Source organism: Aquarana catesbeiana, linkage group LG09, assembly GCF_042186555.1.
Source record: "Aquarana catesbeiana isolate 2022-GZ linkage group LG09, ASM4218655v1, whole genome shotgun sequence".
NCBI lineage: Eukaryota > Metazoa > Chordata > Amphibia > Anura > Ranidae > Aquarana > Aquarana catesbeiana.
The window spans coordinates 55,959,507-56,103,685 of record NC_133332.1 but is presented as its reverse complement, the minus strand read 5'-3'; the positions used below and the strand labels follow the sequence as shown (position 1 = coordinate 56,103,685).

The 144,179-nt window shown below is 43.2% G+C and overlaps 2 protein-coding genes and 2 pseudogenes across 2 annotated transcripts in view; all 4 read left to right on the top strand.

Moving 5' to 3' along the window:
• The first annotated feature begins 31,571 nt into the window (after window positions 1–31,571).
• LOC141107661 (cytochrome P450 2F2-like) lies at window positions 31,572–102,163 on the top strand. The gene is made up of 10 exons (XM_073598552.1): window positions 31,572–31,717; window positions 40,895–41,070; window positions 46,085–46,247; window positions 80,339–80,488; window positions 82,222–82,382; window positions 83,861–84,037; window positions 84,116–84,257; window positions 93,854–94,041; window positions 99,000–99,141; window positions 101,529–102,163. The coding sequence occupies exons 1-10, from the start codon at window positions 31,696–31,698 to the stop codon at window positions 101,708–101,710; spliced, it is 1,503 nt and encodes a 500-aa protein (XP_073454653.1). The 5' UTR covers window positions 31,572–31,695; the 3' UTR covers window positions 101,711–102,163.
• Window positions 94,953–95,057, top strand: LOC141109067 (U2 spliceosomal RNA; annotated as a pseudogene).
• Window positions 102,164–102,382: 219 nt separating the features above from the next.
• Window positions 102,383–102,830, top strand: LOC141107165 (large ribosomal subunit protein eL27-like; annotated as a pseudogene).
• A 38,469-nt stretch (window positions 102,831–141,299) lies between these two features.
• Window positions 141,300–144,179, top strand: part of LOC141107660 (cytochrome P450 2F3-like) — a 77,892-nt gene continuing 75,012 nt past the window's right edge. The window contains exon 1 of the mRNA XM_073598551.1: window positions 141,300–141,400. The gene's annotated coding sequence lies outside the window, so the exon portion shown is untranslated. The remainder of the gene's footprint in view (window positions 141,401–144,179) is intronic.

Genomic DNA, 144,179 nt, shown 5'->3' with positions numbered 1-144,179 from the left:
GTACCAGTTAATCCTCTTGTGTCAAGAGTGGTGAGATATCCCACCATCTGGGGACTGAATTCCACCTCTATTTGAATTAGTGGTATTAACCACTTACGTACCGCCCGCCATCGTTTTACGTCGCTACTTTGAAGAGGGATTACGTTGTTATGGCAGCATCTAGCTGCCATAAACCCGGTATCCTCTTCTTCAGCGGGCAGTCCACTTTCAGATAAAAGTGGTCTCTTGGGCGGATTCACTGCAAGATCACTTCTAATCCCACCCCCCCCCCCACCCCCCCTACCTCGCTCCAGTGCCCTCCGCCGCTTACTGAAGCCGTCGGTAGTGGCGGAGGCAATCGCATCCTCCTCTTGCTGGCTTGATATGGAGTAGAGTGAGGGGAAGATGGCCCCCACCCGTCTCCATATCATTGCAGGGCGGAAGCAACGTCAAAACAAATAGTTCTTAAAGGGACTTTTTGTTTTTGTTTTTCAAATGACGAAATTTTTTATTTTTATTTTTTATTGCATTTTAGTGTAAATATGAGATCTGAGGTATTTTTGGCCCCAGATCTCATATTTAAGAGGTCCTGTCATGCTTTTTTTTTCTATTAGAAGGGATCTTTACATTCCTTGTATTATGAATAAAAGTGACCCAATTTTTTTTTTAAAAGAACAGTGTAAAAATAAAAAATACAAGGTAAAATAAATAAGAAAAAGAAAAATTTTTTTAAACGTCCCCCGTCCCGCCGAGCTCACGCGCAGAAGCGAACGCACACGTGAGTAGCGCCCACATATGAAAACGGTGTTCCAACCACACATGTGAGGTATCGCCGCGATCGGTAGAGCTAGAGCAATAATTCTAGCCCAGACCTCCTCTGTAACTCAAAGCATGCAACCTGTAGAATTTTTTAAACTTCGCCTATGGAGATTTTTAAGAGTAAAAGTTTGCCTCCATTCCACGAGCGGGCACAATTTTGAAGTGTGACATGTTGGGTATCAATTAACTCGGCGTAACATTATATTTCACAATATAAAAAAAAATTGGGCTAAGTTTACTCTTGTCTTATTTTTTAATTCAAAAAAGTGTATTTTTTCCAAAAAAAGTGCACTTGTATGACCGCTGTGCAAATACGGTGTGACAGAAAGTATTGCAACGACCGCCATTTTATTCTCTAGGGTGTTAGAAAAATATATATATAAGGTTTGGGGGTTCTAAGTAATTTTCTAACAAAAAAAATGTTTTTAACTTGTGAACACCAAATCTCAGAAAGAGGCTCGGTCCTTAACTGGTTAAAAAGATACATTACTACATAATTGGAAAACGCAAAAAAAATGGTTATAGGCTGGGTTCACACTTATGTGAATTGAATGTGGGTTTTTCTGCATCCCATTCGCATGACAGGATAGTGTGACCGGCTCTCAATGGAGCCAGTTCACACACCTCTGGGGCGGCCGCGCTCCGCATTTGGAAAGGGTCCTGTGCGTCTTTGGTCTTGAAATGCGAATTCAGGCAAAATTTTGGACCTGATTCGCACCTAAATCGGTAAACAGGGACACACCGCACCCCTGCTGTGAGCCGCAGCACGTGTGAACCCAGCCTCACTGGGTGGACATCTGACGGCCTAACCCCAAAATATGGTTGATTCTTACACCCCATCCTGCCTGGGCTTCTGAACCTATCACCGCAGGAACCCCCTCGCCTATGCTATTCCCCTCCTTCATATCACTCCTCCCTCACCCCCTTTCCTTGGTCTCCTCCTCCTTTACAAATTTCTTCCCGCTCTATGACTATAGCAGAGCACCCCTTCAATCATCATGCTGTTCCCAATGAAGCAGATGTAGGTAGACAATGCGATTTGCTGCCAAATGTAAAACAATTCACTGTTAATAATGGCGTGCTGGCAGCCAGGCTTGAGTGCAATAGCGTGCAGCTTATAAGGCAGACCCAGCCACTGCAGAGAGCTCTGCACCAATTGTTTCCAGAGTAGGGTGGCCCTGTGCCTACAGCCATTCGTCTGTGTTCCTAGCCCAGAACCACCTCTAGGTAGTGGCCTGGGGAGACGGTTCTTGGATCCCTCCAGCCACTCACCTGGACTACAAGACCCAGCCTACCTCGCTTTGCTGTTCTGAAGTAGTGATTCTTCTCTATATTCTGTTTTTAAAGAGCTTCCCAGAGACTGTGCTGTACTGTGCTGTACTGCCACTTAGTGTCTTTACCAATGTTGCCAACCTACCAGATTAAAATCTACTGACGCAACACCAAAAATTTACTGGCACAGCCACGTTTTTACTGCCATTTCCAAAAATTACAAAATTACAATTTTAAGTGCAAATTTTACTATTTAGGCTACAAACATGTACAATATGCAATTGGCAATGTGATTTAAGGTAGATATTAAAGTGTTACTAAACCCAGGACCCTGCATTCACTATATCTGGTCTCTCACAGTACACAGAGCATGAAAATGCAATTATTTTAGTCAATATAAACTGCTAAATACCTTTTCTCATCAGCAGTATATAGCATAGTTACATAGTTACATAGTAGGTGAGGTTGAAAAAAGACACAAGTCCATCAAGTCCAACCTATGCGTGTGATTATGTGTCAGTATTACATTACATATCCCTGTATGTTGCGGTCATTCAGGTGATTATCTAATAGTTTCTTGAAGCTATCAATGCTTCCCGCTGAGACCACCGCCTGCGGAAGGGAATTCCACATCCTTGCTGCTCTTACAGTAAAGAACCCTCTACGTAGTTTAAGGTTAAACCTCTTTTCTTCTAATTGTAATGAGTGGCCACGAGTCTTATTAAACGCTCTTCTGCGAAAAAGTTTTATCCCTATTGTGGGGTCACCAGTACAGTATTTGTACATTGAAATCATATCCCCTCTCAAGCGTCTCTTCTCCAGAGAGAATAAGTTCAGCGCTCGCAACCTTTCCTCATAACTAAGATCCTCCAGACCCTTTAGCTTTGTTGCCCTTCTTTGTACTCGCTCCATTTCCAGTATATCCCTCCTGAGGACTGGTGCCCAGAACTGGACAGCATACTCCAGGTGCGGCCAGACCAGAGTCTTGTAGAGCGGGAGAATTATCGTTTTATCTCTGGAGTTGATCCCCCTTTTAATGCATGCCAATATTCTGTTTGCTTTATTAGCAGCAGCTTGGCATTGCATGCCATTGCTGAGCCTATCATCTACTAGGACCCCCAGGTCCTTTTCCATCCTAGATTCCCCCAGAGGTTCTCCCCCCAGTGTATAGATTGCATTCATATTTTTGCCACCCAAATGCATTATTTTACATTTTTCTACATTGAACCTCATTTGCCATGTAGTCGCCCACCCCATTAATTTGTTCAGGTCTTTTTGCAAGGTTTCCACATCTTGCGGAGAAGTTATTGCCCTGCTTAGCTTAGTATCGTCTGCAAATACAGAGATTGAACTGTTTATCCCATTCTCCAGGTCGTTTATAAACAAATTAAATAGGATTGGTCCCAGCACAGAACCCTGGGGACCCCACTACCCACCCCTGACCATTCCGAGTACTCCCCATTTATCACCACCCTCTGAACACGCCCTTGTAGCCAGTTTTCAATCCATGTACTCACCCTATGGTCCATGCCAACGGACCTTATTTTGTACAGTAAACGTTTATGGGGAACTGTGTCAAATGCTTTTGCAAAATCCAGATACACCACGTCTACAGGCCTTCCTTTATCTAGATGGCAACTCACCTCCTCATAGAAGGTTAATAGATTGGTTTGGCAAGAACGATTCTTCATGAATCCGTGCTGATTACTGCTAATGATATCGTTCTTATTACTAAAATCTTGTATATAGTCCCTTATCATCCCCTCCAAGAGTTTACATACTATTGATGTTAGGCTAACTGGTCTGTAATTCCCAGGGATGTTTTTTGGGCCCTTTTTAAATATTGGTGCTACATTGGCTTTTCTCCAATCAGCTGGTACCATTCCAGTCAATAGACTGTCTGTAAAAATTAGGAACAACGGTCTGGCAATCACCTGACTGAGTTCCCTAAGTACCCTCGGATGCAAGCCATCTGGTCCCGGTGATTTATTAATGTTAAGTTTCTCAAGTCTAATTTTAATTCCGTCCTCTGTTAACCATGGAGGTGCTTCCTGTGTTGTGTCATGAGGATAAACACTGCAGTTTTGGTTACTGAAGCCCCCCGATTCACTTGTGAAGACTGAGGAGAAGAATAAATTCAATACCTTTGCCATCTCCCCATCCTTTGTAACCAGATGTCCTTCCTCATTCTTTATGGGGCCAATATGGTCTGTCCTCCCTTTTTTACTGTTTACATACTTAAAGAATTTCTTGGGATTTTTTTTGCTCTCCTCCGCTATGTGTCTTTCATGTTCTATCTTAGCTGTCCTAATTGCACCCTTACATTTCTTATTGCATTCTTTATAAAGTCTGAATGCTGAGGATGATCCCTCAACCTTGTATTTTTTGAAGGCCTTCTCCATTGCTTTTATATGCATTTTTACATTGGAGTTAAGCCATCCAGGATTTTTGTTCGCTCTTTTAAATTTATTACCCAATGGGATACATTGGCTAATGCCCTTATTTAATATGCTCTTAAAGCAAACCCATCTCTCCTCCGTATTCTTTGTTCCTAATATTTTATCCCAATTTATGCTTTTTAGCAAGGTTTGTAGTTTAGGGAAGTTGGCTCTTTTGAAATTCAGTGTCTTTGTGTTCCCTTCATGTTTCCTATTTGTGTGATTTATACTGAAACTAATTGACCTGTGATGGCTGTTACCTAAATTGCCCCGTATTTCCACATCTGTGATCAGGTCTGTATTGTTGGTAATCAGTAGATCCAGTAATGTTTTATTTCTAGTTGGTGCGTCTACCATCTGACCCATAAAATTGTCCTGCAAGACATTAAGGAACTGGCGAGCCTTAAATGAATGTGCGGTTCCCTCCGCCCAGTCTATGTCTGGATAATTAAAATCCCCCATTATGATAACACTTCCCATCTTTGCTGCTAATCTAATTTGTGATAGGAGATCCGTCTCCACTTCCTCCGCCTATAGCATACTCCCAGTATTATTTTCCCCTTAGCTTCATCCCTTTGGAGCTCTACCCATAAGGATTCCACCTCCTCTCTAGCTCCCTCAGTGATGTCATCTCTCACATTCGCTTGTACATTATTCTTGATTTATAGGCATACCCCTCCCTCTTTTTTACCCTCTCTATCCTTGTGGTATAGGGTTGAATGTTTGCCAGCCAATCATGAGAGCTGTTGAACCAGGTCTCTGAGATTCCCACAAAATCCAAATCCTCCTTGTACAACAGTATCTCTAGTTCACCCATCTTGTCCGCCATGCTCCTGGCATTGGTGAACATGCCACATAGTTTAGACCGGTCGCATATTGTCCTCGTATTGGGTGTTTCAAGATTGCAACTAGGACTTGCTACTATACTCACCTTGTGTTTTTGTGCTTTGGTTAACCTACCACTAATGCCCCCAATACTACCCTCTGGAATATCTTCCGTGCTGCTATCACTGTCTCTGGACCCTCCCCCCCATCGCCTAGTTTAAAAACCCCTCTAACTTTTTGGCCATCTTCATTCCCAGCAGATCTGCACCCTCCTCATTTAGGTGCAGTCCGTCCCTTCTATAGTACCGGTTACTGACTGAGAAGTCAGCCCAGTCCTCCAGGAACCCAAACCCCTCCTTACTACACCAGCTCTTCAGCCACTTGTTTACTTCCCTAATCTTCCTCTGCCTTTCTGGTGTGGCTCGATGTACCGGTAGTATTCCTGAGAACACTACCTTGGAGGTCCTTTTCCTCAATTTAGCACCTAAGTCCCTAAAATCGTTCTTTAGGACACTCCATCTGCCTCTGACTTTGTCATTGGTGCCAACGTGCACCATGACAGCCGGGTCTTCCCCAGCCCCTCTCAGTAATCTGTCCACAAGATCCGTGATGTGCCGAACCCGAGCGCCCGGTAGACAACATACTGTTCGGCGCTTCAGGTCTTGGTTACAGATTGCCCTCTCTGTCCTTCTAAGAATTGAGTCCCCTACCACCAGAATCTGTCTTTCCTTTCCCTTTGCTGCCCCCCCCCCCCCACTCTCACTGGAGGAGTTCTTCCCCTGGCAGCTAGGAGAGAAGTCTTGTGACTTCTAGCAGTGTCCGGCTGAGCACTGAATAAAGCTTGTAGGAGGAGTTTTCATTCTCCTCCGACTGTTCTGTAAGGCTGCATGACCCCTGAGTCTCTGTCTGGACAGTGCTGATTGGCTCTGTGCTGATCACATGCACCCTCCCAAGAAAAAAAACCTCTCTAGCAATACACACCAAACTGAGCATGTGCAGAGTGACTCCAAAGGCTCTGTCTTATCAGGAGATGGAGTGTGGGGACAGTGGAAGAAGGGAAGGAGCAGAGAAGACAGGATGAGATTGCATTTTTTCACAATGCAGAGGATTAACCCCTTAGGTTCCACAGTGAGTAGAACAAGCATGCTTTACTGCATGTACAGACTGGTTTTACTGTTGTAGGATTAGTAACACTATAAGGCAAAATAAATATTTCTTATTTTATTTTCGCTATAGTAGATAAGTAGCTCAGAGACAGAGGGCGAGAAATTAGAATGGGCAGGCACACACACATGAAATTGACTCTCACAGTGACACTGACAGCAGCACAGATAATGATGACACCTGACCAACATGACACGTCCCCTCCTGAGCCACAGTCTCTCTTCACGCCAGGCATTCCCTTCAGTCCAAACAGCACTAACAGTCCCTCTCCCGGCTTGCCTTGCTTCCAGACCCGCACACAAGGCTCTAGCCACTCCACTCGGCTCCCTTGCACCATGACATTACATGACGCATTTGGGCACACTGTAGCAGGCACTCCGATTGTCTTGGCCGGCTCCGGACTGCCACTCCGAACCGAGCATCACAGACATATTTTAAACTGGCAATCTTTTCCTGTTACTGGCATCTACTGCCAGGAGAAAAATGGCCATTTTTTTACTGGCTGCATGTAAAAATACTGATGGTTGGTAACACTGGTCCTTACTGAGTAGCAGAGTCAATGGTCTGAGGAGCTCCTGTTTACATATAATCATTGTCATCTGTTTAACATGCTTCTATACTGAATGCATACTTTTTGCCTTTCTGTAAAACAACCCATTCAGTTTAACCGTTTCAGCCCCGGAAGATTTTACCCTCTTCCTGATCAGAGCACTTTTTGTGATTCGACACTGCGTTGCTTTAACTGACAATTGCGCGGTCGGGCGACATTGCACCCAAACAAAATTGATGTCCTTTTTTTCCCACAGATAGAGCTTTCTTTTGGTGGTATTTGATCACCTCTGTGGTTTTTATTTTTTGCGCTATAAACAAAAAAAGAGTGACAATTTTGAAAATAAGGCAATTATTTTTTACTTTTTGCTATAATAAATATCCCCCAAAAATATATAAAAAAAAAATGTACTGATTACTGTGTAAATGACACTGGCAAGGAAGGGGTTAAACACTAGGGGGCGATGAAGGGGTTAAGTGTGTCCTAGGGAGTGATTCTAACTGTGAGGGGGATGGGCTTCCACTCACATGACAGCGATCACTGCTCCTGATGACAGGGAGCAGTGATCTCTGTCATGTCGCAAGGCAGAACGGGGAAATGCCTTGCTTACATAGGCATCTCCCCGTTCTGCGGCTCCGTGACACGATCAGCGGGAGACCGGGGGACATCGAGTCCGCTGGTCCCGCGGGTACGGTCACACTGTACACGGCGGGCAGGCACCCTCTAGCCCCGCCAATGAAAGGGGATGTACAGGTACGCCCATTTGCCCACCGCTGCAATTGTGCCGACATATATCGGCGTGCAGCGGTCAGCAAGTAGTTAAAATAGAAATGAAAGGCAAACCATTTGTGTATCGATATAAAGAATATTATATACACCTTTTTTCCTTTTTTTTATAAGTGATCACATACCCTCTGTTCTCAGCTGCCTAAGGAACTCAGAGAGCTGGGGGAAGAGAAGCAGCAGCAGTCTGGTCTTCCCAGTTAATGGCTGTGCAGGAAGGGGGGCACGTGTCAGGACAAGTCTGATCATTGGAGGAGAGCAGACTGAGTTCCCAGCATAGTTAGAGAATTGACCAATGTATGCCCTCATGCTTAGTGTGGTCAGTTTGTAATAGGAAAGCAGAGGGACTGACAGGAACACCAGGGCTTTCACATAAAGGAAGCAATACAAAGAGAACATGATACTTTTTCATACAAGTATATTGTATAGCGGCACATATCAGGAATTTGAAATGTTGGGTTTACATATTCTTTAAAGCTACTCACTGCATGTATTGGTGTATTAGGTGGCATAGAGCTGCATTCATTTTTTGTATTTTTGCCTGTTTATATGCTTAAAGTTTATCTTTAATGCCATTATACATCATAGTTACATAGCTACATAGTAGGCAAGGTTGAATAAAGACAATAGTCCATCCAGTTCAACCTGTGTGCCTGTGTAGGTGTACATGTGTCAGTGTCGGTAGTTATTTCCCATATCCCTGTATGTTTTGTTATTTAAGATGCACATCCGATAGCCTTTTAAAAATATCAATACTCCCCGCTGAAACCACCAATTGTGGAAAGGAGTTCCACAGCCTTATCACCCTGACAGTGAAAAACACCCTGTGCAGCTTTAGATTAAACTGCTCCTCCTCTAATCTCATAGTGTGGCCTCTAATGCCCCGTACACACGGTCGGACTTTGTTCGGACATTCCGACAACAAAATCCTAGGATTTTTTCCGACGGATGTTGGCTCAAATTTGTCTTGCATACACACGGTCACACAAAGTTGTCGGAAAATCCGATCATTCTGAACGCGGTGACATAAAACACGTACGTCGGGACTATAAATGGGGCAGTGGCCAATAGCTTTCATCTCTTTATTTATTCTGAGCATGCGTGGCACTTTGTCCGTCGGATTTGTGTACACACGATCGGAATTTCCGACAACGGATTTTGTTGTCGGAAAATTTTATAGCCTGCTCTCAAACTTTGTGTGTCGGAAAATCCGATGGAAAATGTGTGATGGAGCCCACACACGGTCGGAATTTCCGACAACAAGGTCCTATCACACATTTTCCATCGAAAAATCCGACCGTGTGTACGGGGCATTACACTCCTTGAGATTTTTTCTTCATACGCTGGAATCATCATTGAGGTATTTGTAAATTGCTATCATATCTCCTCTCAAGCGTCACTTCTCCAGCGAGAATACATTCAGTGCCTGTAGTTGTTCCTCGTAATTAAGATCCTGCAATCCCCTTATTAGTTTTGTTGCCCTTCTTTGGACTCTCTCCAGCTCCACCAGCTCTCTTCTGAGGACTGGTGACCAGAACTAGACGGAAGACTCCAGATGTGGCCTAACCAGAGTTTTATAAAGTGGCAGGATTATAGTTTTATCTCTGGAGTATATCCCCTTTTTTATGCATGCTAATATTCTGCTGGCTTTGGTAGCTGCAGCTTGGCATTGCATTCTATTGCTCAGCCTGTTATCTACCAGGACCCCCAGATCTTTCTCCATTCTTGATTCCCCCAGATGTTCTCCCCCTAGTGAGTAGTTTGCGTTTCTGTTGTTAGCCCCCAAGTACATTACTTTACATTTCTCCACATTAAACCTCATTTGCCATGTAGTTGCTCACTCCATTATTTTGTTCAGGTCTTTCTGTAAAATTTCTATATCCTGACGTGAAGTTATTGCCCTGCTAAATTTTGTGTCATCCGCAAAAACGGAGATTGAGCTATTTATCCCATCCCCTATATCATTTATGGATAAATTAAACAGAATTGGTCCCAAGACAGAACCTTGTGGTACCCCACTTACTATTCCTGACCAGTCTAAGTACACGTTATTTGTCACCACCCTTTGGTCATGTCCCTGTAAACCATTTTCTATCCAAGAACAGACCTTATGATTCATGTCTGCAGACCTCAGTTTGTAGATTAAGCGTTTGTGGTGAACTGTATCGCATACTTTTGCAAAATCCAGATATACCACATCCACAGGTCTCCCCCTATCTAGACGGCAGCTCACTTCCTTGTAGAATGTTAACAGATTGGTCTGGCAGGAAGAACCCTTCATAAACCCATGCTGATTATTACTAATGATACTGTTATCTTCAGCAAATATTTGGATATAGTCCCTTATCATCCCCTCCAATAATTTACCTACTATTTATGTTAGGCTGACTGGACTGTAGTTTCCAGGAATATGTCCCTGCCCTTTTTTGAATATTGGTACCACATTGGCTTTTTTCCAATTAGCTGGTACAATTCCTGTCAGTATGCTGTCCGCAAAGATTAGGAACAATGGTCTACCCTGACTGAGTTTTTTGAGGACTCTCGGGTGTAAGCCATCTGGTCTTGGTGATTGATTTGTGTTAAGCTTATCCAGTCTTTTCTTGACTCAGTCCTCTGTTAGCCACAAGGGTACGTCCTGTGATGTGTTAGTAACAATACTTTTGTGGTCGGTATACCCGTCCTTTTCCTGTGTAAAAACTGAAGAGAAAAAAAGCATTTAGTACAGTTGTCTTCTATGTGTTATCTGTAACCATCCTCCCATCATTGTCTTTTATGTGGGCAATGTGCTCTGATCTCGCTTTTTTACTGTAAATATATCTAAAGCATTTCTTTAGATTCTTTTACTTTCCTCTTCTATGTGTCTCTCATAGTCTTTCGTAGCCACCCTGATTTCATTCTTGCACTTCTTATTGCATTCTTTGTAGTGTAGCTATCCCCTCTGCCCAGTCGGTATCAAGATAATTGACATCAAATGATATTCAAGCAGTTTTCTATTGGAGTTAAAGCTGAACTCCGGAATTCAGCCACTTTGTAAAATGCGCTGGCATACTATGAGTTAAGTCCAATAAGGTGCATGCCGCCTTGTGGACATACCTCTTTTATTTACATCTGACAGTTTTACAGAGCTCCAGGAGTGCAGCTATCACTACACTCCCAGAGCTCTGATAGGACAAACAATGTCTTCTCATGCAGCATCTCTGTCTGCCGCTGCTCGCCGTTATTCACAGAAGCTTTTGTATTTTGTGAATGGGTGGACAAAACACAAAGTGCTCTGTGATTGGGCAGGAGGAGGGGAGTGGTGGGCACAGCTGCTGCATGCAATCCAGCAGCTACAGTAGATGAGAGCAAAAGGTCCAGCGCCAGAGAGCCAGTACTATAGCAATAACTATGTTCCCAGCATTCACTAAAATTACAAATTGTAAATTAAAGAGATAAGCCCATGAGGTGGCATGCACCTTATTGGACTTAACCCCTAGTGATCCAGCACAGTGTATAAAGTGGCTGAATTCCTGGAGTTCAGCTTTAACCAGTCCCCACCTGACCAATAGCAGATTGACAGCCTGGAGGTGGCTTGGTTATCCTGACTGGACGTTACATGACATCCTGTCAGGATGTGCCGATCACGCAGCCGTGCAGCAGCGTGATATGTCACTGGCCCTGCCCAGATGACCGATCAGCTTACCAGCTCACTGCCCATACCATGTGACCGCCAGGACGAATCACAGCAGGTCACATGACAGTTGTACACAATGGATGGCTTCCTTTCAAGCCACCCAGTGTGTATAAATATATTGCTAGCTGTGATTGGTCAGTTTGATCACATGGTAAAGACAGGGCCAATCACAGCCCATCTGTACCATGTGATTAGTTTTGACAAATCACAGCTAATCACAACAAAACAGATTGAATGAATCAGTTTCATTCAGTAAAATACTTGCTTAAAGCAATGTAATACATTGCTATAAGCAAACATAATGTGTAACAAAAATAAATAAATCCTGATCACTTCCCCAGAGTAGTACAATGTTACTATAGTAATATTATACAGGGATTGGTCGTGAACGAGGCAAGTTTTCTCATAGGGTTTAATGTAAATCAGGTTAATCTGTTCTGAACATTTTTTGGGGTTTTTGAACCACAAAAATATGAAACAAAGTACAGTACAGTATGAAGAGAGAGAACACTAACCTGCTTGAGATGACTTCTGGCATGGAGAAAGGCCGTGGGAGGCAGTTATTGTTCGGAGGGAAAGTCCCCCTCCATAACACCATGCGTGCTCTGAATTTTCTTTGGAGCCATACCGGATGTCCGGAACAGTACAGTATGTCCTCAAAATCACACCAAAAAGCTTCTCAATACTGTAAGTGTCTTCACAGTACACTTTCAGTGTCTCTCTTTGACCGTGATCTCACCTACAGGAAGTTTCGACCACGTGTCAAAGCAGGGAAGATGGCCGCGGCTCGTGTTCGTGAACTGAAGCAAAGTTCGCGTACCGAAGCAAATTTTTGTGAACCGAGGTATCACTGTATTGCTCTGGTCAAAGTGTGTAAAAAAAAAAAAATCATAAAAAAGGAAAAAAATTTAATTAAAAAAAAAATTATAATTTTTTTTTTTCGTACTGTCACCAGTCGGTGTCCCTGATCACCACCACACCATTTGTATGATAACGCTGTACTGCACTGGTGGCAGTATTTTAAAAAAAAAGTGACTTTTTTTATTTCATCATTTTCCAAAAAATTATGACAAAAAAATTACAACTTTAAAAAACCTGCCATGCCTTATACTAAATACCTTGGACTGTCTACTTTCCAAAAAGGGGTCATTTGGGGATATTTCTATTGGCATTTTTGGGCCTCAAGAAATGAGTCAGTACATTAGGACTGATCAATTTTTAAATATATATACCATAGTTTGTGGACTCTATATCTTTCACAGACTAAATAATATACACTGATTTGGATTATTTTCCACCAAAGAAATGTAGCAGAATACATTTTGGGTTAAATTTATGAACAATTATTTGTTAGCAAAATTTTATAACAGAAATGAAAAATTTTTTTTTCAAAATGTTTCGTCTTTTTTCATTTATTTAGCAAGCAATAAAAAACCAAGTGGTGATTAAATACCACCAAAAGAAAGCTTTATTTGTTTGAACAAAATGATAAAAAATTTGTTTGGGTACAGTTTGCATGACCACGCAATTGTCATTCAAAGCACGACAGCACTGAAAGCTGAAAATTGGTCTGGACAGGAGGGGGTAAAAGTGTCAGGTATTTCAGTAAAGTTGAACTATAGACAGAACTTTTTATTTTTTCATTTTGGATAGAACAAGGAAGATCTATAACCCCTGTCAGATTTTTTTTTTTCTCCCACTGTGGAGATTTTCCTTCACTTCCTGTCCCATAGCCAAACAGGAAGTGAGAGGAAAATGCTTCAAATTAAGGGAATTCCTTGGGGGCCCCCAGGTCACCAGAACTAGTGTCCCCATTGGAAGATTTCCCGTCTATTACTTTTCTGGGGACAACCCAAAATTTGGGATTTTCTTTTACTTTCAATGATAATGGTAAACAGGACAAATAGAGAGGGTGAATCTCTCTAATAGGGGCACAGACAGCAATAATTACTGATAGGGGTTCTAATCCATCTCCACTCTATCCAAAACTAAAAAAAAAGTTTTACTTAGTTATACTTTAAAACACGGCCTAAAATAAAGACTGCGCTGGAATTTGATAGACATGTGCACACTGAAATATTTTATTTCGGAATTTCGTTTTCGTCTGAAAAATAAATTTATTTAGTTACTCCCGAAATTCGTTTTTATTTATTTCGTTTTTCGTTAAAAATTGCATTCGTCCGAAAATCCAAATTAAGGTCGAATCTGTCGTTGAAGGCTTATGGTGTCTGTCGAATGTTCAAAGAAGATTTGACAGAGCAGCTAAACTGTATGACGCCGTATAATTTACCTGCTCCGTCGAATCTTCTTAGAACTTTCAACAGACACCATAAGCCAAAGTACGTGTGTACTTAGTTCTAGCTATTTTACTGCTCCTCCTCTTTGGTTACAATCAGCCAATAACATTCATCATCATCATTATTTTTATTTATCTTTTCTCCCCTACGTCGAATCTTTTCTCTCTATGTCGAATCTTTTCTCCCCTACGTTGAATTTTTTCTCTCTATGTCGAATCTTTTCTCTCTATGTAGAATAATCTTGGACTAATAGAGTTAAGGTTAGGCACATTTGACCACAGGTTTGATGGACACAGATTGTTATTGTCATCATCATGTCGAATCTCCTATCTATATCGAACTGTTGTAGCAACGAAAACGAAAATAAAGCATTTGTTTATGTCGGATCTTTCGTTTTTTGGATTCTGCACTTTCGTTATCGTTTGTTAAAGCGATAACGAAAATACCTGAAATTCGGACGAAAATGCATTTGGACGAAAACGAATGCACATGTCTAGAATTTGATATTCTCTGTCCGTGGTGCTGAATAGACATGTGCACACTGAAATATTTCATTTCAGAATTTCGTTTTCGTCTGAAAAATAAATTTATTTAGTTACTCCCGAAATTCGTTTTTATTTATTCCGTTTTTCGTTAAAAATTGCATTCGTCCAAAAATCCAAATTAAGGTCGAATCTGTCATTGAAGGCTCATGGTGTCTGTCGAATGTTCAAAGAAGATTTGACAGAGCAGCTAAACTGTACGACGCCGTATAGTTTACCTGCTCCGTGGAATCTTCTTAGAACTTTCAACAGACACCATAAGCCAAAGTACGTGTGTACTTAGTTCTAGCTATTTTACTGCTCCTCCTTTTTGGTTACAATCAGCCAATAACATTCATCATCATCATTATTTTTATTTATATTTTCTCCCCTACGTCGAATCTTTTCTCCCCTACGTCGAATCTTTTCTCCCCTACGTCGAATCTTTTCTCTCCTACGTCGAATCTTTTCTCTCCTACGTCGAATCTTTTCTCTCCTACGTCGAATCTTTTCTCCTACGTCGAATCTTTTCTCTCTATGTAGAATAATCTTGGACTAATAGAGTTAAGGTTAGGCACATTCGACCACAGGTTTGATGGACACAGATTGTTATTGTCATGATCATGTCGAATCTCCTATCTATATCGAACTGTTGTAGCAACGAAAACGAAAATAAAGCATTTGTTTATGTCAGATCTTTCGTTTTTCGGATTCTGCACTTTCGTTATCGTTTGTTACAGCGATAACGAAAATACCTGAAATTCGGGCGAAAATGCATTTGGACGAAAACGAATGCACATGTCTAGTGCTGAATCAGCAAGTGGACTTGTAATGGTTTCAGCTGCAGCGCTTTTTAAAGGACAAACTATAATATATTTTTAGTGACTATACATTTTAAATTGTTACTGTCAAGTTTATCTTAAAGTAATTTTTAATAAGACTCACATTTGTTCTTTATTTTCAGAAATTTCCAACAGAAAGATTTGAATATTTGTTCTTGCCAATCAACTCAATTACACCATTTATTGGCCTCCCACTGCTGCCCTAGTGATGGCCAGTGGGGGGATGCAGCTGAGCTGGGTGAATGAAGGGAGAAGATAATTCACACCTGGTCATCACACCCCACCCTGATCCTTGCAGTCATTGCCCACACTCTTCTTCTCCATGGCAGGCTGTGCTGTAGATGGGACTGTGCTGTCCCAGCTCTCTCCACCTTCTGATCTTTCCCTGGATGATGTCACCCCCCGGCAGCACCCCTCTCAATGCAACGCCTGAGGCATTTGCCCCCTACCCCACCTCTCTCCCCTGTTTTGGCCCTGAAGGCCCAACATACGCAGATAAAGACCACCAAGTGTGGTGGTGCCAAACCTTCCCTCCAGCTCTCAGTGTACAGTGTATTACACCCTATTGCACAATAAATGTCATAGAGTTCTGAAACGGAATGTACAGAACTATGTTTTATAGCATTTCTAATCTCTGGAACTAAATTCATAAGATTTTTGACATGCTATACCTTTCTCAATAGAGAGAGAAAGAGCAACCTTAAAACAAGAGGGACACTGTGCTGTTTTGTTAAAAAAATGACTTACCTAGAAGTGATATTTAATTTTTGTAAGGTTGGTCATTCACATCACAGTCCAATAATACAACAATACATCTCTGTGCAACCTTCGTTAGATTTACCAAAACGATGTATTGTAATTGCCTACCTAAACTATCCATTCAATGTATCCAATCATGGAGGCACTTGCACTACAAAATTGTTGGAAGGTGTAAAGTAGATTGTACAATCAGATCGTAACATGTAACATAGACAGCTTTAGCCACAGAATTAAAGTACATCTAAACCCTAACTGAATGACATAAAGCAGAACTAAAGACAGCACTTCCTCCAATGATCCAACGCCGAGAGGTCCTTCGTCAGCCCCGGCATCTTCTACCTAGCTTTTTCTAGGTGCTGGTCTTCAGACATCTTGATTAGGCCAGTTGGGATGACGTCCCTCCTGTGCCTGCTTGAGAGTCATTCATCCAAAACATTGGCACTGTGCTGGAAATTTAAATGGAGATGCGTGTGCACAGCTCCATCTATATGCTGCAAAGGATTGCGAACAGACAAGTTTCTATTATTGCAGAAGAGACATTGGGGGTTATTTACGAAAGGCAAATCCACTTTGCACTACAAGTTCAAACTACAAGTGCAAAGTGCATTTGAAATTGCACTGAAAGTGCACTTGGATGTGCAGTCGCTGTAAATCTGAGGGGTAGATCTGAAATGAGGGGAAGCTCTGCTGATTTTATTATCCAATCATATGCAAACTAAAATGCTGTTTTTTTAATGCTCCTTGCATGTCCCCCTCGGATCTACAGCGACTGCACTTCCAAGTGCACTGCAAGTGCAATTTGAAGTGCACTTTGCACTTGTAGTTTGCACTTGTAGTGCAAAGGGGATTTGCCTTTAGTAAATAACCCCTATTGCCTGTTAGCAAAAATGTTAAATTGCATTTAACTCCACAACATTCCTTCAACTGTATGCAATGCACAGAGGTGCAGCATTTAAAGGGTTAAAACAGGCAGCGAGGAGGTGACATACACTATATTATTAAAAGTATTGGGACTCCTGCCTTTACACTCACATGACATTTAATGGCACCCCAGTCTTAGTTCCGTAGGGTTCAATATTAGGTTGGCCCACCCTTTGCAGCTATAACAGATTCAACTCTTCTGGGAAGGCTGTCCACAATGTTTAGGAGCGTGTCTAGGGGGATGTTTGACCATTCTTCCAGAAGCACATTTGCAAGGTCAGGCACTGATATGGACGAGAAGGCCTGGCTAGAAGTCTCCACTCTAATTCATCCCAAAAGTGTTTTATCGGGTTGAGGTCAGGACTCTGCAGGCCAGTCAAGTTCTTCCACCCCAAACTCGCTCATCCATGTCTTTATGGACCTTGCTTTGTGCACTGGTGCGCAGTCAAGTTGGAACAGGAAGGGGCCATCCCCAAACTGTTCCCACAAAGGTGGGAGCATGAAATTGTTCAAAATGTCTTGGTATGCTGACACCTTAAGGGTTCCCTTTACAGGAACTAAGGGGCCAAGCCCAACCCCTGAAAAACAACCCCACACCATAATCCCCCTCCACTAAATGATTTGGACCAGTGCTCAAAGCAAGGTCCATGAAGACATGGATGAGCGAGTTTGGGGTGGAGGAACTTGACTTTCACAAAAACCATCTTCAAATCTTGAAGGTTCCGTGGGCCTCTTCTATGAACTTTGATCTTTAGTTTCTTTCTTCCATAGATTTTCTATTGGATTCAAGTCAGTTAGTCGGATGATTGGCTGGGCCATTCTAGCAGAATTATTTTCTTTCTTTTAAACCAATTGAGAGTTTCCTTAGCTTTGTGTTTGGGATCACTGTCTTGCTGAAATATCCAATCTTGTTTCACCTTTATCATCCTGGTAGATGGCATTTTTATCAAGAATGTCTTTGTACATTTTTCCATTCATGCTTCCTTCAACATTATGAAGTTTGCCAGTACCGTATGCTGAAAAACCGCCCCACACCATGATGTTCCCACCTCCAAACTTCACTGTTGGTATGGGGGTGTTTTTGGGGTGATGTGCCATTTGACCTCCAAACATGGTGTGTATAATAGCATCCAAAGAGTTAAATTGTGGTCTCGTCTGACCTGACTATAATATGCCAGTATTTCACAGGCTTGTCTAAATGTTGTGCAGCAAAATTAAATTGAGCTTTAATATGCTTTTTCTTCAGCAATGGAGTCTTGCGTGGTGAGCATGCATACAGGCCATGGCGGTTGAGTGCATTATTTATTGTTTTCTTTGAAACCATTGTACCTGCTAATTCCAGGTCTTTCTGAAGCTCTGTGCAAGTGGTCCTTGGACAACTCTTCTGATAAGAAATCTTGCGAGGAGCACCTTGTCATGGCCAGATTAAGGTGAAATGATGTTCTTTCCACTTCCGGATTATGGCCCCAACACTGCTCATTGGAACATTCAGAAGTTTAGAAATGCTTCTGTAACCAATGCCATCAGTATGTTTTGCAAGAATAAGGTTGTGAACGTCTTGAGAGAGCTCTTTGCTTTTACCCATCATGGGCTGTTTCTTATGTGATACCTTGGTAATGAGACACCGTTTTATAGGCCATCAGTTGAGACTGAACCAGCTGATGTTAATTTGCATGGACAAGAGGCAGGATTGCTTTCTAATTACTGATCGACTTTAGCTGGTGTCTTGGCTTTCTGTGCCTTTTTGCACCTCTCTTTCTTCATGTGTTCAATACTTTTCCCTGTGTTATTCCATTTTATTACACAAAACTTATTTCTGAACGTATTTGTTTCAGTTTCTTTGTACAGTGGGGACGGAAAGTATTCAGACCCCCTTACATTTTTCACTCTTTGTTATATTGCAGCCATTTGCTAAAATCAATTAGGTTCATTTTTTTTCCTCATTAATGTACACACAGCACCCCATATGACAGAAAAACACAGAATTGTTGACATTTTTGCAGATTTATTAAAAAAGAAAAACTGAAATATCACATGGTCCTAAGTATTCAGACCCTTTGCTCAGTATTTAGTAGAAGCACCCTTTTGATCTAATACAGCCATGAGTCTTTTTGGGAAAGATGCAACAAGTTTTTCACACCTGGGTTTGGGGATCCTCTGCCATTCCTCCTTGCAGATCCTCTCCAGTTCTGTCAGGTTGGATGGTAAACGTTGGTGGACAGCCATTTTTAGGTCTCTCCAGAGATGCTCAATTGGGTTTAAGTCAGGGCTCTGGCTGGGCCATTCAAGAACAGTCACGAAGTTGTTGTGAAGCCACTCCTTCATTATTTTAGCTGTGTGCTTAGGGTCATTGTCTTGTTGGAAGGTAAACCTTCAGCCCAGTCTGAGGTCCTGAGCACTCTGGAGAAGGTTTTCATCCAGGATATCCCTGTACTTGGCCGCATTCATCTTTCCCTCGATTGCAACCAGTCGTCCTGTCCCTGCAGCTGAAAAACACCCCCACAGTCCTTCGGGTGTTTTCTTAGCAAACTCCATGCGGGCTTTCATGTGTCTTGCAGGAGAGGCTTCCGTCAGGCCACTCTGCCATAAAGCCCCGACTGGTGGAGGTCTGCATTGATGGTTGACTTTCTACAACTTTATCCCATCTCCCGACTACATCTCTGGAGCTCAGCCACAGTGATCTTTGGGTTCTTCTTTACCTCTCTCACCAAGGCTCTTCTCCCCCGATAGCTCAGTTTGGCCAGATGGCCAGCTCTACTAAGGGTTCTGGTCGTCCCAAACGTCTTCCATTTAAGGATTATGGAGGCCACTGTGCTCTTAGGAACCTTAAGTGCAGCAGGAATTTTTTTGTAACCATGGCCAGATCTGTGCCTTGCCACAATTCTGTCTCTGAGCTCTTCAGGCAGTTCCTTTAACCTCATGATTCTCATTTGCTCTGACATGCACTGTGAGCTGTAAGGTCTTATATAGACAGGTGTGTGGCTTTCCTAATCAAGTCCAATCAGTATAATCAAACACAGCTGGACTCAAATGAAGGTGTAGAACCATCTCAAGGATGATCAGAAGAAATGGACAGCACCTGAGTTAAATATATGAGTATCACAGCAAAGGGTCTGAATACTTAGGACCATGTGATATTTCAGTTTTTCTTTATTAACCACTTCCCGCCCGGCCCATAGCAGATGACGGCCGGGCGGTGGTTCAGTTATCCTGACTGGGCGTCATATGACGTCCAGCAGGATAACATGCCGCTGCGCGCCCCCTGGGGCGTGCATCGCAGCGATCGGTGGAGCAGTGTGTCAGCCTGACACACCGCTTCGCCAATCTTGGTAAAGACCCTCCAGCGGAGGCTCTTTACCACGTAATCAGCCGTGTCCAATCACGGCTGATCACGCTGTCAATGGGAAGAGCCGTTGATCGGCTTTTCCTCACTTGTGTCTGACAGATGCGAGTAGAGGAGAGCCGATCGGCGGTTCTCCTGAAAGGGGGGGTCTGTGCTGATTGTTTATCAGCACAGCCCCCCCTCAGATCACCACACTGGACCACCAGGGATCACCACTAGGACCACCAGGGAAGGGGCAACATGTGGATGGCCAGGTATGTACCCCATGGCCATCCACATGTGCCCAATCTGTGCCAATCAGTGCCCACAAATGGGCACTGATTGGCACCATTATGTTCCAGATCTGCCCAGCAATGCCCCCAATATGTTTTATCAGTGCCACTTCTTATTGCCCATCGGTGCCACCTGTCATTGCCCATCAGTGCCACCTGTCAGTGCCCATCAGTGCCCATCAGTGCCCACCTATCAGTGCCCATCAGTGCCACACATCAGTGGCACCCATAAGTACCCATCAGTGCCACCCATATGTACCAATCAATGCCACCTACGAGTGCCCATCAGTACCGCCTATGAGTGCCCATCGGTGCCACCTATGAGTGCCCATAAGTGCCGCATACCAGTGCCACCTATCAGTGCCCATCAGTGCCGCCTATCAGTGCCCATCATCAGTGCCCGTCAGTGCTACCTCATCAGTGCCACCTCATTGGTGCCACCTCATCGGTGCCCATCAGTGCCGCCGTATCAGTGCCCGTCAGTGCAGCCATACCAGTGTCCGTCATTGAAGGAGAAAACGTACTTATTTACAAAAAATTTTAACAGAAACAAAGAAAAACTTGTTTTTTTTTTTAATTTTCTAGTTTGTTGCGCAAAAAATAATAACCGCAGAGGTGATCAAATACCACCAAAAGAAAGCTCTATTTGTGGGAACAAAATGATAAAAAAATCTGTTTGGGTACAGTGTAGCATGACGCGCAATTGTCATTCAAATTGCGACAGCGTTGAAAGCTGAAAATTGGCCTGGGTGTCTAAGTGCCTGGTATTGAAGTGGTTAATAAATCTGCAAAAATGTCAACAATTCTGTGTTTTTCTGTCAATATGGGGTGCTGTGTGTACATTAATGAGGGAAAAAATGAACTTAAATGATTTTAGCAAATGGCTGCAATATAACAAAGAGTGAAAAATTTAAGGGGGTCTGAATACTTTCCGTCCCCACTGTATGTATGGATTGCATGGGCTGTTACCGACATGTGGTGAAAATTTCATGTCAATAGTACCTTTAGAAAAACATTTACCTAGAAAAATGGTGACGTGTTCAATACTTATTTTACCCGCTGTATTTACATGCAATATTTCATACTAAGCTACTAATGTATATCACACACACAAATAGATAGAGTGTTGAAATAGAGTAAAATAAATATAAAAATGTTATGTAGCATTTAATTGTTGGTGTGTTGTATGGGAAAATATTTCCAGTTGCTCCCCTTTCACTATATAAAAATATTGACATAGGATCAAATAATACATGGGTGGTTCTTCAACTGTAAATACATTTTAATTAAAAAAAATTAATCTCTAAATCGTCAATATTACCAATTCGTCATGCTTGAAAATAGATTAATAGTATTATATCCGCATGTCTCTCAGAACATTATATGGAGCAATCAGATCTATAGAACAGAGGTGTACTCTTATGTAGATGGTAAGCTGCTATACGTTCCCCAGGTGTGCCCTCGCACACCCATTGAGCTTGCTATGGTGACAATAGGTTACCCACAGTGTTAGAGATATAGAAGAAATCTTTTGTGGATAAAGGCCAACAATAAAATCTATACACAGACTAGAGATCCAACATTTTCCATGTCTTTTTTTGTAACTCAAGGTAATCAAGCACACAATACAAATATACAAATCCCTGACATTGTGTTGATATTACATGGTACTTACAGTGTATCTTTTGAATGATCAGTTTTTCTGTTGAAAAACAAAATACATTTTTTTGGAATGATCTTCCTTGGAAAAAAAAGACACTTTGATCAAGTATTCACTTAAAAGCTCTGCATATTACCAAAAGTGTTGTGACGCCGGCCTTTACACACACATGAACTTTAATGACATCCCAGTCTTAGTCCGTAGGGTTCAATATTGAGTTTGCCCACCCTTTGCAGATATAACAGCTTCAACTCTTCTGGGAAGGCTGTCCACAAGGTTTAGGAGTGTGTCTATGGGAATGTTTGACCATTCTTCCAGAAGCGCATTTGTGAAGTCAGGCACTGATGTTGGATGAGAAGGCCTGGCTCTCAGTCTCCACTCTAATTCACCCCAAAGGTGTTCTATGGGGTTGAGGTCAGGACTCTGTGTAGGCCAGTCAAGTTCCTCCACCCCAAACTCACTCATCCTTGTCTTTATGGACCTTGCTTTGTGCACTGGTGTGCAGTCATGTTGGAACAGGAACTGGCCACCCCCAAAGTGTCCCCACAAAGTTGGAAGCATGAAATTGTCCAAAGTGTCTTGGTATGCTGACGCCTTAAGAGTTCTACTGGAACTAAGGGGCCAAGCCCAACCCCTGATAAACAACCCCACACTATAATCCCCCCTCCACCAAATGATTTGGACCAGTGCACAAAGCACAGCTAATAAAGACATGGATGAGCGAGTTTGGGGTGAAGGAGCTTGCCTGGCTTGCACAGAGTCTTCACCTCAATCAGATAGAACACCTTTGGGATGATTTAGAGCGGAGACTGTGACCCAGGCCTTCTTGTCCAACATCAGTGCCTTTCCTCACAAATTCACTTCTGGCAGAATTCCCATAGACAAACTCCTAAACCTTGTCGACGGCCTTCCCAGAAGAGTTGAAGCTGTTATAGCTGCAAAGGGTGGGCCAACTCAATATTGAACCCTACGGGCGAAAACTGGGGTGCCATTAAAGTTCATGTGCGTGTAAAGGCAGGTGTCCCAATATTTTTGGTAATATAGTGTATGTGTACTGGTAGCCCAACAGATTAACAGCTTTCAGTCTACACAAAGGGTTAACAGTATGTGACAGGGTGGCAGGAACACGATCGGGAGAGAGTTGTCACCGTACAATTGGTAGAGCCCAACGCCTTTGAAGATAATTAGGTATTTTAATCAAAGCTACAGATTTAAAAACAACATTTAAATTTACATTAACACGTTAAAGTGTATATGAATTTTTAGTGATTAAGTTCAGATCTACTTCTGTACATCCATTTTTTTTAAATATATTTATTTATATACTGTATTTATTTTTTTATTTTGGATAGATGTAAAATATTTGTCACTTGTATTTCTTGTAATTGTATTATGTAAATTATATAGGAGTGATTATACTAATTACCCCTCAGGATCCCTGACTTTTATCAGTCCAGTACTCACTTTGTTCAACAGTACCAAGCCCTGATAAAGAGGGACCCCCTGCACCCCCACAATGTGTTGTTTATTTATGATATAGGTCTGAATAAAATTAAATGTATTTATATGGTACACTTTTGGCACTCTTCTCTTGCACACTCAGTCCCTGCTCAAGAAAAGAGCTGACCTTTGGCCATTGCTCCTGTTAGAGCTGCCTAGGGAGAACCGTTGCTTTAGACCTGCAGTGCTTAAGACCTTACTGGGAATACCTACTGCTTTTAAAAAAAATCTGGCATCACACAATTTTCTTCTTTTCCATGCTTTTATTTCCATCTGTGAACCCACTAGGGAAATTCCCCTCACTTTTTGTCCCTGTGATGTCCATGAAAGAAATGGGGGACTAGTTGCCTTCCAGGACATGAAGGCCCAGACAGTAATACAATGCCTTGCAAAAGTATTCACTCCCTTGGCATTTTACCTATTTTGTTACATAACAGCCTTTAGTTCAATGTTTTTTTAATCTGAATTATATGTGATAATTGGCGTGTGCGTATGTATTCACCCCGTTCGTTATGAAGCCCATAAAAAGCTCTGATGCAACCAATTACCTCCAGAAGTGTCAGAAACCATGAATCAGACCGAGACAGAAGTACAGTTAATCACACTTGTTTAATAATAATAAAAAGGTAAACAGAGTAAGTCAATACATAGCCAGAGTTCAGTAACCAGATCGGGTAGTCAGCCACTGCCAATGTCAGAAAGCCAGAGATTAGCATAGTAGTACAGCAAGCAGGATCAGGAGCCAGAAGGGACGTCAGCCGAGCAAGCCACCAACAAGAATGCAGGAAAAAGTCTCTGAGATGTGACCAAAGGCGAAGGCAGAGATGAAGTGAGCTGGACGGCTTTAAGTAGGCAGGATTGACGAGCAGATCATCAACAGCTGAGTCACTGTGGAGAGAAAGGAGCTGGCAATTAGCCGACAGCTGAATAGCCAGCTCAGAGAAGGAAGGGCTGAGCCCAGCCCTGACAGGAAGTCACATAATTAGTGCAATGATGTCCACCTGTGTGCAATCTAAGTGTCACATGATCTGTCATTACATATACACACCTTTTTGAAAGGCCCCAGAGGCTACAACAGCTAAGCAAGAGGCACCACTAACCAAACACTGCCATGAAGACCAAGGAACTCTCCAAACAAGTAAGGGACAATGTTGTTGAGAAGTACAAGTCAGGGTTAGCTAAAAAAAAAATATTCAAATCTTTGATGATCCCTAGGAGCCCCATCAAATCTATCATAACCAAAAGGAAAGAACATGACACAACAGCAAACCTGCCAAGAAACGGCCGCACACCAAAACTCACGGACCGGGTAAGGAGGGCTTTAATCAGAGAGGCAGCACAGAGACCTAAGGTAACCCTGGAGGAGCTGCAGAGTTCCACAACAGAGACTGGAGTATCTGTACATAGGATGATAATAAGCCGTACGCTTCATAGAGTTGGGCTTTATGGCAGAGTGGCCAGAAGAAAGCCATTACTTTCAGCAAAAAACAAAATGGCATGTTTTGAGTTTGCGAAGATCATGTGGGAGACTCCCAAAATGTATGGAGGAAGGTGCTCTGGTCTGATGAGACTAAAATTTAACTTTTTGGCCATCAAAGAAAACGCTATGTCTGGCGCAAACCCAACACATCACGTCACCCAAAGAACACCATCCCCACAGTGAAACATGGTGGTGGCAGCATCATGCTGTGGGGGTGTTTTTCAGCAGTCGGGACTGGGAAACTGGTCAGAGTTGAGGGAAAGATGGATGGTGCTAAATACAGGGATATTATTATGCAAAACCTGTACCACTCTGTGTGTGATTTGAGGCTAGGACGGAGGTTCACCTTCCAGCAGGACAATGACCCCAAACACACTGCTAAAGCAACACTTGAGTGGTTTAGGGGAAACATATAAATGTGTTGGAATGGCCTAGTAAAAGCCCAGACCTCAATCCAATAGAAAATCTGTGGTCAGACTTAAAGATTGCTGTTCACGGGCACAAGCCATCCAACTTGAAAGAGCTGGAGTAGTTTTGCAAGGAGGAATGGGCAAAAATCCCAGTGATAAAATGTGGCAAGCTTATAGAGACTTATCCAAAGCGACTTGGAGCTGTGATAGCCGCAAAAGGTGGCTCTACAAAGTATTGTCTTTAGGGGGGTGAATAGTTATGCACATTGAATTTCTGTTATTTTGTCCTATTTGCTGTTTGCTTCACAATAAAAAAATAAAAAAACATCTTCAAAGTTGTGGGCATGTTCTGTAAATTAAATGATGCAAATCTTCAAACGATCCATGTTAATTCCAGGTTGTGAGGCAACAAAACACGAAAAATGCCAAGGGGGGGGGGGGTGAATACTTTTGCAAGGCACTGTATGTTTTTATTAGAAGGCTAACCATTGGTAGAAAATCTCAGATGTAGGGACACAGTAATTAATATCTCTTGTAGGCCTTCCCCTTTCTATCCAAAAGTATCTGGAAAGTATTCACAGCACTTCACTTTTTTCACCTTTTGTTATGTTACGGCCTTATTCAAAAATGGATTAAATTAATTATTTACATTAAATTCCTTTTAAATAGATACTATAATTGTTTTGGGCCAGTATTATTTTATTATTATACTTTAAGGGCCAATGTTTTAAACTAACATTTTAAATCCTTTATGTATACAGTCTTTGTTATATAAACATACAGTTATTGCATGACAAAGGATTCCTTGAAAACTATGGGTTAGCTAAATAAACTGCAAAGCAGTTGAAGCCTGCCTTCAGGCTCACTTTGTCTGATTGAAATCTCAAATAATGAAGTCACTTCTCTGACTCATTCATTTGTATATGTAATTGTCAACATTAGCTACTAAAAAAAGACAGAAAAAAACATGTGCAAAGGACCCTAAACTGCTGGCTGGATACAAGACTGGATAAATATTTACAGAATCTCACAAAAGTGAGTACACCTCTCACATTTTTGTTAATATTTTATTATATCTTTTCATGTGACAACACTGAAGAAATTACACTTTGCTACAAAGTAAAGTAGTGTACAGCTTGTATAACAGTGTAAATTTGCTGTCCCCTCAAAATAACTCAACACACAGCCATTAATGTCTAAACCGCTGGCAACAAAAGTGAGTACAACCCTAAGTGAAAATGTCCAAATTGGGCCCAAAGTATCAATATTTTGTGTGGCCACCATTATTTTCTAGCACTGCCTTAACCCTCTTGGGCATGGAGTTCACCAGAGCTTCACAGGTTGCCACTGGAGTCTTCTTTCACTCCTCCATGATGACATCACTGAGCTGGTGGATGTTAGAGACCTTGCACTCCTCCACCTTCCATTTGAGGATGGCCCACAGATGCTCAATAGGGTTTAGGTCTTGAGACATGTTTGGCCAGTCCATCACCTTTACCCTTAGCTTGTTTAGCAAGGCAATGGTCATCTTGGAGGTGTGTTTGGGGTCGTTATCATGTTGGAATACTGCCCTGTGGCCCAGTCTCCAAAAGGAGGGGATAATGCTCTGCTTCAGTATATCACAGTACATGTTGGCATTCATGGTTCCCTCAATGAACTGTAGCTCCCCAGTGCCGGCAGCACTCATGCAGCCCCAGACCATGACACTCCCACCACCATGCTTGACTGTAGGTAAGACACATTTGTCTTTGTACTCTTTACCTGGTTGCCACCACTCACGCTTGACATCTCATCAGACCACAGGACATGGTTCCAGTAATCCATGCCCTTAGTCTGCTTGTCTTCAGCAAACTGTTTGCGGGCTTTCTTGTGCATCATCTTTAGAAGAGGTTTTCTTCTGGGACGACAGCCATGCAGACCAATTTGATGCAGTGTGCGGCGTATGGTCTGAGTACTGGCAGGCTGACCCCCCACCCCTTCAATCTCTGCAGCAATGCTGGCAGCACTCATACATCTATTTCCCAAAGACAACCTCTGAATATCACACTGAGTACGCGCACTCAACTTCTATGGGCAACCATGGTGAGGCCTGTTCTCGGTGAAACCTGTCCTGTTAAAGCGCTGTATGGTCTTGGCCCCCGTGCTGCAACTCAGTTTCAGGATTTTGGCAATCTTCTTATAGCCTAGGTCATCTTTATGTAGAGCAACAATTCTTTTTTTCAGATCCTCAGAGAGTTCTTTGCCATGAGGTGCCATGTTGAACTTCCAGTGAAAAGCATGAGAGAGTGAGAGCGATAACACCAAATGTAACACACCTGCTCCCTATTCACACCTGAGACTTTGTGACATGAACAAGTCACATGACACAGGGGGGTGGGGGGGGGATGGCTAATTGGGCCCAATTTGGACATTTTTTTTACTTAGGGGTGTACTCACTTTTGTTGCCAGCGGTTTAGACATTAATGGCTGTGTGTTGAGTTATTTTGAGGGGACAGCAAATTTACACTGTTATACAAGCTGTACACTCGCTACTTTACATTGTAGCAAAGTGTCATTTCTTCAGTGTTGTCACATGAAAAGATATAATAAAATATTTACAAAAATGCGAGGGGTGTACTCACTTTTGTGAGATACTGTGTATACAATATTTCATACTAAGCCACTAATGTATATCACACACACAAATAGATAGATAGATAGATAGATAGATAGATAGATAGATAGATAGATAGATAGATAGATAGATAGATAGATAGATAGATAGAGTGTCGAAATAGAGTAAAATAAATATATAAATATTATGTAGTATTTAATTGATGGTGCGTTGTATGGGAACATTTTTTCTGCTGCTCCCCTTTCACTATATAAAAATATTGACATAGCCTTGAACAATACATGGGTGTTTCTTCAACTGTAAATAGATTTTAATTAAAAAAAAGAAATAATAATCTCTAAATCGTCAATATTACCAATTCGTCATGCTTGAAAATAGATTAACAGTATTATATCTGCATGTCTCTCAGAACATTATATGGAGCAATCAGATCCATAGAACAGAGGTGTACTCTTATGTAAATAGTAAGCCACCATACCTTCCCCAGGTGTGCCCTTGCACACCCATTGAGCCCGCTATGGTGACAATAGGTTACCCACACTGTTTTGCCGCGTAGACACGAGTGGACTGTCCGGCAGAAAAGGTCCGACGGAACGATTCCGTCGGACATTCCGATCGTGTGTAGGCTTTATCGGACCTTCATTGGACCTTTTCTGTCGAAAATTCCGACGGACCTAGAAACAGAACATGTTTCAAATCTTTCCGACTGACTCGAGTCCAATCGAAAAATACATTCGTCTGTATGCTAGTCCGACAGACAAAAAGGACACAAGGGCAGCTATTGGCTACTGGCTATGAACTTCCATATTCTAGTCCGGTTGTACATCATCACGTTCGAAACGATCGGACTTTGGTGCGATCGTGTTTAGGCAAGTCCGTTTCGTTGGAACTCCGTCGCAACTCCGTTGCATAAGAGATCGAGAAAAAATTTTGTAGATAAAGGCCACCAATAAAATCTAAACACAGACTAGAGATCCAACCTTTTCCATGTCTTTTTTTGTAACTCAAGGTAATCATGCACACAATACAAATATACAGTGCATCCGGAAAGTATGTACAGCGCTTCACTTTTTCCACATTTTGTTTCAAATTCCAAAATGGATTAAACTCATTATTTTGCTCAAAATTCTACAAACAATACCCCATAATGACAACGTGAAAGAAGTTTGTTTGAAATCTTTGCAAATTTATTAAAAATAAAAAACAAAAAAAATCACATAAGTATTTACAGCCTTTGCCATGACACTCGAAATTGAGCTTAGGTGCATCCTGTTTCCAGTGATCATCCTTGAGATGTTTCTACAACTTGATTGGAGTCCATCTGTGGTAAATTCAGTTGATTGGACATGATTTGGAAAGGCACACACCTGTCTATATAAGGTCCCTCAGTTAACAGTGCACGTCAGAGCACTAACCAAGCCATAAAGTCCAAAGAATTGTCTGTAGACCTCAGAGACAGGATTGTATGGAGGCACAGATCTGGGGAAGGGTACAGAAAAATGTCTGCAGCTTCAAAGGTCTCAATGAGCACAGTGGCCTCCATCATCCATATATGGAAGAAGTTTTGAACCACCAGGACTCTTCCTAGAGCGGGCTGTCCGGCTAAAATGTGTGATCGGGGAGAAGGGCCTTAGTCAGGGAGGTGACCAAGAACCTTATGGTCACTCTGAGCTCCAGAGTGTTTCTCTGTGGAAAGAGGAGAACCTTCCAGAAGAACCATCTCTGCCACACTCCACCAATCAGGCCTGTATGGTAGATCGGCCAGACGGAAGACACTCCTCAGCAAAGACACATGACAGCTCACCTGGAGTTTGCCAAAAGGCACCTGAAGGACTCTCAGACCATTAGAAACAAAATTCTCTGGTCTGATGAGACAAAGATTGAACTTTTTGGCCTGAATGGCAAGCATCATGTCTGGAGGAAAACAGGCACTGCTCATCACCTGGCCAATACCATCCCTACAGTGAAGCATGATGGTGGCAGCATCATGCTGTGGGGATGTTTTTAGGTGGCAGGAACTGGAAGACTAGTCAGGATCGAGGGAAAGATGAATGCAGCAATGTACAGAGATATCCTTGATTAAAACCTGCTCCAGAGCGCTCTGGACCTCAGACTGGGACAAAGGTTTATCTCCCAGCAGGATAACGACCCTAAGCACACAGCCAAGATCACAAAGGAGTGGCTACGGGACAACTCTGTGAATGTCCTTGAGTGGTCTAGCCAGAGCCCAGACTTGAACCCGATTGAACATCTCTGATCTGATAATGGCTGTGCACCGACACTACCCATCCTGCAAAGAAGAATCAGAGAAACTGCCCAAAAATAGGTGTGCCAAGCTTGTAGCATCATACTCAAAAAGACTTGAGGCTGTATTTGGCGCCAAAGGTGCTTCAACAAAATATTGAGCAAAGGCTGTGAATACTTATGTACATAGTTTTTTTTTTTCATTTTTTTATTTTTAATAAGTTTGCAAAGATTTCAAACAAACTGCTTTCACATTGTCATTATGGGGTATTGTTTGTAGAATTTTGAGGAAAATAATGAATTTAATCCATTTTGGAATAAGGCTGTAACATAACAAAATGTGGAAAAAATTAAGTGCTGTGAATACTTTCCGGATGCACTGTACATACACTCATAGACTGGACAATATGTACAACTTCTGATGCAGTTACCGAAGCAGATCAGTAGCTCTGACGGCCAAAGTACACACAATAACTGTAGTCCTCTTTTTTAGTACTGTGAGCAAGACAGGTGGCAGTACTGCAATGAAGATTTCCTGGGATTGTAAAGTATTTTCTACAACACACTTCCTGTACTGGCGAATGGAAAGTGCTCAATACAAATGCAAACAACCCCACCAAGAAAGGAATCCTGGGAGTGGTAACTCTGCAAAGTGTCCAACCCAAAATGAAGGAGAGGTGCTTCCAAAAATACTGTACCACAAAAACAAAACACATAATGATAGAGCACCTCAAAGGCTAGCAAATGCAGTTTATTTATAGGGGACATAAATATAATTTAAAATTGCCAAAAATATACGATGTGTGTCCACAACCCCCATGCAGGGGTAGTCCGCTAACCCTGCCAACCCTCCCACCTGTATCCCACCCCTCCACTCACACACCCTCCCAACAAGCCCAAACCTCACTCCAGCACCCCATAGCTAACCCATCCCCTGTATCCCTCTAACTCCCCAGTCCTCCCCTCAACAGATATGGTTTTGGTTTTTGTGGTAAAGTGTTCCATACAGCAAATTCATCCATGCTTCAGGTGACAAGTGCTGAAGATGTAAATGTTAGTGGTAAAAAAAATTCCATCTGTGTCTCTTCTATGTAAGTATGACTATATGATATTTCAGGTTTTAACTGAGTGTTGGAAAAAATCCAGAACAGGTGTAGATCTGATATTCGATCTTCAATAGAACATTATCTCAAAGGGGAGGTATCCACTGGGTTTCACAGTATGAAGCTTCAGTAATACTTTCATTAGGCACACAGTCCAATAAGTGATTGTCCTCAAGGCAAATACAGCTTAATCCCATCAAGACCCCAGGACAGGTGGAGATCAAAGATGCTGCCTATAATAGTAACAGGTCAGGAGAAATTAATCATTTTATAATCTTAAAATTAGAGGTAAATGCTTACAAATGCCATATTACAGAGCAATGTTACAGTGCTGTGTTAAGGCATAGCTTTCAGTCAAATTTTAACCTTTACTGTATTGAGATATGTTAAAGAAAGCTTAAGTCTGATTGCTTGTAATAAGTTAAATCATATATTGTACGTCATGCTTTTCATGTTTAATTCTATTAGACCTATTTGTTAATATACCTAGGGACAGTGTTCTACTCGTCTAAGATTAAGAACAAATATTTGGGGCTTTAGTATGAAAAGTATGCTAAGATCCTGCCCATAACAGTCAATCAGTTTCCAGTTATCATTTTTTGATATCCAGAGTTGAGAAAGAATCAATTCACTTGATTGGTATGGGATTTATGAAACCTTTGCATTGGAACCTTTGTCCAATTTATTTCTCTTTTTTGGGGGAAGAGATGAGGGCTGGAGTTAATAATATTTAGGTACCTTCTACAGTATATTAGGAAGGCGATGTTTTAAAGCAAATTTAAAAATTCTCTTCCCATTTGTGACTAATATAAAGCAATATATTGTAAATAATTGGTTTGACCTTTTCTACACTTTGCACATTACCATTGCATTGTTGCAAGTGTCCCTCTTTAGTAATGATGGGCGAACAAACTTTGGTTGTTCGGATGTTCAGCGACAGGGGACATGTATCAATGCAAACATTTTTTTTTAAAACGGACGTTTTTTCGGGAGCAGTGACTTTTTTAATGCTTAAAGTGAAACAATAAAACTTAAATATTCCTTTAAATATCATGCCTGGGGGGTGTCCTTAGTATGCCTGTAAAGTGGTGCATTTTTCCCGTGTTTAGAACAGTACCACAGCAAAATGACATTTCTAAAGGAAAAATTGTCATTTAAAACTGATCACGGCTGTAATAAATTGTCGGGTCTCGGCAATCTAGATAAAACTCATTGAAAAAAATAGCATGGGTCCCCCGTTCCCCCCCCCCCCCCAGTCAATTACCAGGCCCTTTGGGTCTGGTATAAATATTAAGGGGAACCCCAAACCAACATTTTTTTCAAAAATTGCGTGAGGGGCCCCCAAAATCCATACCAGGCCCTTCAGGTCTGGTATGGAAATTAAGGGGAACCCTGCGCCAAGAGAGAGCGCCCCCCCCCCCTTCTGAACGATACCAGGCCACATGCCCTCAACATGGAGAGGGTGCTTTGGGGTCTGAAACTTGCCCGGTGGTTGTGGTTGTATGCGGGCGGGGGGCTTATCGGAATCTGGAAGCCCCCTTTAACAAGGGGATCCCCAGATTCCGCCCCCCCTATGTGAATTGGTAACAGGGTACAAGTACCCCTACCATTTCACAAAAAAAGTGTCAAAAATGGTAAAAAAGACAAGAGACAGCTTGGGACAAGTCCTTTATTAAAAGATAAAAAAATAAAAATGTCCCGCGATGTAAATCCACGCCGCCCGATGGACCGAAAATGAAAAAAAAACCCGCACCAGTTCCGCCTCCATGGGAGGCTCCTGGGAGGCTCCTGGAGAGTGACGCTTCCTCTTGGTGACAGCTGTTATATAGCTGAGGGCGGGGCCAATTTGGCACAGGGTTCCCCTTAATTTCCATATCAGACCTGAAGGGGACCCCCACGCAATTTTTTTTTTTCATTTTGGTTCAGAGTTTCCCTTAATATTCATACCAAACCCAAAGGGCCTGGTAATGAACTGGGGGTTGGGGGAGCCATGCCATTTTTTTCAATGAGTTTTATCCATATTGCCGAGACCTGACAATTTATTACAGCCACAATCAGTTTTAAATTACTTTTTTCCTTTAGAAATGTCATTTTGCTGTGGTATTGTTCTAAACACGGGAAAACTGCACCACTTTACAGGCATACTATAGACACCCCCCAGGCACAATATTTAAAGGAATATTTCATTTTTATTGTTTTACTTTAAGCATTATTAAAATCACTGTTCCCGAAAAAACATCCGTTTTTAAAACTTTTTTTTGCATTGAACTTTCTTTTGGTGTTATTTGATCACCTTTGTGGTTTTATTTTTTGCTAAACAAATAAAAAAAGACCAAAATTTTTGAAAAAAAAAAAAGTTTTGCTTTTGTTTCTGTTAAAAAAAGTTGTAAATAATAAGTTTTCTCTTTCACTGATGGGCACTGATAAGGCGGCACCGAGGAGGTGGCACCAATGAGCGGGCATTGACGATGGGCACTGATATGCGGCAATGATGGGCACTGGTAGGCGGCATTGATGGGTGGCGCTGATATGCAGCACTGATGGGCATTGATAGGCGGCACTGATGGGCACTCATGGGTGGCACTGGGTGGCACTGGTGGGCACTGATGTGCACTGATAGGCAACACTGATGGGCACTAAAAAGCTGCAAAGATTTGTTCTTATGGGTGGCACTGATAGGCGGCACTTCTGGGCACTGATGGGCACTGATAGGCGGCACTGCTGGGCACTGATGGGCACTGATACACAGCACTGATGGGGGGCACTGATAGGAATCCCTGGTGGCACTGGCAGTGGTAGGCATTGTGAGTGGGCACTGATTGGCAGCTACCTGGGCATTGATTGGCAGCTGCCTGGGCACAGATTAGTATTTCCCTAGGGGGTCTAGGGGGCATACCTGGTGGTCCTGGGTGGATTCCCTGGTGGTCCTGGGTGGGATCCGAAGGGGGGCTATGCTGATAAACAATCAGCACAGACCCCCCCTGTCAGGAGAGTAGCCGATCGGCTCTCCTCTACTCGCATCTGTCAGATGCGAGTGAGGAAAAGCCGATCACCGGCTCTTCCTATTTACATCGTGATCAGCCGTGATTGGACGCGGCTGACCACGTAATAAAGAGTCTCCGTCAGAGACTCTTTACCTAGATTGTGTGGTGCGAGGTGTCAGACTGACACCCCGCAACAATGATCGCCGCGATGCGCGCCCCTGGGGGCGCGCCCCCGGGGGCGCGCAGCTGCTCAACCGGGGGGTGTTCGGACGGACCGGGGGGGTGTTTGGCTCATCCTTACTCTTTAGGAGGACTGTTCGCCAATTTTTTAAAATGTTCCATGGCTCCACAAACTGCACCCCCATTTTCTCCTAATGAGAAAAATTGTCCTCCCAGTTTATGAGGGAAGGTTGACAACTACAGTGCCTTGAAACAGTATTCATACCTCTTGAAACTTTGCACATTTTTCAGTTTATAACAAAAAAGGTAAATGTTTTTAATTGGGATTTTATGTGATAGACCAACACGACGTGGCACATAATTGTGAAGTGGAAGAAAAATGATAAATGGTTTTCAAAACTTTTTACAAATAAATATTTGAAAAATGTGGAGTGCATTTGTTTTTAGCCCCCCTAAGTCAATACTTTGTAGAGACACTTTTCGCTGCAATTACAGCTGCAAGTCTTTTTGGGGATGTCTCTACCAGCTTTGCACATCTAGAGAGTGACATTTTTGCCCATTCTTTATTGCAAAATAGCTCAAGCTCTGTCAGATTGGATGGAGAACATCTGTGAACAGCAATTTTCAAGTCTTGCCACAGATTCCCAATTGGATTTAGGTCTGGACTTTGACTGGGCCATTCTAACACATGAATATGCTTTGATCTAAACCATTCCATTGTAGCTCTGGCTGTTTTTTTTAGGGTCATTGTCCTGCTGGAAGGTAAACCTCCACCCCAGTCTCAAGTCTTTTGCAGACTATAACAGGTTTTCTTCTAAGATTTCCCTGTATTTGGCTCCATCCATCTTCCCATCAACTCTGGCCAGCTATGTGCATGGTGGCAAGGAGTGGGTGTGGCAAAATGATGCTACATATTGGGCGTGGCTTTCGAGTCTGATTAGCAACAAAAAATACACACAACCAGGGAATTATCCCAAATTAAATTCAACCCCTATACACACTGTCCGCCTTCTCTACACACTGCCCCCCCCCCCCCCCCCCCATATACACTGACCCTCTGTATACACTGACATTTTCCCTGTACACACTGCTCCCACTCCTTTTTGAAACTATCCCCCTCCCTGTACACACTGCCCCCTGCCATAAATGCCTCTCCCAGCCTATCAGCGGCCTGTATTAATGTATGACTTTACACAGTACGGGGGGGGGGACAGGAGGGCATAGTAAAGGGGGGGTGGAGGACACAGTAAAGGGGAGGTCATGAGGGTACAGTATAAGTGGTATAGTGGCAGGTTTGGGTAGTATAGGTGGTATAGTGGGAGGTTTGGGTAGTATAGGGTGGTAAAGTGGGAGGTTTGGGTAGTATAGGGTGGTATAATAGCAGGTTAGGGTAGTGTAGTGGAGGGTCTGGGTAGCAATGGGTGATATAGTGGCAGATTTGGGTAATGTAGGTGGTATAGTAGCAGATGTGTGTAGTATAGAGAGGTATAGTGGCATATGTGGGTAGTATAGAGAGGTATAGTGGCAGATGTGGGTAGACAGAGAGGTATGGTGGCAGATGTGGGTAGATAGGGAGGTATAGTGGCAGTTTTGGGTAGATAGGGAGGTATAGTGGCAGATGTGGGTAGATAGGGGGGTATAGTGGTAGGTTTGGATAGTATAGGGTGAAATATTGGAAGGTTAGTGCAGTATGCAGTGACATGTGCTCAGTCACTTACAGGATTCCTGGATGCAAAGACTCCCGGGGCTGCTGTGGTCTCTCCTGCTCCTGAGTAAAGTTGAGTCTTTGGGAGGAGTGGAAGAGGCAGCCACACCCTTGGCTCCACCCATAAACTCCTACTGCCTCGGGAGATAGTGAAGATCCCCGAGGTCCGGGACAGTCTAACTTGAATAAATGTCAGGGGAGTGTTAAAGGCAGCCCCGCACCGCTGACACTCCTGCTGACCCAATTGACATGGCAAAGCAGAGCACTGCAGTACATGTTTACAAGGGGACAGGTAAAGTGCAGGGGCCCCCCATGCAGCTGGGGCCCCTGGGCAGTGCCCAGGGGTGCCCACTCATTAAAACGGCCCTGAACGGGACTTCTTATGGCTTTCTTTCAACAATGGCTTTCTTCTTGCCACTCTTCCATAAAGGCCAGATTTGTGGCGTGCACGACTAATAGTTGTCCTGTGGACAGATTCTCCCACCTGAGCTGTGGATCTCTGCAGCTCCTCCAGAGTTACCATGGTCCTCTTGGCCGCTTTTCTGATTAATGCTCTTCTTGCCCAGCCTGTCAGTTTAGGTGGACGGCTATGTCTTGGTAGGTTTGCAGTTGTGCCATACTCTTTCCATTTTCAGATGATGGATTGAACAGTGCTCCATGAGATGTTCAAAGCTTGGGATATTTATTTATAACCTAACCCTGCTTTAAACATCTCCATAACTTTATCCCTGACCTGTATGGTGTGTTCCTTGGCCTTTATGATGCTGTTTGTTCACTAAGGTTCTCTAACAAACCTCTGAGAGCTTCACAGAACAGCTGTATTTATACTGAAATTAAATTACACACAGGTGGACTCTATTTACAAATTAGGTGACTTCTGAAGGCAATTGGTTTCATTAGATTTTAGTTAGGGGTATCAGAGTAAAGGGTGCTGAATACAAATGCACGACACACTTTTCACATATTTAATTGTAAACAATTTTGAAAACTATTTATTATTTTCTTTCCACTTCACAATTATGTGCCACTTTGTGTTGGTCTATTACATAAAATCCCAATAAAATACATTTACGTTTTTAGTAACATGACAAAATGTGGAACATTTCAGGGGGTATTAATAATTTTTCAAGGCACTGTAGGTACTCTGGTACTCTGATGTGCTGCAGATAGGTACTCAGGTACTCTGATGGGCTGCAGATAGGTACCCAGATGGGCTGGAGACAGGTACTCGGGTACTCTGATAGGCTTGAGACAGGTACTCAGGTACTCTGATGGGCTGCAGATAAGTACTTGGGTACTCTGATGGACTGCAGATAGCTTGAGACAGGTACTCAGGTACTCTGATGGGCTGCAGATAGGTACTCTGATGGGTTGGAGACAGGTATACTCTTGTACTCTGATTGGCTCGAGACAGGTACTTGGTTACTCTGATGGGCTTGAGACAGGTACTCAGGTACTCTGATGGGCTTGAGACAGGTACTCAGGTATTCTGATGGGCTGCAGATAGGTACTTAGGTACTCTGATGGACTACAGATAGGTACTCCGATGGGTTGGAGACAGGTACTCTGGTACTCTGATGGGCTGGAGATAGGTACTTGTGTACTCAGATGGGCTTGAGACAGGTACTCTGGTACTGTGATGGGCTGGAGACAGGTACTCGGGTACTCTGGACTGCAGATGGGTACTCTGGGCTGCAGATAGGTACTCTGGGCTGCAGATAGGTACTTGGGTACTCTGGGCTGGAGACAGGTCCTCTTTATTTTGGGGGCAATCTGGGGACTTTGTTTTGCACTGTAATTGGTAACTCATTGTTATCAGATCTTCTCCTCACATTGGAACAGTGTGTGAGGAAGAGGACCTAGTTTGTCACGAGTTACCGCCGTATATTGACTTTTGTGACCAGCTGTGATTGGACATAGCCGGTCATGTAGTAAAGAGCCATTTTTATTGGCTCTATACCCTGATCAGGGATTTGCTGTGTCCAAGGGGCACGACTCATCCCTGATCGCCGTGCTGCGTGCACGAGTGGTGAGAACTAAGACAACACATGTGACCGGCTGTGATTGGACACAGCCAGTCATGTGGTAAAGAGCCATTTTCATTGGCTCTTTACCCTGATCGGGGATGGGTTGTGTCCCGAGGGACACTCCTCATTTCCGATGGCCACGCTGCGTATGACGCCCACTCAGAGGAAGGAAGGGCAGTGGTTAAATACAATTTTATAAAATGGGGAAATAGAAAGGCGTGATAGCTGTGATGTTAAATACAAGAACCTCAGAGTTAATCAAGAGGCTGCTAGGGGTTCCTTGACCAATGAGCAATTTCTGCTTCTGAGATATGCTACCACTGGCCACAATTATTTTTTAGGTAATTGTAAAGGGGACATTCTCCCCACTAACCACCAGTGTAAGAGGGGACTTCTCCACCAGCCATCAATGTAAGGTTTCACTTTTCCAATGAACCCACTGAATGTGAAGGAGCACTACAATTTTTACTGTCTGCATTTCATTTCTGGCCATTATTATTTTTTTTTTATTTCATCAATGTTAAAAATAATATTGTTGTATATAGAAGCCCAGGATGTCAAATTTGCCAAGTGCATCGCATTTCTTATATTTACAACTTAATGTCTTGTAGATATAATAATTATTAGCATAGATTCCCTGACATTTAAAAGTTAAAAGCTTTTTTGAGTTAAAAAGCTTTAGAAAGGCTGCACTACAGCTTCCTGGTAGTATATGCTTTTCACGCTTTGTGGCGATGGTGATGGAAACACCTGTTTCAAACTAAAAGAGTCAATATTTAAACAGTATAAACAATATATGCAATTCTCACAAATAAACTGTCTTGCTCTACAGATAAAAAATGACGCAGCGAGTGTAACAAAAATTGAGCATGAATAAATGTTTAATTAGCAGCTCTGAACTCATTACTATAAAATGATGTCTAGTCTTCTCTTTTTTTTTATTTAAGCATGGGAACTTTTGGAAGTTAAGGAGCCTAATACTGGGGATGGGGAAAGCATCTAGTGAGTCGTGTTGAAAAATGGGCCTAACAGCGTTGAAGTAATGGTTTCTGGTATATATTGCTATGTACCGGGACTGAACTGTGGATGTTGATGCCAAGAGTAAACCAGAACAGAATATTGCATATGTGTTGGTATAAAATGTGTGTCTAATATCCAAGGCTATCAGGTCAATATAGGCAATCATTCACAACAAATATGGCACTATACCATGTAAGAGCCTCTGTACATTACGATAATCAACTTCCTGATTATGGTACAGAAAAACAGGTGGACTGCAGCACCGGCACCAGGCTGGCCCCACCTGCCATGACATCATTACACTATGTCTATCAGTCTAAGCTCAGAAAAAAAGGAGGCTTTCATCATTACAGATATGACGGGGGGGTGCCCTCCTGGTGCACGAGCGGAGGGCACCCCCCTGGACCCAGACACACTAAGGGTCTATCCCAGGAGCCGGCCACTGTGGGCCTCCTCTGGATATTTATCCATCCAGCATACAGCCAGTATAAGACAGCCCCTAATGAAGGCCTACCGTACTCTAGCTCATTTAATGAACCCAGACTATGGCAATCCAATGAGTACATAATTCTTTTAGGCTCTGGGTCTGACATCCATGAAAAATACATGATTGAACTTTGGGGGGACCTTGAACACAAGGTCATTTCACCGGAATCCATACATTTGTAAATGCTTGCAGCTCCCAAGACCCTGATGAAGGTATCAGAATACCGGAAACGCGTCGGGTATTGAGGTACATCAACCCCAGGAGAGTACATCTAATATCACATTTGTATAATTCCTGTTTTGATCTCATACTTATTCTGTATGGAATGCACGTTCTTTTGTGTATGTCATAGACGTTTTTACGTCTGTTTTTAGGTATATCAATAAAATTTACAAAATTTATTTCAAGAGTTGGTGGTCTATTAAAGTCCCAGTTCAAGAGGGATATCTTTTTCTGTGGTTCAATCACCCTAAGCTCAGTCGATCTTTGATCTTCTGGTCTCAAAACTGCACTTGCACAGTGTATATCCAGAGGTCAAGGGGACATATTTACTGGTGATTGTTTCAGTCCACTGACAGTTACTTACCAGAAGAAAATATCTCTTTTTAAAAAAAATGTGATACAACGTAAATTAACGAATGGTTGGCAACCCTGACTATGACACTACACAGTGTAAGAGCCTCTGTGCTTGATGTTATGAACCAGCTTCCCAACCGCAGACAATTAGGCTGCAATACCAGCATCAGGCTGGCACCATTTGCCATGACATCATCACGTCATGCTACGCCCACCTGCCTGCCACATCAGATCTTTGATTCGCTGGTCTTGGAACTGCACAGGTCCAGTGGAGAAGTGGACATTTTGTTTACTGGTGAGTGCTCCTGTCTACAGACAATTATGGGCAAGAGAAAAATGTTTTTTTTTTTTTTTTTCTTACAAACTGTTTCCCATTCAGCTCAGTATAGAAATCAACAGCCAATAGATGCATATACTATATTTTCTCTGTTTAATTATTTTCTCAGGATGGGAAAGGATAGAGTTTCGTTCTATGACCATTGCATTGGTTGTTCTCTGTTTGTCCTTCCTGGTGATTCTTAATAAGAAGAAGGGTAAGCTTCCACCAGGTCCCAGAGCCATTCCTGTACTGGGCAACCTTCATCAACTGGACACCACAGACTTGGTCAAGTCACTGAAGGAGGTATATGTTTTAATATGTTAACAAAGACCAATTGTATAAAATAGAAGCACAATAACAGTTTTAACTGATATTAATGTACATTATATAATTAGAGATATACCTCCTTTTGGGTTTTTAACTTGATGGCATCTTCAGTGCCCAATATCAAATTGTGAGAGGGTAGGGACTTTCCTTGACTCAAAAGAGTTGAAGCCAGAAAGTCAACAATAGCTAAAGCCCCATACACACGATAGGACTTTGTACAAACTTTCCTGTGGATTTTTGTACAAAGGGCGTTGGCCATAAGTTTGTATTGCATACAGACGACAGGACTTTTCCAGCCAACTTTCACCAAATCACGTGGTTTTTCAGCTCTTTACCACCACCCTTTGGTCAACTTCTGTATTGTTGTCTGATATTGTGTCAATCTCACCGCTTTTATCGGCGAAATTGACACGTTGCGAGCTGGGTTCACACTGGTGCGGGGATCCGACTTGGATCCCGCCAATGCCAGGCACTGTGTTTGGTATGAATCTTGAGGGGGAACTCCACTCCAAATTTTAAATAAAAAACCGGCATGGGTTCCCCTCCAGGGGCATACCAGGCCCTTAGGTCCGGGATGGATTTTAAGGGGAACCCCCTACGCCGAAAAAACTATGTGGGGGTCCCCCCAAGATCTATACAAGATCCTTATCCGAGCATGCAGCCCGGCCGGTCAGGAAAGGGGGTGGGGACGAGCGAGGGCCCCCCTCCTGAGCCGTATCGGGCCGCATGCCCTCAACATGGGGGGGTGGGTGCTTTGGGGGAGGGGGGCACCCTGTGGCCCCCCCACAACAAAGCACGTTGTCCCCATGTTAATGAGGACAAGGGCCTCTTCTTGACAACCCTGGCCATTGGTTGTCGGGGTCTGCGGGCGGAGGGCTTATCGGAATCCGGGAGCCCCCTTTAATAAGGGGGGCCCCAGATCCCAGCCCCCCACCCTATGTGAATGAGTATGGGGTACACCGTACCCCTACCCATTCACCTAGAGAAAAAAGTGTCAATAAAAAAATACACTACACAGGTTTTTAAAGTAATTTATTAGGCAGCTCCGGGGTCTTCTTCCGACTTCGGGGGTCTCTCAGGTGTCTTCTCCCGGTGTCCGGTTCTTCTCCGCTCTCTCTGGCCTCTTCTCCTATGTAATGTGTTTTTTTTATTGACACTTTTTTCCCTAGGTGAATGGGTAGGGGTACAATGTACGCCATACTCATTCACATAGGGTGGGGGGCCGGGATCTGGGGGCCCCCTTATTAAAGGGGCTCCTGGATTCCGATAAGCCCTTCATCTGCAGACCCCGACAACCAACAGCCAGGGTTGTCGGGAAGAGGCCCTTGTCCTCACCAACATGGGGACAAGATGCTTTGGGGTGGGGGGGCTGCAGGGCGCCCCCCTCCCCCAAAGCACCCATCCCCCCATGTTGAGGGCATGTTGCCTGGTACGGTTCACCGCTCGCTCGTCCCCACCCCCTTTCCTGACCGGCCAGGCTGCGTGCTCAGATAAGGGGCCGGTATGGATTTTGGAGGGGGCCAATGCCGTTTTTTCGGCATAGGGGATTCTCCTTAAAATCCTTACGAGACCGAAGGGCCTGGTATTCCCCCAGAGGGGAATTCCCTCTCGTGCCCGCCACAGTAGGAAAATGTGTTTTTCCTATTGCAGCCAGCACGAGATGTACAGTACCCTGTCGCCGAGAACCAGCGCAATGGAATCACGCTGGAAACATTCTCGCGGCTGCGTACTGTAGTTTGTACAAAAGTCCGATGCTTTTGTGTACACATGATCGGACTTTGCTCCATCGGACTTTAGTTGCCGGAAAGTTTGTGCGTTCGCACAGCCAACAAAAGTCCGATGGAAACAGAAAAAGTTTGTCCGATGGAGCGTACACACGGTCGGATGTTGCTACAAAACAGCTAATTTGCATGTTTGTTGTAAAAAAGTCTGATTGTGTGTACGGGCCTTAAGTATCTTGCATTTTAAAATGGACCTCTGACTTGGCAGCACCCATGCTTCTTTTAAAAAGGATTACTTAAAGTGGTTGTAAACCCCAGCCATGGAATCTGAGCAAAGCACATATATCTGAAGTGTTTAATTACCTCTCTCCAAAGCGCTAGGTGCCATTTTTCTCTGGTGCTTTGTTCCTCTGCTATCAGCATGTGTCAATTCTGAGAAGTTTTCTCGACATATAAGATACATTTGTGTGGGGGGGAGGGGAGCTCAGCAGACAGCTTGTCTATTCAGAACACAGTTCTTCTGCTGTGTGGAGGGGGGGTGCCTTTCCGCCAATCAGCTCTCATCTTCAGTGCCCACTATCAAATTTTGAGTGGGTAGGGGCTATCCTTGACTCAAAGAGTTGAAGCCAGAAAGTCAATAATAATTAAGTAACTAGCATTTTAAGATGGAGCTCTGCCTTGGCAGCCCCCATGTTTCTTTTGAAGAGGATTACTTAAAATAGTTGTAAACCCTAGTCATGGAATCTAAGCAAAGTACATATACAGTATCTCACAAAAATGAGTACACCCCTCACATTTTTTCAAATATTTTATTATATCTTTTCATGTGTCAACACTGAAGAAATGACACTTTGCTACAATGTAAAGTAGTAAGTGTACAGCTTGAACAGTGTAAATTTGCTGTCCCCTCAAAATAACTCACCACACAGCCATTAATGTCTAAACCGCTGGCAACAAAAGTGAGTACACCCCTAAGTGAAAATGTTCAATTTGGGCCCAATTAGCCATTTTCCCTCCCTGGTGTCATGTGACTCGTTAGTGCTACAAAGTCTCAGGTGTGATTGGGCAGCAGGTATGTTAAATTTGGTGTTATCACTCTCGCTCTCTCATACTGGTCACTGGAAGTTCAACCTCATGGCAAAGAACTCTCTGAGGATCTAAAAAAAAAATTATTGCTCTACATAAAGATGGCCTAGGCTATAAGAAGATTGCCAAGACCCTGAAACCGAGCTGCAGCACGGTGACCAAGACCATACAGGGGTTTAACAGGACAGGTTCCACTCAGAACAGGCCTCGCCATGGTCGACCAAAGAAGTTGATTGCACGTGCTCAGGGTCATATCCAGAGGTTGTCTTTGGGAAATAGACGTATGAGTGCTGCCAGCATTGCTCCAGAGGTTGAAGGGGTGGGATCAGCCTGTCAGTGCTCAGACCATACGCCGCACACTGCATCAAATTGGTCTGCATGGCTGTCATCCCAGAAGGAAGCCTCTTCTAAAGATGATTCACAAGAAAGCCCACAAACAGTTTGCTGAAGACAAGAAGACTAAGGACATGGATTACTGGAACCATGTCCTGTGGTCTGATGAGACCAAGATAAACTTATTTGGCTCAGATGGTGTCAAGCGTCTGTGGCGGCAACCAGGTGAGGAGTACAAAGACAAGTGTGTCTTGCCTACAGTCAAGCATGGTGGTGGGGGTGTCATGGTCTGGGGCTGCATGAGTGCTGGAGAGCTACAGTTCATTGAGTGAACCATGAATGCCAACATGTACTGTGACATACTGAAGCAGAGCATGATCCCCTTCCTTCAGAGACTGGGTCGCAGGGCAGTATTCCAACATGATAACAACCCCAAACATACCTCCAAGACAACCACTGCCTTGCTAAAGAAGCTAAGGGTAAAGATGATGGACTGGCCAGGCATGTCTCCAGACCTAAACCCTATTAAGCATCTGTGGGGTTTCCACAAATGGAAAGTGGAGGAGCACAAGGTCTCTAACATCCACCAGCTCCGTGATGTCGTCATGGAGAAGTGGAAGAGGACCCCAGTGGCAACCTGTGAACTCCATGCCCAAGAGGGTTAAGGCAGTGCTGGAAAATAGTGGTGGCCACACAAAAGTTTGAAACTTTGGGCCCAATTTGGACATTTTCACTCAGGGGTGTACTCACTTTTGTTGCCAGCGGTTTAGACATTAAGGGCTGTGTGTTGGGTTATTTTGAGAGGACAGCAAATTTACACTGTTATATAAGCTATACACTCACTACTTTACATTGTAGCAAAGTGTCATTTCTTCAGTAGCGTCACATGAATAGATATAATAAAATATTTACAAACATGTGAGGGGTGTACTCACTTTTGTGAGATACTGTATATATAGTGTTTAATAATCTCTCTCCAAGGCTCTATGTGCCATTTCTCTCTGGTGCTTTGATTCTCGGTTATCAGCATTGTAACTTCTGAGAAGTTTTCCGCAACACATAAAATGCATTTGTGTTTGTGTGGGAGGGAGCTCAGCAGACAGTGTGTCTATTCAGAACACAGTTCTTCTGCTGTGTGTGTGTGGGTGGGGGGGGTGCCTTTCCTCCAATCAGCTCTCACACACTGTTACTGCAGCCTCTCCGCCCCCTCCTCTTGGCTCCTGACAGATGAAGAAAGATTTTTATACTTTTCTGCCCTTTTGAAGGGGTGTAGAGAAGAGAAGACTGCAGATAAACAAGTAAAACCTATGTGGGAGGATTTGTTTCATCTCTTTGTATCATCTGAGGCTGTTCACTTCACTGGATGAAGGTTTACAACCACTTTAAATCTATTGTTGGCCGAAGCCAAACCAGGGGACTTTTGTAATTTACAGTTTTGTTGTAAATAGCCTGAATAGTAGTAGATCAAATTACGTTAAGGTAGCTGAATGGCTCTGGACTTGTAGAATTAACCAAAAAGTAAGCCAGCAGTGCTTGGCTTACTTATTAGAAAGCCTACAATAAACCACAAGCAAAGCATCACAGAGGTAACTTATGATAAATCTTTATTTATTTTTATTTTAGCTTTTATGCAAAGATTTTAAATCAAGTATTGAAACAGTTGCAAAAACAATGAAAGTTTTGAGAAAAATGAAAATCAAAGTGTACAGCAGACCTCTAACTTAAAATTATATCATGTATTATTTGTATCTCACTTTGTTACTTTTTGCTATGATTCTTTACTTCTCTTATGTGCATTGTTTTTATTCCATATGTTTTAAATCTTGACTAATGTTACAACATTACTACAGCTGAGCAACAAATATGGCCCAGTCTTCACTATCTACCTTGGTCAGAAGCCCCACGTTGTCCTTTATGGCTACCAGGCAGTTAAGGATGCTTTGGTGGAACAAGCTGATAATTTCAGTGGCAGAGGGGATTTCCATGTAGTTCAAAAATTCACCAAAGGCAATGGTAAGAGTTTTCTTCATTTATTGTGATCACAATTTACAGCAGAATTACTAATGAAGGAAGAGTGCCAAACACAGACACTAATTTATCAATTCCTATTGAACACAAGCTTAAGAATTTAAAAAAACTTGCAAAACATTTTTAACTTAGTAAAATTACAATTTCTCTTTTATTAAAGTGTATGTATAGCTAAAACTAGTAGATGAAGGGTTAAACCCCCCCAGTCAGTTTATTTTTTGGTGTATCTGTCCAGTTAAGGAGAATGTAAGAGTAAGCAAGAAGGTTTTGTTTTTAACTGAATGTTTCCAAAACCACAACAAAAATGTGTCTTTATTGTTCATTGAAGGACATGGGAATTATGTTATAATGCCACCTTCAGGAGGATTTGGACAAATGCAAATCAGTAAGCTGCTGTCACATACTTGTATGCAGAGGCTGAGATGATGAGGGTGGCTTCTTGTTCAGTTCCAGTCCAAGCACCCCTCAACATCGAGACAGGTTCTCCAGGGGCGAAGGAAAAGCACAACTGCCAAGGTGTAGACATTGCGAGCAGTAACTTAGGAGTGCTGGTATCTGACGAGCAGAAGTGCAGATGATGATGGACTGTGGGGATGCCATGTCCAGTTAAGGTTAGAGTCAGGTCCTGAACCTGGCTGAGTGATAGCCGAGTGGAAGGACTCCTGGATACATTTAGAAGCAGGAAGAGACAGACATTGCCAATAATCAGGCAGTGAGTATTTACTAGGCAAAAGTGTGGTCAGTAGTCTAAGCTGAGGTCAGTAGCAGAGGCAGACAGTGTATATGAGCAGACAAGGATAATCCGGGAGTAAGGTCAGAGAACAGTCCGGGTCAGTAACAGAATGAAGATGTGTATCAGGAACTGGATACCATGAACAAGACTGAAGACCATTCAGCAAAGGGCTAGTGCAGAGTTTAGGTTTAAATAGGCCACTTGGCAGCATTGGACATGCATGCAAGTCCACCCATAAGCGTGCTTGTATGTGTATGCCTTAACCTGATGGCTGACACCAAGTTCTTGACAGCTGTTGCCTTAAACTGGAATGTTACATTCAGGCACTGGACTCTGCTTATGGTGCTTCTTAGTCTCTTGTGTACAAAAAGCCTTCTCAAGATCCTGGACCATGGTTAGTCTCTGAGAAATCCATTGTCCTATGTGTGAGCATTGGGAATTATTTATTTTTCCAAAAGTTAAGTGCCACCATTCCCCTGTTCCATCGGTTTTAATAGAAAGGGTTAACCCACTGGGGAATTTAGTGCTGCACCACTAGCGGCAGTGTCGCATGCATGCTCTATATCAGGGTTGCCCAACCTTTTGAAGAGCGAGAGCCACTTAAGCGACTTGGTAACCGGTTTGCGGGCCACAATAAGAGGAGTGGGCGGATGACAGGTCCGTGTCCTGAAGGATTGACAAATTTGCAAGAATCTGCACCTGTAGACTGATTATGCACCAGGATCCAATGAGCAGCCGTGAACTGTAACCTGTTCTTTTCTGCCTTATCTGTGCTAACCTACTTAATGGGACCCAGCAGTGAACCATGGTCGGTTCTTTTCTGCCTTTCTCTGTGCTAACCTAATTCATGGTCACCAACCGTTAAAATCGTGGACTGTTCCTGTTAGCTTTGACCTGTGCTTAAACTACTTCATGGTCCTCAGCTGTAACTGTAGACTGTTCCAGTCTACCTACCATGTTACTGCTACTGAATAAGAAGTGTCCTCTCCTCTGCTAGCAATACATTCTGTTGTGGAGTATCCTGCATTATCCCAAATCCCCTTACAAGTTTCTACAAGCAAATAAACTCTCAAAAAGATAAGCCCTAGACTTACAAAAGAACACAGTTACTTCCAGCGCTAAGGGGTCTTCTGAAGTAGAGGGTAACAAGGAAAATTGTAAAGGGTATCCCAAGACTGGGTGGATGCTGCCTTCCTCAGAAGCCGTAATCCGATGGAAACTACAAGAAAAACAAAATGGAAGGCGCACACACCTAGTGCATTACCAATGATAATTTAATAGTTAAAAAATTCATAAAGGTGGGTACTCACAAAGTGCAACTTTCAATGAGCCATAAAAACATAGTGTATGGACATGCACAGGACCACAACACGGGATAAAACTGAAGCGTTTCATGGGAGCACCCCCTTCCTCAGTGCCTAGCTCTAAAGAAAGGGGGTGCTCCTCCGAAATGCCTCAGTTTTATCCCATGTTGTGGTCCTCCTGTGCATGTCCATACACTCTGTTTTCATGGCTCATTGAAAGTTGTACTTGGTGAGTACCCATCTTTATGAATTTTTTAACTAATAAAATTATCATTAGTAATGCACTAGGTGTGCGCGCCTCCCATTTTGTTTTTCTTGTAATAACCCCTAGACTTTAATGAACCAGAGTGAATGGTCTGTTGTGTATCCTGCACTTTTCTATGGCCACACAGGCCTGGGACAAGAAATTAACGGCATGCTTTCTCAATGGATCTGCACTGCCAATTCTGCCACACTCCACCTTCAATCTATTGTGCAGTGTATAGACATCATACACATGGGTGCATGATGACCAGGGCTGTGTCTTGGCCTAGGCCGACAAGGCCTAAGCCTAGGGCGGCACTTTGCGGGGGGGCGGCGGCCTTTTTGCCAACCCCCCCACACGAAACCCCCCCCCCGACCCGTCCTCCCCATGTCCCGCTCACATACAGCCTCCCAAGGCCGGCTCCCTCTCAGCTACAGCCTCCTGCGGCTTGCCTTGCTATGTATCATCATGGGCACTCACTCATACTTGGCCGGGGGGGGGGGAGCGACTGCCACCCCCATAAAACGGACCATGACTCACTGTCGGCGTCAGTATTATTGGCCAATGGCCATACTGTGGTGCACACACATAGCACTGGTGGAGGCGGAGGCGGAGCCTGAAGCTCCGCCTACCCACCTCCACGCGACATCATTGCATGCTCTCCAGCTCGGGGCGGGGAGTCTGGACAGGTCTCTCTGACCAGAGGAGGAGGAACGAGAGAGAGGACGACGACAGCTGCGGGAACAGGTACACAGATTGATGAGAGCGAGTGAATAGATATTTATTGAAACAGCAAGCCAGGGGTCAGGACCAATTTAAAAACTTGTTTACCCAGGCAGCTTTAGTAATGCAGCCACTGTGCCAACAAACGCAGCCACTGTTCCCATTAAACACCGTGCCAACAAACACTGCCACTGTGCCCATCAATTACCGCCACTGTGCCAACAAACACTGCCACTGTGCCCATCAATTGCCGCCACTGTGCCATCAAACGCAGCCACTGTGCCCATCAAATGTCACCACTGTGCCCATCAATTGCCGCCACTGTGCCCATCAAATGCTGCCACTGTGCCCATAAATTGCCGCCACTGTGCCATCAAATGCAGCCACTGTGCCAACAAACGCTGCCACTGTGCCCATCAATTGCCACCCCTGTGCCAACAAATGATGCCACTGTGCCCATCAATTGCCGCCACTGTGCAAACAAACGCTGCCACGGTGCCCATCAATTGCCGCCACTGTGCCCATCAAACGCTGCCACGGTGCCCATCAGTTGCCGCCACTGTGCCCCATCAAACGCAGCCACTGTGCCCATCAATTGCCACCACTGTGCCATGAAATGCAGCTACTGTGCCCATCAATTGCAGCCACTGTGCCATCAAATGCAGCCACTGTGCCCATCAAATGCAGCCACTGTGCCCATCAATTGCTGCCACTGTACCATCAAACTCAGCCACTGTGCCCATCAATTGCCACCACTGTTCCCATCAAATGCAGCCACTGTGCCTACAAACGCTGCCACTGTGCCCATCAATTGCTGCCACTGTGCCATCAAACGCAGCCACTGTGCCCATCAATTGCAGCCACTGTGCCATTAAACGCAGCTACTGTGCCCATCAATTGCAGCCACTGTGCCCATCAATTGCTACCACTGTGGCATGAAATGCAGCTACTGTGCCCATCAATTGCAGCCACTGTGCCATCAAATGCAGCCACTGTGCCCATCAAATGCAGCCACTGTGCCCATCAATTGCCGCCACTGTACCATCAAACTCAGCCACTGTGCCCATCAATTGCCACCACTGTTCCCATCAAACGCAGCCACTGTGCCCATCAAACGCTGCCACTGTGCCCATCAATTGCTGCCACTGTGCCATCAAACACAGCCACTGTGCCCATCAATTGCCACCACTGTTCCCATCAAACGCAGCCACTGTGCCCATCAAACGCTGCCACTGTGCCCATCAATTGCTGCCACTGTGCCATCAAACACAGCCACTGTGCCCATCAATTGCAGCCACTGTGCCCATTAAACGCAGCCACTGTGCCCATCAACCGCAGCCACTGTGCCCATCAATTGCCGCCACTGTGCCCATCAGCTAAAAGAGAAAGGGGTGTGGTTTACAGATGACAGGGCATGTCTTAAATAGGAAGGGGTGTGGCCTTGACAGGAATGGGTGGGTCGTATTTAAATTAGGGGGTGCATGAGTTTAGTCAGGCCTAGGGCAGCACAAAACCTAAATACACCACTGATGATGACAAAATGGCTTTGTTATACACAGTACTGCCCAAGGGGTGGACAGAGGATGTTAAACATCTGCCTCCATATACAAGACACAGAAGCTGAGAAATTGTTGAGGGATGCGTGAATTGAGCCAGGCACCCACCTTTGGGGATAAATGGGATTTCATAAGGGGGATTGGTGATGCACCACAATCCCCTAAAGCAAAATGTTCTAAGAAAGAGGGAATGAAAGAATACATGGCGATAGATATGTTGTCATATGTTCTATAACAACAGCTTAATGTTTTACAAAAGTACAGTTCTAGTCATACATAATAAATGTAAATGTGGATTCATTCAACCAAGAACATTTGGTTGCTCCATGAGAGTGGATCCACCTCATTTCTAACTGCAGTTTTTTCTATCCCACTCTCCCTCCCTTGGGTCAGAATGTACCCGATCAAAGGTGAGAAATGTAGTGCAAAAGGTTTGTATTGAAGGTGCATAACTGCTTTTCTCCATATATGGGAGTCAATGGGAGCTTCCAGTTTTTACTCTAGAAAATATCACTTTGGATTCAGTGACTTTGCTAATGCAAAATTGGAGAAGGTAAACGCATGCAAAGAACATGTCAAAGAACTCATTAGAGAAAAAGATTTTGGTAACTGATGTTATAAGCAAGTTTCCTCTAAAATCAAGCTTGTCCTTTTTGCAGGGGCGTTGCTAGGTGGCAAAAAGACCAGGGGCTTCAGCCCGAAGTCCAAGGCCGGCACGGGGGGGGGGGGGGGGGGGGCGTTCTCTAGTGGCGCTGAGTTTTTTGGTTGGGCGGAGGGGTTGTGTGGTTGTGTGACAGGTAAGCTCACTTGCTGGTTGCTGGTTGCTGCCTGACTTACCAGTGCCCATCAATGCTGACCACTAAACTAACCTACCTACCTGACACACACTAAGCTACACTGACCTACACACACTGACCTACCTGACACACACTGACCTACACTGACCTACCTGACACACACTGACCTACATACACTGACCTACCTGACACACACTGACCTACCTGACACACACACTGACCTACATACACTGACCTACCTGACACACACTGACCTACATACACTGACTTACCTGACACACACTGACCTACCTGACCTACACGACACACACTGACCTACATACATTGACCTACCTGACACACACTGACCTACCTGACACACACTGACCTACCTGACATACATACACTGACTTACCTAACACACACTGACCTACATACACTGACCTACCTGACCCACACTGACCTACCTGACACACACAGACCTACCTGACACACACTGACCTACCTGACATACACTGACCTACCTGATATACCTGACCTACACTGACCTACCTGACACACACTGACCTACATACACTGACCTACCTGACACACACTGACCTGGTACCTGACATACACACACACACTGACTGACCTACCTGAGTGACAAGGAGGAGACAGACTTCGTGTGTTCAGGCAGGTCCTGCAGCAGCAGCAGCAACTCAGCCGTGGTGCTGGTGTGCGAGGCAGCCAGAGGAGAGGAGGAGAGCCACCCGCCCAAGCGGGGATCGATGCGGCACGGTGGCCGCATTGTAATTCCCGCCTTCTTCCTGTTCCAGTCACAGCGAGCTGAGAGAGGACTGATAGGTAGAGTGCAGGCTGTGGGAGACGCTGGGGATGCTGCTCAGGGTGGCGGTGTCTGCCCAGGTATCTCCCTCCCTGCTGCTCCGCACTCCATGCCACCACCGGGCAAGCGGCGGGACGCTCCAGTCCAGAACTTGTAAGCCAGGCCCCACCAGCACTAGCGCGAAGGAGGAGGAAGTGCAATCTTCCCCCGTTTTGAATGCTGGGCAGTGACCAAGAGTAGAGTCAGGTGGAGGCGGGGGCAGAGCTGGAGCCAGGGTCAGTGCTACCACAGCTCAGTCCACCCCTGTCCCCTGCATTCTGGACTGGGATAAGAGATTCGGGGCTGTTGGCCCCAGACTCAGGGGTGTAGCCCCAATAGCCATCCCCTGACGACGCCTCTGTCTTTCTGCATCCTACTGGTCAGTGAGGCCACTAAGGAGGCCGAGGATGTGGCATGTAGTCCTGCCCACTGTCTTCTATTGCTGAAACCCTACGACTGTGAACTGCGGAGTCTGTGAGTGGGAGTGTGTAAGGAACAAATAAATAAATATTTGACTCACTCAAGGGAGGTAAAAAAAAGTTTTATTTTAGTTTATGAGGCTTGTGCATCAAATTATAACTGGTGAGGGTCCTGTTTTGAATATCACACAAGAACCTTTCAATGTACTTTAATATAATATGATTTTACATATGTAAGGGTGTTACACATGACTGACTGATTTAATATTTTACATGAAATCTATACATAATGATAATACAGCACCTGACCTTTCTTGCTCTGTAATGAAAATGCTAACCAACTTGGAAAGTTGAACTTGCCTTGGGCACACAAACAGGAATAGGAGCTTCAGCCTTTAAATGTCTACCACAAAAGCTTAAAAGGAGCCATGTGGTTGGCCCAATAAAGGTTCTGTTGCTTCAGAAAGCCCACCATCACCATCCTCTGAACTTATTTGCTGTGATGTTTGAGACCAACCAATGATGCTGTAATGCTGTTCCCCTAAAACCAAAAGATAAGAGGCATTGGCCCATAGAATACTTACCTGGATAACTTCTGGTGTAGCGTTCTACAAACTAATATCTATTGCTATGATTGTTCTGTCAGAAATTAGAGAATTATGATACACCTCAATTTTGTGGCCTTTTAGTGAACCATTACCTCTCAATAAAAGCATTAGTGTGTGCATGTTAATACAAGAAAGACCATAGAACGCAGAACCTTTCATTAAACAGTCTTAGGAGCTTATAATATTAATGATGTCCCCGAACATAACCTGGACTTTCCTCTGTTAGTAAACATAGTCTACATAGCAAATAATAGAAGAAATGGAGATGTAGAAATGGATATCACACAATTTATAATCCGCTTATCTAACATTGTACACAGGATTACGTTGTCACAAACAACTTTCACCATAGTAGTTTGAGAGTCTTATATATTTCAATGACTGTGCGGGCTTAATTTCCCCACAGCAGTTTGGCTTTTAACCTTTGCCAAATAAATGGGCCAATTTCCCGTAGCTACGGGGCCATGAAAAAGTATTTATACCCCTTGAAATTTTCCACAATTTGTCATGTTACAAGCAAAAATGTAAATCTATTTTACTGTGATTTTATGTGATAGACCAACACAAAGTGAAACATGATTGTGAAGTACAGGGAAAATGATAAAGGGTTTTCCATTTTTTTTTACAAATACATATCTGAAAAGTGTGCTGTGCATTTGTATTCAGCCCCCCTGAGTCAATACTTTGTAGAACCACCTTTCACTGCAATTACAGCTGCAAGTCTTTGTGGGTATGTCTCTACCAGCTTTGCACATCTAGAGAGTGACATTTTTTACATTCTTCTTTGCAAAATGGCTCAAGCTCTGTCAGATTGGATGGAGAGCGTCTGTGAACAGCAATTTTCAAGTCTTGCCACAGATTCTCAGTTGGATTTGGGTCTGGACTTTGACTGGGCCATTCTAAAACATGAATATGCTTTGATCTAAACCATTCCATTGTAGCTCTGGTTGTATGTTTAGGGTCGTTGTCCTGCTGGAAGGTGAACCTCCGCCCCAGTCTCAAGTCTTTTGCAGACTCTAACAGGTTTTCTTCTAAGATTGCCCTGTATTTGGCTCCATCCATCTTCTCATCAACTCTGACTAGCTTCCCTGTCTCTGCTGAAGAAAAGCATCCCCACAACATGATGTTACCACCACCATGTTTCACGGTGAGGATGGTATGTTCAGGGCGATGTGCAGTGTTTGTTTCCACAACACATAGCGTTTTGCTTTTAAGCCAAAATAAAAAAAAAAAAAATAATTTTGGACTCATCTGACCAGGGCACCTTCTTCCACATGTTTGCTGTGTCCCCCACATGGCTTCTTGCAAACTGCAAACGGGACTTCTTATGGATTTCTTTCAACAATGGCTTTCTTCCTGCCACTCTTCCATTAAGACCAGATTTGTGGAGTGCACGACTAATAGTTGTCATGTGGACAGATTCTCCCACCTGAGCTGTGGATTTCTGCAGCTCCTCCAGAGTCACCATGGATACTTGGCTGCTTCTCTGATTAATGCTCTCCTTGCCCAGCCTTTCAGTTTAGGTGGACGGCCATGTCTTGGTAGGTTTGCAGTTGTGCCATACTCTTTCCATTTTCGAATGATGGATTGAACAGTGCAACCCTGCTTTAAACTTATCCACAACTTCTTCATGGTGCTGTTTGTTCACTAAGGTTCTCTAACAAATCTCTAAGGGCTTCACAGAACAGCTGTATTTATTCTGAGATGAAATTACACACAGATGGACTCTATTTACCAATTAGGGGACTTCTGAAGGCAATTGGTCCCACTAGATTTTAGTTAGGGGTATCAGAGTAAAAGGACCTGAATACAAATGCATGCCACACTTTTCAGATATTTATTTGTAAAAAAATTTGAAAACTATTTATCATTTTCCTTCCACTTCACAATTATGTGCCACTTTGTGTTGGTCTATCACATAAAATCCCGATAAAATACATTTAAGTTTTTGGTTGTAACATTTCAAAATGTGGAAAATTTCAAAGGGTGTGAATACTTTTTCAAGGCACTGTAGATCTCATAAACATTGCTTATTCTGTAGTATTAATAATCCAACAAGACATAATCATTTGGCTTTGTAATGGTTACTGTATTTGTTTAGAGCTTGGAATACTGAAAGAGAAGAGTAGAAATAAAATGTAGATAAGTTGATTTCATGTAAATTTCTACATGGGAAAAGCACACTTCCACTTTAATCCAATTGAAGTGGTATACCAAGAGATTGCTGTCATAGTATGCAAATTCGTACTGGAGACAGTGGCCAATGTATACCACCATTTTAGATATCTATGTGGTTTTTCCTGAGAGAAAACAGCAAAATTATATTGTAAACGATAAAGCTTCTAAATGTTTATATTTTCCCATCTACATTCTTTCCCTGTGATACTGTATCATGTTCCAAAATCTCTAAGGATAAATGCGCTTTCAGTATCTTTATCATTTTTAGCTCCCTTTACCCATTAGCATTTTTGTAATATATCTAAAATGAAGATCCATGATGATCTTTACTTTACAGCCTGCAAGACATAACCCTGCAACTCTTTAGAACTTTCCCATGCATGCAACCTTTTCCTATCCTGAACTCCATTCACCTCAATGAGAAAGCCCACCAACACCTTTAAACATATATATTGCATATATTTTTTCTAACCTGCTTGACAACCAGATGGAGACGGGGGTCACCATAAACATGAGAAAATTACCTTAAAAAAGCTTGATCTAGTGGTTGTTGTCTTGTGTCTAAGGCTGGCCATACACACTTTTTCTCTCACTCAACCATGCTTAACAGTCTGGATGCACCGACCTCCCGCTCCATTTATTGTATTCTGAACAGTGTCTGCAGCTACCTGGCTACAATGTTTGGTTGACCGTTTGCAGCCTTGCTCCTTCGATTTTTAATCAAAGTTTGTAGAGCTAGGCAGCACCTGCAGGGCCACCCACAGTTAGAATTTCAGACGATTGTCATAATTTAACGCTACCTTAAATCATAAGTATATTTTCCATCAAAGTATATTTACCCCTCTTCCGTACACCTAAATTAATCCACCTACCCTGAATACATACTTGCCAATTCTTGCAGCCACAGCTGACTGCAGCGGTCACAGCCTATCATTCTGGGTCTTCCTCCTACTGTTTACATGTGCACAGTAGAAGTCCATAGAACTCTATAGGACTAGCAACAGTGAAAAAAAAGACCCAGGCTGGTGATAGGGGAACACTGTGGCCAGCCATGGCTTCAAGAACTTGGTAAGAATTCAGCTGAGGTGTGGGATGTTTGGTTAGTTAAAGTTGGAGGAAGCAAGCTTGTTTGTCTGATTGTTTCAAAGTATGCTTAACCTTTAAAGGGCAACTGTAGTCTTTTAATGTTTTAGCTAAAACTGTAAGAACCAAAACAATGTGGGTTTAAGGAGCTAATTAAATTTTTCTTGAACATGCTCTACTCATTTAGTAGAGTAATTTAGTAATTCAAGAAAACTGCATATTTGATCCAGGTCAGAGTCTAAAAGTAATGAAAACAGATAATGGCTTGTGCCCTTTTGATTTCATATGAAATGTGAATTTTAGGAAAAGCTCCACCTTACATAGGGCTGTTATTAGAAATTATGGGGCCCTATACAGCCTTCCCGATGCCCCACCCCACCCACCTCCCTAGGGTGCAGTAAAACAGCAGCACTGAGTTTATCCGCCTAAACCCCAAAAATGGCAAAAAAAGTCCCTCCTCTGCTCCCACCTCCAGGGCCCCTCTGCTGGCCTGATGGGGCCCATTAAAATGTAATTTAAGCCATGGTAAGCACGTAGGAGATGGGGTATGGTCTAGTAAAATCCATTTATTCATTTAGGCAGAAATGAACAATAAAGCTGCCCTGGGCCCCTTTCTTTAGCTGATGAGGTCTGGGCCCAGTACAACAGGACCAGTTGTACTGCCTTATCAGTGGCACTGACCTTACCCAGAAGGATAGAAAAGGAAAAGAAAACACAATGACAAAATGGGAAAAAAAGTGAATGTGATTTCAATGTGACTGCTTTACTAAAGGAATGGAGCATGTTCACTTTGTAAAGGATTTTTTTTACTTACCTTGGTGAATGTAGTTCACTAAAAAATACTCGATTCCATGCAAGAAATATGAAAAAATAGGATTTTTCCTCATATATGATTGGATGAATGAAGTCAGAACAGCTTTCCCTTATTCACTAAGATAAATTAAAATTCCCTGTGCAAATGCTTTACTCCTTTAGTACATCTACTATAATGTGTGAGGCATAGCTTTATGCATTGTGATACTTTTTCTGTTTAACACACATTGTATTTATGTAGCACCCTCCTAGTTAGGCTGTTAGGTAAATTTAGTTTTTGGCTTACTCTGTAAACAGAGGAACAGTGATTGTTTGCTCTGGTCTATTCATGGTTTCAGAGGCTGGGAGTTGGATTGCTTCCCCCTGCCTCTAGTAGAAATTTCTAGAGCTTAAGGGGGGAGAATTCAGATAACCTGCCTAAATATTTATCAGGGCCTGGACAATCTCTGGGGAGGTATCCAGATGGTGGCTGGGCTGCTGTTAAATTGTCTGGAGACCTGAGGAGACCTGATTCCCCCCCCCCCCCTCCCGCCAGCCCCCTAATGGACAGAGCCCAAGGACTTGTTCTCAACCCCTGGGATCAGTAAGTAGAGCCTAATTTCTGTGCTGCAGTTTAACTATGGTCTTCAGCTGTGGATGCTTGAACTGTTTCAGCCTGCCTATTTGTGTTGAAAACTGTGGTCTGCAATAAAAATTCAGCCTGTTCTAGTCTAACAATACCTGTGCTAAAATCTACTTAATGGTCCTCAGCCATGAACCGTGGACTGTTCCAGTCTGTTACTATTTCTGCTTATACTGTGTGCATGGTCTTTAGCTGTGCACCCATAGACTGTCCTGGTCTACAATTACTCCTGCTATATGTTTCTGCATGGTCTTCTTCACCTATAGACTGTACTGGTCAAACTGTCCTTGTGCTACTGAAACTGATAGAAAGTTTCCTCTGCAAGTTGTGTTTGGCATTATGGTGTATTCCACACCCCTCTACCCTCTCATGTTACAAATTTCTTAAAAAAATAAATATTTAAAAAGACATCCTCTAGACCTGTGATGGTGAACCTTTTTGAGCCCAAGTGCCCAAACTGCAACAGGTCTACAGAGCGGCATGTCAGAGGTCATGTGACTGCGTCCAGAGGAGAGGGGGAGGACAGAACTCCACTCACCCCACCATATGTCCGATCCTCGGGAGGAGATCACACATGGTCGGCTACAGTAATGGCCCCTCTAGTAGTCCCTGTCCTCCCAGGCAAGTGCAGCTCCCCCCCCCCCACCTGTGCACCTCGCTCCAAACCCCTATCCTCCAGGGGCAGACTACACCGACCGGTCCAGCATCAGATTATAGAACCAAAGACACTTACATGGTAAATCTCGGTACACCCTGGAGCTGTTACCAGCGCACACTCTCCACTGAGCACAGCACTGGCCCTTCCTCCCTGCCCACTCATTATATAGAGCTGGTGATGGCCGTCAGCTGAGTGCAGTGATTGGGATCAGCTGTACTGAATCTCCAAGCCAGAGGACATATCGGATCTCCCTCTACCTGCGATCACTAGACTTCATTCTTCGGGGTTTTCAATCCGCCCGCATCTGTCTCAGCGCACCAATCACAGGCGGCCCGACTATAGGTCATGTGACCTTGGTAGCAATCCAGCAACTTAGCTAGGGTGCCCACAGAGAGGGCTCTGCATGCCAGATTTGGCACACGCGCTACAGGTTCGCCATCACTACCCTAGACTGTTCAACGAGCCAGGGTGAACTGAATAATGCAGTGTGCTTGTCTGCCCCAGCACTGTTCAGGAAAGAACCTGTGTAAATCTTCAAGTTCTCCAATGGGATAGCACTACGTTTATGTTTTCCATGAAGTTCATTTTTTTTCCTCATTAATGTACACACAGCACCCCATATTGACAGAAAAACACAGAATTGTTGACATTTTTGCAGATTTATTAAAAAAGAAAAACTTAAATATCACATGGTCCTAAGTATTCAGACCCTTTGCTGTGACACTCATATATTTAACTCAGGTGCTGTCCATTTCTTCTGATCATCCTTGTGATGGTTCTACACCTTCATTTGAGTCCAGCTGTGTTTGATTATACTGATTAGACTTGATTAGGAAAGCCACACACCTGTCTATATAAGACCTTACAGCTCACAGTGCATGTCAGAGCAAATGAGAATCATGAGGTCAAAGGAACTGCCTGAAGAGCTCAGAGACAGAATTGTGGCAAGGCACAGATCTGGCCAAGGATACAAAAAATTTCTGCTGCACTTAAGGTTCCTAAGAGCACAGTGGCCTCCATAATCCTTAAATGGAAGACATTTGGGACGACCAAAACCCTTCCTAGAGCTGTCCGTCCAGCCAAACTGAGCTATTGGGGAGAAGAGCCTTGGTGAGAGAGGTAAAGAATAACCCAAAGATCACTGCGGCTGAGCTCCAGAGATGCAGTTGGGAGATGGGAGAAAGTTGTAGAAAGTCAACCATCACTGCAGCGACGGAAGCCTATCCTCAGTGCAAGACACATGAAAGCCCGCATGGAGTTTGCTAAAAAAACACCTAAAGGATTCCAGGATGCTGAGAAATAAGATTCTCTGGTCTGATGAGACCAAGATAGAAATTTTTGGCCTGAATTCTAAGTGGTATGTGTGGAGAAAATCAGGCACTGCTCATCACCTGTCCAATACAGTCCCAACAGTGAAGCATGGTGGTGGCAGCATCATGCTGTGGGGATGTTTTTTTAGCTGCAGGGACAGGACGACAGGTTGCAATCGAGGGAAAGATGAATGCGGCCAAGTACAGGGATATCCTGGACGAAAACCTTCTCCAGAGTTCTCAGGACCTCACACTGGGCCGAAGGTTTACCTTCCAACAAGACAATGACCCTAAGCACAAAAATGGCTGTCCACCAACGTTTACCATCCAACCTGACAGAACTGGAGAGGATCTGCAAGGAGGAATGGCAGAGGATCCCCAAATCCAGGTGTGAAAAACTTGTTGCATCTTTCCCAAAAAGACTCATGGCTGTATTAGATCAAAAGGGTGCTTCTACTAAATACTGAGCAAAGGGTCTGAATACTTAGGATCATGTGATATTTCAGTTTTTCTTTTTTAATATATCTGCAAAAATGTCAACAATTCTGTGTTTTTCTGTCAATATGGGGTGCTGTGTGTACATTAATGAGGAAAAAAATGAATTTAAATGATTTTAGCAAATGACTGCAATATAACAAAGAGTGAAACATTTAAGGGGGGTCTGAATACTTTCTGTCTCCACTGTATATTGCATGCAACAGAAATAATTCCTATGTTAGATAAACTTCCTGCAAAAACTACTCAAAACATACAGAGAGGTGGAGTTTTAAAAAACTGCAGCACACTAAAGGTTTGTTCAGCAGCTGGATATATGCAGCATGCTTGCAGACTATGGATATTAACCACTTGCCGACCGCCTCACGCATATATACGTGAACAGAGCGGCACGGGCAGGCAAAATCACGTACCTGGTACGTGATTGCCTTCCCGCGGGCGGGGGGTCCGATCGGACCCCCCGGTCGGCATTTGTCTGGCAGCGATCAGAGATGAGGGGGAGGCCATCCGATCGTGGCCCCCCCCTCGCGATCGCTCCCAGCCAATGAGAAACATCCCCTGCCTGTGTATAGTACACACAGGCAGAGGATGTGATGTCATCTCTCCTCGGCTTGTCACCAGTGTCGCTAAGCGATCATTTTTCTGATCGCTGTATTAGTGTCACTGGTGACGCTAGTTAGGGACATAAATATTTAGGTTCGCCGTCAGCGTTTTATAGCGACAGGGACCCCCATATACTATCTAATAAAGGTTTTAACCCCTTGATTGCCCCCTAGTTAACCCTTTCACCACTGATCACTGTATAACCGTTACGGGTGACGCTGGTTAGTTTGTTTATTTTTTATAGTGTCAGGGCACCCGCCGTTTATTACCGAATAAAGGTTTAGCCCCCCCGATCGCCCGGCGATGATATGAGTCGCCCCAAGCAGCGTCAGATTAGCGCCAGTAGCGCTAACACCCACGCACGCAGCATACGCCTCCCTTAGTGGTATAGTATCTGAACGGATCAATATCTGATCCGATCAGATCTATACCAATGTCCCCAGCAGTTTAGGGTTCCCAAAAACGCAGTGTTAGCGGGATCAGCCCAGATACCTGCTAGCACCTGCATTTTGCCCCTCCGCCTGGCTCGGCCCAGCCCACCCAAGTGCAGTATCGATCGATCACTGTCACTTACAAAACACTAAACGCATAACTGCAGCGTTCCCAGAGTCAGGCCTGATCCCTGCGATCGCTAACAGTTTTTTTGGTAGCGTTTTGGTGAAATGGCAAGCACCAGCCCCAGGCAGCGTCAGGTTAGTGCCAGTAGCGCTAACACCCACGCACCGTACACCTCCCTTAGTGGTATAGTATCTGAACGCATCAATATCTGATCCGATCAGATCTTTACTAGCGTCCCCAGCAGTTTAGGATTCCCAAAAACGCAGTGTTAGCGGGATCAGCCCAGATACCTGCTAGCACCTGCATTTTGCCCCTCCGCCCGGCCCAGCCCAGCCCACCCAAGTGCAGTATTGATCGATCACTGTCACTTACAAAACACTAAACGCATAACTGCAGCGATCGTAGAGTCAGGCCTGATCCCTGCGATCGCTAACAATTTTTTTTTGTAGCGTTTTGGTGAACTGGCAAGCGCCAGCGGCCTAGTACACCCCGGTCGTAGTCAAACCAGCACTGCAGTAACACTTGGTGACGTGGCGAGTCCCATAAGTGCAGTTCAAGCTGGTGAGGTGGCAAGCACAAGTAGTGTCCCGCTGCCACCAAGAAGACAAACACAGGCCCGTCGTTCCCATAGTGCCCTTCCTGCTGCATTCGCCAATCCTAATTGGGAACCCACCACTTCTGCAGTGCCCCTACTTCCCCCATTCACATCCCCAACCAAATGCAGTCGGCTGCATGAGAGGCATTTTCTTTATGTCCTCCCGAGTACCCCTACCCAACGAACCCCCCCAAAAAAGATGTCGTGTCTGCAGCAAGCGCGGATATAGGCGTGACACCCGCTATTATTGTCCCTCCTGTCCTGACAATCCTGGTCTTTGCATTGGTGAATGTTTTGAACGCTACCATGCACTAGTTGAGTATTAGCGTAGGGTACAGCATTGCACAGACTAGGCACACTTTCACAGGGTCTCCCAAGATGCCATCGCATTTTGAGAGACCCGAACCTGGAACCGGTTACAGTTATAAAAGTTACAGTTACAAAAAAAAGTGTAAAAAAAAAAAAAAACACAAACAAAAATAAAAAAAAATAAATAGTTGTCGTTTTATTGTTCTCTCTCTCTCTATTCTCTCTCTCTATTGTTCTGCTCTTTTTTACTGTATTCTAATCTGCAATGTTTTATTGTTATTATGTTTTATCATTTTTGCTTTTCAGGTATGCAATTTTTTATACTTTACTGTTCACTGTGCTTTATTGTTAACCATTTTTTTGTCTTCAGGTACGCCATTCACGACTTTGAGTGGTTATACCAGAATGATGCCTGCAGGTTTAGGTATCATCTTGGTATCATTCTTTTCAGCCAGCGGTCGGCTTTCATGTAAAAGCAATCCTAGCAGCTAATTAGCCTCTAGACTGCTTTTACAAGCAGTGGGAGGGAATGCCCCCCCCCCCCCCGTCTTCCGTGTTTTTCTCTGGCTCTCCTGTCTCAACAGGGAACCTGAGAATGCAGCCGGTGATTCAGCCAGCTGACCATAGAGCTGATCAGAGACCAGAGTGGCTCCAAACATCTCTATGGCCTAAGAAACCGGAAACTACGAGCATTTTATGACTTAGATTTCGCCAGATGTAAACAGCGCCATTGGGAAATTGGGGAAGCATTTTTTCACACCGATCTTGGTGTGGTCAGATGCTTTGAGGGCAGAGGAGAGATCTGGGGTCTAATAGACCCCAATTTTTTCAAAAAAGAGTACCTGTCACTACCTATTGCTATCATAGGGGATATTTACAGTCCCTGAGATAACAATAAAAATGATTAAAAAAAAATGAAAGGAACAGTTTAAAAATAAGATAAAAAAGCAAAAAAATAATAAAGAAAAAAAAAAAAAAAAAAAAAAAAAGCACCCCTGTCCCCCCTGCTCTCGCGCTAAGGCGAACGCAAGCGTCGGTCTGGCGTCAAATGTAAACAGCAATTGCACCATGCATGTGAGGTGTCACCGCGAATGTCAGATCGAGGGCACTAATTTTAGCAGTAGACCTCCTCTGTAAATCTAAAGTGGTAACCTGTAAAGGCTTTTAAAGGCTTTTAAAAATGTATTAATTTTGTTGCCACTGCACGTTTGTGCGCAATTTTAAAGCATGTCATGTTTGGTATCCATGTACTCGACCTAAGATCATCTTTTTTATTTCATCAAACATTTGGGCAATATAGTGTGTTTTAGTGCATTAAAATTTAAAAAAGTGTGTTTTTTCCACAAAAAATGCGTTTGAAAAATCGCTGCGCAAATATTGTGTGAAAAAAAAAAATGAAACACCCACCATTTTAATCTGTAGGGCATTTGCTTTAAAGAAATATATAATGTTTGGGGGTTCAAAGTAATTTTCTTGCAAAAAAAAATAATTTTTTCATGTAATCAAAAAGTGTCAGAAAGGGCTTTGTCTTCAAGTGGTTAGAAGAGTCGGTGATGTGTGACATAAGCTTCTAAATGTTGTGCATAAAATGCCAAGACAGTTCAAAACCCCCCCAAATGACCCCATTTTGGAAAGTAGACACCCCAAGCTATTTGCTGAGAGGCATGTCGAGTCCATGGAATATTTTATATTGTGACACAAGTTGCAGGAAAGAGACAATTTTTTTTTTTTTTTTTGCACAAAGTTGTCACTAAATGGTATATTGCTCAAACATGCCATGGGGATATGTGAAATTACACCCCAAAATAAATTCTGTTGCTTCTCCTGAGTACGGGGATACCACATGTGTGAGACTTTTTGGGAGCCTAGCCGCGCACGGGACCCCGAAACCCAAGCACCGCCTTCAGGCTTTCTAAGGGCGTAAATTTTTGAATTCACTCTTCACTGCCTATCACAGTTTCGGAGGCCATGGAATGCCCAGGTGGCACAAAACCCCCCCAAATGACCCCATTTTGGAAAGTAAACACCCAAAGCTATTTGCTGAGAGGTATAGTGAGTATTTTGCAGACCTCACTTTTTGTCACAAAGTTTTGAAAATTGAAAAAAGAAAAAAAAAAAATTTTTCTGGTCTTTCTTCATTTTCAAAAACAAATGAGAGCTGCAAAATACTCACCATGCCTCTTAGCAAATAGCTTGGGGTGTCTACTTTCCAAAATGGGGTCATTTGGGGGGGGGGGTTGTGCCATCATGGCATTTTATGGCCTTCAAAACTGTGATAGGCAGCGAGGAGTGAAATCAAAAATTTATGCCCTTAGAAATCCTGAAGGCGGTGCTTGGTTTTTGGGGCCCCGTACGCGGCTAGGCTCCCAAAAAGTCCCACACATGTGGTATCCCCGTACTCAGGAGAAGCAGCTGAATGTATTTTGGGGTGCAATTCCACATATGCCCATGGCCTGTGTGAGCAATATATCATTTAGTGACAACTTTTTGTAAATTGTTTTTTTTTTTTTTTTGTCATTATTCAATCACTTGGGACAAAAAAAATAAATATTCAATGGGCTCAACATGCCTCTCAGCAATTTCCTTGAGGTGTCTACTTTCCAAAATGGGGTCATTTGGGGGGGTTTTGTACTGCCCTGCCATTTTAGCACCTCAAGAAATGACATAGGCAGTCATAAACTAAAAGCTGTGCAAATTCCAGAAAATGTACCCTAGTTTGTAGACGCTATAACTTTTGCGCAAACCAATAAATATACGCTTATTGACATTTTTTTTACCAAAGACATGTGGCCGAATACATTTTGGTCTAAATGTATGACTAAAATTGAGTTTATTGGATTTTTTTTATAACAAAAAGTAGAAAATATCATTTTTTTTCAAAATTTTCGGTCTTTTTCCGTTTATAGCGCAAAAAATAAAAACGGCAGAGGTGATCAAATACCATCAAAAGAAAGCTCTATTTGTGGGAAGAAAAGGACGCAAATTTTGTTTGGGTACAGCATTGCATGACCGCGCAATTAGCCGTTAAAGTGACGCAGTGCCGAATTGTAAAAAGTGCTCTGGTCAGGAAGGGGGTAAAACCTTCCGGGGCTGAAGTGGTTAAAATATTAAATATTTTAAACACCCGTAAAAGATCTTTAAAATAAGTTATCACTGACCTCTGTAGCTGCATGTACAGTAAAGTAATTAATTCTCAAAGATCACAGCAGACACTGTCAAGCTAGGTTTCAGACAGTTTTTAACAGCTTACAGATTCCGCTGCCATAAAAAGTAGGCCTATGGCCCTCCTTTACTCCGATCAGCAGAGGATCCATGAATGTTACCTTTGGGACATCCATGTACTGTACATTCATTTTATTTTCCCCCAGCTTGGGTAGGCTGATGTGTGTGTCCATTTACATATTTTTACTTTTGATCTGTCAGTTTTAGGTCTGAAAAAACAGAGAAGGATGCTAAACCTTTCATTTTTCTTTCAGACCTAGACTGACACAGAGGTAATTGGATGCAAACAAACACCTGTCTGTTCACATCTGCCAACCCATAGACTGACATTACCATTCCAGTCAGATCTACCTGAAAAACTGACAATCTGATCTGATTGGACTGCTTATGGAAGGACGATGAGGCCTCATGCACGTTGGCACCTGGGCCATATGACATTATATTTGGACTCGGCAGACACAGGTGTTTGGTACAGTCGCCCATAGAAAATAATGACTGTAGGCAGATAGTACCCCAGTACTTGCACAATTACATGCACGCATTTAGATGTACAACCATGGAAGCAGGCTGTGTGCATCCAGAGGTTTACATCTAGACATGTGCAATTGTTTAGTTACGAACTCATTTTCAAACAAAATTCTGCAGATTTGTTCATTCAGCAGTATCCGAATGAACGAAAGACTCTTTTGACGAATGCATACGAAAACAAATTGTCAGAGAGAACGAAAATCCGAAAAAACGAAAACTCGAAAGAACGAAATACCGAAAGAACCAAAATTTGAAAATACAAAAATCTGAAAGAATAAAAAACTATTCAACATACGAGCATGTCAACATAACATCAGCTCACATTCCGACCAGACATGGCCAAGGTACTATGTAAGCGAACTAACATAGTTCAACTAACTAAACAAGGAACACTTTTAATGAAAAATCTTGGCCAACCTAGCTGGTGTATAGTAGCTCCTATGTAGAAACTTGAATTGGATCAATTTATCTCTGGCCGATACTGTGTGTTTGAAAGGTTTGGTCCACATATCGTCCCAGTCCTCCCCCTGTATGTCAAGTCCCTCTATTCTCCATTTTTCTCTGCATCTGGTTATGGCCTGTGGTGTCTCTTTGAGGAAATCACTGAAAGGGTTTTGGCAAGCTCCTCCTCCTTTAGCACACTCTTCAAATCTGAGGGTAGGGATTTTACTTTTATGTCTCTAAACTGTACCTGAAAGGCATGATGTATTTGGAAGAATCTAAATAAATAATAATTAGGTAGGTCATGTTTCACTTTGATTTGAGCAAAGGTCAGCAGTTCCCCATAACTGGTGATATATTTGAGTGTTTTTATGCCCTTGATCGCCCAGATCATAGGATCTTGTATGTTATGGAAATAAGAAAGTGTAGGGTTCATCCATAACGGGGTAGAGGGGGAGATGCCCTGATAACTTGGGCATGCAAGTTTAACCGCAAAGTCCCAGGCTTTAAAAGTGGCCTTCATGGTTAGAGTGAGTGGGAGATCCAATTTAGTTCCCATATAAAGAGCCAGTCTCAGGCTTTCGTATGAGACCATATGAGCTGCCTCCAGGAACAGTGGCCGAGTCCCCTTCATCAGCGACCAGCCACCTACGGGCAAAAACCATCTGGCCAGCCAAATAATATTTTGCCAGTCAGGCAGAGCCAACCCCCCCCCCCTGATCCCAAGGCTCTTGTAACACTTTGATATCTATTCTAGGATTCTAGGGGGTTTGGGTGCCCATAGGAAGGAACTGACTATGCCATCAATCTTTTTAAAGTAGGATTTCAGTACCCATATTGATGCATGTCTCCGGAAATATAAAATGACAGGGAGAAGTTTCATTTTTAGTAGGATGATCCTACCCATTAAGGATAAAGGTAGTTTCGTCCAAGCCTGGACTTTCTGCTTGAGAAGTGTCACATGGTGAAGTAAATTAAAGGGCAAATAATCCTGAACATTCGCTGTGATTTTCACCCCTAGGCATTTTACAGAGGATACCCATTATAGCAGGAGATCAGGGTTTGCCCCACCTTTAGCTCCCGCATCTACAGGTAAAATAGATGACTTGCTCCAGTTTACTTTCAATCCTGAAAATGTAGCAAATTTGTCAAGAATAGCTAGTGCGGCCTCTAGTGAGACGCCCGGGTCCTTAAGAAACAGGAGCAAGTCATCAGCATATAGCGCAAGGGACCCATTGATTGTGCCCCCCCCAATGGCCCCTACCTCCTCTGATGACTGAAGGGCAACTGCTATTGGTTCCATGGCAATAGCAAAGAGGAAGGGGGATAGTGAACACCCCTGCCTCGTGCCTCATGCCTCGTGCCTTGTGCCTCGTGCCTCTACCCACCTCAAAAAATTCAGACACTGACAGCCCCAATCTTATTGCTACCCTAGGATTTTTATAAAGTATGGATATCCACTTCCTGTAAACAGGCACGAAGCCAAAGCATTCAAGGACTTTGTGCATATAACACCAATCAACAGAATTAAATGCTTTTTGTTTATCTGGTTAAGAAAAGAGGAAAGGAAAGACAAAAGAGGGAGCAAGAAAAAAAGATGAAAAACAAAAAAGAGAACAAGAAAAAAGCAGATGAACAACAAAATGGGAGCAAGAGGGTAAGGGAAGGGGAAAAAGGGGAGAAAAGGAAAGGAAACCAAGGGATGGAGGGGGTTTGAAATGGAGGTGTTTTGGGAAGGAGGGGGGAGGGAAAAGGGAAAAAATGGGTTAGGGAAGGAGTGGAAGAGAGGGGGGGGGGTGAAGAGTGGACCACAGGATAGGGGGGGATGAGAGGAACAGACAGGTAAGAGGAAGGAGGTGAATATACAGTATCTCACAAAAGTGAGCACAACCCTCACATTTTTGTAAATATTTTGTTATATCTTTTCATGTGACAACACTGAAGAAATTACATTTTGCTACAATGTAAAGTTGAGTGTACAGCTTGTATAACAGTGTAAATTCACTGTCCCCTCAAAATAACTCAGCACACAGCCATTAATGTCTAAATCGTTGGCAACAGTGAGTATACCCCTAAATGAAAATGTCCAAATTGGGCCCAAAGTGTCAATATTTTGTGTGGCCACCATTATTTTCCAGCACTGCCTTAACCCTCTTGGGCATGGAGTTCACCAGAGCTTCACAGGTTGCCACTGGAGTCCTCTTCCACTCCTCCATGAGGACATCACAGAGCTGGTGAATGTTAGAGACCTCACGGAGCTGGTGGATGTAGACCTTGTGCTCCTCCACCTCCTGTTTGAGGATGCCCCACAGATGTTCAATGGGGTTTAGGTCTGGAGACATGCTTGGCCAGTCCATCACCTTTACCCTAAGCTTCTTTAGGAGGTGTGTTTGTGGTTGTTATGCTGAAATTCTGCCCTGCGGCCCAGTCTCTGAAGTGAGGGGATCATGCTTTGCTTCAGTATGTCACAGTACATGTTGGCATTCATGGTTCCCTTAATGAACTGTAATGGCCCCAGTGGTGGCAGCATTCATCCAGCCCCAGACCATGACACTCCCACCACCATGCTTGACTATAGGCAAGACACACTTGTCTTTTTATTCCTCACCTGGTTCCTGCCACACACGCTTGACACCATCTGAACCAAATGGGTTTATCTTGGTCTCATCAGACCACAGGACATTGTTCCAGTAATCCATGTCTTTAGTCTGCTTGTCTTCAGCAAACTGTTTTCTGGCTTCTTGTGCATCATCTTTAGAAGAGGCTTCCTTCTGGGACGACAGCCATGCAGACCAATTCGATGCAGTGTGCGGTGTATGTTCTGAGCACTGACAGGCTGACCCCCCACCCCTTCAACCTCTGCAGCAATGCTGGCAGCACTCATATGTCTGTTTCACAAAGACAACCTCTGCATATGACGCTGAGCACCTGCACTCAACTTCTTTGGTCGACCATGGAGAGGCCTGTTCTGAGTGGACCTGTCCTGTTAAACCGCTGTATGGTCTTGGCCAATGTGCTGCAGCTCAGTTTCAGGTTCTTGGCAATCTTCTTATAGCCTAGGCCATATTTACGTAGAGCAACAATTCTTTTTTTCAGATCTTCAGAGAGTTCTTTGCCATGAGGAGCCATATTGAACTTCCAGTGACCAGTATGAGAGAGTGAGAGCGATAACACCTGAGACCTTGTAACACCAATGAGTCACATGATATCGGGGTGGGAAAATGGCTAATTGGGTCCAGATTGGACATTTTCACTTAGGGGTGTACACACTTTTGTTGGCAGCGGTTTAGACATTAATGGTTGTGTGTTGAGTTATTTTGAAGGGACAGCAAATTTACACTGTTATACAAGCTGTACACTCACTGATTTATATTGTAGCAAATTGTAATTTCTTCAGTGTTGTCACATGAAAAGATAGAATAAAATGCTTACAAAAATGTGAGGAGGTGTACTCACTTTTGCGAGATACTGTATACCTGGTAATTAGGAGGTATAACCCACCTGTTAAAGATCTATTGGATAATTTTATACAAAACTCCGGGGTCCGGGGGGGGGGGGAGTGAGCATGGCAGGCAGGAGAAGAGAGTGCAGGCAACGAGACCACATATTGTGTAGGGGTGTCACGAAATGTGATGACTGGATTATATAGTCGTCCTAGAACACAAGTAGATTATTATAGACTGGAAGCTTATTGGACATGGGTCCCTCTGTCTGCGACAAGGCCGGAACCAATAGGCGTCAGATAAGTCTGTGGAAGCAAAAACTAATACAACCTTGGTACAAGGAAGGGGTGGGGGGTAAACCCACCCAGACTAGCCACAGGGTCCCGGTCCTACCTTACTGCTGTCTGCCGTTCACAACCCCCCTGGAGAAGGACATCCGCAATGCTCACTAGCGGGCCAATGCTGATTATAATGAATGATCTGATAAACAAGAAAAAACAAACAAATGAAACTAAAACAAATTGAAACAATTTCGGTAGTGCACATCTGTCCCTATATGTTTGTTCACGTTTCTTTACACAGGTACTGGCATATACTAGCGTATAGTTTTTTGTTTTTTTATTATTACCGTATTTATTTACCATACAGCTATGGATTTCTATGAATGGCTTTATGCTCCTAAGCAGGGAGATATGCTTTAATTTTATGTTATGCAGCCCCAGATTCCTATATATACAAAATATAAGGCCTTCAAAGGAAGAGGCTGTGATTTCAATTCCTTTGGTGTGAAATTTGAAGATGAATTTTACTACAATGCCTATAGCTAGAGAGGTCAGTGATTTTAAGATGCTTTTACTGCATGTTTAGAGTACCTAAACACTAATGCCGCATACACATGAGTGGACTTTTCGACCGGACTGGTCCGACGGACCGAGTCCAGCGACAATTCGACCGTGTGTGGGCTTCATCAGGCCTGCACGGGACTTTTTCGGTCGAAAATCTGAAGGACTTTAGATTTGGAACATGTTTCAAATCTTTACGTCGGAACTCCGCCGGACCCAGTTTCTATCGAAAAGTCCGCTCGTCTGTATGCTAGTCCGACGGACGAAAACCGACGCTAGGGCAGCTATTGGCTACTGGCTATCAACTTCTTTATTTTAGTCCGGTCGTACGTCACCACGTACGAATCCGTCGGACTTTGGTGTGATCGTGTGTAGGCAAGTCCGTTCCTTGGAAAAGTCAGTTGGGAGTCAGCCGAAAGTCCGTCGGACCAGTCCGGTTGAAAAGTCCGCTCGTGTGTACGCGGCATTAACCCCCATTTCACACTACTGCAACTTCAAAGTCATGTGATTTTACTGCAATTTCGTGGCTGAGATTTTGCCGCCATTCGCGCGGCAATTTTGTCGTGATTTCAGGGAATGCCTGTGTAACTGGCATCAAAGTCGGACCAAAGTAGTGCAGGGACTACTTTGAAGTCGGAATGACTTGAAGTCGTACTAATATGAATGGTTGTCATTGGAAATCATGGGGAATGACTTGTAATGCTACTTTGAAGTCCCAAATCGTGGGACATGTTGTACATGTGCATAGTCTGTGCACAGGTGTAGCGGTGTGTTGCCACTAGTTACTAACATCCACCATATCACCCTGCTGCCAGACCTCCATATATCACACTGAGACAATGAACAGTCATTTGCTTTGTTTTGTTTTTGTTTAATGGGGGGTATAACTTGGATGAGGAAAGGGGTATATGAGATGCCCATAGATCAGATCACTTCGCCATTAGGGATGAGCTTCGTGTTCGAGTCGAACCCATGTTCGACTCGAACATCGGCTGTTCGGCCGTTCGCCGAATTGCGAACAATATGGGGCCGTTCGCGCCAAATTCGTGTGGCGTGTCACGGCCCATAATTCACTGCGGCATCGCAGTGCATTGCTGGCTGATGATTGGCCAAGCATGCACTATGACCCGCATGCTTGGCCAATCACAGCACCGCCTGAACAGAGAGCCGTAATTGGCCAAAGCCAAGGAGGCTTTGGCCAATTATGGCTCAGGGGATTTAGTACACGCCCCACACTATATAAGGCCGCCTGCACGGCGGCCCTGTGTAGTGTGTGTTCCGGTGTTCATTGAGAGAGAGAGACAGACAGACAGTGACATTTGATTTGAGTTAGATAGATTAGGCAGAACAGTCAGTCAGTTAGCTGCACTTACAGTGTATTGTGTATATATATATATGCATCCCAGGTGTTGCATATATATATATATATACACTGTATTCAGTTTAGCTAGATCCGTTCTTGTTATCTTTCTACTGACAGGCAGGCTTGTCTTGTTACAGTATTTACAGCTACCTGAAGAAAATTACTGGTGTTCCTTTGATCCTATTAGTACCACAGTCAGGCAGCTAGACTATTTACAGTTAGTGCAGTGCGTCCTGCTCACAGTGTTCAGCTAAACCTACAAGTTAGTGGGGTGCGTCCTGCTCACAGTGTTCAGCTAAACCTACAAGTTAGTGGGGTGCGTCCTGCTCACAGTGTTCAGCTAAACCTACAAGTTAGTGTGGTGCGTCCACCTCACAGTGTTCAGCTAAACCTACAAGTTAGTGGGGTGCGTCCTGCTCACAGTGTTCAGCTAAACCTACAAGTTAGTGTGGTGCGTCCACCTCACAGTGTTCAGCTAAACCTACAAGTTAGTGCAGTGCGTCCTGCTCACAGTGTTCAGCTAGATCCGTTCCTGTTATCTTCTTACTGACAGGCAGGCTTGTCTTGTTACAGTATATACAGCTACCTGAAGAAAATTACTGGTGTTCTTTTGATCCTATTAGTACCACAGTCAGGCAGCTAGACTATTTACAGTTAGTGCAGTGCATCCTGCTCACAGTGTTCAGCTAAACCTACAAGTTAGTGGGGTGCGTCCTGCTCACAGTGTTCAGCTAAACCTACAAGTTAGTGTGGTGCGTCCACCTCACAGTGTTCAGCTAAATCTACAATATGTGGGGTGCGTCCTGCTCACAGTGTTCAGCTAGATCCGTTCCTGTTATCTTCTTACTGACAGGCAGGCTTGTCTTGTTACAGTATATACAGCTACCTGAAGAAAATTACTGGTGTTCTTTTGATCCTATTAGTACTGGCAGTCATGCTCCCCCTGCTGCAGCATACTGCCAGGTTTGCTCCAGTGATGAGGAGGGAGGGGATGATGAGGTCACTGACTCAACGTGGGTGCCTGATAGGAGAGAGGAGGAGGAGGCGGCACATCACCAACGAGGCAGGATGCCCTCCAGGGGCCAGCCTAAGGGCAGCACATTGACTGCATCACACCCCAAAGCTCCACATGTGCAGGGCGCTGCAGTCTCTGTGCGTTATTCAAAAAGTTCTTTGGTGTGGGCCTTTTTTGAGACGAGTGCATCAGATCGCACCGCTGCTATTTGCAACATATGTCTCAAGCGTATCTCGCGTGGCCAAAACATCTCCCGCTTGGGTACCACATGCTTGACCAGACATATGTTGACCTGCCATGCAGTTCGTTGGCAAGCGTATCTAAAAGACCCACACCAAAGAACAAAGAGGACCTCTCCTTGCTCCTCATCAGCTGAGATTTCCAACCCCACTATACCTTCAGTCCTCTCTGAGACCTGCACTGAGAGGAATGAAGGTGTAGAATTAGGTGTGTCACAGCCAAGTACTTGTGGGCAATCTGCTTTTGGTACACTGACGTCAGATTGTACCAGGCAAATTTCCCTGCCCCAGCTGCTGCACCGCCAAAAGAAGTTTGCTCCCAGCCATCCACATGCCCAGCGGTTGAATGCTAGCTTTGCAAAATTGCTAGCACTTCAACTGCTGCCTTTTCAGTTGGTAGACTCTGCCCCCTTCCGTGAGTTTGTGGAATGTGCGGTTCCTCAGTGGCAGGTACCCAAACGCCACTTGTTCTCACAGAAGGCGATTCTGGCTCTCTACCGGCATGTGGAAGGCAATGTCCATGCCTCGCTGGACAGGGCGGTCAGCGGTAGGGTGCATATTACTGCTGACTCATGGTCCAGCAGGCATGGACAGGGACGTTACCTAAGTTTCACGGCGCATTGAGTGACTCTGCTGGCAGCTGGGAAGGATGCAGGACAAGGTGCAGTAGTGTTGGAGGTTGTTCCGCCACCACGCCTCCAAAATGCTAATGATTGTGACACACCTCTCTTCTCCACCCCCTCCTCTTCTTCTTCCTCCATGGCCTCTTCCTGTGCTTTGTCCTCGGAACCAGCGGTGCTCCGTAGCCGTTCAAGGGGCTACGCAAGTACGCAGGCCAAAAGATGCCATGCGGTGCTTGAGCTGGTGTGCTTGGGGGACAGGAGCCGCACTGGGGCAGAGGTTCTGTCAGCTCTGCAGGGGCAGGTTCAGAGGTGGTTGACGCCACGCCAACTTAAGGCAGGAATGGTGGTTTGCGACAATGGCACCAACCTCCTCTCTGCCCTCTGACAGGGACAAATGACCCATGTGCCCTGTTTGGCTCACGTCCTTAACTTGGTGGTGCAGCAGTTCTTGGGCAGGTACCCGGGCTTACAGGATGTCCTGAGGCAGGCCAGGAAAGTCTGTGTGCATTTCCGCCGGTCATATAATGCCAGTGCTCGGCTGACGGACCTCCAAAAGGAGTTTAACCTGCCCAAGAACCGCCTAATCTGTGACATGCCCACCAGGTGGAACTCAACGTTGGCCATGCTGCAGCGGCTGCACACGCAGCAGAGGGCCATCAATGAGTACCTGTGCGACTATGGCACCAGGACAGGGTCAGGGGAGCTTGGTTTTTTTTCCCCACGCCAGTGGGCCATGATCAGGGATGCATGCACTGTCCTGTCACCATTTGAGGAGGCCACGAGGATGTTGAGCAGTGACAGTGCATGCATCAGTGACACTGTCCCCCTTGTCCACCTGTTGGAGCACACGCTGCGTGGAATAATGGACAGGGCACTTGAGGCAGAACAGAGGCAGGAAGAGGAGGACTTCCTTAGCTCTCAAGGCCCCCTTTATCCAGACAGTGTTCCTGCGTGCCCGCCGATCACACAGGAAGAGGACGAGGAGGAGGAGGAGGAAGATTGTGTCAGTATGGAGGTGGAGCCTGGCACTCAGCATCAGCAGCAGTCTTTAAGGGATCAGTCCCAAGAAACACATGGACTTGTACGTGGCTGGGAGGAGGTGGCTGCGGACCATGTCGTCCTTAGTGACCCAGAGGACTCCGGACCGAATGCCTCAGCAAACCTACGCTGCATGGCCTCCCTGATCCTGCAAAGCCTGCGTAAGGATCCTCGTATTCGTGGTATCAAGGAGAAGGACCAATACTGGCTGCCAACCCTCCTTGATCCACGTTACAAGGGTAAGGTTGCGGACCTTATCTTGCCATCGCAGAGGGAGCAGAGGATGAAACATCTTCGGGAGGCCTTGCAGAAAGGTCTGTGCAACACGTTCCCAGAGACTGGAAGGTTACAAACTCCTGTTTCTGGACAACGTGTTGCTGAGGCTTCGGTCAGTCAAAGAAGGAGCGGTGGAGAAGGTGGCCGTCTGACCGATGCGTTCAGACAATTTTTTGGTTCGCAGCCCCAAGGTATGATCGGTTCCAGCAACCATCGCCAGCGTCTGTTTTACATGGTGCAGGAATACCTAGGGGCAAGATCAGACTTGGACACCTTTCCCACCGAAAATCCTCTGGGATACTGGGTCTTGAGGATGGATCACTGGACAGAGCTTGCACAGTATGCAATTGAGCTACCGGCCTGTCCTGCATCCAGATTTCTTTCGGAACGCACATTCAGTGCTGCTGGAGGCGTGGTAACTGATCACAGGGTGCGTCTGTCCACCGACTCGGTCGATCGACTGACCTTCATAAAAATGAATCAGTCTTGGATCACTACCAGCTACCAAGCACCTGATGCTGATGTAACCGAATATTTTTTTTTTAAATCTCAGATCCCTTCAAAGACTGCCTATGCTGATGCTGAGTGACTATCCCTGAGTAATTATCCACTTCCTCCTCAATCATCACGCTGATAGCTTGAAAGAACATTTTTGGTTCTGGACGCCACCACCAGTGCCTAAGGCACAATTTTTCAGCCCCTGTTTAACAGGGGCGTGTAATTACAATTTTTGATGCAATACTTTGCAGCAGGGCTCGTTCCTGCGTTCCAACTAGAGTGTCTGTGAGGGGTTGCAGTGTTGTGGCACCAGCACCAGTGCCTAAGGCCCAATTTTTCTGCCCCTGTTTAACAGGGGCGTGTAATTGCAATTTTTGATGCAATACTTTGCAGCAGGGCTCGTTCCTGCGTTCCAACTAGAGTGTCTGTGAGGGGTTGCAGTGTTGTGGCACCAGCACCACCACCACCACCACCACCAAAGGCCCAATTTTTCTGCCCCTGTTCAACAGGGGCATGTAATTACAATTCTTGATCTAATATTTCACAGCAGGGCCCATTTCTGCACCCACCAAGAGCGAGTGAGGACTTACAGTGTTGTGGCACCAGCACCACCACCACCAAAGGCCCAGTTTTTCTGCCCCTGTTCAACAGGGCCATGTAATTACAATTCTTGATCTAATATTTCACAGCAGGGCCCTGTGAGGGCTTACGTTGTTGTGGCCACAACAACACCTAAGGGCCAAATTTCTGCTGAGTATATAGGGCAGGCCCCTACTTTCAAACATCTAACTTACAAACGACTCCTACTTGCAAACGGAAGGAGACAACAGGAAGTGAGATGAAATCTACCCCTAGGAAGGGAAATTCTCTCCTGTAAAAGTTAATATGGGAAAAACATTTCTCCTTTCCACTGATGCTTTCCAATCCTTGTTCCACAAAAAACCCCAAATTTTCAAAAAACATTTGTCATTGGGACAAAAAGTGTGGTGAAATCTTCTAAAGAGGAGGAAAGACAGCAAAACAAATGTCACAGGGGTGATAACCCTTCCCTATGTTTTCCAAAAAGCTTAAAAAAGATTTTTTGGCTGGAGCTAAACACGTTAAAAATGTACCCGTTCCAAATGACAAACAGATTCTACTTAACAACAAACCTACAGTCCCTGTCTTGTTTGCACCGCCTGTATACTGCTGTTCAGAGTATATAGGGCCTGGTGGCCCCACACCTTTCCTTATTTTAATTTGGGTGCGGGGTTCCCCTTAATATCCATATAAGACCCAAAGGGCCTGGTAATGGACTGGGGGGTACCCATGCTGTTTGTCTCACTGATTTTCATCCATTTTGCCAGGACCCGACATTACATTAAACCCGCAAGCAGTTTTAAATGAGATTTTTTTCCTTTAAAAATGACATTTGGTGCAGGGACTGTTCTAAACACGGGAAACACGCGCCACTTTACAGGCATACTGTAGACAGCCCCCAGGTATGATATTTAAAGGAATATTTCACTTTCTTTTTTTTTTTTTACTTTAAGCATCATTAAAATCACTGCTCCCGAAAAAACGGCCGTTTTTAAAAGTTTTTTTTGCATTGATACATGTCCCCTGGGGTAGGACCCGGGTCCCCAAACCCTTTTTAGGACAATACCATGCAAATTAGCCTTTAAAATGAGCACTTTTGATTTCGAACGTTCGAGTCCCATAGACGTCAATGGGGTTCTAACGTTCGTGCGAACTTTCGGTCCGTTCCCAGGTTCTGGTGCAAACCGAACCGGGGGGTGTTCGGCTCATCCCTATTCGCCATCATATTTTACATTAGAACTTGATTTGAGCCTGAAGAAATGATGAGCATGAATAACATCTAAAGTCTCTTCCCTGCATCTCAATACAGATTATTGCTCCTCCTCTGCACTTCTCCTGCAGACTATTGCTCCTCCTCTGCACATCTCCTGCAGACTATTGCTCCCAGTAATCCTTCCCTCCTGCATAAAACTTATGCTGTAGCACATTCATTTCTTGACACATCCTCTTCTGTTTGTAAAAGATCCCACTCTGAATAGTTTCTAGTGCTGGCTCTGATTAGTTGCTGCTACTAGGCCAGAGGCCTGCAGTACCTCTCCCCGGAGGCCTAGTAGCTTAAAAGCATGTGCTGAACGGTGGACTACTGTTCCCAGCTAGCCCAGCTTGCAAATACTGTGCCCTAGGGCCACATCGATTTGACACTACAGTCTCTCTTCTGATCCAGGACTCCTTATCAATGACCGTGTAATGATAAGGACTTCACCAATGACCGTGTAAAGGTGAAGTTCCCTCACAGATCTCCTGGGCCTCCTCCTGCGATCGGCACGACCCCCCCACCCCACAGATGGGGATGGCCTCCTGCTGCTGTCTAGTACTCCATTCTCCACTTCTCCCAGTAGACAACTCCTCCCAGTGGCCTGTTACCTCAGCTTATATAGGAGGCCCGCCCCTGCCAATACCAGTTGGGGATTGGTCAGGGCTCCCACATGAGCTGCCTGCCACTCCAGTTCTACGCCCTGCCCCTCTTCCAGAACATTCTCCCTGGAAGCAGGGGAGGCACCTTAGAACTAGAGCACAGGTGGTCACACCTACTGCTACACTAACCACTCCCTGCCCCCAGATCAAAACAGACAGGCCTAGCTCAAAGCATAGGCCTACCCAAATTTACCTGTGCTGACAGTTTCCCTAGCAAAAATCCTATGCTAGCACCTACCTATGGTAGATGGTTCTACACAGGTATTTAAGGCCAGTTTGAGACACTTGTCTTTCAAACTTAACAGATGAATTTGACCTCCACCTGAGCTGTACCAGCCTTCTTTTGTGTTCCTATTGACTTGTATGCAAAAAAAAAAAAAAAAACAGTTCAGCTACAAACAAGCCCATGTATACTTAACCTAAAAATGGATGAATAATGTATTCTTCAGACTAGTAATAGAAACCTTTCCATGCATGTTTCAGAAAAGTTTAAAGGAAACCTTCCCTGAAAAATGATGTGATGGAGGCTGCCATAGCTGACCTCTTCTTTTTTGGCCTATTTCACGTCTTGTTGAGTTACCCTACTGTGGCAGGATTTTCCTTCTTTATGCATGTTTCCTTAAGGCAGGTTATGTATTTTAAAAAGGCTGCCAATGCACTCAAATGGACACTTTTTTTTTAAAGCAGTGTATCACAAGGCACAATGGGCAATGTGGTTTGCTGTCAAGGTACACATAAAAAATAAATGACATTGCTATGCACCACAGTCAGTTTAATATTTAACATATTTCACATTACTGTACACTGGAAGAAGTACACAGATCAGGGGTCGTGACTTAACTAAGACCTTCTAATCTGCATATTTGCACGTCTCTTATATATAGTAAATATTTGCTTATTCAGGAATTCATCTTTAATGGCATCCTTTGTATTTCTTATAGTATATATGGCACTTTAAAGAAGCTGTTCTGATAGAGTATGGTGGCTTCCTTTGCTGACCTTTCTTTCTAAAAAAAACCTCAGAAACCCAGAAAAAAATACAGATTTACAGGAGAATTTCAACCTGTGCAAAAAAAAATTATATTTGCATATTGCATGAGAGCCTGCAACGCACTAAAACCATGATCAGTGGATCGCTGGAGCAATGTTCTGGCTCTGAGGTATGGACCTTCAGTTACGAAGCTGGATGAAGTATCAATGGACTACAAATGTGGTGACATCATTGCACGTGGGCTCCATTTGAACTATGAGTTCCTCTGCCATATTGGCAGATGGGACTTGTGTTTTTTTTTTTTTCATTTGCATATCTCTGAGAATGGATGATGCACCTGGTGGGGCAGAGCCACACATAGTTACGCTAAATTAAAATATGACAGGACTCTGCAGGGAAAAGAACCCCCAGTTAGGGGAGGCAGCTTGAGGGTGGGGGGCTGTAGACTCTAAATATAGGTGTGTCATGAAACATGGCTAGAAAGATGGACTTAGCTTAAGAAATCTCACTTTACTTCCTCAGTGCTTGTTTTGGGTCTATTAGTACTTGCTCTGGCTGATACTAGTAGTAGTATGTGATTAGTGGTCTTTCTGCTGTTATTTCTGAAACCAGGTATTGCATTTTCAAATGGAGAGAAGTGGAAGATTCTCAGGCGTTTTGCCCTGACTACGCTTAGGAATTTTGGTATGGGAAAGAGAAGCATAGAAGAACGTATTCAAGAAGAAGCTCACTTTCTATTGGAGGAATTTCTAAACACAAAGCGTGAGTATTGGGAGATATGGATTTCTTTTGTAGTTTCGGTGTAGGCCCTTATGATAGTTAGAGAGACCTTGCATGCCATGAAATTTCCACTTTTTAAATGTACACCCCTCCCTCTTGCTGAAATGCTGAGTAGTTGAAAAAGTTAGATATAAGGCTGCATTCACATTTGTGATGAGCATCTCTAGTCGCTTTGCAGATTTTTTTTTCTAGTTTCTGTACATTTTTTGCACGTTTTATTTGAGCATCTGCGACCTGAGAGTTTTTATTACTTTTAGCTAATGGAAAGTCAGTTATTAGGGGACAAAACTTGCAATGTGGGTTTCACGCTTTTTTTGTGCATGATTGTGTGGTTTCCAGGCAGTAACATTGAAGTCTATTGGGGCCAAAACATTTGAGGCTTGAAGCTTGTAGCTCAAAAGAAGCTTGTGTATTTTTTTGAGCTACACACTTCAAGCGGCACTATGCTCAGGTGTAAAAAAGCACAATCGAAAACTATGACATTTTGGATGTTGAGCAAGCATTCTGGAGCTTCAAGCTACAAAATGCTAAGATGTGAATGAAGTCTTATGGAGCCTTATGGAGCTTTACTTCAGTTTATGCGGTACAGGGGATAAAATAATCAACCCACTAACGAAATCAAAGTTTTGTGAGAAGATGCTGTAGCACAGTTCTGGGAGCATCTTCTCAATGAGATTTGGGCTACTCAACATTCCCTAGATCTTGCTGGAAGGAGAATGATGTCACTTTTGCCTAGGCACAGCAGGCAGAAGCTTTTCATTATAACCTGAAACTGGCAAAATCTTCCCGCACTAAACTTTGTAATAAATTAACAATAAATGATTTGCCTGAGAAAACTATGTTTGTAGTAAGACACAATACCAAACATACTAAAAATGGATTTGGAGTTCACATACACTTTAAAGGAAACCTCACACGGGAGACATAAGTAGACTCTCATCATAAACCTCTCTTTATCTCAAATAGAATGCTGATCAAATTGCTTCAATACTTTCTGAGTTATTAACCTAGAACCTAGCGATAAGGAATTCATATTTTTTCTCCAGTTTAATTTGCTACATGCTTGTTCCAGGTCTCTGATATAACAGTATTAATTCTAGGTCCTGACAGGCCATTATCAATTTCAGAAGAAGACCAATAAGGGCACCACCCACTATTTATTTCCCTGTTGAAGCTGCTGAACACATTTTTTATGTAACCTAAGCCTAAAGCTGGCCATAAACGAGTTGAATTTCATTAAAAATGTTTCATTTTCAAAGTCAAAATTTACTTTTGACCACAATTATGAGAAAATTCACTGGATCAGGATGGAAAATCTTTCTCAAACTAATTTCGGATAGTGTTTATGATTTTTGTTCAGTTCATTCATTACAAAATGAAATGTTAAAAGCAAACGAAATTTGGAAGTACTTTCGAACAAGATCCATCAAGTCATCAAATGTACTAAAGATTCTTGTACAAATGTTCGTATGAAGGTTCATTCAAATATCTACTGGTGTATGGACAGCTTAATCCTAACCCTTAAAATTAATGTTCTCCCAACTCTAACCATACCTAGCCCAATCGAACATGGGACTAGACCATGCAGCAGCATACTAACTTTCTGAGTGCCCTTGTTTCCTTGACTAATCCAAAAGCATACTGACAGCTTTGTTGTCGGCTGGGAGTAATTTGACAGCCTTATGCACTGTATAAACTTTTATTTATCTTTAAAGAGAATCCCTTTGATCCAACATTCTTCCTAAGTCGAGCTGTCTCCAATGTCATCTGCTCCATCGTGTTTGGTAATCGGTTTGAATATGATGATAAGAAATTCCTGACGCTTCTTGAACTCATTAATGACAACTTTCGGATCATAAGCTCTCCCTGGGGAACGGTAAGTCAAAGTGTCTTTTTTTATATTTTAACTCAACTAAATAATGTGAAAGTGATTTTTTTTCCCAATGCCTGTCATATACAGTGTCTTGAAAAAGTATTCACACCCCTTGAAATTTTCCACATTTTGTCATGTTACAATCAAAAACATAAATGTATTTTTTTGGGATTTTATGTGATAGACCAACACAAAGTGGCACATGATTGTGCAATCTTAGAAGAAAACCTGTTAGAGTCTGCAAAAGACTTGAGACTGGAGCGGGGGTTCACCTTCAAGCAGGACAATGACCCTAAACATACAGCCAGAGCTACAATGGAATGGTTTAGATCAAAGCATATTCATGTGTTAGAATGGTCCAGTCAAAGTTCAGACCTAAATCCTATTGAGAATCTGTGGCAAGACTTAAAAACTGCTGTTTAAAAACACTCTCCATCCAATCTGACAGAGCTTAAGCTATTTTGCAAAGAAGAATGGGGAAAAATGTCACTTTCTAGATGTGCAAAGCTGGTAGAGACATCCCCAAAAAGAATTGCAGCTGTAATTGCAGTGAAAGGTGGTTCTACAAAGTATTGACTCAGGGGGGCTGAATACAAATGCACCCCACACTTTTCAGATATTTATTTGTAAAAAAAATTGAAAACCATTTATCATTTTCCTTCCACTTCACAATTATGTGCCACTTTGTGTTGGTCTATCACATAAAATCCCAATAACATACATTTATGTTTTTGATTGTAAGATGGCAAAATGTGGAAAATTTCAAGGGGTGTGAATACTTTTTCAAGGCATTGTAACCTTAAAGGGAACATTCAGTGAGGCAAGGGGAATTTATCAAAATCTGAGCACCCAGAATCTAGAGTAGTGGTGCATGACGACAAAACGAAATTATTAACTTAAAGAGGGAGTCCACCCAAAAAAAAAATATTAAAAGCCAGCAGCTACAAATACTGCAGCTGCTGACTTTTAATACATGGTCACTTACCTGTCCCAGGGTCCAGCGATGTCGGCAGCCGACGCCGATGAATCGCTCGACTCTCGGCAGCTGCCGCCGCCATCCTAGGTGAGGGAATCAGGAAGTGAAGCGTTGCGGCTTCACTTCCCGGTTCCCTACTGCACATGCGCGAGTCGCGCTGCTCGTCGTAACTGGTCCCCGCTATCTCCTGGGACCTGTGTGTTTCCCAGGAGACAGCGCGGAGGGACAGGAAGAAGCATAGACTCCCGTGGGAGTCTGTGCCGGAAGTGGGTGCAAATACCTGTCTTAGACAGGTATCTGCACCCCCCTCCCCCCTGAAAGGTGCCAAATGTGACACCGGAGGGGGGGAGGGTTCCGAAAAGCGGAAGTTCCATTTTTGTGTGGAACTCCGCTTTAACAAATGAATCTGAAACAAAATGTTTTTTTCATCATGCATATCTCTAGCTACAACTCCCTCGTCTGTTTATGTCTAATATCATTTTACCATTGTGTTGTTACCGCAAAGTTATACAACATATTCCCAGGATTCATGGATTATCTGCCAGGGCCACACCATCGCATCTTCAGGAATTTTGAAAAAATGAAGACCTTTGTGATGGAGCACCTGAGGAAACACGAGGAGACCTTTCAGCCAGACTGTCCTAGAGACCTGATAGACTGTTTCCTAACCAAGATAAAAAAGGTAAGCATAAATCTGTCTTTTCTAGAGCACACCACATTATACTATCCTGTATATTGACTTATACATTTACCAACCTAGGAGAAAGATGACCCAGAGAGCAACTTCAACATGGACACCATGGTAATGACCACACTCAACTTGTTTTTTGGAGGAACAGAGACCGTCAGCACAACCCTGAGATATGGAATTCTTATTCTGATGAAGTATCCACACATTACTGGTATGAAGTCCACAGATGGGCACAGAATAATGATTACAGAGGGTGACATCAGCCGTGAAATATGACCCTATTTGAAAAGTGTTAAAAAAAATTTGGTGGTCCTAATTTCCTGGAAAAAGATGAATGGGTAGATATGGGTAGTTATTAATTACCAAAAACATTCCTTGTGAGTTGTATCTTTACGACCAGTCTTTCACTAAATGTGAACCAGTGAGGACAGACATATTAGAGCTTTCACTGATAAATTGGTTATAGTATGCAGGCTCTGAGCATATTATTGTGATTATAGTTTAACTTCCTAGTTAGTCATTGGCATCGAAGATCAATGTAGCCAGTAAGGTCTGGTCATCATAATCTTTGGCCAGAGGCGTAGCTTGAAGCTTGTGGGCACCTGATGCAAAAGTTGATCTAAGGCCCCGTCTACTATCACCCAGCACTTCCACCACTTGCCAGGATACTCCCACTGTGAACCAAGATACTCCAAGTGGCCAAAGAGTAATTTCCGATCTTTATTAACATACAGTATTGAGAGGGTAATTCAAAAGATTTTGGATAAACTATTCTCATTCATAAATATGAATGAATGAATGGACAGGAAGAGCTCTGCACAGCCTTCCTGTTCAATCATAAACAGAAGCATAGTAAACACCGTTTACTATGCATCAGTTATGATTGTACACAGAGAGTGATTATTGATCACTCACTGTTTCCATTCAGAAATGGCAGGGGTTAGTAAATGACATAATTACTGGCCCCTTCCCCACTCTCCATCCTGAAGATTCCCTTGTGTGTCTGCAGCAGCTGGCAAGGAAGGAGGGAAGCTGGCAGCACTGTGGAGGGAGGGGGGCATGCAAAGGGGGGGATAGGCAGCCGAGGGGAATCCAATAGTGCACAGGAGGGGGTGGTCAGGGACCATTACAAATACAGATCCCCTGTACGGCTCTCCATGCAGCAGCTGAAAGTAGCAGGAGGGAAAGGAAGAAAAGCTGGCTTTTAGCTACTTCATGAAAAGTCATACAGGGGATCAGTTCTTGTAATTCCAATTCCAACCCCCCCCCCATGCAACACCTAATGTGACTGGGTGGCCGCCGCAAGGTCACCTGGCGCATGGGTGGGTTCGTCATCGCTATTTAAAAAATGCTCATGACTCAAAGCATAGAAAATGCAAGCTAAAAAACATTCAGAAGAACCTTCCTCCTGTTCTGTTTCTTTTCTCATTTGTAACATGTTGTCTTCTTATGACTTTTCTGTCCATCATAAGTGATCTCAAATTTTTCTGGAACATTACGTAGAGCTAAGGGGTGGTCAGTAGTGACGTATGCCCTGTTCGCTTATTTTTTTATATTCTATCTGCTGTAGTCCTATTCCTAGAATTCATTGTTGGCAGGTAATTCTTACAAATGTGAAAATACTCCTCTTAGATTATTTATTTAAAATACAAAACTTAAAATGTGTTTTAAATGTAAAAAATATATGTATTGTTAAAAACAACTACCTTTGATTGACATTAGCATCATCTTGTGGTATAATAATATATTGCACCAAAAACTCTCATTCATTGATACTTATGGTGACCCAATCCCTACTGTAGAAAAATGTATTACAATGTACTCCAATAAAATTTGTTTATTAAAGGGGAAGTTCATAAATGGATCATTTTAAACTTATACAGTTTATTTAAATTTGCTTGATGGGATTGATACCTAATTATTCTTGTTCAATTCGTATCTATTTACCTTATGATCATTTTCTTATAGAATCTAGAATACACCCATTTGCCCTAATGTTACCAAAAAAGAGGTCGGAGAGTGGCCCTAGGTTTAGCTGTCAAACCCCAACCATTCTGGCCGGAAAGTAGTTGCAAGCAGAGTATGTGCTTGGTCAGTTTCGACAAAGTGCAGAGGTGAAGAGGGTCTAGTAGACCCCTGATGTCTCCTAAAAGAGGTCCTGTTGCCGAAACTATGCTATCACATAGGGGGGCCTGTGACAGCAATAAAGTTAGGTTAAAAAAAAGAAACTAATGTTTAAACAAATAGAGTTTTTTTTAAATAAATAAAAAAAATTCAAAAGCCCCCACTCCCACTTACAAGCATTTCCAACTGTTTGAGTCAGGTGCAGACAAGCCAAAAACTGATGGTTGTTCCACACATACAAGGTATCGCCACACACGCTGGAGTGAGAAAATCCTAGGGCAATCACTTCTGCCTAACTCCAATTAATGAGCTGTAAAATCTTTTAAGGAGTTGCCTATGGACGATTTTGGGTACTGTCCTTTTTTGGAGATTGACATATTTGGTATCCATTTTCTCGACACAATTAAAATAATATTAAAGGGTTTTTCTTTCTTAAAATAAAAAAGAGGTGATACTTACCTGCTCACTCTGTGCAATGATATTGCACAGAGCGGTCCCTTAGCTCCTCTTTGGCACTCCTCTACCACCGATGTCCACTCCTCCTTCCTCTGGGTGCCTCCTTAGCAAGCTGTGTACTACGAGGGGCACCCGTGCACACCCACTCCTGACACAGGGTTTCTGCATCCATAGATGCACACAGCACCAGAAACCACGCCCTCATACCTATCTCATGGAAGTTTGACTGACAGCAGAAGGAACCTCCCACTGCTCTCAGTGTCCCATGTGGGACCAGGAAGTGGGAGGAGTGGTGTTGCAGCTGGGACAGTGCTGGAGCAGTGAGAAGAGTCAGGTAAGTGTTTAGGGATGGGGGCAGTGGTGTATTTAGGTTTTGTGCTGCCCAGGGCCTGACTAAACTCGTGCACCCCCTAATTTAAATATGGCCCACCCCTTCCTGTCAAGGCCAGACCCCTTGTGGGAACACTAGGTCTGAGGGCCTTGGGGGGGGGGCAATGGATTCCCCTAATTTGCAGAGATTTCCTCTCACTTTCTGTTTGGCTATGAGGCAGGAAATGAAGGGAAATCTCTGCAATGGGACAGGGATGGCAAACAATAAACTGACAGGGGCTATAACCCTCCCTTACTCCATCCAAAATGAAAACAAAAGTGTTGACTATAGTTCTACTTTAAGCATAAATTTTTGCTAAATATATGGAGAGGACTAAGAGGATATGTCATGTCAGTGGTGCAGCAGAAAACATATAGCATAGTGATGAAGGTATGTGGTCCAGGTATTGAGCAAAGGAAAGACTGGGGGCAGAAACAAATAAATCAATCTTTTTATTTTTCTCATCAACAATCAACAGAAATAAAAGTAAAATTCTTTAATATGTACTACTGACACAGGCAAAGGATTGCAGGAGAGTCATACTACCTACCTACTAGGTTTAGGCAGAGGCATATCTAGTGAAAATGGCGCCTATGGGAAGCACTGAAACTGCGCTCCTGTCAAAACATTTGAAACCCATCTTTCAGATAACTTTAACAAAAAAAACAACTCTCTTCTCGTCTTCCGTATCTCTTGCTTCTGTCTTCTTTCTCCCTGCGAGGTCTGTGCACTGGAAGGAAGTGATGTACCCCCCTGTCCTGCTCCATTCATCTGTCATCATATCCCCTCCTGCTCCATCAATGTGCCATTTTAACCCCCTGTCCTCCTCCATCCATTTGCCAATAAACCCCTTCCTCCTCCTCCTTTAATTTCCCATTATACCCCCTCCTCCCCCTCCATTCATTAGCTATTATACCCCCCTCCTCCTCCATTTATTTGCCATTATACCCCCCTGTCCTTCTCCATTCATCTGCATTATACCCCCTGTCCTCCCCCATTCATTTGCATTATACCCCCCTGTCCTCCCCCATTCATTTGCATTATACCCCCCTCCTCTATTCATCTTCCCTCTTTTCCCCTTCTTCTCCACTAGTCACCTCCCACATTTCTCCCTAGTCACCTTTCACATTCCCCGTGTTCCTCCCTCTTCCCCCCTCTTCCCCCTCTGGGCCCCATCCTCCTCCTCCCCCTATATGTCCCTCCCCTCTCCCTGGTCAGCATAGCTTCTACCTGCTCCTCCAGAGCCTCCTCTGGGCACAGGCGGCAATAGGTAACCCAAGACAAGGGAAAAGCAAATCTGCGGAAGCCAGGAAGTTGATAGTGAGATCCCTTCCCCCAGCTGGTAGTGTCTCCTCAGCTTCTCCGTCCCCGGGGACCCTCTTCTTCCCACCCCAAGTCTATCAATGTCTGGGGATCGGTTCAGCTCGTCTCCCAACCTCTGCAAACCCGGCACAGCTCACAGCACGGTAACAATAACAGCTGAACCCTCCTCCTCCCCTCTCACCCCAGACACACCGGCCCCGACCCTGGACCACCCCCCACACAGCTCACCCAGGGACAGACATGTGTGCGGGAAGTGTGTGCGCACAGTCATTACTCCTCACACTGTGCAGGGAGAGGGAATACCAGTTTCTTCACTGTGCTGGGAGAGAGGACATGGTGCCAGTCCCAGTCACCAGGACTCGGGAGGGAAGAAGAGAGCGCCCCCTTCATATGGCACCCATGGCACTTGCCATATCTGCCATACCCTGGATACACCACTGGGTTTAGGTGACCATGTCAGTGTCCCTTGTGTCTGCACCATCCCTAGATTAAAAGCCCTTTGGCAGCTAGGTAAGTTCCATGTAACTTTCACCCAAATAGTGTAGCTTTCCTTCTACCTTGGGTACCCCATGCTACAGTAAATACAGTATATATATTAGATTGTGTTCACCCAAAGGTTTGCAGGAAAGTCTTACTACCTACCTACCCAGATTACAAGCCCCGTGGCAGCTAGGTAGTTGTCCTGCAATTTCCAATTAACTGCTGTGGTTTTCCATTAAGCCTGGGTACTTACAGCCTGCCTGGCTCCCTTCACGTGCCGCCACTGCATCTCTCACAACATGGGGTCTCCACACACAGTGGAGAGCTCCCCCCCCCTTCACCCCACTGGCCCAAGCCCATCAGCTGACTTTCTCCTTCAGACAGTTTCAGCCTCCTGACATGGCATCTGACTCTCTGTAGCTGAGAACTCAGGTGAAAGGTCCGCTGTGTTGATAGGACAGTCAAAACTAGAAGCGGTGGGCCCCCGACAGTCCCGGAACGCCACCCGCCCACACAACAACTCATTGGTTGCGGTCCGCTGCCCAGGCCCCCTACATATGTATAGGTTGCCCCCCCCCCATGGTGGCCCTGCCGGTATTATCATACCGGCAACAGTATGGCTGCTTTATGGGGGTGCCAGACCGATTTGCCTCCCGGCTCAGTCCGTCCCATAAGCTGGCGCTAAACTAAAAGTGTAGCGCAAGCCGGCGGGGACTCTTTTTGTGCTGCCCCCCTGAAAAGTGCCGTCCTAGGCCTGGGCCTTGTCGGCCTAGGCCAAGATACAGCGTTGAATGGGAGTAGGAAGTAGTAAGGGTTTGTTTGCCTTAATGCAAAGAATGCATTAAAGTTAAAAAATAAAAGACTTTAGAACCACTTTAGAACCACCCCTCTTCTGGGGTCCCTGCAAGCGCTACCGGCTCCTCTTCTTCTCAGTGTGCCACCATAGGAAACTGCTGCCTATTGTGGTACACCTGCAAGCTCGATCCCGAGCCAGGCTGCCCGTATCCTCTGACTTAGCCCCGCCCTTATCCTTTATCCCACTGCTGCCTCTCTGCCCTGTGAGGAAGGAAAAAATTTTTAGTATGTACTGCATAGGCAACAATAAAAAAAAATCGCTCACACAGCAAAAGGGTTAAGTGGTACACGTGACACTGTATTAGTTATAATCAGTTTGTGTATTCTGATCAGATGTGCCTCATTACATACCAATGAACAGATTATACTGGAATTTTTTTTTGGCAGAGTAGAGTGTAATTTAGCATAGGTAATATCCAAATGAGAGCCATGGTGGATTAATCGTAATGAAGTAGATGGAACAAACCCATATTTCATTAAGTGAAAGCTACACAGACCTCGGGCATTTCTGTAATAGAAAGGAAAACAGCTTTGTACAATGCAAGGGAAGGACCTGAGATCATCTTGTCCTGGGTAATTTTTTTGTGTAGATATCATTTAATTCTCTTATGTGAGTTTTAATTTTAGCCTGGATTTGCAGTAGTAGAACCATGTGACTCCCTGATAACAGGTGACTAGGCTCAGTTTTGTAGTCTTCGTATAAATTACTAGGCAGGGAATAACTGTAACTAATAGCAATGAAAGCAATATAATCATACTAGGGCAGCAATTAATAATTATTTTTATAATCAATTAGTTGATCGATAAGATTTATCAGATAAAAACCTAAAAAAAAAAGTGTGGTATACAATTTAGCTAATATGTAAAGATCAAAAAATATTCTTGACTATGTGTATGCATATCTATATAAATTACCAGCATATGGTTCGAGAACAAAATATCTAATCCAATGTATACCCAGGGAGCAAAGGATTGGAGTTTTAAGGTGCAAAAAAAAAAAAATCAATCAAAATCAAATTTACCAAAAATTTATAGAAATTTTATTGCATAGAAAATATAAAGTAATTTGTAAAATTCGGGCCATATCAACCCAATGGTCAAGGTACAAAAGTGTGATTGCGTCTACATGTTTCACCACAAACGTGGCTTCTTCTGGAGCTTTTGCAGGACCTTGTTATTTAATACTTACCACCTTTCAAAGTGAACTTGGTTCCAATTAATTCCCTAGATCCATCAAGAGGTTTAATGGGGAACGTCTGTGTCAAAAAAGAGGGGGGAGAGAGGGCAATTGCCCTATAGTAGCACCTATTGTTTTAAGAAGTTTTTTGCACCTTAAAACTCCAATCCTTTGCTCCCTGGGTATACATTGTTTTGTCATATATAAAGGAGGTGGTGCATTCATTCGAGTCTCCCAGCTCCAATATTAATTTGATAAAATATCTAATCCACTCTCACATATACACAGTATATTTAAAACTTATACCATAGATATAATTATAATTATACCTAGATGTAGGTTATACAGGGTATTTTAACTGGGAGTCAGACATGAAGCTACACGAAGGGTGGAAGGGGGATATAAATCTTTTTTAGATTAAAGTAGTAGTCAAATACTTTTTTGCATGGATATAATAATTTTAAAATATAATACGCAATACTGTTAAACTTTTACTTTAAATTAATAATAACACCTTAAAGTAATGCTAAAGTATTTTTTTTTTTTAAATAACAAACATATCACACTTACCTGTTCTGTGGAATGGTTTTGCACATAGCAGCCCCGATCCTCTTCTTCTTGGGTCCCCCGCTGGTGCTCCTGGCTCCCCCCCCCCTACTGAGTGCCCCCATAGCAAGCTGCTTGCTATGGGGGCATTTGTGTGTACTCGCTCCCCGAGCCCCGCTCTGTGTGTCCATTGACTGCTCCCTCCTCAATGGCTGTGATTGACAGTAGTGAGAACCAATGGCTCCCGCTGCTGTGTCTAAGCCAATGAGAAGAGAGAGCTAAGCCTCAGCTCTTGTGCACATCGCTGGATCAGGCCCAGGTAAATATGGGTGGGAGGCGCTACACACAGAAATCTGCCTTTACAACCACCTTAATTTACCTCCAGTCTTCCAACCTCCAGCTTCACTGTTTTTTTTTTTTAAACAAACAAACACATTTCATACTTACCTGCTCTATGCAATGTGCCCTTTACCCCCATACCCCAAGGCTCCCCCCCCCATGTGGCCTGGTTTAGTTCAGGAGGGGAGGGGGTGTGGTGGTGCCCGTTTGTCCTCCCTCCTTTCCTGGTCTTGGGCTCCCCTTAACATTTTGGCTGTTTTTTTTGGTTTGTTTTTTTAAACCTGAATTTATTTTGTTTACATTCTGCTGCCAACGAGGAATCCCACAGCGGATCAGTCATGGTTGTAAAGGACACCAGCGGCCACCCACTCCTTAAAACGGAGTTCCACACAAAAATCGAACTTCTGCTTTTCGGAACCCTCCCCCACTCTGGTGTCACATTTGGCACCTTTCAGGGGGGAGGGGGGAGCAGATACCTGTCTAATACAGGTATCTTGCTCCCACTTCCAGGCATAGATACCCGCACCACACGTGGGTATTTACGCCACTTCCCCCCCCCCCTGCTGTCTTCTGGGAGACACACAGGTCCCAGGAGACAGCAGGGACCAGTGGCAACACACAGAGCGAGTTGTGCATGCACAGTAGGGAACCAGGAAGTGAAGCAGCAAGGCTTCACTTCCTGATTCCCTTACCGAAGATGGCGGTGGCAGCACCCGAGAGCCGAGAGATAGATTGGCTTCGGTGCCGACATCGCTGGCGCCCTGGACAGGTAAGTGTCCTTATTTTAAAAGTCAGTAGCTGCAGTATTTGTAGCTGCTGACTTTAAAAAAAAAAACGCGATTAAACGCGATTAAACGCGAAACTCCGCTTTAACAACCAGCTATTCTGATTTCTGAATTTACAAAAAGAATGCAGAAGATACAAATCGAATTTCGAAATTCTGAAAAGGAATTGGTCCAATACTGTGTCCATGGACCAATTCATTTTCAGAATTTCGGAATTCGTTTAGCATTGTTTATTCAGAATAGCATTACATTATTTTTTTTTTTTAAACTGCATGGGTTCCCCCCCCCCCAATTCAAATCTGGTATGAATTTTGAGGGAAACCCTAGGCCAAAAAATTTTTTTTTTTAATTCCGCAGGGTCCCCCCAAAACTGTATACCAGACCCTTATCCAAGCATGCAGCCCGGCAGGCCAGGGGGGGGGTGAACGAGTGAGCCCATTCTGAACCATACCAGACCACATGCCCTCAACATAGGGGGTGATCCCGCCTCAAAGTACCTTGTCCTGATTTTGATGAGGACAAGGGCCTCTTCCCCACAGCCCTGGCCTGGTGGTTGTGGGGGTGCGAGGGATGACATATCAGAATCTGGAAGCCCCGTTTAAAAAGGGGAGCCCCAGATCCTGTCCCCCCACCGGATTGTGTAGTTCACCAAAAAGTGTAAAAAGTGAATAAAAACCCCACACTGGGTTTTTTTTCTGAATTTTTATATGCTGGCAATTCTATTTACATTCACCTGTCAGCAGGGAATCCCGCTGACAGCTGATGAGTCATCAGTTGTTAGGGATGTGACGGCCGGCTTCCCAGTCCGCTCCTTAACAACCAGCTATTCTTCACACAGAACTCAAATCGGTTGATCATTTTTGCAACCAATTTGAATTCTAATTGTTCTGAAAATGTTTAATTTGTTAGAAAACGTATATACGAGACAAAATGGATTTTAATTAAATTCGTTATTATTTCATTCAGAGATTCGGATACATCCAAATCTCCAAATAACCAAAAATTTGTCCAAATTTATACTCGGGCCAAAATTAATTGCACATCTTGGTCACACTGTGAAGTTACTTAAATTGCATATCCAGTCAATTTTTTTTTCTAAGGTTTGGACAGTGTGGGGAAGGTTTAGAACCTTTGTCAGTTTTTACAACTTATTAAACAGAAAAAATCAGCACCCCATATGAGCCTCAATTGTATATTGAGGGCTCACCATAGAGGCAACAATGAAAAATTGTCAAAAACATATTCCTCCACTGATGTTTGGGGCTTTACCTCTTTCTCAAGGCTTCAGGTAACAACTGTCCTTATCTTTGCAACTGACATGTACTGATTTCTGATACTCTGTATCCATTCAGAGAAAGTTCACCGGGAGATAGACAAAGTGATTGGAAGGAACCGGTGCCCGGCAGTTGAAGATCGGAGTAAAATGCCATACACGGATGCTGTTATACATGAAATACAACGTTTTACCAGCATCATCCCCCTGAGCCTGCCGCATTGTGTCATACGAGACACTGACTTCAGAGGATACTTCCTACCACAGGTAATGGAAAAAGAAAATTATAATAGATATTATAGATAAGGCAGATGCAGATAGAAGGGCTGATACATAGAACAAAAAAAAACTTTATATAATAGTAGCAATTTTCATTTTGTAAATATTTCTTTATGCAAAAGACATAGATTACATTTGGATCTCTATGCCCACCCCTAAAATAAGACACTTTAAGATATATACTGTTACATGGTTACATATTAGTCTCAAATCCATCTAGTTCAATCAATATATCCACAGTTCATATATCCACAGTTGTACCAGAGGCACAAAACTCCAATAAAGCATGATCCAATTCACCCCACTTGGGGGGAAAAAAAATCCTTCCTGATCCCCCATGAAGCAATAGTATATTACCTGGATCAAATACCCCTGTTGTTAATACCTCTAAATATTCATTTCTAGTTATATTTTGTGTACTAAAAGTTGTTCTAAAGGCAGACTTTTTTTTTACCTTAACCACTTCCGGACTACCCACCGCGCATATACTGCAGCAGGGCGGCCTGGCTGCGCAAACCGCCCGTACCTGCACGTTGGTCCGTGCATGAGCTACAGCGGGCACACGCCTGCCCGCCGCACGCCGTGGGAGTGTGCCCATGGGTCCGGCGGACTTCATATCCACCGGCTACCCACAATCGCGGTACAGAGAGGCAGAACGGGGATCTGCCTATGTAAACAAGGCAGATCCCCATTATGACAGGAGACACAATACTGAGATCTGCTGTTCCTAATGATCAGGAACAGTAATCTCTGTGTTGACCCAATAAGCCCACCCCTCACACAGTTAGAACACACCAAGGGAACACAGTTAACCCCTTGATCGTCCCCAAGTGTTAACCCCTTCCCTGCCAGTGTCATTTATACATGGATCAGTGCATTTTTATAGCACTGATCAATGTAATGCTTCTCGGCCTTTTGGCTAAGATCAAGTGTAGTATCTGTTCTTATCAGTTTCCAGAGGAGGCGCTGTGTCACTCTCGTTGGGGAGGGCCGGCAAATCCAATGGTGTCATAGTACCTGGAAAGACGATACTCAGCAGGGACTACGCCGAGTTGCCCGAAAGTATACTGGGGACCGGCCAATGGTTGAGTCTGAGCCGTCTGGAAGGGTGCTCCTGGTAGGGATGGGTGCTGCATTTTGGTCTGGCTGAAGGGTCGGGTCCCTGGCCTTCTGGCCTGGATTGTGGTAGCTCTAGCTGCTGACAGTTATTTGGGTAGGAGAACGCTTACTCCCCTTTTGTACGGAAGGGGGGAGTGGCTAGTATCCATTTACCCGAATGTGAAACTGGAGGGGGTGATGGGAGTGATGGTGGAGCCTTCGGGGCAAGGGCTCTTGCCAAGCTTCCTGAACCTCATGCCTTTTCTGTCTGCGGTGGGGGCTGCTGTGGTCCGGGCTGTGGGCCAGGGTAGGTCTTGAAAGCCTATGGAGTAGTGCCCCTGGAGTGGCAGTCCAGGGGTGCCTTAAGATCACTGTGAGTGGGAGTCACATTGATTTTGGGCACCACGGTCACTGCACCATAACACAGCTTTTTTTGCACCTGCCTCTTGGGCCGGGCCTTTTGGCTAGGACCAGAGGAATTTTTTATTCCTGGCCGGAGGGCCTGGTCATTGTGTTACACAATGGCCACTTCTTTTCACTCTCCTCTTCACTATCCCTTCCCCCACTTTTTATTTATTTTGATTGAAACCTGTGTAGTCTGTCACGTCTTGTTTTTGTCACGTTTGTCCCACAGTGTGATGAGTAAGGATGCGGGTCCTCGGGCCAGCCCTGAAAGTCTTGGGAAGGGGTGGACATGGCCTTTTGGCTTAGTTCGCCCCCTCTCATGGGGTCTCCCTTCGGGGGAGCCTCACCTAGTACTTGGGTGGGTCCTGTTTCGGCAGGCCCTCCAGAGAACGGGGTCTGTCTGGTTTCGGCCAGATAGACCATAGTAAGTACCTTTGTCCCCGCAGGAGCCTAACGCCCCGGGGGATCAGGGAATTGGCATGTCTTGTGTACCCGTTGCACTTTTTTGTGAGCACTCTTTATGTGTGTGCACATTTTTTATGCACCGGGTGAAGTTTTTGGGTGTGTTTTGCACGCCATAGGCTTTCAAAAAAAAAAAAAAACTGATCAATGTAATAATGTTACTGGTCCCCAAAAAGTGTCACTTGAGGTCAGATTTGTCCGCCACAATGTTGCAGTCCAGCTAAAAATCGCAGATCGCCTCCATTACCAGTAAAAACAATTAAAAAAATTAGTCCATAAATCTATCCTCTTTTTTGTAGACGCTATAACTTTTGTTCAAACCAATCAATATATGCTTATTGCGATTTTTTTACCAAAAATATGTAGAAGAATACATATCAGGCTAAACTGGTGAATAAATTCGTTTTTTTATTTATTTATTTTTTTATATGTAGCAGAAAGTAAAAAAATATGTTTTTTGTTTTTTTTTTAATTGTCATTTTGTTTATAGCATGTAGCATCCTGATGTTTAGGCAGGGCTGCTATTAAATTTAGCTGCCAGGCGATAGTTACCCTGGCTAATTCTTAGGACATCAATTGATTTCCCCCTAATTCTGGAATTGCTGCACTTCTTTCTTTTGTCACTAGGTGGCCTGGTATCTGGTGACATTGGATAAGACAAGGGCATAGCAAGGACAGATTGTGAATGAATGGGGTGTCTCAGCCAATGGGCAGGGATTTTCTTGGGTCCCTTGGCCTGCTGGGAGAGCCTATTTATTTGGGTGGAGTCAGGTGATCGGGGTTCTGTGCCACCTGGACGGCTGTCTGGGTGGATGTGTGTTATGATTGCCCTGGGCTGCTAGTCCATAAGCCTTAGGCCTATCCTGGAGAAATCTGGCTACTAGGCTATCTGAGGGCCTATCCAGAAGCAGGAGAGCATCGTAGGGTTGTGACTGAGGGCTTGTAGTCCAACCAGAAGTAATGGTTCCGCCGGCCAGAGAACCAATTGAGGTCGGAGGTAGAGGGGAAGCTGTCGCCAATAAGGGACCATCCACCTTGTAACCAAAGACCACAGTGAGTGAGCTGAGGCCAGTACCAGAGCAGACTTCTCGCCAGCCGGGGACGGTGAAGAAGGGGGAAAAGTTCAGCAAGTGCCAAGTCAGGGACCCAGCGGGACAGCAAAGGTGATGTCTGTGAAGCATCAGTGAGTGCCAAGCCAGGGACCTAATGTTTTCGGCGGGGGTGAAGCTTAAGGAGTATCTGTGAGTGCCAAGCCAGGGACCTAGCAAGGAAGCCGGGGTGACACTTGAGGAAGATACTGAGTGCTAAAGTGGAAGAGTTCAGGGGATTCAGTGGCTAGTGGATCTGAAGTCTAGTGAGAGAGACTGGGAGCTTGTTGAGTGAAGACCCACAGTGAGTGAGTGTGGGGTAAGGAGAACTGTGCATGTTGCAAATAGTTGAACACCATTACCGTTAGACCCCTTAGCGCCTGTAAAGCGCCTGAGAAAGTGGGCTTTACACTGGATCGCTGTGCTGGCAGGATGTTAAAAAAAGTCCAGCAAGCAGCATCTTTGGGGCGCTTTAGGAGCGGTGTATACACCGCTTCTAAAGCAACCCTGCCCATTGAAATCAATGGGCAGCGCCGCCGAAGCGCCTGTAAAGCACCTCGGATGCGGCGCGTTGTGGACGCTTTTAACTCTTTATTCAGCCACTAGCGGGGGTTAAAAGCCCCCCGCTAGCGTCCGAAAAGCGCTCTAGAAAGAAAGGTAAAGCGCCGGTAAAACTAGCGTCGCTTTACCGCTGACGCGGCAGCGCTGTAAGTGTGAAAGAGCTCTTAGTGACTGTTATAAGATTGTTGCTATAGGAGACAGCGATCTTACCTATACAGATTTGGTGTCCGGCTGGAAGCCTTCACCAGTCTACCTATAGGAGTCTCGGAGTCTGCTAATTATCTTTGCATCCACCTAAGGGTGTCCTGGCCCCCAACCCTTTCTCCCCCAGTTCTGTTCAAGAGACAATAAATCTCTTTGCACTCAAAAAGTGTCTGGCGCCCACCTGTTCATCTTGGATTACACCCACCATGCCTTGTAACCCACTCTACACTGAATGATGTCAGCTCTCCCTAACTCTGGAGGTAACCATTAGGCCTAAAGAGGCTCAGGAATTTGCTACAAGCGCAAAAAACAAAAACCGCAGATGTGTTTAAATACCACCAAAAGAAAGCTCTATTTGTGGGAAAAAAATTTCCATCAATTTTGTGTACAACGACGCATGACCGCGCAATTGTCAGTTAAAGCGATGCAGTGCCATATCGCAAAAAATGGCCTGGTCATTAAGGGGGGAAGTGGTTAATGCATTCTTTGCATTAAAATGAAAAACCTTCTGTGTGCAGCAGCTCACCTCAGCCCCCCAAATATTTGCCTGAAACCCATCACAATCCAGCATGTTGCAAGAGACCCTCGGCTGTCCAGGAACTTCTCGGCTGTCCCTCCTCATTAGCTGAGACAGCAGCAGCCGCCATTGGCTCCCGCTGCTGTCAATCAGTCAATGAACCAATGAGGAGAGAGGGGGCTGGGCCATGCCCAGGCTTCTTGTCTGAATAGACACACAGAGCAGTGGCTCAGCTCTGGTGCTTGCTGTAAGGGCACCTGGCAGGAGGAAGGCCAAAAGCGCCGCGAGGGATCCGAGAAGAGGAGGATCTGGGCTGCTCTGTGCAAAACCACTGCACAGAGCAGGTAAGTATAACATGTTTGCTATTTTTAAAGAAACAAGCAAGATATTAATATGAATTTAAAAATGCATCCAGCTCTTGTTTAAAACAATCTACTGAGCTGGCCAGAACCAGTTCTATTCCACATTTTCAAAGCTCTTACTGTGAAGAAGCCTTTCCCTATATGAAGGTTAAATCTCTTTTTACTTTTACTGTATTGATATGATAAAAAAAAAACTACTGGTACTGGATCTATATACTTTAGGTATACTTTCTACTATATCCTCTGCAGGGCACAGAAGTCATCCCGGTGCTCACCTCTGTTCACACTGATCCTGAGAAATTCAAAGAGCCTCACACCTTCAACCCCCACAACTTCTTGGATGAGAATCATCGTTTCAAGGCTAACGATGCGTTCATGCCGTTCTCCACAGGTATTTATTTGGCTCTAAATACCTATTCTGATCAATTTAAATTTCAGGAAACATAATGGAAGATTCTAAGAAGATACCATGCCCCAGGTTATAAGAAATGTCTGCCAAAATGTATTGAAAATTAAATCTTGATACCCCTAAAGGAAGCAAGACCCTTTAGTGCGACATTGCTGTAGTAAACTAGTTCTCCTCAGCCCCCTTTTCTCCATCATCTGGTGATCTGTGATGCAGGAGAGGGTTTTCTAAGCTTTCTCCATTCCCCATCTCCTCTTCCCCAAATGTCAGTTTTTCCTGACCACCAATCAGATTTATACCTGGGCTGAACCTTTGAATGTAATTGTGGAATGGAGAAAGGTAATGACATTGCATATACTTTGGAAAAAAACATCTCCACTCTGGATTCCGGTTAAAATGAATTCCAAATAACTCTAATTAAGGTGAGTGAACTCTCTGATTTTAGCACAGCTTCATTGTTTGCTCAGCAAACCTTAATAGTAACAGAGAGCTGTCCTCTGAATGGCACCCGTCCACAGGGATCGGTCAGGTGTGGAATATACATACTTACATTGGTCCAAGCTGGACTATGCAAAAAAATAAATAAATCATACTTCAGCTTTAAAATGTCCCTATTGCCAAATCTTTTCTGTTTTGCATAGAGTAGGGAAAGGCAACTCTTCTATTAGATACTATGGGTTTATTTACTAAAGCTGTAAAGTGCGAAATCAGGCTCACTTCTGCATAGAAACTAGGGTTGTCCCAATACCACTTTTTTAAGACCGAGTACAAGTACCGATACTTTTTTCCAAGTACTCACCGATACCGATTACCGATACATTTTTTTTAATGTCATGTGACAGTGGCACGTGTCAGTAGTTTTTTGTTTTTGTTTTTACAATTTTATTTTTTACAATTATTTTTTTTGATTATTTTTTACTAATTATTTTGTTATGTGTTTTTTACAATGCATTCTTTTTATAAAGGGGGGGAGTGGACAGTGTCAGTGTGTTTTTTATTTTATTTTTTATTATTTTTTACAATTAATTTCTTTTTATTATTTATTGCAATTCTTTTCTTTTTTTATTATTATTAGCCCTGTTGGGGGGCTTTGGTAAGATATCAGGGGTCTTAACAGACCCCTGACATCTCCCCTTTGAGACAGGGAAAGGGGCTGAGGACACATGTTTCCCAGTCCCCTTCTCAGCAGCCTCAGCTGCACTGAAAATGAATGAAGAGGAGACAGAGGCTCCTCTCCATTCATAAACTGAGACATCGTAATCACAGGTTACGATGTTTCAGTTATTTGAATGGACAGAGTCAGTGATCACTGACTGTTCATTCGGAAAAGGAAGGAGCCAGATTTACTGGCTCCTATCTCCGCTTTCCATCCTGAAAGATTGAGGTGGACACAGAGGAGAACGGAGGGGGACAGAAAGGAGGAGAACACAGGGGGACAGAAAGGAGGGGGACACAGAGGAGAACAAAGGGGGACAGAACGGAGGAGAATGGAGGGGGACAGAACGGAGGGGGACACGGAGGAGAACGAAGGGGGACAGAATGGAGGAGAATGGAGGGGGACAGAACGGAGGGGGACACGGAGGAGAACGAAGGGGGACAGAACAGAGGAGAACGGAGGGGGAAAGAATGGAGGGGGACACGGAGGAGAACGAAGGGGGACAGAACCGAGGGGGACACGGAGGAGAAGGGAGGGGGACAGCAGCACAAAGGGGGACATTGAGGGGGACAGCAGCAGAACAGAGGGGGACTGAAGGAGGATACAGGGACAGTCAGCGATGATCGGTGCAGCTTTGGGGGCAGTTACAAGCACTGATCACCACTGTGTAGATTTCACTATAGCAGCTGAAAGTGGGGGGGAGAGAGAAGCGGAGAAACGGCTGTCAGGCTTTATTGAAATCTATACAGGGTGATCGGTGCTTATAACTCCCCCTCCGCACCAATCACCCTGACTGTCCAGGTATCAGGTGAAGCATCGGAGCATTTGCCTAAGTACTAGTATCGGTATCGGGACAACCCTAATGGAAACCAATCAGCTTCCAGGTTTTATTGCCAAAGCTTAACTGAACAAGCTGAGGTTAGAATCTGATTAGCTTATATGCAGAAGTCAGCCTGATTTTACACCCCCCAACTATAGTAAATCAACCCCTATATTTTTTGGGTTTACCAAACTTCTTCCTAATATTCTTCTTAAAAACAATTCATTTATGTCTTTGTAGAAAAGTACAGTTTTCAGAAAATTATTAGTAATTATTATGTAGTTACTAATCTATATTATCACCACACATGATACATTGCAGCAGTAAAGTGTTTATTTAATGGACAACAATAATAATAGTTTTAAAAAGTATATGTTTTCAATTTTTTTCTTACAGGTAAACGGATCTGCCTGGGGGAAAGTCTGGCCCGCATGGAACTCTTCCTATTCTTTACCACTTTCCTGCAAAACTTTATTTTCAAGCCAACAATCCACCCAGATATGATTGACCTCACCCCATCAACCAGTGGAGTTGGCAATCTGCCCCCTATTTATGAGTTTAGTGTTATTCCTCGCTAGATTACCCTGTTTGGCTTTAGTTTAGTCTCCCAATTTCGGACACAAAATGCATTAATCTCTATTAGTCAGCAGAGGGCAGCAGAGTAGTGTTTTCATTTAAAGAAAGTTAAAAAATATTGGATAGGTTGTATGAACTGACAATTTAAAAAGTAAAGATTGCTTGGACAAAAGAAACTTCAAAAGTCCTCAGTGTTGTGGTGCAATGTCATTGTTGACCTTCAGATCCTGAATTCATTGATTATATTTCTCAAATGGAGTTCATAACTGTAAAACAGAAATTCAAGGGCAACAACTAAATAAACTGAATTGCATTCTGTAAATTGTCATTTTGTAATGCTAACTGTCAGGGATGCACATAGGTGTTTTGATCGCTACCTGGTTACATAAAAGCAAAGCCCCACTTGTGTACTCGTGATAAATACATTTGCAATAAGCAAATAAAACAATTTTGCAATAAACAATTTAAAAAACTGATTATTTTAAATTATGTGAAATAAAGAATGAATAAATACATAAATAAACATGCGTCATTCATAAATTAGTCTATATCCTTGTATCTTCATACATGCAGAATGTGATGATCAATCGTGCAATTTTTAAGGTTCCAAGTGCTGTCTCTTTAAATAAAGTGCAAATCACTTTTTTCAGGGCAGCCATTGAGTTGAAACGAAGATGGGCAAATTCATGAAACCAGGGAAAGTTGTCCTTGTTTTACAGGACGCTATGCAGGCCACAAAGCTGTCATTGTAAAGAACATTGATGATGGCACCTCGGACCGTCAATACAGCCACGACCTGGTTGCTGGCATTGATCGCTATCCTCGTAAGGTGACCACAACTATGGGCAAGAAGAGAATTGCCAAGCGTTCAAAGATCAAGTCATTCGTGAAGGTGTACAACTGCAACCACCTCATGCCAACCACTCCGTTGATATCCCTCTTGACAAAGCTGTGGTGAACAAGGATGTTTTCAGGGACCCAGCTCTGAAACGGAAAGCCAGAAGGGAGGCCAAAGTAAAATTTGAGGAAAGGTACAAGACAGGCAAAAACAAGTGGTTCTTCCAGAAGCTGTGGTTCTAAAGCACTATGCATTTGGTATACCAATGAACGTCTTGAAAAAAGTAAAAAATAAATATCGTGCAAATCGTACTCCCTTCGTTGTCCCCACTCACTCAATGACTGGTGTGGACTCCTATATTATAAGAGGCATAAGCTCTTTATATTGTCCTGGATATGCTGGAACTTGTCCCTCTTGCTGGTTATGTTCCTCCAGTGGTGTGCCATAACATAGTATTTTTACTCATAGGCAGACATAAAAAGGATGGCAAAAATCATCCAAATAGTGTAATTCTGTAAAATAATTGGCAAAGTTAAAGGCAGTTACACTCAAAGGCAATGCTGAGTGGTGTGATGTACTTATTTATATGCTATAAATTCCTCCTTCTACATTCAATTTTTTTACTTCCTCCTCAACACTTTCTGTTCCTGTGATGTAATTCCCTTACCAGTACCTTAACAAAGCAGCAGCTGATGATTTGTTTAATTCACATTGGTTAACATTATAAGCATGGGAATATACAATTCATGTCAGGGATGCACATCCACAGAGACTCATTATCCGCGCGAGAACCTTGTTTTGTGGAGGAGGAGTAAGGCCCCTTTCACACATGTGGATCCGTTTTTACTCCTCTGCTTGCTCAGTGGGGATCGCTCAGTTGATCCCCGCTGAGCCAGCGGATGACAAGTCCGCCTCTGCACTCTGTGCAGGGACGGACCTGTCAGAGCTCCACTCTCCTCTATGGGAGGAACGGATGATTACGGACCATCTGTCTGTTGCACTATTGAACGAAATGAAATAAAAGGATGAGAGTCTGTTCTGCAAATATGGTATGTGCTATTTTTAAAACCTTTGTCTGAAACAATGACGTTTCAGGCAATATTTCTGTCTGAAAAAAATCTGCTCTCTGACCAAAAATGATTCTCCCATTAATAAGGATGAGATTCTCTGCAGTTGTACATCTGTACAATATTTATATTATGTCTATGCATAGATTCCATCTCATGTTATATTTATTGATGAAATCTGCCTGCTCACTCCCTCAGAATTAGTGGTCTGTCTCTAAAGGCTTAAAAGGTGTACTTGAAATCACTTACATTTTTCTGATTAAAATTACAAATAAAAAAAAAGGATACATTCTTTTTTTCCAGAAGCAATCTGTCTGCTCCCTACCTCAACACTTTTCAAGAGGGTATGGGCAGCACAGTGGCTAAGCAGTTAGCACTTCTTCTTAGCAGCACTAGGATTGTCGCTTCGAATCCCAAACATGGAACTACCTGCTTGGAGTTTGCACGTTCTCCCTGTGCCTGTGTGGGTTTCCTCTGGGTACTCTGGTTTCCTCCCACACTCCAAAGACATGCTGGTAGGTTATTTGGGCTCCTGTCTAAATTGTCTTTAGTATGTTACATAGTTGGTAAGGTTGAAAAAAGACACAAGTCCATCAAATCCAACCTGTGTGTGTGCGCTTTTATATCAATATCACAGTGTATATCCCTGTATGTTGTGGTCGTTTAGGTGCCGGACCTTGTAGAGTGGGATAATTATTGTTTTATCTCTGGAGTTAATTCCCTTTTTAATGCATGCAAATATTTTATTGGCTTTGCTTGCAGCAGCTTGGCATTGCATGCCGTTGCTGAGCCTGTCATCTACTAGGACCCCCATGTCCTCTTCCATCCTAAATTCCCCCAGAGGTTTTCCCCCTAGTGAGTAGATTGCATTCATGTTTTTGCCACCCAAATGCATTATTTTCAATTTTTCTACATTGAACCTTATTTGCCATGTAGTTGCCCACCTCATTAATTTGTTCAGAATTTTTGCAAGGTTTCCACATCCTGTGGAGAAGTTATTGCCCTGCTTAGCTTAGTATCGTCCGCAAATATTGAGATTGAGCTGTTTATCCCATCCTCCAGTTCATTTATGAATAAATGAAATAGAATTGGTCCCAGGACAGAACCCTGAGGGACCTCACTTTCCACATTGAACCATTCCGAGTACTCCCCATTTATCACTGCCCTCTGAACTCTCCCTTGTAGCTAGTTTTCAATCCAGGGACTCACCCTTTGGTCCATGCCGAAAAAACCTTAGCTTGTATAGTAAAAGTTTGTGGGGAACTGTATCAAATGCCTTTGCAAAATCCAGATACACTACATCTACCGGCCTTACTTCATCTAGATGGCACCTCGCCGCCTCATAGAAGGTAATAGATTTGTTTGGCAAGAACGATTTTTCATGAATCCATGCTGATTACTGCTAATGATACTGTTTTCATTACTAAAATCTTGTATATAGTCCCTTATTATCCCTTCCAAGTGCTTGCATACTATTGGTGTTAGGCTAACTGGTCTGTAGTTCCCAGGCATATATATTGATCCTTTTTTTTGGTACTACATTGGCTTTTCTCCAATCAGCTGGTACCATACCAGTCAGTAGACTGTTCGTGAAAATTAGGAACAACGGTCTGAAAATTACTTGACTGAGCTCCTTAAAGTGGGGTTCCCATTTTAAAAAAAAATAAATAAAAGTTGGCAGCTACAAATACTGCAGCTGCTGACTTTTAATCGGACACTTACCTGTCCCAGGGTCCAGCAATGCAGGGGATCGAAGCCCCGTTCATCCCCCCCTCTGCTCGGCAGGGCCGGCATTTTAACTGTGGGCGCCCGGCTGTGGCTTCACAGCCGGGCATCCACTGCGCATGCGCGAGCCCCACCGCACGCCATCACTGGCCCCGCAATCATCTGGGACCGGTCACGTGTCCCAGATGATTGACAAGAGGGAGGGTGGAGAGGTGATCTCCCTTCCTGTGCAGAGGAAAGTGACATCAGGAGCCCAGGCACCGAAGGAGGCAGACTACGAGGGACCCCCTAGCAACAGGCATGTCATGAAGATCCTGCCAGTAACCGGCGTCCCAGGCGCACGGGAACCCGGCCACGGGTCCCATTGCGCATGCGCGCGCGTTCACGGGTGCGGTCACGCACGGGCACGCGCGCGCGCACTCCCGCTGGTGTCAGGCGGGCTATTTAAACCTGCCTGTCACACTCCATCCCCGCTGTCTGCTCTACAGCGTTCTGTGAGTGTTACCTGATCTGATCTGTGTATCCTGTTATCTGACCCGGCTTCCTGTTTGACGATCCTGCTATCTGCCTGCACCAGACCCTCTTGGCTTGCCTGACCATCCCTCTGCATTACCCCTGGTACCTCTGCTGTCCGAACGTTACTGACCACCGGCTTGTTGACCCTCCGCTGTGTTCATCAGCTTCCAGTCTGCTATTACCTGCTGTTGTTCCTGGTTCCAGTCCAGCTTCCAGTCTGCTATTACCTGCTGTTGTTCCTGGTTCCAGTCCAGCGTTCCAGGCTACCTCCTGCTGTGTTCCAGTCCAGCGTTCCAGGCTATCTTCTGCTGTTGTTCCAGTCCAGCGTTCCAGGCTATTACCTGCTGTTGTTCCTGGTTCCAGTCCAGCGTTCCAGGCTACCTTCTGCTGTGTTCCAGCCCAGCGTTCCAGGCTATCTTCTGCTGTGTTCCAGTCCAGCGTTCCAGGCTATCTTCTGCTGTTGTTCCTGTCCAGCATTCCAGGCTATTACCTGCTGTTGTTCCTGGTTCCAGTCCAGCTTCCAGTCTGCTATTACCTGCTGTTGTTCCTGGTTCCAGTCCAGCTTCCAGTCTGCTATTACCTGCTGTTGTTCCTGGTTCCAGTTCTGCATTCCAGTCTCTGTCCTCAGTCTACACCTCAGACTACTGACTCCAGAGGGTGCCACCACTACTGGACTTTCAGCAACTGTTGATCCTGCCAGGCACCCATACCACTCTTCACTCCTGGCCCTCTGTCTCCATTCCAGGGGAACGGGAGTGGGATCTGTAAGGGAGGTCTTTTCCTGCACTTCAGGCTCACAACCTACCAGGTACGTGACAGTAGCAGACAGCCATGTCTGAGTCTGAGCAGGGAACGTCTCCCATGGAGGAACTCTGTGCACACCTGGCAGGATTGACTGAAGCAGTCACAAATCTGCAGCAAGGATACACCAGACTGGAGGAACGAGTGTTAACCCTGTCTAACCCCATTGGGGCCCAGGGAGCTTCCTCTGCTCCTGCTCCTTCAGTTGGGCCTTCCTCAACGGTGGTGATGCTCCCTCCGGAACCTAAGGTTCCCACACCTGAACGTTTCTTCGGAAATCGCCATAAGTTCAGAGCCTTCCGCAACTCCTGCGAACTATTTTTTGCTCTTCAGCCACGTACCTTTTCCCTGGAGGCTACAAAGGTGGGCTACGTAATCTCTCTACTCTCTGGTGACCCCCAAACCTGGGCCCATCGCCTCTTAGAGCAAAAGGACATATCTCTGACCAACCTCTCCACTTTCTTTGACGCACTAGGCCAGTTATATGATGACCCCCAGCTATCTGTAACTGCAGAGGAGGCTCTACACACCCTTCAACAAGGGCGCAGAGCAGCAGAGGATTATGTGGCTGAATTCAGGAAGTGGAGTGCGGATACTAACTGGAACGATGCGGCTCTCCGTTATCAATTTCGGTTGGGACTTTCTGATCCTCTGAAGGATGAACTGGCCAGGGTACACCACAGACTTTAAATGCTTTAATCGATCTAGCTATCCAGATCGATTGACGCCTACAAGAGCGCAGGTCTGAGAGAGCTATGGGGTCTTCTCGTCCAACTTGGGTTACCCCTAAGGTTCCCCATCATCAACACCACCTACCTCCACGCTAAACTTACCTGAGCCAATGCAATTAGGAGTCCTGCGGCCTTCACTCACCCCAGAGGAACGACAACGTCGTCGAGAAAATAACTTGTGCCTGTATTGTGGGGAACCCAGGCACTATGTCAGGAACTGTCCCCTTAAACTCCGTAAGTGTTTATCCCTATCTACTGACTATGTGACATCTCTGGTTAAAAATACCACTCACCTTGCTCTTCCTCTTCTGCTACAGCTTCCAGGGAAGGATCTACAAATCACCGCCATTATTGACTCAGGAGCTTGCAGCTGTTTCATGGATTCTCGTTTTGCCATCCAACACCAAATACCTTTGTCACCTAAAGCCCATGGACTCTCTATCCATCTAGCTAATGGGACCGCTATCAAGTCTGGACCTGTCACCCAAGAGACTATGCCAATACCCGTTTTCGTTTCCAACGTCCATCAGGAACAGCTGCGCCTGGACATTATCGCTTCACCCCTGTTCCCCATAATACTCGGCATGCCATGGTTACAGGCCCATAATCCGGACATAAATTGGATCACGGGTGAGGTGACCTTTCCCTCTCCTTACTGCCAACAGTTTTGCAGAACCCAGAACATCCAGGAGAACTCTACTCTGTTATGCCTAGATACAGATCCTAGTCTACATCAATCCATTCCTTCCGCCTATCATGATTTCCTGGACGTATTTAGTAAACAGAGGGCAGAGGTGTTACCCCCTCACCGGACCTATGACTGTCCCATTGAGTTACTTCCTGGTGCTGAAATTCCTTTTGGAAGAATATTTCCCCTGACTGAGGTGGAGCAAGGGGCATTGAAGGAATACATTGACGAAAACCTCAAAAGAGGCTTCATTCGTCCATCCACGTCCCCCGCAGGTGCAGGCATCTTCTTCGTGCAGAAAAAAAATAAAACCCTCAGGCCGTGTGTGGATTACCGCGAACTAAACAAAATTACTGTGAAGAATCGGTACCCTCTCCCCTTAGTACCAGAGTTGTTTCAGAGACTGGGGACGGCTACCATATTCACCAAACTTGATCTCCGTGGGGCCTACAATTTAGTTCGTATTAGGGATGGAGACGAATGGAAGACCGCTTTTCGTACCCGTTATGGACATTTTGAGTACCTTGTGATGCCTTTCGGCCTGTGTAATGCCCCTGCCACATTTCAATACTTTATTAATGATGTGTTACGTGACTTTCTAGACCTGTTTGTCATCGTCTATTTAGAAGACATATTGATTTTCTCTTGTTCCCTTGAATCCCATCGCAGGCACGTCAGAAGTGTATTGGGCCGACTTCGACAACACGGTCTATATGCAAAGGCTGAAAAATGTGAATTCGAACAGGAAAGTATTCCATTTTTAGGTTTAGTCATTTCCAGTAAGGGCATTAAAATGGACCCCCAGAAGGTCACGGCTGTTCTAGATTGGCCAGTCCCGACTGATAAGAAGGGAATCCAGCGATTCGTTGGATTCGCTAATTTTTACCGCAAATTTATTAAGGGGTTCTCAGCCATCATTGCACCCATCACACAGCTTACCAAACAGGGTACACGCTTCCATTGGTCGGCCGAGGCTCAAAAGGCTTTTGAGACTCTCAAGGGCCTTTTCACCTCCGCCTCTGTACTAAAGTATCCAGATTCCTCTCTGCCATTTATTCTAGAAGTGGATGCATCTGAAATTGCTGTAGGAGCAGTATTATCCCAAAGACAGGGAACCAAGGCCCTGCTGCATCCTGTGGCCTTCTTTTCTCGTAAGTTATCCACGGCAGAGAGAAATTATGATGTAGGTGACAGAGAGTTGTTGGCAATCAAGTCAGCATTGGAGGAGTGGCGCTATCTGTTGGAGGGTGCCGCTCATCCAGTTTTAATCTTTACAGATCATAAGAACCTGGAGTATTTGAGGTCTGCAAAGAGGTTGAAACCACGTCAGGCCAGGTGGGCTCTCTTTTTCTCCAGGTTCTCCTTCCATGTCACTTACCGTCCTGGCTCCAAGAATACCAAACCTGACGCCATGTCTAGGATGTTTCACAAACCTCAAGAGATTTCCCCTCCAGACACCATTTTGTCTCCGGGGAACTTTCTTCTACTTCAGGGAAACCTGCTTTCCCAGATTAAACAGGCCTCCGCAGGAATAGAATCTTCCATTAAGACAGAGCTCCAGGTTAAGGATGGGTTATTGTGGCATGAGAGTAGGATCGTTATACCTGAAACACTACGAGTTCCAGTACTAGAGCTTTGTCACGATCATGCGTTGGCTGGGCATTTCGGTGTGGCTAAAACCACTGATTTGGTTCAGCGCACCTTCTGGTGGCCTCAGCTGCGCAAAGATTGTAAAGAGTTTGTAGAGTCCTGTACCACCTGCCTTAGGAACAAAGGGCACAAAACAAAGGCATGGGGTCTACTAAAACCCTTGCCTGTCCCAGATAGACCCTGGAAAATGCTCTCTATAGGTTTTTTTTATAGAACTACCCCCGGCCGGGGGCTTCACTTCAATCTTTGTCATAGTGGACCGGTTGTCGAAGATGGCGCACTTTGTCCCAATGAAGGGTACCCCTTCAGCTACAGAAACAGCACAAGCATTCATTAAAGAGGTCATCAGGCTCCATGGGGTACCAGTTAATATCGTTTCAGATCGAGGGGTACAATTTACCTCTCGATTCTGGAGGGCTTTGTGTAAAACCTTGGACATTGAACTCTCATTTTCATCGGCTTATCACCCCCAGACTAATGGGCAAACAGAAAGAACAAACCAGACCCTTGAACAATATTTGCGCTGTTTTTCTTCCTTTGCCCAAGATAATTGGATTGCTGTTTTACCATTGGCCGAATTCGCTTATAACAATTCTATTCATTCTGCTATCAAGCAAACTCCGTTTTTTGCAAATTATGGTTTCCACCCCTCATTTTTACCAAATTCTCTTCCAGAATGCACAGTACCCACAGTCCAGGAGAAATTGGATTTCTTTACCTCTAACAACCAAGTTTTACAGGACACCATGACCAGAACCCAGGAGTACAACAAAGCAACCTTCGATAAAAAGAGGCGAGGTGAGCTCTTACTTGCACCTGGGGATCAGGTATGGTTGTCCACCATAAACCTCAGGTTGGCCTGCCCTTCCAAGAAATTGGGTCCCAAATTTCTTGGACCATTCCCTGTTAAACAGAGAATTAATGAAGTTGCATATGAACTTGAACTCCCGGATTCACTAAAGGTACATCCAGTTTTTCACGTGTCCTTGCTTAAACCATCTATTACCAACCCATTTCCAGGTCGAAGTACGGATCCTCCTGATCCAATCCTGGTAGATGGGGAAGAGGAATTGGAGGTGGAGGCTATCATGGACCACAGGAAAAGAGGTAACCAAAATCAATTCTTAATAAAGTGGAAGGGGTTTGGCCCAGAGGAGAATTCTTGGGAACCAGAGGATAATATTCATGCTGAAGACCTGTTACAAGCCTTTAAGACAGCTCATCCAGAGAAATTTTTTCAAAGGGGCATCCAGAGGCTGCCCCTTGGGGGGGGTCAATGTCATGAAGATCCTGCCAGTAACCGGCGTCCCAGGCGCACGGGAACCCGGCCACGGGTCCCATTGCGCATGCACGCGCGTTCACGGGTGCGGTCATGCACGGGCACGCGCGCGCGCACTCCCGCTGGTGTCAGGCGGGCTATTTAAACCTGCCTGTCACACTCCATCCCCGCTGTCTGCTCTACAACGTTCTGTGAGTGTTACCTGATCTGATCTGTGTATCCTGTTATCTGACCCGGCTTCCTGTTTGACGATCCTGCTATCTGCCTGCACCAGACCCTCTTGGTTTGCCTGACCATCCCTCTGCATTACCCCTGGTACCTCTGCTGTCCGAACGTTACTGACCACCGGCTTGTTGACCCTCCGCTGTGTTCATCAGCTTCCAGTCTGCTATTACCTGCTGTTGTTCCTGATTCCAGTCCAGCTTCCAGTCTGCTATTACCTGCTGTTGTTCCTGGTTCCAGTCCAGCGTTCCAGGCTACCTTCTGCTGTGTTCCAGTCCAGCGTTCCAGGCTATCTTCTGCTGTTGTTCCAGTCCAGCGTTCCAGGCTATTACCTGCTGTTGTTCCTGGTTCCAGTCCAGCGTTCCAGGCTACCTTCTGCTGTGTTCCAGCCCAGCGTTCCAGGCTATCTTCTGCTGTGTTCCAGTCCAGCGTTCCAGGCTATCTTCTGCTGTTGTTCCTGTCCAGCGTTCCAGGCTATTACCTGCTGTTGTTCCTGGTTCCAGTCCAGCTTCCAGTCTGCTATTACCTGCTGTTGTTCCTGGTTCCAGTCCAGCTTCCAGTCTGCTATTACCTGCTGTTGTTCCTGGTTCCAGTCCAGCGTTCCAGGCTACCTTCTGCTGTGTTCCAGTCCAGCGTTCCAGGCTATCTTCTGCTGTTGTTCCAGTCCAGCGTTCCAGGCTATTACCTGCTGTTGTTCCTGGTTCCAGTCCAGCGTTCCAGGCTACCTTCTGCTGTGTTCCAGCCCAGCGTTCCAGGCTATCTTCTGCTGTGTTCCAGTCCAGCGTTCCAGGCTATCTTCTGCTGTTGTTCCTGTCCAGCGTTCCAGGCTATTACCTGCTGTTGTTCCTGGTTCCAGTCCAGCTTCCAGTCTGCTATTACCTGCTGTTGTTCCTGGTTCCAGTCCAGCTTCCAGTCTGCTATTACCTGCTGTTGTTCCTGGTTCCAGTTCTGCATTCCAGTCTCTGTCCTCAGTCTACACCTCAGACTACTGACTCCAGAGGGTGCCACCACTACTGGACTTTCAGCAACTGTTGATCCTGCCAGGCACCCATACCACTCTTCACTCCTGGCCCTCTGTCTCCATTCCAGGGGAATGGGAGTGGGAGCTGTAAGGGAGGTCTTTTCCTGCACTTCAGGCTCACAACCTACCAGGTACGTGACAAGGCATTTAGAGGTGAGTAAAAAAAAATTTTCTCCAAATGTTTTTTTTTTTTTTTTTTTAAGCACATTACTAATTTTTTTTTTTTTTTGGGGTGGAACTCCACTTTAAGGACCCTCGGGTGCAAGCCATCTGGTGACTTATTTATGTTAAGTTTTTCAAGTCTGTTTCTGATTTTATCCACTGTTAACAATGGGGGTGCTTCCTGTGACGTGCCATGAGGACAAATATTGCAGTTTTGGTTACTGAAGCCCCCTGTTTTCCTTGTGAAGACTGAGAAGAATATATTCAAACCCTTAACCATCTCACCATCCTTTGTAACCAGAATCCCTTCATCATTCTTTATGGGGCCAATATGATCTGTCCTCCCTCTTTTACTATTTATGTACTTCAAGAATTTCATGGGATTTTTCTTACTCTCCTCTGCTTGCTAAGTGCCTTTCATGTTCTATCTTAGCCACCCTGATTACACCCTTACATTTCTTATTGCATTCTTTGTACAGTTGGAATGCTGATGATGATCCCTCAGCCTTGTATTCTTTGAAGGCCTTCTCCTTTGCTTTTATATGAATTTTTACGTTGGCGTTAAGCCACCCAGGGTTTCTATTAGCTCTTTTAAATGAATTACCCTTTGGGATGCACTGGCTAATATCCTTATTTAATATGCTCCTAAAGCACACCCATTTTTCCTCCGCGTTCTTTGTTCCTAGGATTTTATCCCATTTAGTATCTTCTAGCAAGGAGCGTCATTTCTGGAAGTTGGCTCTTTTGAAATTCAGTGTCTTTGCATTCCACTTATGTTTCCTATTTGTGTGATTTATGCTAAAACTAATTGACCTTTATTCGCTGTTTCCAAAGTTGCCCCATATTTCTACATCCACGATCAAGTCTGTATTGTTAGCAATCAGTAGGTCTAGTAATGCATTGTTTCTTGTTGGTGCATTTACCATCTGACCCATGAAATTGTCCTGTAAGACATTTAGGAAATGGCGAGCCTTAGATGAATGCGCGGTTCCTTCCGCCCAGTCTATGTCTGGATAATTAAAATCCCCCATTATAATGACACTTCCCATCCTTGCCGCCATTCCAAACTGTGATAGGAGGTCCGTCTCCCCCTCCTCCCTCAGGTTAGGGGGCCTATAGCATACTTCCAGTATAACTTTCTCCTTGGTTTCCTCCCTCTATAACTCTACCCATAAGGATTCCACCTCTTCCCTTGCTCCATTAGTGATGTCATCCCTCACATTCACCTGTATATCATTATTGATATACAGGCATACCCCTCCCCCTTTTTGGGGGAGGGGTTGAATGGTTGCCAGCCAATCATGAGAGCTATTGAACCAGGTCTCTGAAATTCCCACAAAATCTAATTTCTCCTCATACAATAGCAGCTCTAATTCTTCCATCTTGTCCACCAGACTCCTGGCATTAGTGAACATGACTCGTAGTTTTGTCCGGACACATACTATCTCCTTATTGGGTGTTCTGAGGTTGCAAATAGGACTTGTTACTATACTTACCATTGGTTTCGGTGTTTTAGCCAACCTACTACTAATGCACCCAATACTACCCACTGAAATACGTTCCACACTGGCTATCTCTATGTCTGGACCCTCCCCCCTGTCGCCTAGTTTAAAAGCCCCTCTAACTTTTCGGCCATCTTCACTCCCAGCTGATCTGCACCCTCCTCATTTAGGTGCAGTCCCTCCCTTCTATAGAGCTGGTGACTGACTGAAAAGTTGACCCAGTTCTCCAGGAACCCAAACCCCTCCTTTCTACACAAGCTCCTCAGCCACTGGTTTACTGCCCTAACCTCCCGCTGCCTTTCTGGTGTGGCTTGAGGTACCAGAAGTATTTCTGAAAATACTACCTTAGAGGTCCTATTCCTCAATTTAGCTCCCAAATCCCTAAAATCGTTTTTTAGGACACTCCATCTTCCTTTGTCATTGGTGCCAACGTGCACCATGACAGCTGGGCCTTCCCCAGCCCCCCCTAATAACCACCAGATCCGTGATGTGCCGAACTTGAGTGCCCGGTAGACAACATACAGTTCGGCGCTTCAGGTGCATGTGACAGATTGTCCTCTCTGTCCTTCTGAGAATTGAGTCCCCTACCACCAAAATCTTCTTTTCCTTCCCCTTGGCTTCCCCCCACTCTCACTGGAGGAGTTCTTTCCCTGGCAGCTAGGGGCATCACTCTGCTCCAGCAGTGCTGGTCCCTTACAGGGCGTACTTATTGGGATGTTCTAGCTCAGGATCGGCCTCTCTGACTCTTTCCCCTCTACCCTTACTGACTGTCACCCAACTACTCTTCTCTGGTGCCTGCACAACTTTCTCTCCACCCGCCTCTGTCCTGGCTCATGCTGGCACCTGCCAGGAATGTTCCCAGCTCTCCTTTGGGATGGAGATTCTTTTCAGTGTTGACAGTTGCTTCCCTAGATTCAGAACCTGGGCTTCCAGGGAAACAACGTGCTTACATTTTGCACAGCAGAATTCGCCCTTGATTAGATGATCAAGGAACGCATATATGCCGCAAGATGTACACCGAGTCGCATCTCCAACCCCACCGATCATCGTACCTACTAATTTAATGGGGATTGGGGATTATGCTCTGTCCAATTTACTAACAACTAGCTTCCTGACATTAATACTCAACAATACAATACACAGGTACTCACATACACAGGCATTCACAGCACTCATGCACTCGGGTACTCATAGCACTTGTGCACTCGGGTACTCACAGCACTCGTGCACTCGGTATCTGTATGTATGAATGTGAGTTTGGGACCTTAGACTGTAAGCTCCTTGAGGGCAGGGACTGATGTGAACGTACAATATACTGTATATGTAAAAGCACTGTGTAAATTGACAGCGCTATATAAGTACCTGTAATAAAATAATAAATAAACGTATATCTCTCTTAGGAAGTGTAATGTGAGTCTGCAGCTTTCTAATATAGGCATGTTTGGAGAGGGGGGCTAACAGATTGCATCTTCCCATATTCGTTTGATGACTTTTTATCAATGTAACTCCATCATAGCAAGAATTGTGGAAATTGTATAAAATGTACCTACATACAGTTCTTCGGTATCTCAGTTTAGGTCACCCTCAGCCTGATAGATGTGTATTCCTCAACTATTCCCCAGACTTTTTACGATATGGCAATTTAAGATGAAGCTCATTAAGTATCTTTGCAGATCCTGGGTTAAAGCGGTTGTATACCCCGCTTGGTGATTTTTACCTATAGTTAAGCCTATAATGAGACTTACCTGTAGGCAGTGGCGGCTGGTGAGGACCCTCCGTGGCGCGGCACTAAGACACATACACCACCACCACAACCACCACCAACTCTCCTTACCCTGGATGTGAGAGCAGCGGTCGAATATGGCCATCTTCCAGCGCGGCGGGCTCGGGGAAAGCTGCTCCGGTGTCCTCTCCTCGAGCAGCTTCCACGGTGTTTCCTCTGTGCTCCTCCCAGCGCTAGACGTCCAATAGAATCGCCTGACACTTTGGCCAATCGGGAAACAGGTTCCATACCTGCTTCCCAATTGGCCAGGAGGAGGATCAGTGTTGCAACAGAAATTTTCAGTCGCTGTTGCAACACACCTGGGTGGGCTTCAGACGCAACGCTCTCCATCCCGAGTCCATCCTATTTTGAAGCCTATTAGAACCTCTGGCTCTAATCAGGTTCTTAAAAAAAAAAACCTGGCCGCTGTAATTCACATGCCCAGTGACCCGAAAGGGGCCAGACACATAAATAGGGGACGGCCGCGGCGGCCGTGGATAGATTCATGCAATGCATGAATTTATCCACTATATATAGGGGGTTGGCAAAATATATCAGGAAAAGGGAGAAAAATTACAAATTAGGGCGTTGAAGAAAAAAGAAAAAAAGGTCCATTGCTTGATGAATTTCGAGAGAGTCCATGAATACTTTATAATTCCATGTATAGTGATATATTGTCTATTCAGCATTTCTCCCATAATTCTCCCCCACTAGCCAGCAATTTCAGACTGTGCTTCTGCTATTCACATGCAAGCATCTTCAGACGTTCCTGAAAGAGTCATGGCACCAATGTAGTGATTTATATATTAATATATATTGGGTGATATAGTGTAGAGTGGGTATGACAAAAAATATTTAGGTATTATTATAATGATGATGTAAGTACTCTTCCGCAGCAACCCAATTCTTCCAGAGAGATGCACTTTATTGACTTCCAACACAGAACAAAGTCCAAAGTCCACAGATGACAAAAAAATCCGACAGAGTAGATATAATTCAGAGACCCATATTCCTAGGCCTGTGTGTTCCCAGCCATACACAGACAAGCCTCACCCAAAACTATAGACTGAATGCCGTGTTATATTCACCAGGCATTGAATGGCTGAGCAATTTGATTGGCCGTTTCAATTTAGGACTTTGATAAGCTTTAGTCTATCAAACAGACAACAACCCCCAGCCGTGAACAGCTGTGAACCACCCCAATTTGCACTCCCGCATATCAACATCAACAAGTCCCCTTTAGATATATGTAATTAGATTAGATTAACAGATACCACCTGAATACCCTTTGAGATGTTCAAATAGACTTCCATAAGATTAACACATCAAAGAGTCTTCAGCTGTTAAAATTCAGTTGGACAAATCAACCATTGTCATTCTGGCCTGGTCAACATTGACTGCATGTGTACATACACACAACAATGTCCCACATAAATCGGTGAACATATTACAACAGTTGGGAGCCTCACCAGACCCCACGCTACCCTCTTACCAGCTTGTGGGGGGCACAAAGGTTTAAAGGGAGCGGTTGTTGGGTTTTTTTTTCATGTTTTTTTTCTTTTGTTTTTTCCTTCTTTTTTTACTTTTTATTTCTTTTTCAACACACCTATACCATTTGCTAATAGAGTGTCATCAAGAGCATACCAGGTCACCACTTATAGTGGTTTATTAATGACTCTTCTGTCATTTATATGCTTCATTTTTCTTCTAAAACAAAAAAAATGTTTCTGGTCCATACTACCCTACAAGCAGACCCACGCACTTTTTTGTCATGTGCTTGTGTGTGCTTCAGATGTCGCGGCCTATCCACTTATATTGATACTAATTCAAAGGTTTACTTATGCTTCTTTATTATTACATGTTCCATTATGGCACAGTCCCTTAGGATAGTCTCCTGGAACACTAGAGGCCTGAATGCACCTCAGAAAAGATCCTTGGTTTTTCTGTGTTAAAAAAATGTCACCCTCACATTATTTGCCTCCAGGAGACTCACCTGACGGGTTCTAAGACAAGGGCCCTAAAGCGCCCATGGTTATCTAAGCTATACCATGCTACTCACACTAATTATTCAAGGGGTGTATCTATACTTCTGGCTAAATCCCTTCCAGCTGAGATGATCAGCGTTAAAACAGACCCAGAAGGGAGGTTTATTGTTCTTACGTTACGAATTTCTACTATAACCTTCACGTTGGTGAATATTTATATTCCCCCCCCCTCATTCTCAGTGGAAGTACTCTGTAAATTATCCCTCCAACTACTGAATAGGCCTCCTGGCCCTTTGCTTTATGTAGGGGATTTTAACACAGTCCTGGACCCAACAGTGGACCGCTTGGGTGGGGGAGGCAGGTCTTTTCCCTCTTTTGTAGACTGGGCCCAGGTCCATGGTCTGACTGAGATATGGCGATGGAAACATCCAGATGAATGCCAATTTTCCTGTCATTCGGATTCCTTCCATACTACGTCTAGGCTGGACATGGCATTTGCGCCAACGGAGACCCTTCCTGTTGTCTCCACCGTCTCATATCTGCCCAGGGGAGTTTCAGATCATGCCCCTTTGTCTGTGTCCCTCCTCCTCCTCCCAGGATAGGGACCTGCCTTATGGCACCTGAACTCGTACTGGTTGGAAGACGAGATGGTACAGGGTGAGTGTAGGATGAGTATTTCTAAATACTGGAAGCATAATTTAGATAAAGTAGACCCCTCCACGGATAATCATTCAAGTCTACATTGAGAGGTACCTTTATGTCTATTACGAGGATTTTACGTGAAAATAATCAGATGCGCACTGAGGAATTAGAAAATGCTATGGTATGTGCGGAATCTGCTTATGCCTCTAACCCTGCCTCTGACACTAGGGAGACATGGTTACAGAGCCGTAGGGAATATAATCTACGTCTGCTAGATCTCACACAAAATCGCATGTTGTATGTTTCCCAAAAGTCGTTTGAATATGATACTAAAGCAGGACGTCTCTTGGCATACCTGACCAGACCTGACCATTCCCCCGTTTCTATACCACGTATACTTACTACTCAAGGTACTATTAGTGACAACCCAGGAGATATCCTAGACTCTTTTCTATGCTTTTACAGAAAGATGTATACTTCCAGGGTTGACTATGATGACTCCCAGTTGTCTGACTATTTGGCTGACATATGTCTTCCCTCCTTGTCAGATGAGGGACGGGACATGTTGGAGGAGCCTATCGCGGTCGAGGAGATTGCTGCAGCGGTCTCCAAATGCCTGCACATAAGACTCCTGGACCTGATGGTTTCCCGACTGAATGGTATGCTAAGTTCAAGGACCTTCTATCCCCCTTCCTTCTCCGGACCTATAACAAAGCCCTAGAGACTGGGATCCTCCCCCCATCGATGAGGGAAGCTCTGATAGTACTCCTATTAAAGCCCCTAAAGGACCCACTTAACTGTGAATCTTATCGTCCAATTTCTCTCATAAATGTGGACGTTAAGATTCTGGCCAAAATATTAGCAAACCGTCTAAATGCCGTGGTTACATCCTTGGTTAATAGTGACCAGGGTGGATTTATCCCTGGTTGGTCTACTAGAATGAACATTCGCAGATTGTTCCACAACTTGCAATATCCACTTGACTGCCCTTCTACACGTGTCATTGTGTCCTTAGACACCTGTAAAGCATTTGACAGTGTGGAATGGCCATACCTTTTTCAGGTGTTACAGAAGTATGGTTTCGGTCCCCGTGTGGTAGCATGGATAAAACTTCTGTACACTTCCCCAACGGCTAGTATAAGGGTTAATTCATCTATCACTGATCCCTTCCCAAACCCTAGGGGCATTCGACAGGGGTGCCCATTGTCGCCCCTGTTGTTTGCCCTGGCAATGGAGCCGCTTGCAGTTCGCATTCGCTCCTCCCCTACAATTAAAGGACTCCCAATTGCAAATATAGATGAGCGCATTTCCCTTTACGCAGATGACACACTGGTGTACCTGGCAGATGCAAATGAGTCTCTGCAGGCTTTGCTGGAGGAGGTCAACACCTTTGGGGACTACTCTGGATTCCGGGTTAATTGGGACAAGTCCAGCCTTTTTCCTTTTGGATGTGAATAACCCTCCTCAGGTACACCCGGACTCCAAGCTTCAGGTGGTGTCTTCTTTTAGATATCTTGGAGTGTTGGTTCAGGCTCCCTTATCTTTATATGTCACTAATAATCTTGATCCTTTGCTGACCCGCCTCCAGGAACAAACTAAACAATGGATGGATTTGCCTTTAGACTTCATGGGGAGGGCCAATATTCTTAAAATGATTTATTTACCCAGATTGCTTTATATCCTTACTAATTCCCCATGTAAAATATCAAAAGCTACTTTCAAACGCATAGATGTGATATGTACTACTTTCCTGTGGAAGGGTGGATCCCCCAAAGTGGCACTTGAGACTCTGAGACTACCAGCTCATCTGGCAGGTCTAGCATTCCCTAATTTTTTCCTTTACTATATGGCATCCCAACTGGTGCACATACATGACTGGATGAACCCAGATCCAGCTAATGCCTGTACAGCCACAGAGGGGGCTATCGCATCTTCCCTTGAAACTCTGCATAACATAATATATATAGAGGCCAGGTCCCGGACCGCCCTGGAACCTCTCTACTCTCAGTCTCCCTTTCACTGTTTAAATACATTACCACAAAAATATTGAAACATTCCTGGCTGAAATCCCCTAACAACCCCTTGTGGTTTAATCCCAATCTGCAAGAATTATACTCTTTTGCAGATGCCAACCGCTGGTATTCAAAGGGGGTTAAATATCTGTGTCATTTATATACTACACAGGGCTTTAAAACTTTCTCTCAGTTGAGCAGGGACTTTGACTTACCAAGATCACACTTATTTTATTATTATCAGCTCAGACAGGCCATACATGCTCAATTTGGTACCTTAGATGATATCAATGATCTGCCTCCACTGGAAGGACTACTTAGGCAACCAGAACCCTCAAATTAGTTTCCACTTACTATGCAGCCTTAATGACTGACTTTAACCCTAGGTTTCACAAAGCACAGGAGAAGTGGGATTCATTGGATATTTCTATGGTAAATGAGGATTGGTCAGAATTTAGTGACACATATAAAACCTCTGTCATTTCCTCCCGAGACCGTATCATACAAGTTAAAATTTTTCATCAGACCCACCTCACCCCAGCCAGACTGCATAAAATGGATCTCTTACCATCAGCTGTCTGTTTCCGAGGCTGCGGCCAAGAGGCAGACTTCTTACATTGCTTTTGGTCATGCCCGATAATTAGTGACTTCTGGGAGGAAGTGGGTGCCTTTATTTCGACTGTGCTGGGCCTTCCTAACATAATTCACCCTAAGAACTGCCTGTTGGGAGTATTTGGAGATTTACACATATCATCACATGCCAAGAGAGTGCTCCGTATACTTTATTTTTATGTTAAAAAATCTATTCTACTGTCCTGGAAAGGTGCACAGACCTCTTTGAAGTCCCTCTGGTTAAAACTTATCAATGACTCCATTCCATTATACAAATTAACCTTTGAAATTCACAAACGAAATAAAACCTTTCATAAAATTTGGGGTAAATGGTTGGCTAGCCTGCTAACTCTCTCTCAAAATTGAGCACAATTGATCATTGATGGGCCGTGCCACAGGGACCTTCAATACCAGGTCCTTTAATATGGTTATGTCGTGCAAAAGTGCCTATATCTGATTGTTATTATTACCAATATCTCAGCCCTCTTGAAATGACTTGCCTACAATGACTTGTGTGATCTAATTACAGATTGGATACCACTTTTGTATGCTTAATGGATCAGATACTCGTGTGTGTGTTTTGTTTTTATATTTTTATTTGTGACTGTTTTGTGTTTGTTGGTTTGTGCTGAACCTAAAATCAATAAAAATATCTTTAAAAAAAAAAAAATAAGTACATACTGTCAAATATATCATTCGGTAAATAGGCAACTCTCGAAGTGTCCCTAGTTGACATCAAATTTCCTATACTGTGTTGATATATGTTATACGGCTCCATGCACACTAGCGTTTTTTTATAAGCTCAAAAAATGCTAGAAAAAACTCTGGATGAAAAATGCTGATAATAGCGCTTTTGTGCCGGCTTGTAGTAGAGTTTTAGTAGCTTTTATAAGCTTTTAGGAGGGTCAGTGATTTACAGTGTTAGCCTTTTTACTGTACATGAGAAGAAAAAAAAACATTGAAAAAAGCTGTTAGGAGCATTTTAGTAGCATTTAGCAGTGTTTAACGTTTTTTTTTTCTTTCTGCCAGGAAAACACTCCCAAAAACCCTACAAAAACATTTTTTTTCTGCTGCTAGACGCTGAAGCTTGAAAAAATGCTTCTAACATAAAATAGTGTGCATGGGCACATAGGATAACACTATTAGCTTCTAGGAACAGAAAACAAATGCTCATAATGGCTTCTGGGCATTTAAAAAAACTCTAGTGTGCATGGAGCCTAGAAATCAAATGAACTAGCATACAAAAACATAATCGAGATATGCATGTATGGATTCAAATATTATTTAAATTTAAAATACTGACATTTATTTTTCATAAAAGAATACCAAAAAGTTTTAGCTCCGTCTCTATGCACTGACATTCCTGAAGAGTGGGCAAGAACAATGTGTTTAAACATTAAACGTATACAATATAACATCTGCATCAAATACTACATAAATCAGTATGTATATTATATTCATTTAAAACCCAATGGTCTTATTAATATTAAGAAATTATATTCTCAAACTTTTGCATCTTAAGAAACGTGAAACTTTTCTTCTCCCCTATGGGGAAAGGTGAGGGAAACCAACTTAAGATTCCTAATTACTAACACGTTTGGTTCTCCATAGGAATTCTGAAGCTTATACTAATATGGATACCTTTACAAGTATAAGAGTCCATATAATTTCACTTTTTCCATGACTAAAAGATATAAATATGTATATATATATATATATATATATATATATATATATATATATATATACATATACATACAACTCAATTATTCTATAAAGATCTAATCCATTCATTTGTTAATATCTGGTAATTGATAAATATTAGATATTAGATTAAAGAAACTTTCTAAAATTTCCCTCTCAAAATGATTGATTAAACAATCGTAATCATTTTCTTATCTAAATCAATTTACAATTGCGTCTCATTCGTATCCATACAAGCTTTTAAATCTTAAGATAATTGATTTGAATATATTTTCAATTTTGATTCTATATAAGGAAAAGTGAACTTATTAAACCTTTTGCTTCAAATGCCATAAAAATATTTTTACCTCTATATATTTTCTTTTTCTTTTACCAAATAAACCAATCCCCTTAATATTCATAAATTCAAAAATGTAACATTGTTATACAATACTTTGAAGTATTGATGTCACTTCAGAAATATATGTTTCATACTTTCCATCCAAATTGTGTTTAGCATAAATCTATAATCCATATAACCTTTCAAATAACCTTGTCAAAATTTGAACTTAAAATATGTTTCTTAACTTCAATTCATTCATATATCTGAGATGATTTTAAAAATAAATACATATTACAATGTAAAGTTAGTCCTAACTTTTCTATATGTACTTTAAGAAAAAATGTACTGTTATCTTAATTAACACCAGATGTTCTGCCTAACTAAAGTGACTCTATTGTAAAGAGAATATAAACAATGAGAACTGGTGCCAATAGTGAATAAATTATTGATTACAATGCTGCACCAAAAAATAGTATAAACTAATAAAACACAAAATAATAAACAAATGGGCACAAAAAACCTGCAAACCTGTAAAAATGCATAGAAATTGAGGCTGTGTCTCGTCCAATACAGGAGCTCCCCTCTTTAATTTCCAGCTGAGACGCATGCCGTGCTTCCTGCATCACTACGGAGTGACGGACCGGCCCCTGCCTCATCCTACAGCTGTGCTGCTATCTACTTGTGCCTTATGTGTGTATGTAAGTGCTTTTATTAAAGACAATATTATACTATATTGCCTCTCTGTGGCTCATTTTTGGGAGCCCAAATTCACAGATTTCTATGGAAGGAGCTGTGGATATGCATCCTAGAATGTACTAGTTGGAAGACTTTTTTTACATTCATGATTGAAGTGGAGTCTGATTGATTTCTGAAAATAGCTGATCAGAATCGCATGTGGCTTGGAAAGTTTGATTTAAATGAGAAAGGATTCTCTCCATTATATGCCTGGTGGTCACTCTGTGGCCGGAGATATCTGGGGAGCACATCTATATGTCACTTCGTGTGAAGCACATTTGATTTTTTGAACATTTAAGCACACTGCACTTTAGAAGGCACGGTGTTGGAGGAACACTATATAGAAGATTTGCATCACTGCATTGTTTTATATATATACTATATGTGCTGGACTGTGTTGAAACCTTTATTTATGGTGTATCATTATATTCATGTTGTGTGATTTACAGTTTTTTTGCGCCCATTTGTTTATTATTTCTATTGTAAAGAGGCTTAACCCTTTCAACTCTGAAAATACATTATATGTGATTGTAAAAATTGATGTAGAAAAAATATCACATCTTGATATGAAAAACATGTATATATATAAAACTACAATATATCTGATGGATTAATTATTTCATCAGTAGTCAATTGTTTTTAGAAGTTTCTCTCTTATTAGAGGTCTTGAGGTTTTTTTTTATTATTATTATTCTTCTTCCTGCACTCTGTAAAGTTGGAAAAACTTTATTGAACATAAAAAAGACAACAATAATTATAACGAATGAATCTCTTGTGTCAAATAATCTCCCAGAACTGATATCCTTAAGCTTCAAGGGTTTGTTTTCATCTGGAAGGTCTAGAAATATTAAATGTTTTTTCTTTTGGTGACTTACAAGTCAGATTTTGAAACAGAATGGAGTATCATTATTTTGAATTTACTAATGCAAAATATACCTTCATTTACTTATTCATTTTATATACCACAATCCTAATATTTTACTATGATATGAAAGACAAATTTTATTAATAACATTTCAGATTACCTTACTTTGCTCTGTTTCTCTTAAACTGGCCTATACTCCTTATGCTATTATTCTATGTATTTTAACTATAACAGGACGCAATTTCTCCTTTTAGTCATGATTCGAAAACCTAATTTTCACAAACAAAGAAAGGTTTCAAATCAACCCAGAATACTGAAGTGAACTGTGTCCATTCACTTCTCCTCTTTAAGATTTAGAGTCATGCGTGCTGCACTATAATTTTTTGCATCTTCCAATTCAGAATTTTCTGTAGAATTTTTGCTGAATAGCATAACCATTCTTTGGGTAACACATTGGAAGACTTGCTGAATGACTCTTAATAGCATTAACAAATACTGGCTTAAAGCCTCTCTCAGCACTTGTTCTAAAAATACCATTTACAGGTTTGCTGGATTCATTTGTATAAGCATAATTTCTGTTACCAAATCTACCTGTATAGATTTAAATTGTAAAGTTTTAAAAAATGGGCAATATTTGTCATATAATTCTCCTGAATTAATTCTCTCTATAAGAAGTTTTAGTGATAAATCAGTTGTCTCTAATATGATCTTACTAGATCTCACCATCTTTTCTGTTACTTTGACTGCAAAATAAACACTTAACAGTTGCTTAATATGTGTGCCAAAGGTCTTTTCCATATTTGTCAAACCTATGGAGAAAAAGCCTATTATTTTCTGATTGAGACAAAGTTACTAAAATCTAATTCTCGGATACATCAGTATGCAAAACAACAGGAATTAATGAACCAACTTAAATTGTATTCAATGAAGGAGCACTCTGCAGATCCCTTTTCAACATTTCAAAGGCATCTGTCTGGGTTTGATCTCATTGATGAAACACAACATCTTTTTGTCTAAAAAAATCAAATAATGGTTTAAATTTATCATCGCATTTCTGTAAAAACTCTTTGCAACAATTTACTTCGCTCAAAAATTGATATAATGCCTTGTACGATGTTGGAATTGGAATAGCAGAAATGCTTCTAACTTTTTCCTGTGATAACTGTCTCTGTCCATGACTAATTTGCATATTAAGGCATGCTACCTGACTTTTCATTAACTGAACTGACTCTGTGTTCAGTTTCAGCCCTGCTGTTTGTAACAGAGTAAATAACTCAGACAAAAGAATGACATGTTACTAAGACTTGTCCACATGCTGGAAAATACATTCTGGTCTAGAGAATTTTGATAATACTTCCATTAAACACTCGTGCACTATACCATCACTAATATCCATTCCTGGAATTATTCTAGTGAATGCATAGGTTTCTTTATTAAAGCTGAAAGCAAGTTTATATCATCAGCTTTTAGCTAATGATATAAAAAAATTACTATTGGCGATTTTCAGTACAGAAAATACTTTGGCCTTGGCATCCAGGTGTGACATTAAATTTAAATTAGGAACAATAGGTTTGTTATTTGTAATGCATTTATTCAGTGATCGTAAATCAATTGATAAAGAATACAAATCATCAGCATTCTTGATAGGCCAAATACAATTATTTACCACTGATTGTGGTTTCTTTAATATTCCTTGTTGTAAAAATTGTTGTACAATGTCAGAAACTGGACCTATTGATTCTTATGGCAACTTACATTGATTTTGGGGCTTAGGATCTTTTCCCTCAATGTCTATTTCAAAGTCTTTAAACAAACCTGTATCAATTTTGGTCTGACACCAATTGTTCCAATACGAGATTGGTCAGCGACAATTGGAGCAACATAATTTAATGTTGGAGAAGTCAATACTTTTTTAAATCCGATTTTGGCGATGGAAATAATCCATCTCTCTCATTGACAGCATTGCTTGCCATATTGCTTGAACTGTCATTAACAGTCAGTGTACTGATCTGTTTGACTTCTGAGGCATAAGGCAAATCAATCAACCTATTGTTTGGACAAGGATGAATAAATTGCTCAGAAATGTCATCGTTTTCTAATTCTAAAGTTTTTCTTTGTGAATCTAATTTATATTTTAAACATTCTTTCTGTACATGGCCACATTTCTTACAATGTAAGCAAATAACATTTCCTGTCTGCTCTGAAACTTTGGTTCTGCCTGTGACGTGTATCTCACCATATCTGGGTGTGGCCATACACGTGGCAACTGTCTGATCGCCAGTTTGCGTTTGTCTGTCTAAACTTTGTGTGCATACTGCATCTTTATTTATTAATTTAGTTTTAAGCAAAAATTCATGACCCTGGTCATCAATCTCAATAGACCGCATATCTGGTACAAAAGACTTCTGTTTAGAGTCTGCACTCATAGAGTCACGCATCATTAATCTCTAAACTCTTGCTTGACTCTGCTTTAGAATTTACAAAAATCCTTTTACATTATTCTGTAATTCAGACAACTGAATATCTTTTATTTGAATTGCACTTTGCAAATCACCTATTCGCTCAGTCAAAATCTGACAATTAACACATACACTGTTATCCTGTCTTTGTTTTCTCTTTTGTACAAACAACATTTCCTTTTAGGAACTCCTAATATCATTGTGTCAAAAACCTTAACTAACTTTATCACATTTCTAACCTGTTTGCTGAATCTCTTAAAAGTAAATTTAGATTTTTGTATCTTGATATTAGCCTGTAAGCATTCATTAAACATGTAACACCATAATTCATCATCTTTAACACATCTTGACAGATTTTTTAATTCTAATTTACTCTCCCTCGACAATTCATCAATAAAATTAACATACCAATACTTACAAATTTAGGACAGACTTGATTCATGTAACATGCGTTCCCTTTCTTGGCAGGAAATTACGTCATCAAGAAACAGAGTTTTCTTGAACATGCACAAACGTCTTACCAGTTTTGATGATTCTATGATTCCAGGTTCATTCGATGATGCCTAAAGTTCATTTGCTGGTTCTGTTTCTCCTGGAAGCTTGACTGCATAATCAATGCTTGTCTGGCTTATCTTCCCTCTCTTCAAGCGGAAGGAGAAATAATTCAAAAATGTTCAATATTCGGACAAAATGAAATTGGCTATGGCTCATCACTGTTAAAATACTGTTATTATGGCATTAATATTGATATTCTGTAAATTATATTGATGAGAAAAGTTCCGAGAAAAACTCAAAAATTGATTTAATAATAAAATAGCAAAATATTGCAAGAACAATATGAAAATGTAGAATGTAAAAATAACATCAATAATGTATAATATTCTTAAGATGAAGATTGAATCAGATGTGTGTCTTTGTGTGTGTGTGTAGCTGTGGCAGCTTCCGTCAATATCTCCCTGAATCAGTCTCCCTAACTGTCCTTCTGTTCCTAGCTTTCACTCTTAAAATCTGACCCCCCACTTTATCTTTAAAAGGGCTGGTTTAAGGTTCTCATATGTCTTGTAGTACTACAGAAAAACGTGGGCTTTAACCCCCTCATGTAATGGTGGGAGTTGCTCAGTCTCTATGCATTGACTTTCCTGAGGAGTGGGCAAGAACACTGTGTGAAAACATTAAACGTATACAATATAACATCTGCATCAAATACTACATAAATCAGTATGTATATTATATTTATTGAAAACCCAATGGTCTTATTAATATCCTTTTCAAGAAATATTGTAATATAAAGAACTTATATTCTCATATATACACAAACTTTTGCATTTTAAGAAATGTGAAACCTTTTCTTCTCCCCTATGGGGGGAGGTGAGGGAAACCAACTTAAGATTCCTAATTACTAGCACATGTTTGGGTCTCCATATGAATGCTTATGAAGCTTATACCAATATGTATACCGTTACAAATATAAAAAACTATATAATTTCACTTTTTCCATAACTAAAGGATATAAATATATATATATATATATATATATATATATATATATAAAACTCAATTATTCTATAAAGATGTAATCAATTCGTTCATTTGTTAATATTTGTTAATTTTTCTGAACTCTCAAATAAGCTTTATAAATTCAACACTTTGAAATAATGTAGAGAGGAGAAGACTGCAAATAGACAGATACAAATTATGTAGAAGGATTTGTTTCATCTCTGTGTATCACCCGAGGCCAGTCACTTCACTGTGTATATGTGAGGGTTTAAAACCACTTTACCAACCTTATAAGCATAATAGCCATTCTTACATAACTGACATTTCATCATCTACATCAGTAGCCATGCCAAGACAGGGCAGTCATAATCAGTACAGTTTCGCTTGAGATTGTGAAATTGACTTAAAGGAATGTTTATTTTCTAATTATGATTATGGCAACCATGCCAACACTATAATTGGAAAAGAAACATTTCCTGTAGCCAATTTCACAATCTCAACCGAAACTTTACTAAGAATTATGATAATACTACACAAATGTAACTATTTGAAGCTCATTTTCTTAGAAAAGGATTTAGAGTAGCTTTCACTCTTAAAATCTGACCCTCCACTTTATCTTTAAAGGGGCTGGTTTAAGCTTCTCATATGTCTTGCAGTTCTACAGAAAAACGCGGGCTTTAACCCCCTCATGTAATGGTGGGAGTTGCTCAGTCTCTATGCACTGACTTTCCTGAGGAGTGGGCAAGAACACTGTGTGAAAACATTAAAGGTATACAATATAACATCTGCATCAAATACTACATAAATCAGTATGTATATTATATTTATTGAAAACCCAATGGTCTTATTAATATCCTATTCAAGAAATATTGTAATATATAGAACTTATATTCTCATATATACACAAACTTTTGCATTTTAAGAAATGTGAAACCTTTTCTTCTCCCCTATGGGGGGAGGTGAGGGAAACCAACTTAAAACTCCTAATTACTAGCACATGTTTGGGTCTCCATATGAATGCTTATGAAGCTTATACCAATATGTATATCTTTACAAATATAAAAAACTATATAATTTCACTTTTTCCATAACTAAAGGATATAAATATATATATAAAACTCAATTATTCTATAAAGATGTAATCCATTCGTTCATTTGTTAATATTTGTTAATTTTTCTGAACTCTCAAATAAGCTTTATAAATTCAACACTTTGAAGGAATGTAGAGATGAGAAGACTGCAAATAGACAGATACAAATTATGTAGCAGGATTTGTTTCGTCTCTGTGTATCACCGAGCCCAGTCACTTCACTGTATACATGTGAGGGTTTACAACCACTTTACCAATCTTATAAGCATAATAGCCATTCCTACATAACTGACATTTCATCATCTACATCAGTAGCCATGCCAAGACAGGGCAGTCATAATCAGTACAGTTTTGCTTGAGATTGTGAAATTGACTTAAAGGAATGTTTATTTTCTAATTATGATTATGGCAACCATGCCAACACTATAATTGGAAAAGAAACATTTCCTTTAGCCAATTTCACAATCTCAACCGAAACTTTACTAAGAATTATGATAATACATGTAACATGTAATACAAATGTAACTGTTTGAAGCTCATTTTCTTAGAAAAGGATTTAGATTAGGTGTGGATTAAAAATGCTTATGAAAAATATCTTACTATACCATCTTCCAATGATTATGATGATGGTAACTTTGCCAACACCACATCTAATTTCCTGACAACCTATCACATTTATGAAGCCCCTTGATATTTCTAAGAGATAGCTTGTACATACCAAGAATTACACCCCAAAATACATTCTGCTGAACAAAGGGTAAACAAAAGATTACCTGTGGTTTTAGTAGTGCAGTTATCCACAGGAGGAGAGTCCTGACCCAGGCAGCAGGCAGGGACATGGTCAGCGACAGTGAATGGAATTGTCTAGGCAAGAATATTGTCCATAATCAGTACAGGCAGGGATACTGTCCACATACAGTCCAGAGTCAGTGCAGGTAGAGATATTGCCAGCAGTGCCAAAATATTGGTCCTGGTAGTAAACAGAAACATGGTCCATAATACAAGTAGCAGGCCAGGAAAGAATGGGGGCAGGGGTAGAGGCTTCTCCCACCCAAATCTCTTTGAAGCCTCCGAGTCTCCAGACCCTAACCCGGGAATGAGAAAACTAAAAAATTAGTTTTTTTCATCCAGAAAAACAATTCTGGAGCCCCTCACAGATGTGTGACACTTGTGTTATGAAGCCCACTACTCCAGTAGCAGAGTAAAAGATCAGTCCAAGAGGCAGGCAAAAAACATGGTCAAACAGTCCAGGGTCAGTTCCAGAGCAGGCAGAGGTAGGTACAGTTTAGCGTTAGGCAGAACCGTGGTCGTTTGCAGGCCAGGGTCAGTTCCGGAGAAGGCAGAGGTAGGTACAGTTTAGCATTAGGCAGAAGCGTGGTCGTTTAGCAGGCCAGGGTCAGTTCCGGAGAAGGCAGCGGTATGTACAGTGGCATAGGGGACGTGGCGGTAAATGACAATTACGTTTACCATACTTCCCTAATAATGTAGAGAAGTATGGTAACGGCGGAAACATTCACCAATACAAAGGCCTGGTTGGGAAGGACATTGGGGACAAAAATACAAATTGTCTCTTCTAGCTCCTCCTCTGGAGAACATCCGGCATTTCTTCTGACGTTTCCGGGCCTGTTTCATGGTGGGGGAGTCTCTCAGGAAAGTGGCGTTCGTGGAGTCTGCTCACTGAATCCGAGCGAATGCTTTCTGCTGGGCCTTCTGGGTACAAAAGGGTGGAGATAATTTCTTCTTGGTACTGAAGATAAGATACGAGGCTCTCTGTAGATTTACAGTAAATAACATAACTATTGTAAATGGCCAAATTGAAAAGATATATGGAGACTTTTTTATACCAATAGCGGCTTTTTCTTGTGGGAAGGTAGGGTTCGATCATCTCATCATTGTGGTCGACTCCTCCCATGAACAAATTATAGTCATGGACACATGTTGGTTTCTGGATTGGGCCGTTTCTTCTGGGGATTTCCACGTAGGTGTCGTTGTGGATCATTGTGAGCATGTGGACATTTCGTCTGTCCCTCCACCTGAGAGCCAATATCTCTTCATTCCACAAAGACGCTGTTTCCCCTTGTTGTAGTCTTTCAGTAACGAGCCTTTGCGCTTCCTATTGGCTCGCACTGTACCAAATGCTGGAGTGTCCTTGCGGTAAAGATTGCGGAAGAGGGGCAAGCTTGTATAGTAATTATCCACATAAAGATGGTAACCCTTTGCAAGGAGTGGATATACAAGCTCCCAAACCACTTTTCCGCTGGCTCCGATGTACTCTGGACATTCAGGGGGCTGCAGTTGGGTGTCCTTCCCTTCGTACACCAGGAAGGCGTAGATGTACCCTGTGGCTCGGTCACATGGCTTGTAGAGGTTAACCCCATGAGTGCTGTAGTGGCGCAGATGAGCTCTGTAATGGTGCAGATGAGCACTCTAGTGACACTGATGTGGTACTGATGGCACAAATGAGCACTGTATTGGCACTAATGTGGCAGTGATGAGTACTGTAGTGGCACTGGGCACTGTAGTGGCACTGGTGTGGCACTGTTGTATCACTGACTTGGCACTGATGGAGCACTGACGTGGCACTGGTGGCACCGATGGGCAGTGTAGTGGCACAGGTGGCACTGATGGGCACTGGTGGTACCGATGTGGCACTGGTGGCACAGATTAGCGCTGGGCACTTTTGTTACACTGATGGAGCACTGACGTGGCACTGGGGGCACAGATGGGAACTGAAGTGGCAGAGGTGGCACTGATGGGCACTGATGTGGCACTGATGAGCACTGTAGTGGCACTGATGGACACTTTAGTGGCACTGATGGGTACTGTAGTGGCACTGGTGGCACAGATGGGTACTGTAGTGGCACTGATGGGTAGTATAGTGGCACTGGCAGCACAGATGGGAACTGAAGTGGCAGAGGTGGCACTGATGGGCACTGATGTGGCACTGATGAGCACTGTAGTGGCACTGATGGACACTTTAGTGGCACTGATGGGTACTGTAGTGGCACTGATGGGTATTGTAGTGGCACTGGTGGCACAGAGGGGTACGGTAGTGGCACTGATGGGTAGTGTAGTGGCACTGGTGGTACAGATGGGTACTGTAGTGGCACTGATGGGTAGTGTAGTGGCACTGGTGGCACTGTAGGGCACAGATTAGCACTGTAGTAGCACTTGTGTGGCACTGTAAGGTACTGCTGGGCACTGTTGTACTCTGCAAATCACTGCACACTCACTGTTTGACACTCAATCTCTCTTCTCTCCTCTCACGCTGTATCGGTGTGAGGAGAGAAGAGAGCTGGACCTCTGCATGTCCCCAGTTTGTTGACATTGTGATCGCTCCCTCATTGGAGGGAGCAATCATGTGGTAAAGGGCAGCTGTCATTGGCCCTTTACCGCGATCCACGTTGCGCCGGTCCCATGAACCCAGCGAGCACGGACACTTCTGTTTGCGTGCCCCAGGGGGCGTGCGGGGAGCGCGAGTTCCGGAGGATGTCTATGGATGCCCTCCCAGAACAAGCCAACCGTGCTGTAGCCGTCTTTCAGCTATGGCCCAGTCAGCATGTGGTTAAGAGAGGTATGGACTCCAGAGAGTGAGATATCATTTTGCCCCCGTTCAAATCATTAGTAAGTTTTGGGCACCAGTTCTCAAAAAGGATATCGGGGAACTGGAGAAAGTGTAAAGTAGGGCAATCAAACTGATAAGAGGCACAGAAGAGCTCAGCTATGAGAAAAGATTAGAGGAACTGAATTTATTCTGTCTTGAGAAGAGGAGATTAAGGGGGGATATTATCAACATGTATAAATACATAAGTGGTCCATATAGTGAACTTGGTGTTGAGTTATTCACTTTAAGGTCATTACAGAGGACAAGGGGCAGTCTTTATGTCTAGAGGAAAAAAGATTTCATCTCCAAATATGGAAAGGTTTCTTCACAGTAAGAGCTGTGAAAATGTGGAATAGACTCCCTCTAGAGGTGGTTCTGGCCAGCTCAGTAGATAGCTTAAAAAAAGGCCTGGATACTTTCCTAAATGTACATAATATAACTGGGTACTGACATTTATAGGTAAAGTTGATCCAGGGAAAATCCAATTGTCTCTCTGAGGATCAGGAAGGAATTTTTTCCCCTGCTGTAGCAAATTGGAGCATGCTTTGCTGGGGTTTTTCGCCTTCCTCTGGATCAACTGTGGGTGAAGGATTGTGCATATGAGATTGTATTTTATTTTATTTTTTTGGTTGAACTAGATGGACTTGTGTCTTTTTTCAACCTGACTAACTATGTAACTATATATAGCAATACCTCTTAGAATGGCAATGTACCTTCCATAATCCAATATAGGGGTACCCATTCTGGGGTTTCAAGAATCAGATTGAGTCCAGTACATCTCTATTACCAGGCTCCGCTATTTCTATCAGCCTACTCCTCCCGGCTAAGCTCCACCTAAAGTTTACATATAATTCTGCCAGGAAGGATGTAAACACATCTTACTTCCTGGGAGAATTTAACAAAAGTTTCCCCTTAAATGGTCATTCAATTAACCTTTGACTGCATGCTATCAAGGAATATGTGAGATCAAACCCTCATTTCCTGGTGCCTTCATAGCACCATACATATGGTTGGTAGCTCCTCCTACATCCAACCCACAGGATCAAATTAACAAAAAGCCCACTCCCCCACTCTATTCTCATTTTTGTCTTTATACCCACAAGACTGTGCATATATCAGCCCCTACCTCACCTATATGGTGTTGGCCATTGCACGTTCATGCTTTCCTGTAATGAGGTCCTGCTACTTGGCAGCTAAACGCACTAATAAGTAGAGGAGCCCCTTTTTCCGTGGAATGTTTTGGGGGCACATGAGGCATTTACACACTGGACTTAAGGTTGTCGGTTCCCAGTAGTGCAGCTGCAGTGTTGGCTCTCCCCATTGGCCTTAAATCATTTCAGTAGCAGAAGTTTTCTGTCTCTTTGTTGTCTTTCCATGCCGCCAGTCCTTCCTCTTGCAACATGCAACATGCCTCTGTATAGCTGTCGTCTAGGAAATTTTGGAAAGAAAACTTTACATTTTTTTTTTTTTCTTTACCCTTTTGTAATTCCTATTAAATGTGTTTTTGGCAGCAAAGATCCTTCCCTAGTAGAAAGTTATTTACCATATGTTTGCTGCCATGGAGGCACCAGGAAAAAGGAAACTGTAATGCCTTTCTTTACGTAATTCCAATTTTTGTTTTCAGTTTTAACTACACTTGGAGTTAGGGGCTGGCAAAGCAATTTTTATAATGCAATGGAGGGACATATTCAATTGCACTACAAAGCATTGCTGTCTCTGTTATCTACACTTAACTGATATCTTAAACTAAGCACAAAAAATATATGTAAATATATACAGTATATATATCTATATTTATATACTGTACGGTGGGAAATAATTATTTGATCCCCTGCAGATTTTGTAAGTTTGCCCACTTACAAAGAAATGAATAATTTTTTATCATAGGTGCATTTTCAATGATAGAGACAGAATATTAACCAAAAATCCAGAAAAAAACACAATACAGATGTCATAAATTGAGTTGCAGTTTAGCGAGTAAAATAAATATATGATCCCCAAGTAAAACATGACTTAGTACTTGGTGGAAAAACCCTTGTTGGCAAGCACAGAGGTAAGACATTTCTTGTAGTTGGTTACCAAGTTTGCACACATCTCAGGAGGGATTTTGGTCCACTCTCCATTACAGATTTTCTCTAAATCTTTAAGGTTTCTTGGCTGTTGCTTGGCAATTTGAAGTTTCAGCTACCTCCATAAATTTTCTATAGAATTAAGGTGTGGAGACTGGCTAGGCCACTCCATGACTTTAATGTGCTTTTTCTTGAGCCACTTCTTGCCTTGGCGGTATGTTTTGGGTCATTGTCATGCAGGAAGACCCATCCATGACCCATCTTCAGTGTTCTGGCTGTGGGAAGAAGGTTCTCATCCAAGATTTTACAGTACATGGCCCGTCCATTGGCCCCTCAATGCAGAAAAGTCGACCTTTACCTTTAGCAGAGAAACAGCCCAAAGCATAATGTTTACACCTCCCTGCTTGACTGTAGGGATGGTGGGTGTTCTTAGGGTCATAGTCAGCATTTTTCTTCCTCTATACACAGCAAGTCGAGTTAATGCCAAAGAGCTCAATTTTGGTTTCATCTGACTACAGCACTTTCTCCCAATCGTTCTCTGAATCATTTAGATGTTCATTGGCAGACTTCAGATGAGCCTGTACATTGAGGAGGGGTACCTTGCAGGCGCTGCAAGATTTTAATTCATGGCAGCGTATTGTGTTACCAGTGGTTTGTTTGGTGACTGTGGTCCCAACTGCCATGAGATCATTCACAAGCTCCTCCCATGTGGTTCTGGGCTGATCCCTCATTTTTCTAATGATCATCCTTACCCCATGAGGCGAAATCCTGCATGGAGCTCCAGACTGAGGGCGATTTATGGTTGTTTTGTATTACTTCCATTTGCGAATAATCATTCTAACAGTTGTCTCCTTCTCACTAAGCGCCTTGCTGATGGTCCTATAGCCCATTCCATCCTTGTGCAGGTCTACAATGTTGTCCCTGGTGTCCTTTGACAGCTCTTTGGTCTTACCCATGATGGCGAGGTTTGAATAGAAGAAAGAGATTCTGTGGACAGGTGTCTTTTATACACATAACAAGTTGTAGTTAGGAGCACCTTCTTAAATTGACAGGACTAATCTGTTTACCACATGAGCATATACCGTAGCCAGTCTGTGGGAGCCAGAATTATTGTTGGTTGTTAGGGGGTCAAATACTTATTCTACTCACTGAACTGCAACTCAATTTTTTACATTTGTATCATGTGTTTTTTCTGCATTTTTGGATGATAATCTGTCTCTATCATATAAAACACACCTATGATAAAAAATAAAGACCCTTCATTAATTTGTAAGTGGGCAAACTTACAAAATCTGCAGAGGATCAAATAATTATTTCCCCCACTGTATATAAATATATATCTAAATATATCTACATATATAGATTCAGTATCTCACAAAAGTGAGTACACCCATCACATTTTTGTAAATATTTTATTATATCTTTTCATGTGACAACACTATAGAAATGACACTTTGCTACAATGGTAACGTTCTCCAATGCAAAAATATATTTGCATCAAATGGGTATATGGGCATAAAATAGGTTACATGCTACTGTACAGTTACGAGCATCTCATGCTCTTCATCAGGCTTTGTGCAATGATCTAATTCTAACCACATACTTTTATACTAAACACTACAGGGTATAGCCTCACAGGTGTATCACACTAATTCAATTACCGCTGTTACTCAAAAAACAGTTTCACCCGTTATCATGCCTCGAACCTCCTCTAAATATAGAACTAAACATCTTTAGTGCATAAATCATCATTCACCTAATAATTACATTTCTCAAATAGAAGAAAAAAAATTCAGTTCTTATATCAATTACATAGTAATACAGTTAATCAGCATTAAAGGATCAAAAACAAAAATGGAAAATATTACACAAAAACAAACATAAAAAATAACTGCAAACGATTACAAAAAAAGTCCTATATTTAAATAATACTGTATGTCAGCCAAAGTCCATTTCAGGATGTATTCCATATTTCCTGTCCTGTATGCTTCCATTCAACCTGTAAGGAAGCATGAAATATATCTCTCACAGGCTTATAAAAACAGGTATAAGTCATAATCCCTGTTCATTCCTTCTGGGTGTAGGGACCTCAATTCATTTATCCACCAAACCTCTCGTTGTTCTCGTGGATAAATAAATTGAGGTCCCTACACCCCGACTCTCCATCGGCAGAGTGAAAGAAAAGTGCAAAATGTGGAGGGTATGACAGTGGGCAGTATGTACAGGAGAGGAGTGTGGAGGGTATGACAGTGGGCAGTATGTACAGGAGAGGAGTGTGGAGGGTATGACAGTGGGCAGTTTGTACAGGAGAGGAGTGTGGAGGGAAGATAGATAGATAGATAGATAGATAGATAGATAGATAGATAGATAGATAGATAGATAGATAGATAGATAGATAGATAGATAGATAGATAGATAGATAGATAAAATAAAGCACTTTGTGTATGTGGTTTCCAGATAATGTGAAGTTAATGTATACCCATTCCAATTACCCTGTGTTGATCCAAACTGTACAATCCAAAGTGTAAATTCACCACATAAACGAAACACTCTAAAGCCTCATACACACGGTACAATTATTGGACAACCGAGCATCTGATTCTTGTCAAAAGGTCGTGTGCCAGGATCTTGTCTTGCATATACATAGTGACGTACTACGAGGAATTCCAGCTCTTCCAGTCCTTTCGACTTTTGTGTGACTGATTTATGTACTGACCATCAGAAAATCTGACGTGGAGCTGTTGTTTGACAAAAATTTATTAGCCTGTCATCCAAAATTTGTTGGCGGAAAATTGAACAGCAATTGTCAAAAGGAGCGTACTAACAGTAAGAATTTCGGACAACAGTCTGTCAACAGACAATCAACTTCCAACAATAGAACCGTGTGTACGAGGCTTAAGGCTAAGTTCACATCTATGCGTGTGGGTATCGCATGCAATATTGCATGCCTTCCCAACATGCAAAGAAATGTGCTGTCCTAATTGTTAATGACAGCTCCATGCATCTGCAAACATGGACCAAACTACAGGGTGCCCCACACTTTTGGTAAAAATTCAGGACTTCTTTTTCATTCATTGAAATGAATAGGCTGCCCTACAGCAGATGCAAAATAACAATTCTCAATAAAAAAAAATTATTATTCTCAAAATAATCAGTGTTCATACAATTACACTACCATGTAAATAACTGTGAACACTGTGCTCTGCTCTGTTTATTGAGGACAGTTAACTTGTATATAGAGTGTTTAGTTTATGTGGGGAATTTACATGTTGATTGTACAGAGCATGGAGAACACAGTGTTAAATTGAATGGTTATAAAGTTTCTTCACATTATTTGGACATGCACAGAGTGTGGGGGTTGTTTATATAGTGATATGTGCCAGCTTCCGAGATATCTGTTAGCTGCGAGCAAGGCTGAAGACTCAACCGACTCCCCCATACACACAGCTCTTCCGATCCTCCATATTAGCTTAATCATTCTCATTACACTGCAAACAAATCCTGCTGATTAGTCCTGATGTAAAACTACCAGCTTACCTCTCCAAATTGACTTTTCTTAGAAAAGTGATGGCGAACCTTGGCACACCAGATGTTTAGGAACTACATTACCCATGATGCTCAACTACACTGCAGTGTGCATGAGCATCATGGGACATGTAGTTCCAAAACATCTGGGGTGCTAAGGTTCGCCATCACTGTCTTAGAACATCAGCTCAGCTCACCCTTCCCTGCACTGTGTCAGCAGCACCTGGCAGTAGCAGTGCCCTGCCTCCAGGTTCTCTGGGCAGACGGCGAGGATCTAAGTGAATGAGGACACAGATCGAACATACAGGAGACTTGGGGGGAGATTGAAAAAATGAGATTGGAAGCTTCTAAATGCATACACTACAAGCAATGATACTGCTGATCCCAGGACTGAGCTGTGGTGGGACAGTCACTCACTGCTGTTGTTGGCAAATATGTAACATGCAGGAGGTGATTAGGGTATGCCCAGGCACACTCTGCACACCCCTATGAGTACACCCCTAAGTGAAAATGTCCAAATTGGGCCCAATTAGCCATTTTCCCTCCCCGGTGTCATGTGACCCATTAGTGTTACAAGGTCTTAGGTGTGAATGGGGGGTGTGTTAAATTTGGTGTTATCGCTCTTACTCTCTCATACTGATCACTGGAAGTTCAACATTCAGACTCATAGCTCAATGACACACCTTGTGTGGAATGATTAGCCCATCTCAGGGCGGTTGTTGAGAGCTGACGGTCAGGTGCTGGATGTGCTCACAAGCTTACTGTAATAGCCATGTCCTATAGTCAGAGCTGCAATTGGAACAGAATGCTGCGTGGACCAGCTCCAGTGAGTTGTGGCGAGCTGCTGACCAAGTAGCAGAAGTATTCACAGCATCACTGATGTAACCATGCCATTGAGTCCTATGAGTCCAGCTGCAATGACAGGATGATGCACAGAACAGTGTCAGACACACAGGAGCATGACGTGCTTCGCCAGGACATCATTAGGGTCAGCCAATCGTTATCGGTTAGACAGGGTCTGCTGCAATTCACATGTTATATAGCTGTCCTATTCAACATCGTTGTGATGGTGGCCCACACACCCCTGTGAACATAGAGGTTCAAGTGGGTTATTTCCCAGAGACTGCGTCTATCCCTGTATCCTCACTGTCAAGTTGGTCTGCGTTCCTTTGGACAGTTTTTCATTTATATCCTCTGTCTCACAAAGGTATCCTAACTTGCTAAGACCACGTGGCCCTGCAATTATGAATTATGATTTATGTTACATAGTTACATAGTTAGTAAGGTTGAATAAAGACACCAGTCCATCCAGTTCAACCTGAGTGAGTGTGTGTCTACAACCCTGACCCTTGTCCCTAACCCTGTATATCGCACACTCACAACAGTCCCTACCCTCAATCCAAGGTCCCCATTCATATACTAGGGCCAATTTTGGACAGAAGCCAATTAACCTACCAGCATGTCTTTGGAGTGTGGGAGGAAACCGGAGTACCCTGGGGAAACCCACGCAGGCACAGGGAGAACATGCAAACTCCAGGCAGGTAGTGTCGTGGTTGGGATTCGAACCAGCGACCCTTTTTACTGCTAGGCGAGAGTGCTAACCACTACATCACTGTGCCGCCCTCCCCCTTGTATGCAGTCTCCCCCTCAATATCTTACCTACCTCTATAGTTATGCAGTTATATGGGTGAATGTGGATGCACAAATTAAGTCATGACATTTATTATGGTTAGACAAAGTTGTCTGTTTTAGATGGTGGAAGGTGGAGGATCATATTTATTTATCCTATCTTTGTTATAATAAACTTTTTGTATTTCTTTTACACATGTATCTTTGTATATTTCATTTTGATACTATATCCCTGAGGCTCACTACAGTGGTACTTTGAACTATTCCTTTTTTTTTAGTTTAGTTCTGTTGTTACATCTCCTAAAATTATCTTTGCCCAAACAGTCCTGTTTATTCTGTATGATGGTTGATTGTTATGTTCTCCTTTATGTGAAAGTATATTTCTTGTATGTTGTGTATTTAGGTTTGATAAAACTATTATGGAAAAAAAGGACTCCACACGTATCATGGCAATATTCTGAAGACCATGATATGGCCAGGATACATGTAGAGTCTGTCACTCCACTGGTAATTTAATTTATAGTATATTGTGACATGACAGGGATGTATTCATGCCGTTTGTAAAGTTACTGAAAAGTCTACTTCATGGAAACTTTATAGTATTTTAAATGTTTCTTTGAACTGGCTGGAGTAGTCAATGATATTGGTTTGAACACCATGATAGACTTCCTTAGGCCCCTTCTTCTATGGGTACTACCACTTACACAGCAACTTTTCTGCTTTTTACTTTGTTACTTCTTTACCACCTGTTTTTCTTTTCTTCATCTAATCCTAAAACAGAAAACGTTAGTGTACGAAGGATCATGTGCTTTTCAGATCTGTCAAGGGTTAATGAAATTTCCCTACAAAATAAAGTAGGAGGAGAAAGGCTAATTATAATCTTTATATACCCTGAAGGCTGTAGTGTCTGGTTCCCTCTTCAACTAGAAAATCATATTCAAATAACTGTCAGAGCTACACCAATTCACCTTACTACAGGTAAGATCTTTTCTTTTATATTGTTTGTTGGACTGGTCTTGGGACCAAAAGCAAGCCAAGCAAAGACCAAGACTGGTCCATGATGCAAATGATTTTGACACAGTTGGGCAATGTCCGAATGTATGGTGTGTTAATGATTGTATAGGTGAACCACAGGCAGATCCACTTTGTAAGGGATCTCTTACCTTGGAATGTCAGATATCCCTTTATAGACAGTTATAAAAAAAAAGCACAGTACATAAACTGTTTCCATATGTTGGGTCTACAGAAAAAAAATGGCTGATGGTCTGATTACTTATTTCTAAACAATTAGATCTATCCGTGGAGTGGAAAATCTATCTGCTAACATTGCTGACTTGTATTTAAAGGTGCATCGTCTTCCCTACTCCACTATTTCATAAGTCAGTAGTCACCAAACTCTGCTCTGGTCCAGCCGTACCTAGAGTATGCTGTCCAGTTCTGGGCACCAGTCCTCAGGAAGGATGTACTGGAAATGGAGCGAGTACAAAGAAGGGCAACAAAGCTAATAAAGGGTCTGGAGGATCTTAGTTATGAGGAAAGGTTGCGAGCACTGAACTTATTCTCCCTGGAGAAGAGACGCTTGAGAGGGGATATGATTTCAATTTACAAATACTGTACTGGTGACCCCACAATAGGGATAAAACTTTTTCGCAGAAGAGAGTTTAATAAGACTCGTGGCCACTCATTACAATTAGAAGAAAAGAAGTTTAACCTTAAACTACGTAGAGGGTTCTTTACTGTAAGAGCGGCAAGGATGTGTAATTCCCTTCCACAGGCGGTGGTCTCAGTGGGGAGCATTGATAGCTTCAAGAAACTATTAGATAATCACCTGAATGACCGCAACATATAGGGATATATAATGTAATACTGACACATAATCACACACATAGGTTGGACTTGATGGACTTGTGTCTTTTTTCAACCTCACCTACTATGTAACTATATGTAACTATGTAACCAAACTTAAATAAGCATACAAGATATGTTCAGTGGCTGCATGCTTACTCCACATTCATTTACTATTTAGAGAGGGCTAATATGGAAGCCCTGGAACCTGCACTTTTGTTAATTAATCAGCAATAGCAGCTTTCATATTTCTGTCCTTACAGGTTGTTATTAATTCATGAAATCTTAACACAAAACCCTTCAAAACTAATTTTTCTGTATTTTCAGGTGTTTTGAGGTGTTTTTAGGAATCTTTAATTATGTTTTTGTAGTGTTCTGTATAACACTGCCTTCTAATGTTTTTTTAAATCAGTATATATTATTATTATTATTATTATTCAGGATTTATATAGCGCCAACAGTTTACGCAGCGCTTTACAATATAAAGGGAGACAATACAGTTATAATACAATAAAATACAAGAGGATTAAGAGGGCCCTGCTCAGAAGAGCTTACAATCTAATAGGGTGGGGCAGGTGGTACAAAAGGTTGTAACTGTGGGGAATGAGCTGGTGGAAGTGGTAGGAGATTAGTTGGAGACGTGATAGTCTTTCCTGAAGAGATGAGTTTTCAGGGATCGCCTGAAGGTAGCAAGAGTAGGGGATAGCCGGATAGATGGAGGTAGCGTGTTCCAGAGGATGGGAGAGGCTCTGGAGAAATCCTGGAGACGAGCATGGGAGGAGGAGATGAGAGAACTTGAAAGCAGGAGGTCTTGAGAGGAGCGGAGAGGTCGATTTGGATGATATTTGGAGACAAGATTAGTGATGTAGCTCGGGGCAGAGTTGTGAATGGCTTTGTATGTTGTGGTTAGTATTTTGAAATTAATTCGCTGGGTGATTGGGAGCCAGTGTAGGGATTGGAGTAAAGGGTTGGCAGACACTGAGCGGTTGGTAAGGTGGATAAGTCTGGCAGCAGCATTCATGATATACTGAAGAGGGGATAGCCTATGGAGAGGTAAGCCAATGAGAAGGGAGTTGCAATAGTCAAGGCGAGAGATAACAAGTGAGTGAATGAGGAGCTTGGTGGTTTCATTTGTTAAAAAGGGGTGAATTTTAGAGATGTTACGGAGGTGAATTCTACAAACTTTTGACAACGATTGGATTTAAGGCTGAAATGACAAGTCAGAGTCTAGGTTTACACCTAGTACCCTGGCGTGAGGGGAGGGACTGATGGTTGCATTGTTGATTTTAATGGAAAAGTCATGGAGGGGGGCACGGGCAGGGGGTATATTAATAGCTCAGTTTTAGAGAGATTTAGTTTAAGGAAGTGGTGCGACATCCATGCTGATATGTCAGTTAGTAAGTTAGTAATGCGAGAGGAGACTGAAGGAGTGAGGTGAGGAGTAGACAGATAGATTTGGGTGTCATCAGCGTATAAGTGGTTTTGGAAGCCATGGGCAGTTATTAAGTGACAGAGGGAGGAGGTGTAGATAGAGAAGAGAAGGGGTCCAAGAACCGAGCCTTGGGAGACCCCCACAGAAAGGGGCAATGGAGAGGAGGAGACAGAGTTGTAGGTGACACTGAAGGAGGGCCATGATAAATAGGCAGAGAACCAGGATAGAGCAGAATCTCGGAGGCCAAGGGAATGTAGCTTATTGAGAAGGAGTGGGTGGTCAACAGTATCAAAGGCCGCAGAGAGGTCAAGTAGTAGGAGTATGGAGTACTGGCTGTTGGTTTTAGCAGTTAGTAAATCGTTAGTGAGTTTTAGTAAGGCAGTTTCCATGGAGTGCTGCGAGCGAAAGCCAGACTGTAAGGGGTGAAGAAGGTTATTTTCATTGAGGGAGGAGCTAAGACGGTTGTAGACTAAGCGTTCT

What these genes read in the sequence shown, in the direction of transcription:
- LOC141107661 (XM_073598552.1), top strand. Translation starts at nt 31,696, where the DNA reads ATGCTGCCTATAATAGTAACAG. An exon ending in TGGTCAAGTCACTGAAGGAG is followed by an intron (nt 41,071 to 46,084) that starts GTATATGTTTTA and finishes ACATTACTACAG; the next exon opens with CTGAGCAACAAATATGGCCC. An exon ending in TAAGCTCTCCCTGGGGAACG is followed by an intron (nt 82,383 to 83,860) that starts GTAAGTCAAAGT and finishes GTTACCGCAAAG; the next exon opens with TTATACAACATATTCCCAGG.